Here is a 144,179-nt window from a genome sequence, read left to right on the forward strand (position 1 = left end):
AGCAGAACCGGGAACGAGCTCGTCCACGCCGTGCCGATGCTGCAGCTCCGGAACAAGAACAAGCGCAAGCAGCTACTGCGTACCCAGGATCCGGCAGCCTACCAAGCCATTGTTAAATGAATCGTCGGGATTAACCCAGTGATAAACACCGGAGCCGCACGTTTCAGTTTAGCTGGTTAAGCATCTGTGATCTTTCTGTGATCTGTGAAGCGCTGATCTTTCTTTCTTATAGTTTCCCGTGACAGATGATAACTGCTATTGTAAGACTGCATTCGGTCGCTGCGGTGGCTATGTGTAAGCAATTGTATAGTAATTTCTTTTCAAATATTTTTGCAGTGCCAGTATGATTGTCTTTCTCTTGTTTTAACTGCCCCTGGCAGCCATCGGTAGTCTTGGACATGCAAGCCCCCCCCCCCCCCCTTCAATATCCATGCGCTGTCAGAAGTGTAAAAATAATATATCCATGAAGGTCTGCTTTAGTTAGGCTAATAATATGTTAGCTGATCGATCACCGAAGAAGTCATTCGGATAAAAGTGGCATAGAAGTAATTAAAGTTTTCTGCCTGATGTGCATTCGCGTTTTGCGCTTCAATGGTACTGCAATGTATTTCGTTATGCTTTACGTGCTCAGAAGAAAATTGGCTGTGAAAGAACAGCTTTTCATTTCCAGTACATGCCTCAGCAAAGGAAAAAAACGTTCACGCGGGAGATGTTCTCGGTTTATCATCATGACTGCATGCCTGGTGCACTGCAATTACGTGTGCGTACGAGCCCTGACTAATTGTCTTCTGCTGGCAATAAAATACGAATTGCCGAACAGGAAACCTTTGTTAGGAAGCACATGAGTGGGCCCGCATCAATAAGTGTGCGAAGGGACAGTCAATTGTTCCTAGCTCACTTGCTGTCGTAACCGTTCATATTGCATTCATTTCACATCTCATCTCATTCTGAAGGCTGCATAGCCTAATCTGTAGAAATAGTTAACGATATATGACAGTGGCTAATTTATTTGCCAAAGCTCACTGCGACTGCGCAGTTTACCAATTTTGTTGGCGCGGACGCGCGCACTGCGTGACCGCAGATTTTGCCCTACAGGGTGATGTGGCAATGCAGAAAATTTAGAGTGAGTGAATTTCATATTCAAACACAAATACAATAAGACTTTATTAGTAAACGTATGCAGAACTTCCAGGGACCAATGCAGCGATTGCTGGACTAGGTGTTTCCACACCTCGCACGTGGGCTGATTTGTATGTTAAAGAATTAAACTCCTTGCGAAGATACGTAACCTCAGTTTAGTGGCAGGTCTTTCTTTTTTAAGCGCAGTCATTGTTTTTCGTTTATGCCCTTTTGCTCAAAAACCGAAACGGCGCACTGCTTCACTCCATTGCAGCAAACCCTGGGAGCAGCGGGAATCTACAGTGCCGCTGTTGGAGTTTCCACAAGTATGTAGCAAATTCTCTTCCTCCCGACTTAAAGAAGAACGTCGCAAAGGAGCGTTGGAGAAAGGCGTCATTTTATCTTTTCGGGGCAAAGGAGACCTAACCTCCTACCTTACTCTTTTGATTTATTTTTATTTTTAGGGTTTCGTGCAAAATGGTAATTTACAATCAAGGATATACATTTCACACACCACAAATGACGTACGGATACCAATGAAGTAACTAGCTTTACTTCTAGACAAACGTTCAATTACGATTGAGCGCTAAATGCTAGATAAGTACATGAGAATCATGTACTTATCTCTATGAGTTACCTTTATGAGTTGCGCGATCCATGATGAAACTCGAGTTAACCACATTGCAAATTCTTGTTCAGGACCTCATTCGACACACGTCGGCCTCTTCGTGGTCCGCAGCAGAGTATCATCATTTATAATATATATATATACATACACACACTCGTTATCCTAAGCTCTCCCATCCCGTCTATACGTCCACCACAACCACGTGACCGGCTTCCCACATTTCAGACACATACACTTTTTTTTCCTACCTTGACACTCCTAGTGCTAACGCATTAAAATACAGAAGTAAGCATTGTAGACTTTCAGAAACATTTCAGTTAAGCTGGCTCGCTTACGGTGCCACTGAAACGAAGGATTCTGCTAAACTTATTTTTGTATGCATGGCGGCACCTATAGGCCTACACAATTTTGTACGGTTGGTTCGCTATTCAGAAAACAATTAATTCACATCAGTAAACATCACATTACAATATGTACAGCTCACATTGCATCCTATAATGACAATATCGCGAAACAAATTTTATTCTGCAGTGTGCAACGTCACCAAGTAAGCTGTATGGGTTATTTGTTTGCGCCATATTACCACCGAAACGCAGGGCTGCAGCTTTAAACAGAAAATGTGGCGCCACCGACAGCGCCGAGCCATACTAATCAGTCCTTTCGAAGCAAGTTCGCAAACAGCGGAAAGCATGACACTTCGCTTTGACTACATTGAAAAGGGAGCAGACATATGTGACCTACTGTTGTTTTGGCGTTAATTATTCCAAAAACCGTTGTAAAGACGTCCCAGAGGCGCGGCCAGCGTCTAAATTCCCTGGAAGACCCTCGAAAGACCTTGAAGAGAGAGAGAGAGAGAGAGAGAGAGAGAGAGATCCTGACTTGAGCAGTGCGATGCGCGTGACAAAAAACGATTATCGTGATGTTACAATTTTTTTTTCAAGAATTAAATTGACTAAAGTGGATGAGCCCGTGGTTGTTAGTTTCCTATAGAGATATTATGAGGCGGTACTATCGACTCCAAAAGCATCTGGCCGTAGGGTTACCACGTTCTTTGATAAAATGGCACGGTGCAGTTTCATGGATTACCGTGCTGTTCTATATGGTTGCTAGCGAGACAGAACCGCTAGAACCTATGTCGAGATATTTCGGTGCGTAGAAGCGAATAAACCGATTAGCGCAAACAGAGCCCACGGTAGACTTGCGTCTGCTGCATTTTCGTTGTCAGTGGAACGTAAGTTGCTTTACCCTACATTACGCTTTTTCCACTTGTTAGGACATGTGTCTCGAGCGTACGGCGAACAAAGCCTTTATTGAGGCAACGATACAAGCATATGTAGTGAGCGAGGTATGACGACAGAACACAGCGCCTTGCCAAGCGTCGCATACAGCGGCGCACTGCAACAGTTTCTTTCGCCCTCACTGTTCAACATAGTGTTCATTTTGAAAAACGGGTATTTGAACAGGATAGCACGCGCGTGCAGCGTGCAGTATGACGACAGTTTTCTATCTGCCTACCGCAATATGCCTAGCCGCGTGACTGGGCACGCTGCTACACGTACTTGCGTTGAACGTGGCACGTGCGTACTTATTTTGTTCAAGTGCCTGTTTAGCAACGCTCGTTTCACGTTTCACGCTCAGCGGCGCCGTTACACGCGCGGTGCTACGGTGGTGGGAGGATGTGCTTCATTCGCAGCATTGTTCAAGAAGTTCGAAAACTCTGCTGATGTGAACTGTGGGAGTTATGGCTCACTGACGTTTCAGGCTGTCCGTAAGTCGCAAAGACACTGCGCAATTTCTCGATCGTCTTCGCGGTCCACATTGATGACATCGGCCAAGGTTCTACCAATTTGGAAAAGAATCTGCTAAAACAAGGAACATGTTGGAACATTTGGCAGCATATGAATGTGCACTCGTGACCAGCATTTCGAAGGGTAGTTGCGCGAATGAAGCGGTAGAGTTTGAGCTGCAGGCTCAACTGCTTGACAGATTTTGCGTTTTTGAAGAATGTTTTCAATAGCTTGATCCATCCTAGGCCACCATACGAAGCTCCTGGCTAGCATCTTCATGCGCGTGGTGCCTGTATATTCGTCATGAATCAATTTCAACACGCATTCTTGCAGCTGTTCTGGCAATATCACTCGCGTTCCCCATGTCATACAGCCTGTTCGAGGGACAGCTCATTGCGGCGCACGTGATAGGCTTTAAGTTCCTCGGGGTATCGATTCGGCAGCCATTTATAGTGAATTCGGCCACACGACTCAAGGCGAAGTTTCGTTTTGTGGCCTTGGCAATATCGGCGGCATTGAGTGGTGGACTGTCTAACAATGACAAAAATTCGCCAGCTTCGTCTGAAGCAGTCTCGACACGTGGTAATATAGATAGCGCATGTGCTACTTCTCGATTTTTGCCCTTGCGATACTTGAGCCGGTAACTGTATGCAGCAAGAAGCATGACCCAACGCTTCATACATGCTGCGGCTAGGGTAAGCGTTGGTCTGTCCTGTCCCAGGATTTCTAGCAGTGGCTGGTGATCAGTATAGAGTGTGAAGTCTGAACATTCTTATTTCCCCAGCAAATAGGTAAAGCTTCGTGCGGGCTAGTCGAGCCCCAGAAGAATAATCTTCTCGTATTTGGAAAGGGGAGCCGGTAAGGTTGAATTCAGCGGCAAGTAGCTTTTATCTATCTATAAAACTACCAAGTCTTATCATTATCGGGCGCTTTTTTCTGTTTTCGAAGCGTTCCAGCCTGTGAGCCCGCTGAACAGCCCCATTATCAAGTGTGGCGTTAAGTTTTTCGGAACAGAAAGGTATGACGCGTGACTATGGTTCAGCCGATGTCTCTTTTTCCACATCTAGAATTCCAAGGAATATTAGGTTGCAACGGCGTTGGCGGTTTTCGGAGTGGTCACACTTTGTGGCGAATTCCTTCTGTGGAGACGTAGGTTTGGCAATAGCACAGTTAGATTTATGGCCTGGCATCGGTTCACCGGACTGAACCACTTTTTGAAGAACGTCAAATCGAGAGCTGAAGATACTGGCTGTATTTTTTTTCTCAGTTGGCGTTTTCCGAGCGAGTGAGGGTCAGGTTAGCTAGCATTATATTTTGCCCAAGTCCAGGGCGACAAATGGCATTAACTATTGCTTCAAAGGATGGGGAAGGACTATTGTCGTCAGGACCGGGGTTCAATTCCACGTCTCCGTAGAGCAGAAGTAAGAAACTTGAAATGTCAACATTGATGCATAATGAGTACAATGAATGACTGAATAATCAACGTAGGTAATGCAAGAAGCCGAGAGGAGGGCACGGCACCGCACATAAGCATCGGTCATTGAAGTGAACGCTAATAGCGATCGGCAAGTAACGAACCTAGGTAAAGATTGGCAGTCTCATGACTGTGACTGTTACGGTAGCGTGCCCCAAGCGAGTCCACAGTGAAAGCTGCTTTTGTCGTCGTGGCGTATAAACCGCGCGTCTGGTGGTACGCTGTTGCTAGTCGTAGTCGCAGTTGGTGGCCAAGCTCAGCGGTAAGCGTTTCGTTCGGGTCCCTCAATGAAGCAGGGGCCGACGTACTGAACTTTGCGTGTAGGCACGGTATCGCAAGAAGCCCGTGCTCAGGCCAGCCACGGTGCGATGACGGTGATGGCGAAAAACGAACCAGGCGCGATGGCTATCAAACAGTGGCAGTCTCATGACCTTGACTGTTGCGGTGGTGTGCATTCAACAATGCTAACTGATAAACGCATCTACCTGTAGAGCATTGAACTACCCACAATGGTTTGTTTCTACAAGTCTTCAATGTCAATGCTTATGTACAAAAAATTGCGCGACCATGAGCCACCACTGACGCAAAACGTGCTTCGCGCTTTTAAGAGTATCATGTCGTCGTTCACCTTGTACGACGGCAGGGGATCCCTTATTTCCACTCATGCTACAGCTGAACGGCTCTCATTTATTGAGTGGTTATTTGCTTATTGCCTGGCCAAATCGCGCTGATCCTCTAGTTCCTTTAACTTTAGTTCGTGAGCTCTCTGTTCATATCATTCCTTTTCTTCTGTAGCTTATGTTTCTGCAGCGTTCAGTTAGCTTTCTCATTTCGTTTCTCCATCTGTTCCCATGCTTCTGAAATTTTGTCTGGGAATTTTGTCTGTTTGGCTGGGAATTTTTCTGACTGTTCCCGGCCTCAATTTCAAGATTTTCACAAACTAATAACTCTGCCTTGCCCCGCTTGCTCAAATCCATGGTCAATCACGAACGAGGACTTTCTTACCCTGCTGTTATGTGAGGAAGCTTTCAACAGGAGCCTTCACGTAGAGGAAATAGATTTGCTGTCTTAGAAAACACATGAGCGAAAATCTGGCAACGTCTCAACGAAAATGAAGCGCTTACCATTCTGCTGAATCCAGGACGAACGGTGGAGTATCCCATTGTTGCCAACCAGCTGATACAACGTTGACCGAGTGAGGTGGGTCTTCACGGCGAGAACCTCGAGCGGTTCTCCTTAACACCAGGACGGCGTCAAATAATCCATCGCGGTCTTGTGGTAGTCGGCGTCTCCTTGGACAACTTGCGGAAGTGTTAGTGCCTTTATCCGGTTGTCAAGTCATTGACCTCCCATCCTATGTGTCTTCTCCTATGGGTCCTTGCATCTTCGCAGGGTGTAGAGGGGTGACGTGTTTTCGGGGATGAGGGCAATTACCTCGACTCTGTTGTGTTCATATAGGAGGTTGTGGCCAAGTACTGCACCAGGGTGGCCAATCCTGCTCTGGTGAGGGAGTGCGTTGCCGGTTCTGGTCACCGGGATCAGGCCACACTCCAGGCCTGTTTGTGCAATTTTTATCAACACGCGGATTTTCTTTTTTAATCCGGCGGAAAATTGCCGGCACCGGGATTCGAACCACGGACCTCTTGCACGCGAGGCGGTTGTTCTACCTCTACGCCACCGCTGCGAATAGCTGTGTCTTACCAGTACTCACCTACGGGGCAGAAACCTGGAGGCTTACGAAAAGGGTTCTACTCAAATTGAGGACGACGCAACGAGCTATGGAAAGAAGAATGATAGGTGTAACGTTAAGGGATAAGAAAAGAGCAGATTGGGTGAGGGAACAAACGCGAGTTAATGACATCTTAGTTGAAATCAAGAAAAAGAAATGGGCATGGGCAGGACATGTAATGAGGAGGGAAGATAACCGATGGTCATTAAGGGTTACGGACTGGATCCCAAGGGAAGGGAAGCGTAGCAGGGGGCGGCAGAAAGTTAGGTGGGCGGATGAGATTAAGAAGTTTGCAGGGACGGCATGGTCACAATTAGTACATGAACGGGGTTGTTGGAGAAGTATGGGAGAGGCCTTTGCCCTGCAGTGGGCGTAACCAGGCTGATGATGATGATGATGACCTCGACACGGCAAAGCACGCTGGAATGTTTCCGACACTTTAGGGGTCGAATTCCAGGCCGATCATACCAGCCTCTCCGGAATGAGGGCAATTCCTCTGTCATGGGAAACCACGCTGGAACGCTTCCCACATTTGAGAGGCCGATCATAACAGGCGTACTTGCGGTCGCGTCAAGTTACGACGGGAATATAAGCGGCGACCGGGAGTCGGCGCTGGGTGCTGCGGAAAAGACGGAAAAGCAGCATCACCATATCGGGTCGTAACGGCCGGAACGTGCCGGGAAGCGACGCGTATTTTAATGACTGAGTTTAGGGAAATGTTCCAGTTGATATGTGGCACCGATGATTCCACTCACATAGGAAATGTGCTCATAAAATGCATGCCGTAGGTAATCGTCAAAAATCACAGGGATGTCACTTTGGGTGATCGCGCATATGAATGTAAACCCAATGCAAACGTATTGCAGCAGGTCTCGAGTCCATCTTATACTGCAGCTTTATTGATAGCAGTCGCAGATCACCACGCCTTGTGTGCACGCGTAAACTCGCCAATGCGCAGTTTCACTGCGTAACCTAAATTAATCACAGCGAGATTATGTTGACGAATTGACCTGATGAGCAGTGAGTCTCCCAAATTAAGTATGTATGTAAGCGAGAAGCTCGAGAATATAATGGAGTTTTCAGGACAATACAAATATCTTACTACAGCAACTTCGGGTTTTATGGAGCGCTGCGCTTGTAGAGACGGTTTTATGGTGCGCTGTTCTTTTTGCCATATTTGTTGAAAAGAGGTATTGCACCTTTGATATAAAAATACTAGGGTATGCTCCGAATTTTTCGGCTGCAACATGACAAAAAAGCCTGGCATGAGTAGCCACATCTTACTTTTCAACATACTCGATTGAGGGAACCACGACATCATAGCACTTGTATACCCGCAAGTAAACGGAAAATGGGAAAGGCTGGCTCCCTAAAGAAAGGCCGCGGCTTGAATGACGTCATCTTCGCTAGAAAAGCAGAGCTCAACTAGTACAATGTTTATCTCGTGGAAGAAGGGAAAATCTGACGGCGCGGATTTGATACGGCGGTTGAAGCACAGAAAGGCCGCACGAAGGAGTGGCTGGCATTGCCGCAGCAGCGCTGTGTGAACGCGCGTTGTCTTGGTAGACAATGACCTCGTTAGCCTAGATCGCGTTACGCAGATGATGAGTTGGCAGTCGACACTGCATTGTATTCTGCCGTGGGGGTGCGTCGCCTCTCAACAAAATACACGAGGCCCTCAGAATCCCAGAATACGGTAGCCATCAGCTTTCTTGGTGACGGAAGATGCCAGTCTTTTTTTGACGCTGGGCAGGAAGACTACTTCTAGTAATTTACCGATGATTTATTATCACGATAGAAGCGGTGACTCATATTTCTTGTATGGTCTCGCAACGCGGGGTGAGGTTGCCAAAATCTCCCTTGACGACTGAATGTTGTCTCTGGACATTGTGCACCTCATGCGCTTTTTGGCTCATGAGTTAGCTATCTGACGGTCCGTCTCACAGAAACCTTATATGCCCAGTAAATTCTTTGCTAAGGATGTGCTGTGCTGTCCTTTTAGATATTCTCGTCAGCTGTGTAATTCTCCAGATGTTCAGCTGGCGATCGACGACCACGTTATTTCGCAAATGTATCAAATTTTGTTGCGCGCTGACTTCCACTGGAGTAACCTGCAACCTGGGTCGTCTTCTGTGTCCAAGCATCCTTGTTTGAACAAGCTAGAGACCAACTTCCTGTGCTATGTGAGCTGGCGTCTTCTAAGATTTATAGGGTAGTCTGATAGATTCAGGCCTTTCTGGTAAAAAAAAAAAATGAAACGACCGCATGTGCTTGCAAGTACTTCTTTCTTTCATTTGGCGGCACAAATTCAACATCTATCCAGGACGGCTACAATCAGTGTGCGCAACGCGCATGCGCGCGTTTGTGTGGCGTAACTTCAGAAAGGCGCGTCTATTATAATAAAAGTTGTGCACTCTTTGCACAAAGGTTACCGGCGTATAGCCTCTATTACCACACTACTAATCGTAGTGATAACCTCCATTATCACAGAAAAATATATCATACGTGAAGCATTCAAGCATGCGAAACCGGGCTGATTGTTAATGAATTTTGTGGTTACGGTATCGAGAGCTGCTGCTCCTTTTTCGCATGCACAATGTTAACGCAGTGTGTACGGCTGGTTGTCAGTTGATTTGGAAAAAGTCCGGAAAATGTACCATCAAAGAGTAAAGCCATGCACGAATTAGTTGATCTGCTTATAACATTGGTATGTTCATGGGTGTATAGGACTCTGTGCTGTGGATTTCTGACCCTGTGACCAGCTTTCCTTTCATTTTCTTACATATAATGTTTTATATTGTTGTTTCGGCCATGCGAAAACGTGTAGCCGTCACCATTATAAGTTGACTACGTCTCTCTTATTTTCATTTAAAAAAACTTTGCCTTTCATTCTTTCTTCAGCTGCGAGGTCGCAGAAACACTAACGAATGAGAGAACGACCTAAAAGAAAATCTTGAGCATCGTTCAGAGATTCCACAACGCAAAGAACTCAATGACACCATTTGAAAACGAAAATGTCATATCTTTGAACAATAATCGAAGACATCAAATACAGTACTTCTATGTTATAGAAGCAGGAAGAATTCTTCGGAATGTTTAAAGTTTCTCCAAGATGGGCTTTAGCAGATGTGGTTTCGTATCTCCGCTTTAGAGTTCTTTTTTCACTTTTTGCGACTCGTTTGTGAACAAGGAGGGCAATTCTCATGAATGACTAGATGGTGAAAGTGTGACGTACAATTTTCTCGTTAGGCATGTCATTATTTTTGACACACTGTTATGGAAGCCTAATCACTCTGTCAATGAAACTACGATTGAAATTATGAACATCTTAATGACCGATAGCTGCTCTAGGTCATAAAGCCTACACCTTCATTAAATCTTGTGTATGCCGCATGCGCAAGGCGTACCTTGTAAGTATTAAGGTCTCTTTCTTTATAGAGTGTATAACATTTCGCGGGTGTGTTGGAATGAGACGCGCCAGCTTTTTTTGTTCTGGACCTGTTATATGTGTTCATAGCCTGATATTTCCCTTACACTTTCAGTGTTTTCCGTGCCAGTGCTGTACTGCAATGTTGCCATTGGTCTGGCTGGAACTGTTTATACAGCTCTGGTAATGACATTTTTATTGATCTTTGTAGTTAACACGCATGATATTTGCTATAATACATGAATTTATTTAGTTCGAGCAGACATATAAAAAACTATTGTCTGTGTCATCGTTCCTCCGCTTTTCAGACGCACTTATGTAAGAGGCGGACGTTACTTGCAAGGCATGTTGTAACATGGAGAGTCTTAATCAACACCAGCAGCCGTGTCAACAGATGTACTAAATATTTTTTGCAAATATTCACTCTAGGGCACATGTTTCATTGCAACATTAAAGCTGTGCAGTAGTGAAATTTTGTTCGCTTAAAACAAATACCAAAATAGTCACTACTTCCAGCTAACAGTTTCGCAAAGGTTCCTCTCTACCATTTCGGGATGATTTTAGTTTTAACGTTTGCGGTTTTAGCAGACTTTGAAGGCGGATATCTCAAGGATGGAGCTAGTTTGAAGAATTCTGAGAAGCACACATGACTTCGCTACTGCTAGGTTTCAATTTCGCGCTCGAAACATACGTCGCAAACTTACGTCAAAAATTGGCTGGGGCTTAGCTAAGGTTAAGCCTGGATATCTCGAAGCGAAAAGGCTCGGTGATGCTTATGGTTTAGCTTATGGTTATGCTTTATGATTTAGCCTATGGTTATGTTTACGGTTTAGCTTATGGTTATGCTTTATGATTTAGCCTATGGATATACTTACGGTTTCACTTATGGATATGCTTTGGTTAGCTTATGGTTATGCTATACGTGTTCCTTGTGTAGTTATGCAAATTGCTTATCAATGATATATACCATAAGTTATGCAGGATTATTAAACTTCTTTATTCATCATTGCTGGGCATTGTCTTGCGATTTCTGCACAGCCATAAACACAGCTCTCTGTACCGGTAGTATCGATCTCTTCTCCTTCCATGTTGAATGCGCACGCCTATTCTCTGGCAAGCGGTTATATAGTCGGCCTCCGCGATAAGCACGCGCTTCCGGCGAACCTCAAACGATGACGCATAGCGCGCGGCAGTGGCCACGTGCGCCGACTCCGAACACGTTTACGGAGCCAATTCCGACATACGCCGGCTCGCGCGAAGCGCTCTGTTGACTAGCGTAGTGAAGCTTTTCGCTTCAATACCTTTCCTTCACTCTTTCGGCCTTTGTCCTGGTACGTCTGTGGAACGACGTTGGGCGGACATGGGGGAAGGAATTCGCCTGCACTGACAATATCGTCGATGATTTCTGCATAGTTTCTGTCAACAACTACTTGCAACCCAAACAACATGCGCTGCTTCACATCCTATGAGTACGTGGCACCCAGAGTTCGGCGTTTACAAGTCTGCACTAGCGGTGCGTCAGGTTTCGATCAAAATATGCTCTGGAGAGCCCTCTGGAGGTCATGCTGGGTGTTGGGGAGCAGCAGAACCACCATACGAGGTAACGAGGCGCATACAAAACACGCACTGTCTCTGAGATCGGTACACATTTCTGTCGCAATAGCTCACCAGGGCGAGCCATACCCATGGCAGCATGACGGCGACGGTAGGATTATGACGCAGTGACGAAGAAGGAATGCTTTCAATGAAACAGCGAACGCGCAATGACGATGACAGCGTGACGATAATGGGGTGATGATAATGGAATTCTGTGCTAGAATGACTTCAATGGTATTTTGCCGGAGGCACGGAGAGCGCAGCACATATTTTGGTAATTTAAAGATACTCAAGGCAATGGCGTTCACATTCCAATGGCGGCCTGTCCAGACCCAGAGATCCTTAGCACCCTCTGCTACGTCACCGGTCTGACCGCCGCCGCGGTCAGCTGCTTCGCAGCTGCTGGGGACTGAGGGCCGGGGTTTGATTGTTGTATTCATATAGGGGGTTGTGGCCAAGTACTGCACCAGGGTGGCCAATCCTGCTCTGGTGAAGGAGTGCATTACCGATTCTGGTAACCGGGATCAGGCCGCACTCCAGGCCTTCTTATGCAATTTTATCAGCACGCGGATTTTTTTAATCCGGTGGAAAACTGCGCGGCACCGGGATTCAAACCACGGTCCTCTTGCATGCGAGGCGGATGCTCTACGTCTACGCCACCGCTGCACCAGATAGAGTCAACTTGGCAACGTTTAACGCTGGAACGTTGTCTAGTGACGCGAGTCTAGCAGTGCTATTGGAGGCATTAGCGGGCAGTAACTGGTATATAATAGGGCTCAGTGAGGTTAGGAGGACAAAATACCCATATACAGTGCTAAGAAGTGAGCACGTGCTGTGCTACCGGGGCTTAGCGGAAAGTCGAGAACTAGGATTCGGATTGCTGATTAATAAAGATGTAGTTTCAGTTTCAGTTTCAGTTTATTGATGCGTTTGAAATGTTTACAGAAAAAGGCGGGTAACATAAAGGAATTATATAGCATTAACGAGAGAGTGGCAGGTCTTGTTGTGAAACTCAATAAGAGGTAAAAATTGAAGGTCTTACAGGCCTACGCCCCTATGAAGACGTGGTATCGGTGATCGGTAAAGTCAAAACAAACTACACTATACTGATGGGCGACTTCAATGCGAGGATAGGCAAGAAGCAGGCAGGAGACAAGTCAGCGGGGGAATATGGCATATGTTGTAGGAATAGCAGGGGAGAGTTATTAGTAGAGTTTGCAGAACGGTATAATATGCAGATAATGAATACCTTCTTCCGCAAGCGGGATACCGAAAGTAGACGTGGAGGAGCCCGAATGGCCAGACTAGAAAACAAATTGACTTCATACTTTGCGCTAGCCCGGGCATCATAAAAGATGTGGACGTGCTCGGCAAGGTGCGCTGCAGTGACCATAGGATGGTAAAAGCTCGAATTACGCAAGACTTGAGGAGGGAAAGGACGACACTGGTACATCAGAAACGGATCAATAAGTTAGCAGTAAGAGGGAAAATAGAAGAATTCCGGATCAAGCTACAGAACAGATATTCGCCTTTAACTCAGGAAGAGGACCTTAGTGTTGAAGCAATAAATGACGATATTATGGGCATCATTAAGGAGTGTGCAATAGAAGTCGGCGGTAACTTTGTTAGACAGGGTACCAGTAAGCTATTGTAGGAGACGAAAGATATGATTATGTATGAAAGCGTCTAACCCTACAGCTTGAATAGAACCAGAACAACCCAAATTAATCAACAAGCGTAAGAGAGCTGACATAAGGAAGTATAATATGGATAGAAATGAACATGCTCTCAAGAACGGAGGAAGCCTAAAAGCAGGGAATAAGAAACCAGGAATAAGCAAGAATCACATGTATGCGTTAAGAGACAAGCCGGCAATGTCATCACTAATAGGGATGCGATAGTTCAAGTGGCTGAGGAGTTCTATAGATATTTATACAGTACCAGTGGCAACTACGACGATAATGAAAGAGAGAATATTCTAAAGGAATTTGACATCCCACAAGTACCACCGGAAGGAGTAAAGAAAGCCTTGGGAGCTATGCAAAGGGAGGATCAGGTAACAGCAGATTTGTTGAAAGGTTGTGGGCAGATTGTTCTCGATAAACTGGCCACTCTGTATACGCAATGCCTCATGACCTCGAGCATACCGGAATCTTGGAAAAATGCCAAAATAATCCTAATCTATAAGAAAGGGAACGCCAAGGACTTAAAGAATTATAGACCGATCAGCTTACTGTGTTGCCTACAAAGTAATTACTCACGTAGTCGCAAATAGAATCAGGAACACCTTAGACTTCGGTCAACCAAAGGACCAGCCAGGATTTCTTAAAGGCTTCTCAACAATAGACCATATTATTACTATCAAGCAGGTGATAGAGAAATGTGCGGAATATAACCAACCCTTGTATATAGCTTTCATTGATTACGAGAAAGCGTTTAATTCAATCGAAACGTCAGCAGTCATGAAGGCATTACGGAATCGGGGTGTAGACGAGCCTTATATAAACATAGTGAAAGATATCTATAGTGGGTCCACAGCCACCGTAGTCCTCCATAAAGAAAGCAACAAAATTCCCATAAAGAAAGGCGTCAGGCAGAGAGATACGATCTCTCCAATGCTATTCATAGTGTGTTTACATGAGGTATTCAGAGACCTGAATTGCGCAGAATTGGGGATAAGTGGTAATGGAGAATACCTTAGTTACTTGCGATTCGCTGATGATATTGCCCTTCTTAGTAACTCAGGGGAACAATTGCAATGCATGCTCACTGACCTGGAGACGCAAAGCAGAAGGGTGGGTCTAAAAATTAATGTGCAGAGAACTGAAATAATGTTTTGACAGTCTCGAAAATGAAGAGCAGTTTACGATAGGTAGTGAGGCACTGGAAGTGGTAAGGGACTACATCTACTTAGAGTAGGTAGTGACCACGGATCCGGATAATGAGACTGAAATGTTGCCATTATCCCTCAAAAGAAAAGTGTATGACAGCGATGTCTTACTAGTACTCACCTACGGGGCAAAAACCTGAAGGCTTACGAAAGGGGTTCCACTTAAATTGAGGACGACGCAACCAGCTATGGAAAGAAGAATGATCGGTGTAACGTTAAGGGATAAGAAAAGAGCTGATTGGGTGAGGGAACAAACGCGAGTTAATGATATCTTAGTTGAAATCAAGAAAACGAAATGGGCATGGGCAGGACACGTAATGAGGAGGGAAGATAACCGATGGTCATTAAGAGTTACGGAGTGGATTCCAAGGGAAGGGAAGCGTAGGAGAGGGCGGCAGAAAGTTAGGTGGGCGGATGAGATTAAGAAGTTTGCAGGGACAACATGGCCATAATTAGTACATGACCGGGGTAGTTGGAGAAGTATGGGAGAGGCCTTTGCCCTGCAGTGGGCGTAACCAGGCTGATGACGACGATGATGATGATTATGCGGCTGTTCTTGTTTTCTCATTGAAGGGCGGACTTCGCAGCGTTGTATGGGCAGACTGCGTTCAAGCAGCGGTGATGGCATTGACACCTGTAATCATCATTACAAAAGTCATCTATGATTCACCCAGTGCCAGCCCACCGCTGAGGCCTATGACTGACTTCAACGTTACGCAATACATATTCAGGTGAGAGTTTTTCATCGGTCATTCTTGTGATTTCGGTTTGTACGCATCTGACCTCAAGGAAGTATCGTCAGATTTGTGCACCTTGTAATAGGCCTAAATCGTTTTCATGGGAAAGGGAAGTTTTCTGATCCTGTCGAACATTCGAGCAGCTCTCGCTCCCACGGGGTGCGCGCAGTGCGATCCAGAACTCTTTGCAGTGGCACCGGCAGCGTAGAATGGTCAGCTGCTTAAATTATCGGCGTCGATTTATTCCGAAAGAGCCACGTTCAATGATTTATTCTTAGTTTATAGGAGCTTAACGTAAGCGGACAAAGTTCTAAAGCCAAAGCATGGAGCCGTTTATTTACAATAACATACTCTGAAGTTTGATAACTCTTTGACAATTGTTTGACAATCCAGGGATTACACCGGAACCTTCGACGAGTCATGTATAAAAGCCGACGCGCTAGACCTCCGGATCAGATTCACGGCTATTGCCGACTCTACTGCATGTATCTCTCAAATTTTTTTGCCTCAATATATCGCGAAATGAAAAGATGTATCTAACTGAGCTCAAATTTCGCATTAGGTAGTGTCGTACTCATCGGTGATTTATTTGCAAACAAGTTGGGCCTAAGATTGCCTGCGCGGTGCAGTCGGATACGAAACCAAAACTGCCTTCGCAACATTCGAATGCTTTGCCGCAGATATTTAAAATGTACTGCGGTGAAGCTCACTTTAGTGAAGCTCACATATTGGACCTTCGCCCATTATTGTTTTTGCTAAAAATCAGAGGCTCATGAGATTTCTGCTTTGTTGATTAATGGTAATCTCACTTGAACATTAGTTTTATACTTTGGAAATATAGATAGTGGGCGCGTGTATGATTCGGGGGCATGTTATAATCGGGCAAATACTGCCAAATAAATCACCGGTAGGTTCTGGCGTTTTAAAGCGAAGCTTTCTTTGCCTCTTCCTTTGACTTTTGCGCTACTGCTGCTGCTTTTGTCCGGCACGCCGCGTCGGAGGATCGTTCAGAGCGTGTTTATACATTGCAGGAGCGCGGCAGAGAGGAAAGTCGATGCGAGAAACTCGTTTGGACCTTTACATCTCGTGGCATGTGCACAGTGCCCTTAGGAGCTCTCTGGGTGTCGCACTCTTGACAGCTGTAATTATCCGTGACCGCCCTCAAAAGCATAGACGAACCTCCAGCGCTTAATGGTGGCTTGCTGGGCCAGTTGGTTCAGTGCAAATTATGTAACAGCGCGAAGCATAAGGAAGGGACAACGATAGAGACCGAGTAAAAAGAGCGCTGACTTCCGGCCGGTTATTCTACTGTCGATGCTATGCATATGCCTGCATGCAAAGCGCCAGCAGGAAAGGAACAAAAGGGAGAAAGGAAAAGAACAACAATCAGCATGAGTGGCACCAGGTGATATCAGGAAGCTCCTAATCACAAACCGTCTAATCTAATCTCAAACCCTCGTCTGTATATTGTATCTTTCCAATGCATTGTATTTAAAGAATAATAAACTGAAACTGAAAAAAAGAACCTTAGTTCTTTTTGGTCAGTGTAAGTGATGGCAACGTTACGCACCCATCTCCTGCACGAGCAATCTTCACGGCCTCGATAAGCTCTCTGAAGCACTGGTCCTTGTATCGAGAAACAATCCCGCTTATTTTTTTAAACTGAGGTGCGTATGGCTTGGTACGATGACGCGTAGACTTATCACATTTACGGCAGTGTAAGCTAAGCTGGCCCTCATTGCCGTCACTTATATTCTTCGATGGCGTAGAGTTAGAGTATCCGCCCCGGGCGCAAGAGGACCGTGGTGAGAATCCCGGTGTCGCGCAATTTTCCACCACATTAAAAAAAATCCGCGAGTTGATAAAATTGCATAAACAGGCCTGGAGTGCGGCCTGATCCGGTGACCAGAACCGGTAACGCACTCCCTTACCAGACCAGGATTGGCCACCCTGGTGCAGTACTTGGCCACAACCTCCTATATGAATACAGCAATCAAACTCCAGCCCTCAGTACCCAGCAGCTGCGAAGCAACTGACCACGGTGGCGGTCAGACCTGTGACGCAGCAGAGTGTGCTGAGAATCCCTGGGTCCGGACAGGCCGCCATAGGAATCTGAACATTAGCAACGTTTAACGCTAGAGCGTTACCTAGTGAGACGAGTCGAGCAGTGCTTTTGGAGGATTCAGCGGGCATTAAATGGGATATAATAGGGCTCAGTGAGGTTAGGAGGACAAATGAAGCATATACAGTGCTAAAAAGTAGGCACGTCTTGTGCTACCGGGGCTTAGCGAAGAGACGAGAACTAGGAGTCGGATTCCTGATCAATAAGGATATAGCTGGTAACATACAGTAATTCTATAGCATTAACGAGAGGGTGGCAGGCCTAATAAGAGGTACAAATTGAAGGTCGTACAGGCCCACGCGCCTACATCCAGTCATGATGACCAGCTAGTCGGAAGCTTCTATGAAGGCGTGGAATTGGCGATGGTTAAAGTAAAAACAAAATACACACTATACTGATGCGCGACCTCAATGCCAGGGTAGGCAAGAAGCAGGCTGGAGAAAGTCAGTGGGCAATATGGCATAGGTTATAGGCATAGCAGGGGAGAGTTATTCGTAGGGTTTGCAGAAAAGAATAATTAGCGGATCATGAATACCTTCTTCCGCAAGCGGGATAACCGAAAGTGGATGTGGAGGAGCCTGAATGGCGAGACTAGAAATGCAATAGACTTCATACTCTGCGCTAGCCCTGGCAACATAGAAGATTTGGAGGTGCTCGGCAAGGTGCGCTGCAGTGACTATAGGATGGCAAAAGCTCGAATTAGCTTAGACTCTAGGAGGGAACGGAAGAAACTGGTGCATAAGAAGCCGATCAATGAATTTGACGGTAATATATTGAATGCATACCACAGTCGTGTTATGTTACTTTGTTACCTTGCCTGCTCCGGTTTTGCTGGTTGTTCGTGCTCCACTCGACGCTTTATGCGAGCTTTAATTGCATCTCACAAAACTGCCGCCTCTCTCTCTCTCTTTATTCCCTCGCTAACATACTCCCTCCCTCCTCCGGCTAATGTAGTGGCTGCTGCGGGTGAGCACGGAGACAAGCGCGGCAGCTCCCGCACTGCATTTGTGGGGGCGCACACCTAGTTACGGTGTCCAGAGGACATTCAGCACATACGACGCGTCGTAAATGTTGGCACGAGCTTCTCGAGTCGTCTTGCCTTTGTGCCACAATCCTGTCACGTACTAGCGCGGTAGCGTTAAAGGCCCCGTGCCGCAGAAAATCCGGTGTCGACGCCGCGGGCATCGCTTGGCGAATAATCGCTCGGAACCACAACCGCGCAGGCCCTGCACGTGGCGCATACCTTGCATTACATGCTTTACAAAGTTATTCCTCGTAATTTTGCGACTGACAGCTCGTCAGCAAATGACATGAAACAAAACACCTACAGCGCATGCCTTTTATGTTTTTGTGGCATGGCGACGTATCAACCACGTCCCGACGCCGCCGGCGTTAGTGGCGTGCAAGCCCACAACAGCAGCAGCAGCAGCCGACGTCCTGCCTTAGGAGGAAGCTTTAGCTCGGGCCCAACTCCGACTCAGCCTATTCAAGTACATGTAAAACGCAATTTTTTTTTCTGAGAAATCCCCTGGACCGATTTTAATGAAATTTGTTGCATTTGAGAGACAAAATTAAATTCTAGTGTCATAAGCGGAATTTCGATTTAGGGCCTGAGTTTCGTTACAAGACTTTTCACAAATTCGAAAGTCTGAAAAAGAAAATAGAAGCAAGGAAGTTTACAAGTCACTAGCGCTGTATCAGGAATAGATATTGCAGTTCTTTAAACGGCATCCATTAGATCATTCAAAGCGGACAAATGTGATATGTCATTTTGTATCTTACGTGAATTTGTTACGTTGTTTCCAAGGGTTCTGCAAAAGCTGTACTTCCGTATTACTAAATCTTTTGAGATTCATGTGTAACGTATCAATTTTTACCGATTTAGATGTACTATTGGTTGAAATTCACGTAATTGTGATGTCATTTTTCATTGCTGAGTTACAGAGTTCTACACTTGGTTGTCTCGTTTTCTGAAAATTTTCGACTTTGCCAATTGTTAATAAAAAAATGACGACTTAATTCAAGAACTCGAAACCAATAGTCACTACATATTACGTTTCTCTTTTAGATGCAAGAAACCTCGCCAAATGTGGTGCAGTGGTTGCTGAGGAAAAGGAATTCTCCTTTTACATGTATTTTGATAGGAGCACCTGGGCTAAAGCTTCCTTTTAGGTCTCGTTACGCTTTTCCGACTTAGTCTCTGTAACGCCGCTGCAGGCGTTCTCGTTGTGACAGCGTCGTAAGACGCCTGGTGTCTGCCATGGCGCTGTTTCTCCGGGGCAGCGACAGTTATCTCGCTTGCTGCGTTGTGTCATGTGGCATCCGCGTACAGTTAGAACAACGTCCAAGGATATTCAGTGCAAGCTAAATCTTGATATCGCTCTCTGTGTCAAAGGGGCACCAAATGCAAATATTAGGTCAAGCTAAAGTGATAGATTAGTTCTCGACAAAGTCTAAAGACGCGACCACACGTACGCTTGCGGACGCGCGCAAGCTGACGTCCATGCGCCTAGCGCCTGCCGCGCCTCGCGAGTAATGGCGGTTTGCATCCACAAGGACGTGCGACAGCGTGTGCTCACTGGGCTCACTCACAGACGCCGCTTCGTACTTCGGTATCGACAGTGCTTCAAAATGCTTCAATATCTATAAACGTGATTGTTACATTCTTATAGCTGTTGGATCAGCGAGAAAAGGAAAGAAGAAACACTTTCTTGCATGATATAAATCTGCTTCACTGAGAGTTGAACGTTCCGCGCCAAAGCTGCGTAGCCAGGCACGCCGACGCGAAGCAACCCAAGCGCCCTATAACAGAGAGGTGCTGTTCCCCGAGATCATGCCACGTTTCGACGCGTACGTGCCATGCCGCACCGTCTGCGCATGCGTGGGCGTGTGAACGCGAGCTTGCGCGCGTCCGCAAGCTTACGTGTGGTCTGGGCTTAAGGCGTCATTATCGCGAACAGAGCTTTAGTAATCGATAAATTGAGGCAAGTGCAGGTCACGACTGGGCACTCCTCATTAGAATTTAGTCGCTACTACTCAACCACTGGTAATAAAAAGACAGTTGTATTGCGTTGTAATAGGGAAGAAATAAAAAAGACAGAAAAGCTCCCCATTGCCTCGCAACATGCACCCCCAACACCACACGGGGAGACGTAAAGCCAGAGCGCAACACTTGAACCAAAGTTACTCCAACAACAAGGAGGCGGTCTTCACCGACGCAGCCCGTTATCGAGACAGGAAGAGTTTCGTGGCGGCAGTTACTAGCCACCGAGGCAACCACCTCACGAGCGTCACCGTGAACACGGCACATGCCGAAGCGGCAGAAGAAGCGGCCATAGCACTGGCCCTCACACAAACCAAAGCGACATACGTGCTCTGCGATTCGCAAACGGCAATTCGCAATTTTGGAAATGGGTGCATCTCGCAACAGGCGTATCACATACTCCAACGACATCCCATACACCAGGGAGAAGCCGACTTCGATACCTGAAGGCACTTGCTATGGATCCCGGCACACACTGGATTGAGCACCCCCAACGAAGCGGCTCACTGCGTTGCTCGAGTCCTCACTCACCGAGCGTCATCGGAGGAAGAGCCCCCGCGGGGTACTGCAAACGTCTGGGCGTGGGACGATCGTTTGACCAGGGTTCCACGACATCACGACACACTATCAGTTACAAAGACGCGTATACCCATTTCCTCACGTTAGGTTAGACAGGATGCAAGCAGTACACTTCAGATAATTACAGATTCTTACAGAAACGCCATATATCCAGACATGTACACTACAAACAGATGCACATCGTGTGGCGAGGTGGCCACACTAAATAACATGTTATGGGAGTGTCGGGACTTAACAAGTCGGGCAGTGCCGACCCCTCCGTCTCTTCCGCCGCCAGCCTGCGGTCGCGCTGGAAGACCGCACTGCTAAGCTCGAACCTGACAGCACAACTCTGGGCCGTCCAGCGAGCCGAAGAAGCCGCTTCGAGACAAGGTCTCGGAACCGCGTCCGCGGAGGTTGCCCAGACCCACTAAAAAGACGCCGGACTCAAACCTTATTGATTTGAAAGTTAAGTTTACGCTCATTGACAAAGACAAAGACAGGGGCGTTCGAAAGGTTTCGCTTTCACCACTCTACGCCGCCTGCGCTTTCGCGTTTCAGTAGTTTCGTTATCGCGTAGTGCTGCGCAGGTTTTACTGACTCGCGAAGCTCCCACAAATTGAAAGTACTAGAGAGATCCCCGTCCATGTGATGCCGCTGGATCCCCGAACGGTCCACGCCACTTTACCAGCAGCTGCCGTGGCGAATGCAATGCTCTGTCTTCGTTCAGTTTCTACATGTGCACGCGTTTGCGTTTAGCGCAAAAAACCGCAGCGCCGTCTGTCGGGCGCCGTTTTACTCACCGACGGCAGTAAAGGGTGGTGACGGCGTGTGCAACCTTACTACTTTCCGCTCGAAAGGGGGGGGGGGGGGGGAGGACGTGAAATGCGCTGAAGGTATACGGACACTTTAGACGCAATTTTCTCGAAAAATAAGCCTTTTCAGGGCACTAAACAAGCGCTGCCAGGTTTTTGGAATGGTATTTCAACACTCCACGTCGACTCTGAAGTATCTCTTTAAGCCTTCGGGTGAAACTACGATTGATGCACTATTTTGCTTCATTAATTTACTATTTCTTTATTTAGTGCATACTGCAGTCCGAAGACCAATAGGCGGGGGGGGGGGGGGGTGAATAAATGAACGTACTGAACGAAACTTAAGAAGATATACAAAAGCATATAAAAAACATCGCCGATCAGACAAGCTTAGACTAGCAAACATGCTTAAAAATACGTTGGGGACCAAAATTTAACAACTCTGTAAAATCACTTGGAGCCGCATAACGAAACAGCAATCACAAGTTTGTTCATGAGCTGTGAAAATACAGAGAGTTTGGGGTTGCAAACAATGAATTTTACCCGAAATTATACATGCTATTTTTGAAGACACGAAGACCACGTTCTGAAAAAAAAAAAAGGAACACTTGGAGGCAGTGCGTTCCATTCGCTAATGGTTCGCGAAAAAACGAACGTTTGAAAAGGTTAGTACGTGCCAAGTATGGCTTCAGGTCGTGATAGTGACTATGTGTCGTCTGCCGGGAAAAAGTGGGAGAATAGTGTATACCATGATTGATATTAATGTGCCGAGTGGGGAGCAGGACAAGAAACTTGACCCTGGCGACAGCTTTGCGCTATTCCAAAAGTGGGATGTCGTTGCTAGCCATCAGTGATGAAGGGGAATCAAGTTTCTGATAGACGTTTTAGACAATAACGTCACACCCTCTGCGGCTTATCTTGTCGCACAATAATCGTCATCTATCTCGCCCGCAATTCGTGTGTATAGCGCTGCACACTCGGTATTTCCACGTCACGAACGGCATGCGTGCTATCAGCGTGACATAGCATTCTCCATAGGAGAGTAGCGAGCGCAGAGCTTTCAATAAAGGAAACGCAAGCAAGGCTGGTTAAGATTATTTTTGTGTGATAAGGTAAGCCACAAAGGGTGCAATATTTTTCAGGAGTACTGTTGGGACAAGATACGCCCCTAAATGTGTGAACGTTTCTTGGAGTGTATATATTCGGGGGTGCCCGCGTCCTATATCTTCAACCACTTCTTTCTTGCGCTTGCCAAATGAGCGTGGCTCAAAAAATGCTTAAGGTCTGCTCTTATTCTTGAGCCTGCCGTTCATAAACATAACAATAGGCACTATCAGAAAACAAAAAGGAGATGTGCTGCATTCTAATCCACAGAACGAACTTCGACCCGACAACCGAGGAGAACTTTTGGAGTGGTTTGGCAGCAGCGCTCCCTTACAGCTTCGTGCGCCTTGGGTTCGACCAGATGGCAGTGCAAAGGTTCATGGCAGCGAGGACCCTGCGACAAGCGAAAAGGTAGGTTTCGTCATGTTTTCGGAGGCAACAAAAAGTGGCGTTCAATTTTTCGTCTTCACAATTGAGACTTGTACTAGTGAGATTAACAGAGATAATGAAGTGAGCAATTGACATCCATCCAAGTTGCACTGATTTACGAAGGAAACTTACGCCCAAGAGCAAGGTCGTTGCTGAAAAAGCAAGCCAGCACCGAGCTACAGCCTTCTTTGGTACCTTCGTGCTGCGCTAAGGCGAATGAGAATTTATCCTTTGTTTCAACTTTATACGATTTCTAAATATCTGCAAATTGCAATATTCCAAGCAGCGAACGTTTAAAGCATTTACAGTATTGAGCAACACTTTGCAGCACTAAGAAACCGTGGAGGATCTGTACGCAATGCTGCCACGAACCTGCGAGCCAAATATTCCGTTGCTCACGTTCTCTCATCAAAGGTCGCTTGGTCTCCCTGCGACTTTCAACGCCTCCTTTATTATCTCCCGCCTATGATGCCATTGACCAGTGTGAGAACCTATGGGCGCCGGGCGATGGCCAGGTGGCGTTGCGGCAGTTTCTGCTTCCTTCAATATCTGCCGACGCCACTCACTTGGGCTAGGGCGGAAACTAGACGATTTTCTGGAAAAGGAAAGATGCGCGCTTGTTTATTGGCTTGGTTCAACTCTGCGTTTGCTCAAACCTGACAAGCAAATTGTCAGAGACGGCCCGGCGGTATAGGCGAGGCGCATATGGGCAAGGACGTCCGGACGACGTACCACAAAAGAGGGGCACGTCGCAGTCAGGGAGAAAAATGTCTTCAAACATCAGAGAGGTGCCGCTCCTGCGAAGCAAATGGAGCTTGGCATTGATACCCTGGACGGCAGCCATGGCCCATGAAGTCGATGACTGGTCGGCCATGATCCGTTGCATGAATGATGGATGCGAGAAAGTGCGTCCACAAAGGCGTTGGATTTTGCGCTTACGTGAAGGATGTTGCTGGTGTATTTAGAAATGTAGGCGAGCTGTTTAATTTCGCGGGGAGCGTAGGTAATGCTACTACATGCTGGGCGGGCGTCAGTGGTTTATGTTCAGTAAGGATATGAAAGGAGCGTAGAACATCGCAAAAAACCGCAGCGGTATTACGCGGAAGCGCTCCAACGACGTGGTCGAACATAGTCAACTGCGAATCCATGTGGTAACGGTGGAACAAGGATTCGATGATCATGAACCGAACTTCCGAGTCCGACGAGCAGAATTCGGGGAGCTTGAGAGAGGAGACCTCGGGCTCGCGGGGTGGTGGCGCTGATGACGGTACTTGATCGTAGGAATCCGATTCCTTGTCTTACTGGATAGAAAGCGGGCTGCAAAGACAGCAGGGCTCGAGTTTCTGGCGGCGGTAGGATTAGCGAAGGGTGAGAGTGTAGGCTAGGAGCTGAGAGCGATGACGTGACCTCCGGAGTCACCAATTTGTAGGCGTGCAAAAAACCAGACATACGTCGGTGCCTGGTGTCCGCAAGTAATATTTTAACAGGGCCCGCTCACTTAGGCGGGAGCGGGACAAAGCGCCGCTGGCCTTCGATCTTGCAACCACCGATTCCTTGCTCGCACACTGTCAGCGTGCTGTGTGTCGTCGTCGTCTTTTCTTTTTTTGGTCGGATCACTGTGCCATGTAGTAGCGCGCTATACATTTTTCAGCTGCGCAGAAAAAGTGATGAATGATTCTTGCTCGCCTGGAATGGTAATCTTGAACGCTTCGACATTTACCCTGGCGCCATGCCTAGCTTTCGGCGAGAAACCTTCTTGATTGACAGTGCCGTTGGTCCTGTTACCTACGTTCAAGAATAAACAAGCCTGAAGAGGCATATCAGTAGAGCTGTTTGTGGATGACAAATGTGCATACGGTAAATGTGCCCATCATGCCAGTGCAAGCGCACAGGATGCCGTGGGAGTTCACGGTCGCATGTATCGTTGGATACATGACTCTTTCACTCACATGCATTTTTTTCGTGGAGACTGAGGAACGCCCAACTTCGTACACTATATCCCCCGAGGAATCCCGAAGAGAGGACTGTAGAGCCCCACATTGTTTAATTTCGCCGTCGCAGGACTTCCTGAATGCTTCCCGTGACAGTTCACCTGTACAAATACGCCGATGACATTTGTATCTGGGCAAATTCGAAGACTTGACCTCAACGGCGGGCTAGGTGGGCTCAGCGCGTAGCAACTATCACAAGATGTCACAGTGTCGAACGAAAAACGCGAGTTGGCAGCCTATGTCCTTCCATCCGGTTTATATGAACAGCCAAACTGTCTTGCGTTAGAACGCACCCCTTTAGTGCCATCATTGACTGAAATATCTCATGAACCGCCACTGCGTGCATTTGAGGAAGAAGCTTTCTGGCGTCGCTCAAGTGGTTTATATTCCTTTGAACGAATAACTGCGGTGCACCTGTGCATTTAATGTTCCACTTGTACATAGTTCTCGGGACGCTGTACTGTTTTATCAAACACATGTAAGAACAACATCCGCGGTCTCGAGAGCGCACGCGGTCAAGCGTTACGCGCGTGTCTCGGTTTACCTCGGTGTACCTCAACATCAGCAACGATAACCATCATCAGAGATAATCTGCTTCCAACTCACTTCGCAGTTAACTCGCTCAGAGTTCACCTTCGCCATCTTTCATCGGATCCTCGACCATCGCTTAGATTGACCCACCGTGGTTGCTTAGTGGCTTTGGTGTGGCGCTGTTAAGTACGAAGTCGCGGGATCAAATTGTAATTCTGAAGAAACCATCCAACTCCTGTTTGTACTTTTCCTGACTACCTCGCCCAACACAGTCTTTACAGACTGCACTAAGCACGCTGGACACAAGCCGAGCATTCTCTAACAAAAAAGTCATCGACCCTGGCCACATCTATCGATGGCGCGGAAAGCTATTTATGTGCTACTGCAGCTTTTAGAGAACACCGGCCTCAGTGACTGATTGCAGTACTGCTGTCGCTCCTGCTACGTGCGCGCAGTCCTCATTCTTTTTTCTTTACTTCTTTCAGTCTTTTTATCCCCCTTTCCCGTATCCTCAGTATAGTGTAGCAGACTCCGCGCTCGACTGGTTGCCTTCCGTGCCTTTCCTCATTTGCTTTCTTTTTATCTCTTTACTCTCAATTACTGTTTCTGTATGGCTGTTGGTTGGCTTCAGTGTAAATGCAAGAATGGTTATATGCCAGATTTAAATTTAAAAAAAAACACCCCTGCTCAAAATTATACCACAGGCCCCGAATGCAATGATTGTTCGAACCAAAGAAAACACTGCGGCCCTCTCCTCGGCAAATCTGTAGCTTCATCTCACAGAACAGAAATTTGTGCGGACTGAATGCTGCTGGTTGTTCGTAATGCCAAAAGACGCTAAAGGCAAATATTAAGTAAAGATAAAGTGTTAGATTAGTGCTCTAGAATATCTTAGGCGTCAGTATTATCGCGAAAAGAGTCTTAATAATCGAGAAATTTAGGTAAATGCAGGACATGATTAGAGACTTCCAGCACTTGCCCGATGACGAAAGCACTCAGTTAAATTCTGTCACTAGTACTGAACTACTCGTTGCAAAAACGTCCTCGTATTGTATTACAAGATGAAATAAAATGCTGCTTGTCCTGTTCCATTTCATGTTTAGAAAAAAGAACTCATTGAAATTACCGAACTCAAGTGAAATTACGACGCGGGCGGTGAAAAGGTTTCGGTTTCGGTTGACTGTGCGCAGCCGACGCTTTTGCGTTTCAGTACTTTCCTGATCGCGTAGTGCTGCGCTACTTTTTTTGGGTCGCGAAAACTGCAAGTAGCAGGGCATTCACCTTCCATGTGATGTCGTGGGCTGCCCCAGCGGTCTAGGCCACTTGACCAAAAGCAGTTGCAGCGGCGAGTCTACCGCTGTGTCTTAGCTCGGTGCCGCAGTTTTACTCACTGATGGCAGCAAAGGGCGGTGATGGCGTATGCAACGTCGCCACTTCCCCGGTTGGGAGGCGGGTGTTAAGATTGGCCGTACGGGGTGACAACGTGCCAGCTTTCAGCCCGCTGCACGTGTTCCAATCCGGCCGACGGGGCGCACTTCGGAGAACTGCGAAGGGCCGGCAGCCACGTGGCGCGCGATCAACTCAGGAAATTGGTACTTGGCCGAGCACCCGGGACAAAGCAGAGTTCTACGAAGCCCTCTGACGTCGGCACTGAAAGCTGGGCGGTACCGAGAACTGTCCGGCCTTTTCACCTGTGTGTATGTGCGGCACGTGTATGTGAGCCCTCATCCTCCTCCAAGTCGACACACCTCATCCTCCAAAAAGGCGGGTCATCTTCAATGACGTCGAACTATGACGTCGAGCAAGGGCTTATAAGCAGCGTTTGCCGGCTGCTAGTGTGTGCTCGTGTCGTGCTCGTTGTCGGGAGCTGAGTGCTCTGTCATGCTCGAAATGTAGTAGTGAGCTGTGTGCTCGTAAACTGTTTGCTGTATGTTAGTTTTGCGGGTTCCATATGGGAGTCGCGCTAGACTGCCATTGTATCCTGCTTAAAATGTTAATATGTAAATAAATCCTGTTCACCGAGTTCCTGTCTACGACCTTCATCTCCTTCAAATGGTGGCAGCGGCGAGATAGTCCGACGACTCCTACATTTGGTTGACAGCGGTAGGATCGTCCGAGAAATCTAATACGGGAGATTAGAATTTCGAAAAAGATATTCGGACGATTCAGATACAATTTTCGCGTAAACGAAGTATTTTCATGGCACGAAACATGCGCTGCGAGGATTCTGGAAATGTATTTAAACAGTCCACGTCGACTGAGTATTTGTCTTTAGTGTCCCTTTGACACCGGCGGATACCGCAGTCGCGTCCCAGGGCCGCGGCTGCGGTAGGTCGACAGTTACTGCTCCGGGGGAGTGCACCCGACTGCGGAATTCCCTAGTTTCGGCATGTAACCCGGGAGGATGGATACGTTCGCTGGCCGCAATACGGACACGGCTGCATTAATCAGAGCGGCGGAAGCCACCTACGGCTAAATTTATTCACAGCGGTTTTATAAACGCTTTAAACCACACCTCTAATGAGCATAATTTCTTACCATTACTGTGTGGTGACTGTGGATGCTTTGGAATCTTTCTGCAGCCGTGTTTTTAACGCACTTCAATGGAGTGGTCCCGTTGTTCCGTGCCTCTCTGCTCTGGTATATTTCTATAATAGCATGATGGTGTATTTCTATACCAGCATGTTATCTCCCCGATTTCACGCTTGGTTGAAACCTATGCTGTGTGGTAGCATTAATTCTGTACGAATGCACATGATCTACGTATATCTAGCATCACGGGATATACGTGCATGAACAGTTACAACGAACCAAAACGAACACTCATTCTTTGCAATAGCATTGATTTGTACACTCCAGGCGCATTGCTGCTGTCGCCGTCGCTGTGATGTTCTGCATAAATTGCAAGGAGAATAAGACCGTCGCCCTGCGCCCTACGCTGTATGTGCGAATGAAAACGTGCGCGAGTCGACGATCGCGGCTAAATCTCGTCCGCGCGAAAGGGAGGAGAGCGCGGAGGAAGCGCGCCGTCTTCCGTCGCGCGTGAGACACCCAATGTGGCGAGGCACCAGGGGTGGGAGGGGGTGGCGTTCTACTCCGGCTACAACTGCGTATGTGGCGGCTGCGCGCGGTCGCGTGGCCGTTTTTTCAGAGCGATCTGCGTTGGGGGCAGAGTCAAAGTGCGTCGACGGCTCGTAGCTTTGTGCGCGCTGTGTGTTCTCGGCGCTAAGTTTGCGTTGGAGCGATGGACAGCACGGCCGCTTCGCTTGCTGCTGCTGCAGCGCTTGGTCACGTCAGCGTTTCGACGGCGAGTCTCCGCGGTCATCGAGTGTTATATCTCCATGTTGGCTGTGTGCGCCGACGCTGCGCTTCTTAATTTTATTAGCAAGCGAATGTTTACATCCTTGTACGACCGATAAAAGTGCTATCCTTGTTTTGTGTGGCTGTCTGCTAATTTGCTATCGGAATCTATGCGTTGCCTTTCTGGCGAAACTACAACTTCTTTTTCTTCATTATTGCAGGATAGTCATCACCGGTGCCGTTTTCGTGATCACCTTTTTTCTAACGTCAGCAGTCGCAGCCTTGGCAATTATCTACTGGTACAGAGATTGCGATTTAGCCCTGTCCGGTGCCATCAGCAGCTACGACCAGGTAACGTACATATTTTGTATAGCAGCCTTCCAGGTCTTCCAATCATCCGCGGGAATCAGAAAAGGTCTTCTTGAAAAGCACGCGCAATTTCACACGAATACGTAGACTGTTATACTAGGCTTGATGAATATTTATTGCGCAGACACTGTGGTGGTGGTATATAAATACAACTATCATTTATATATAGACTTTGCATAGCATCCTTAGTATATTTTCAGCATCCCGGCATAGTCATCAGGTCGGTGCGAGTTCTTCAAGCCCAAATGCATGTTCGGACTACTTGATGATTTTTTGTCAGCGAATGTTAGTGAGGATCTAAAAATATCGAGCGGCAAAGACGACATCTTGTGTCCCTTCGCGACCTCAGGCGAGTTGCCGAACATAATGGGGAAATTCGGGCGAACATTTAGAACCACAATAAAAAAGCTGTTCACAGCGGATCTGAATAATTTATTTTGTGGAAACACACCGTTTATGAGCGGCAGTTTCAATATGACGTACGTGGAACTCTCTCGTGCAGGAGGCGCACATTATCGGAACACTTGGCCCCCATTGTGACGTAGATTACTGTGTGGTGCAAATCGTGGTACAAGCGCGGTGAAACTGATCACAGCTTTTTCTAGGCTGGCGGAAACAGCCACGACAGATTTTTTCCGTCGCTAATGAGCACTACAGCGTAGTCGTTAGCTTAACGCTGTGTAGAGGCCCACGCCCCTGTATGGTAAATCAGCTTACTGAGTCTCAGATTTCATGATGAATATCGAACAGAAGCGCTCCAGGAAAAACAGTGAAGTTTTCTTGAAATACGATTATCATTCAAAATTGAAATATGAATACAATTAGAATTCTAGGTGCACTAAAATTGTGATAGGAAAGGGTTTATTGTGAAGTTTTTGTTAGTGATTTCATGACTCATTCGCAAACATTTTGTATGCCAAAGCGTGTCAACTGCGTGTGCAAACAGATGTTGCATAGTTAGCTCCACGTTTTAATGAAAATTTACGAAACTTGAAAGGGAATGTAAAGCAGGGTTCCTGCACATTTAGTCTTACCATCAAAGTAGATACGCCTGTGAGATTACGATGATATAAAATAATAATAATAATAATAATAGTAATAGTAACGATCGATCTACAATAGAGGTGCTTCCATTGTCGATTTAGTAGACTGCATGTAAAACAGAGAGGGTGAGCTTAGCTCTTCAAAGAGGGCCTAAACCGCTCAGAGCTCGGAACTCTGTTGCGTATCGGCATCGAATACAATATCACTTGGTATTATCATTAAGGGTTACGGACTGGATTCCAAGGGAAAGGAAGCGTAGCAGAGGGAGGCAGAAAGTTAGTTAAAATTAATTAAATTATGGGGTTTTACGTGCCAAAACCACTTTCTGATTATGAGGCACGCCGTAGTGGAGGACTCCGGAAATTTTGACCACCTGGGGTTCTTTAACGTGCACCTAAATCTAAGTACACGGGTGTTTTCGCATTTCGCCAGAAAGTTAGGTGGGCGGATGAGATTAAGAAGTTTGCTGGGACAACATGGCCACAATTAGTACATGACCGGGGTAGTTGGAGAAGTATGGGAGAGGCCTTTGCCCTGCAGTGGGCATAACCAGGCTGATGATGATGATGATGATGGTATTATCGAAATCACGACGCCGTGGAAGATGTACAGCTGGTAGCCAGGCCCGCTAATCACTGAGCTACCGACCGCACATTAAAGCTTGGCAGTAGTGCGGAGAAAAGTAACGGAACGTGCCCAAGTAAGAAAAGCAGGATTCTTGTTTATTCTTTTTATTCTTTTCTGCTTCCTGCAGAGCACAGCCAATTCAGTTCGGGGAAAGACAATAGCCACATCATTCTGTGCAAAGCGCGCATTTACTTGAAATGTCCTGCAATTATAACAACTGCACTAGGAGGCCTTTGAACCCTCTAACTTGGGCCTATATCCCTTTAGAAATGCAGAAAAGAACACATATTCGCGCATCTTGCTGTCCTTACATGTGTACTCTGACTGGGAACACCGCGGTAGATTCATAAACTTGTATCGCTCATTCATACGTATCTTCGGGTTTCATTGTGATTTATCTTGAACACCGATATTCTTCTTGGCTCTCTTATATTAGAAATAATGGCGCTCGTATGTTATAGTGATTATAGCAGGCTTTCATATTCAGCAGTCTCCGTGCATTTTAATCAGGTAAATATTGTTACGCCCACAAAAGGCGTTACTTTGAAGCTGGGTAGAGTTAGATGCGATGGCCTTGATCAGCTGAGCGCCTGTCGAGATTCAGCCAGCCAGCCACACGTCGTCTTCTTCGTTCACCCCTCTTCGGTGCCCCCGCATACTGTTTGTTGAGGCGTGAACCCACTATGCACGTAAGAGCGTCACATTTCCCTCCGCGCAGACGAAGCCCGCCTGGCAAGTCAAACAGGCTGTCGAGAAATAAAGGGCTTTAAACGGGCGACAAGCGAAAGTTCAGTTTTTGCCGATCGTCGGCCATTTGATGTGAGACGTGCTATGCGGTAGGTTAATTCGCTGATACGCTCCGTAATAACATAGGGTCCAACATAGTGGGCCAGCAGTTTTTCACACAATGCACGTTTCCTGGTTGGTTTCCAGAGCATCACTAAATCACCAGGGTCAAATATCATGTGTCGGCGTCGGCGGTCGCAGCGTGTCTTCGAGCGATCTTGTGAAACAAGAGTGCGTAAAGAAGCAAGTGGTCGGGCTTCTTCAGCAAGACAGACTGTCTCTGATATACAAAGATTATCGTGGCTCGAAAACGGGAAGATAGTGTCTAGTGTATAACGAGGCGGACGAGCGTAAAGAAGGGACTGTAGCCCGTAACTTCTTGCTTTGAGGTGTTAAATGCGTACGTAATGAAAGGTAGCACGCTGTCCCAGTTCTTATGATCTGACGCGACATACATGGACAGCATGTTAGTAAGAGTTCTGTTCGTGCGTTCCGTAAGGCCATTTGTTTGGGGATGATACGGGGTGGAATGTCGAGACCTTGAAGCACATAGACGAAGCATCTCTTCGACCACGTCTGTAGTGAACTGCCGCCCACGATCGCTGATGATGACTCTGGGAGGTCCATGTCGGAGAATGACAAAACGCAGCAGAAAAATACACACTTCGGTTGCAGTAGCCGATGGTATTGCATATGTCTCACAGTAGCGTGTCAAGTGATCGGCACACATGATAATCCAGCGATTCCCATCGGATGAACGCGGGAAAGGACCGAGGAGGTCGATGCCAACTTGCTCAAAGGCAGTGCTGGGGGGTGGCACTGGATGGAGTTGACCAGGAGGAGCACTCGTTGGACGCTTGTAACGTTGACACTCGCTGCAGCTGGACACATACTGGGCGGTCGTCTGGCGCATTTTAGGCCAGTAGAACCTTTCTTGAAGGCGGTAGAGAGTTCACGCAGAACCCAAATGACCAGATGTTGGATCGTCATGCATAGCGCGCAAGACGGAGACACGGAGACTCTCCGGGACCACCAGAAGATGTCGTGGGCCTGTAGTAGAATAGGTCTTTTTGTAAAAACCCCATCGCGAACGCAGGAACGGGTGGATGGTGCTGATTGCCTTGCAGTAATTAGCAGTGGTTCTAAAGTTCCGTCTTTTTGTTGCTCGACCTTGAAGGCATTTATATCAGGAAATCCGGGCTCCAGTGATGCGATATAGCAGTCGAAGTTGTCCGCGTCGCAGTCCGTCGTTGGAAGCGGCATGCGGGAGAGGCAGTCAGCGTCGGCGTGTTGGCGGCCGCTTTTATAAGAAACGGTAAAGTTATATTCCTGTAAACGGAGTGTCCAACGCGCAAGCCGGCCCGACGAATCACGGAGATTAACCAGCCAGCAGAGAGAATGATGGTCTGTCACCACAGTGAAGGGGCGCCCGTACAGGTACGACCGGAAGCGCTGTACTGCGAAAATAACTGCAAGACATTCTTGCTCTGTAACAGTGTAGTTACGCTAGGACTTACTTAAAGAACGACTCGCATAGGCGACGACGTGTTCTTTGGTGTCAACGCGTTGAGTAAGGACAGCGCCGATGCCAATACCGCTAGCGTCCGTATAAACTTCTGTGGGAGCAGCATGGTCGAAGTGTCGGAGAATGGGATGAGACGTCAGACGAGACTTCAGCTCACGAAAACTAGCTTCACATTCAGGAGTCCATTCAATGGTAACGCCCTTCTGGAGGAGGCATGTCAGCGCATACGCGATGTTGGCAAATCCACGAATAAACTGGCGGAACTATGAGCAAAGCCCTAGGAAACTGCGTAGCTCTTTTACATGGCGAGGTTGCTTGAAGGCTTCCACCGTAGCAGTCTTCGCTGGATCAGGTCGTATACCGTCCTTATCCACTAGGTGTCCCAGAACGAGTGTTTGGCGCTCTCCAAAATGACACGTACTTCTTCGAGTTGAGCACCAAACCCGCTTTGTCCAAGCAGTCTAGCACAATATCGAGACGTGCGTTGTGCTCACTGAACGTGCGCCCGAAAATCACTACATCATCGAGATAGCACATGCATACTTCCCACTTCAAACCACGCAGGATGTTGTCCATGAAGCGCGCGAAAGTTGCAGGCGCATTACAGAGCCCGAACGGCATCACATTAAATTCAAAAAGTCCATCTGGTGTTACAAATGTCGTTTTCTCCTTGTCTGTCTTCTGCATAGGAATCTGCCAGTACCCCGACCTCAAGTCAACAGACGAGAAGTAATACGCTGATGAGAGGCAGTCGATAGCATCATCAATACGCGGAAGAGGATATACGTCCTCTTTAGTGATGGTGTTGAGGCGGCGGTAGCCAACAGAAAATCGTCATGTACCATCTTTCTTTCTAACCAGAATCACTGGCGCTGCCCACGGACTACAGGATTCTTGGATTACATTCTTATTTAGCATTTCGTGGACTTGGTCATTGATCACCTTGCGTTCTGATGGTGAGACTCTGTATGGTTTCTGTCGCAACGGTTGGGTAGATCCCGTATCTATGCGATGGTGTATACGAGAAGGAGGAAACAATGGTGGTCCCTCTTGCTGGAAGAAGTCAAACAGTCGGGCATGTTTTAGCAGAATATTCGCCACTTCATGACGCTGCTTAGTGCTGAGTGACTTGTTTACCATAGTCAGAAATGAGGAGTGCGCCGCAGGGCAGACATTAACGAAATGGCGCTCATCCGCAGAATCAAGGGCCTCTGTAAGAATGGCGAGCGATAGTACTTGATCTTCATGGCAGGCGGGAAGTTTCAGACCCTGCGGCAGTATTGCAGGTTCACTCGAACAGTTTACGGCCCATAAGTTGGTGCGTCCCTGAACAACTGACAGCGTGTAATACGGTATCAGTACATTCCTCTTGATGGAACTCAGATGAACGGGCTCCACGGTAGCGTCAAACGTTCCATCGGTGGTGGGGAAACAGGCGACTGAAACACACGTTGCGGATAACGGAGGCACAACTGTAAAATAATAAATAAATTATGGGGTTTTACGTGCCAAAACCACTTTCTGATTATGAGGCACGCCGTAGTGGAAGACTCCGGAAATTTAGACCACCTGGGGTTCTTTAACGTGCACCTAAATCTAAGCACACGGGTGTTTTGGCATTTCGCCCCATCGAAATGCGGCCGCCGTAGCAGGGATTCGATCCCGCGACCTCGTGGTCAGCAGCCCAACACCATAGCCACTGAGCAACCAAGGCGGGTGGCACAACTGTCTCCCGGGATACACAAAGCACACTTTCACGATACGGTGGGCCTTCCATAAACGCAGCAGAAAAGCTCGTACCTACACTGATTTCACCCGTTTTGCAGTCGACGGTGGCACCACACAGTTTAAAAAAAATCAAGGCCCAGGATTACGTCATGCGTAGAATGAGGTAGAACAGCGAACTCCGCGTTAATATTTGACCACCCAAGGTAACTTCTACATTACACACGCCCACAGGATACAACAACTCCCCACTCACTCCACGAAACGTATCGGCACGGTCCCAGCGAAACATCACCTTTCGTCCTAGGAGGCTTTTGAACACAAGACTCATCACTGAAACGGTTGCTCCCGTGTCCACTAAGGTCATGGATGAAACCCTGTCAATTAATGCAAACACATTATTCTTAAACATACAAATGGTTGGAGGTATCTCTGTCGACATCGAAGATTGTCCAGTGACCTCACCTCCAACGGCCGCGCTGGCTAGTTTTCCGGAGGTGGCGACGGGTATCAACGCCGCGGAGAGGGCGATCGGCTTACACGAGCAGCGGGTGGTGGTGTCAAGCTGCGATCGGATGCTGGAGAACGGTTCCGCAGCGGCTCCGGGTACTGGTGAGGCAAGCTTGCTAAGTATGTGTGCGAGTGCGAATATGATTCGCCCAGAGGGGCGCGGTACCGCCTAGACATCGTCGATCGGTCGAACCTCGGTGGTTGGCGGCGATTGCAGTACCTGGCAATGTGACCCAAGTCGCCACAGCTATAACACACAGGTAAACGACGCTCGATGAACTGCCCTACGAAGCGCTCAGCCGTGGGGGGTCGTGTAGCCGAGCGAAGCGGCTGAGCCTGCTGCACAGGAGGAACGGTCGGTCTGCGTGCAAACCTGCTGGGGCGAGGGTGTTCTCCAGGTCGGTGTTCGGGCGTAAATGTGTCCTCACGTGGCCATGGAGCACCTCTGTGGTTGACGTCTGTGACATATACCGCCGGTTGCCAGGAAGTGCAGGGTGCGGCAGGCGCCATGTGTTGCGGGTAATAAGCATCAGGTTGTCGTATGACGTCGCGCGCAAATTCCTGGTGCCGCAGCAGTTCTTCACGCACGATCTGCCGTATAGTAGACGAAAGATCGGCGGACGGGCTCTCATCGACGCTGGCAACAGTTGTCACATTCGCCAGGCGTCCAAAGTTTGGCACAATGCGACTTGTTTTGAACGTCTCAAACGTACGGCAATGACGCACGCCATCTGAGACGGAATCAACGTGTTGCCGGCTTATGAGGAAATTGTATACATCATCCGCAATTCCTTTGAGGAGATGTCCGACTCGGTCTTCCTCGGACATCTGCGAATTTACGATTTTGCCCAGCTTGAGGATTTCTTCTATGTATATAGTGAATGTTTCTCCAGGAGCTTGAGCTCTTTGAGCAAGTGTTCTCTCGGCACGTTTCTGTTTGGCGTGGGTGTCGCCAAATCACTTCTTAATTTCCTCGACAAAGTGCTCCCACGTTGTTATTGAGTCTTCGTGGTTTTCATACCACATCAGCGCTGTCTCGCTCAGAAAGAGTGCGACATATTCATGCTGAGTGACAGAATCCCAACAGTTGTAGCGACTTACCCTTGCGTAATTCGTCAGCCACTCGTCGACGTCTTCGCCCACTTTTCCCGCGAACGAGCGTGGTTCCATGTAGTGCTGCAAAGGTCCAACTGGCGCTGACCTTTGAGAAGGTGAAACTAGAGCTGGCATTTGTCGACCTCCGTCCTGAGCCATAGGGAAGGTCGTTGGCAAGAGACCGGCAAGACGACGGCTCCGGCGAAATTCTAGATGTTGCGACTCCGTTGTACGTTCTGTCGTACCCCGCACCTCCACCACTCTGTTACGCCCACAAAAGGCGTTACTTTGAAGCCGGGTAGAGTTAGATGCGATGGTCTTGATCAGCTGAGCGCCTGTCGAGATTCAGCCAGCCAGCCACACGTCGTCTTCTTTGTTCACCCTCTTCGGCGCCCCCGCATACTGTTTGTTGAGGCGTGAACCCACTATGCACGTAAGAGCATCACAATATTACAAAAAAAAAGTGCGCAGTAAAAATAGGCAATGAAAGCAAATGTCAAAGCAGGTCGATTACGGAGGCTCGTAGTCAGGAAAGTGCAATCACTCTCTACTGACGGCTTCTGCTGACTTTCTGCAGCTCCAATATTCCTTGTCGGACAACCTTTGTCAAAGAACAAGGCTTGAAAATCCTTTACGAAATTACGTTAGGACATTGCCTCCTTGGAATTCTAAATAGACAGTCTAGTCTAATTCACTGTACCCACTGGACATACATTGGTTAGCCGCCTACAAAATGTCTTGGCAAGATCACGAAGACGTCTTTAAAATTATTATAAAGCTGTACATGACATCTTCTAGACGTCTTCGCAAGATGCTTAACATCTTAAAGACGCCTAACCGAAGCTTTGCCGGATGTCTTAAAACGTCTTGCAGCCGTCGTGAAGACCGAGTAATGGACCACCAAATAAGGGATATAAACGTCTTGCGATATGTTGTAGCCGTTTTCAAAGCGGCTATAAGGCGTTTTGCGAGACATTTTTAGCCGTTTTAGAAACGGTTATGAGACGTCATGCAAAACATCGTATAGCTATTTTAAAGACAGCTGGTTGTAGATAGTGAGTATGTAAGGCATATCAACTTGGAACGAATTCCGAGGATGGCAGTGGTTTCAAAATATGCGTTGTGAAACTTGCGGTAACAATTCACTGTTTAACTTAATTTTTAAGGCAACGCCGTTTCATGCATTGAAGCACAAACTACTTGGAACGCCAATGCATTTCGTTGGATACTTTAAAATTTATCTCCAATATTCTCGAAAGATGTAGAATTGTGATATCTGCCACAGGGAGTTATGACAAATTTGGTGCAGCTAAAAATAAATTACGTACATCGGAACACACCAGCCGTTTTGCAACGAGAGGTGACAGCGGGTCGACATATATATGTTGCCTGATGAAATGCAGACACTTGTAAATTACCTTTCCGCACATGTATGGCACAAGATTACTAATAAATTACCTCTTCTGGCTCGCAGGTAATTAGCTTTCCGATAAAAAGGGCCTATCGTTAAGGGAGCACCACAGCGAACAGCTTCGTCACGCATCGTTCTGTCTACCAGCGCTTGAGGTTACCAATGCAACGCTACAAGCCTCTGATTTTGCTCAACTCTTGACGCTACGTGGGAGTAGGCACACATAACTCGCAGTTACCCACCGGAACATTGATTGAAGAAGCATTGACCACATGCCGCTCGACCATTGCGCTACCGTCTCCGCCAGCTACCACCTGGTTTATGTGCATTGCGTGAACCACGCCACGCGTGGAATTGGCGCAGCTTAGCGAGCATGTACCGATCGGACTTGTGCCGGAGACCGTCGCGGCAACGGTATAGAACGCTGCATAGCGCTATGCTAAACGTTTGTAACAACCTTATTATTGCCATTTCTGTTCACATCCCGCTAAGAGCTTTGGGGGAAATCGCTAGAGGAGAGTAACACTTCACCGGCCATCCCATGAAGCGCTGATAAAATAAAAGGTAACAAGAAACGAAGCAGCAATTAACAACAGCGTGGAAACGCCTAGATGGCCTGGCGGGATTTGTTTAACCGCCGAAACCAACACGGACACAAGGAAGGGCCGTACAAAAGGGGAGAGCTCGACGTGCGTATGTATGCACACCTCTGCAAAATTCACAGATCAAATAAATACCCGTCCATAAGATGACGGGCCATGTATTGCAATTCCTATCTGACGACGGCTAAACCGTAGAGCATGTTTCTATCTGGTGTCACCGGACAAGCTTTTTTAAATAAGATATGACTTTAACAAAATCTGTCGGTTAATGCCTCCTTTAAGTACAACAAAATTCCGTACTATGTTTTATGCGAATCACTAACTCTGCTAATGTCAGAACTAAATACCTGATGTTTCTGGCAATATTCATCACAATCGCAAGGTTTAAATTACACTGGCATGCGGATTCTGAAAACCTGTGTCTTGCGCAGGTGCTCAGCACAGCATAGCAAAGTCGCTAATTGTCAAAGTCGTACAGTCATGTGTGCTAATTGAGCGTATTGAAAACCACTTGCATGAGAGATATTTTTGTCAGCAGAGGTTAGGTTGGGTAAAAAACTGCAAACAGAGCCCCCCACATGAAAAAAAAAAAAGAACTCACGCCGAAACCCCTCTGGGAGTTGTCTATGTATACGCAAGCATTGTTCCACTTATCTCCACGCAGCTCGGTGTCATTATCAATGTTATGAATCCTGATCCTACCAGTATGTTTAAACGACAGCGATGCCGCTACACGAACTGCTGCGAACGGCGGCGCAAGGTGAATCATGACGCCAGAAAACGGCCGCAGGTGGCGGCGGCAGACGGGACAGGCGCAGTGAGGATGGTCCTATCATTATAAGCCGTTATCGCTCTTTAGCGCCTTATCCATCCGCATCGAACCATACTCTAGTACCAGATGCGTATCGCGCGAGCCTTTCCTCGAAAGCCGCCTGCGATGGAGACAACCACGCGTTGGAAGCGATCTGCGACGGCTTCAAGTTGAGCTTCGTAAGCGCTGCCTTCTCGCCGCTTGGTTTGCGTTGAAGCGAGAGCCAGCAAGAGGGTTAATTCGCTCGCTGCTGCAATCCCTATCGTGAAAGCGATCACCTTGTTGGACGGATGGTTTTTCTCATTGGGTAAGCATAGAAATGCTCACGCATTTAAAAAAAGAGAAAAAAAAAACAATTATCAGGAATAAGGCGTTTTCATGTGGCACTCGCATTTCTTTTGTCGGCGAAACGCAGGAATCGACGAGGTTGGATCCGCTTTCCTAGTCTAAGAAGCGACGTCGCTTTCTCTAATGGTCAACAACAGTCGTTGTTAACACATCGAAACCACAAAATGGAGAGCTTGCTCTGCGAGTGTAATAAATTTAACTAAACAAAAGCGCCTACCTATACGACTCCACCGGAAAACCGGGCGCCGCTTACCGCCGGAAAGATGTGCAGGGGCGAAGGAGTGGAAGTGCACGTATGGAGAGAAAACTTAAAGGCAGAGTGAGGGTGAGCTTAAGCAACGCCCTCTCTCAAGGCTTTCCGTCGCGTGATAGTTCGAGCCGTCAAGATGCTGCCTGGGCCGTCGGGCGTGGGAGAAAGTAAAAAATTCCGAACTTATCCTCCTTCCCTTCTCCGGCATTTAGCCATGTATAGTTTAGCACCGGACGGGTGCAGTTTCGCGTTCGTTTTTTTCGTATTTTAGGCTTCTTTTTGGGTAAATCATCGAAATGACCTATGTGCTCGACGAATCTGCGTCTTTTGTGTCTGTAGAGGTGACCGTGCTTGGATTTTGTGCGAGGGATTGGCAGCGACACGCGTCTGTAACGAACAAGCGGCAAATCCTATCGTTTCGGAACGGCTGCGCGTCGAAGCAAGGGATACTTATTGTATGTTGCATTTGTTTATGTTCATGTTGTTTATTGGTGCTGCTGCGGGCACCTTTTGCATTTACTGTGCCGTGTAAGGTTGTTTGTAGAACTGTATTGTACGGCATGCGTGCGCACAAATAGGTGTATGTATAGGTATATGCAGTTGCAGGTGACTCGTGGTTTTCTATGCGTTCGCTCTTTTTCCTGCCGTTGCGAAACGATGAACGAGATGGAAAGCGCGTTCACATCTGTAATAGGATACCGAACAGTTAATTGTGTTTTCATGTTTTGTTATGCCGAAAGCCGCCTATTCGTGGCGTCAGGATGTCAGCTTTTGTGTTTTGACATCTGTGCCTCTGTAAAGGAAGTGACTAAATCAAACATGCACTGTGTTAGTGCGACTTACGCAAAGCTTGCTTTCCTTCGTGTTATGATCAACCGATCTTTGCAACATGCATAGCGCCTATTTGTTCTGAGGACTGTGACTTGCGCCGCTATTTGTTTCTTTATGAACAGTGTAATTGAATGAAATCTGACAAAAACTCGGCTTACCTTTTATACATGGGCTAAATATATTGCTAATTCGAGGCTGTAGCGCCTTTAAACTGTCGGAGCTTCAAGTTTACCTACAACCTGGCACCGAATCGCGACCTTCAAAAGACTTAGTTTCTGCTTGCCAGTCGCCTTGCTTAACTATTAATTGAAGTACCTTCACCAAGGTAAAACAATTCCTACGTTCATGTGGACTGACATTTTCATTTAACATGTTATTTTATGCGCTTACTACTTATGCCGATTTTCATTGGCTGATCTATAGTCTTCTGCGATTTGTCGTACTGTAGCCATATTGCTTTGAACCGTATTCTGTTACTTGGGTAAATGTATTCAAATTTTTGTTCTGGACGGTTAGACTGCATTTAATGTGCTGTGTTTGTAAAGTAGTTGGGCAGATTCTTTCTGAATTTATTGAATATTTCACTCCATTTCTTACGCGATAGGTTGTAATTTTTGATGTCGCGAGTCGCAATCAAGCACGACTGCCGTGCTCCACACAAAGGTGACTTTTTTTTAAGCTGAAGTGCGCTGATTTATACGATCTTATTTATTTTTATGTTCACGAATAAATAGACTGTGTTTAATATCCCAGTAGCACCACCACATTTACTTGAATGCTTTTTCTACGTAAACCAATAACTAGTTATTGTATTTTGTGAATTGTTTGGCGCCATGCAGAGTGATTATACTATGCGTTTGGACGATCGACTCTTCCGCTCCGACCAACCTCTGTATTGCCTGTCGCCACTGAGAAAGCCATGCGCAAAGGCAAGGCACGCATACTGTCGCGAGAAAAAGTGCGCATATCTCGTCACTATGAGTTGGCGCCACGCTCGTGCAGTCGCCAGTTTGGGCGACATTAAAATAATGCTGCGGTATATATCCGGGTCCGTATGTATCATTGCGCTTCGTGCAGCAAGAGCAGTAGTGTCGATAAATGGTTGTATAGCACGGATATAAAATTACTTCGCGTTCTTAATAAAAATTACAAACAATAAAGCCAGTCACCTATAGGTATATCTATTTAAGAAACATTGAAACACTGCGATATCTATGTATCGAGCAGTGTACAGTGCGTTATTTGCGCCGGCATGTGTCTGTCTCACGTGCACTTACGCACGTCCTTGTATTTCTTCTGAACCAACTTGCGTATTCACTCAAGTCTTGATTGATGTTGGCCTATGCATGTGCGCGTTGTCCATCTAGTTTAGCGCTATTTCACGCTCGATCCATGCTTTTTCTCCGTGACGTACATATGGACGGTATGACAAGGTACGACGAAGTGGACAAATTTATACTAGGTATAGTGATTTTTGGAAGACATCTGACAGCCGTGTAAGCCGGGAAAAGCAGCGAACTGTCTTATTTTAGACATATTCAAAAACACACACAGACATCTTCCATACGCTTACGCAAAACGTTCTCAAGCCGTCTTCTCACGACGTTTCAAAGACGTCTTTGCAATAAGTAAGCAGGCGATATCTTAACACGACGTCCCCTAGCCGTCTATTGCAGAACGTTTGCCAGACGTGCCTGAAAGGACGTCTTGTAGCCGTCCTAAATAGTTGTGGACGTTTTCGTTCATTTTCGCTAGCCTAAGACGTCTTCAAAACGTCCTGTTCAGTGGGGTATGATGTGTCGCTTATTTGGCATAACAAGGGCGGGTTGAACTTTTGCTGCGACAGAAATTATATCGCCACTCCAGGCGCATTTCTGCCGTTGGCGTCGCCGTCGTCGTGAGGTCCCGTATAAAGTCCAAGGGCGATGAAATCGTCGCGGCGCACCGTAGGCTGTGTGTGCGAGTGAAAGCGTGCGTTGGTGAGCCAGATCACGCGGCTCAATCTCGCGTGCGCCAGCGAGGATGGCGGGGCGCAAGCGCGCTCTCTTCTGTCGCGCGCGCAGCACGGGGATGGGCCGAGGGAGGGGGTTCTCCGACGGCTGCTGCTTACGCACGGCCGTGCGTGCGCCGTATCCTGAAAGCGATGTGCGGCGTGGCCAAAGAACGCGCCCGCGGGGGCCTCATTTTCAAAGCGATCTGCGATGTTTGCAGAGTGCGCTTAGTGTCAGTAGCTTCGCACGCCTTGTGCTTTGGAAGTTTCATTCGCGTTGAAGCGAGAAATGCACGCAGGTGAATTCGCTCGCTGCTGCTGCCGCGATTCCTCACTGCAGCGTTCTGGCAGCGAGTTTCCGCGATCATTGAGAGGGAAGTGTTCAAGTTTATATTAGCACGTGTGACACCGTGTTTATTAATTGCGTTAGTAAGCGAATGTTTTAAAGTTTATACGACCAATAAAAGTAAAACCCTTACTTCGTATAACTATTTCCTAATTTTCTATCTACTAATTTGTTACATTCTCCGAAAAGTCATGTTTTTCTATGTCTCAGGTTGTTCCATACTTCTTAAGAGAGCGGTTGGCTGACGTCACGATGGTGCGGGGATTATTCTTGGCTGGTTTGCTGAGTGCTTCCACAAGGTGAGACTTATGACGTTGACGATCGTAACCTCTAAATGTTGTTCATAACTAAAGACGCCCGAATGAACGTAGTAAAAAAGCTTTTCTGGGAACGGATTTAAGTTCCATAGCAAGTTTTACTTCTCGTTACCGCTGTTTTTCCTAATCACGTGACCTGTACCATAGGTGACAACGTTCATGCAGAAGCATAGGACCGACCGCGCGAAACAAATAATTGGTGTATATTTGGGTATTTGGGAACAAATTGGTGAACCTAAGCGTGAACCTAAGAGCTATAGTGGAAGCCAGTACCATGTAACGCCTAGTCACTCAAAAGTCGTCTTGATACGTATAGTTTATTAATGCATAAATATGTCTGCAAATGACACCATAGATAATGTGCAAAACACATAAACGATACTAAACAGACGGCGTGCATAAAACAAGTACTACAATACATTCTAAACTAGTCTTCAAAAAAATTCTGGACGTAGCCCATTCATCTTCCGTGTCCATAGACATTATAATCTATTTGTTATCTTTCTATAATTTGTGGGCGCGAACGGACAGTGTATGGAGAGCACAACGTTTTCTTTAGGTCTTCTCAAAATACAAATCGTTGTTTAAAAAGGTTGCAACACTTCTATGACTTTTTCACTGCTTCGACTTTTATAGTATGGCTTTAAAAATGAAATTAGGAGTCTCCTTTGCGCAGTCAAGTAGTGCCAGTACACTGTGCAATAACGTAAACTCTGCATTTGTGATTTCATGCTACGGCTGAACCACACGCGCCTGTAGTTTGGCTGATGTACACTAGGCTGAAAACGCGCCAGCTTATGAGGTGGTCGACCTACAAACGATTCAACGACCACTATATTCCATACAATGCATTAAAATGCAATACAATACAACACCATACAATCTGTTTAACAAACATGATAATGATGTTGTGTGCACCGGTATAAAAGCCAGCGAGGAGGCTTGACGAGGCCGAGGCACCCTACAGAGGCTTGGCAGTGGTATACGAGGGCATACGAAAGCAGCACGAAAGCATTTTCACAGAGAAAATTTCGAGATTACAAGTACAAGATAACAAACACGAGATAACATAGGTCGCATTGTTCAGCTATACGTACATCGATTGAGATTCCCTGTTTAATAAATGCGGGAGAGTGACGCACAACATTGGGCAACGATAATTTCTACGGGTCTTAGGCACAAACCATTACAAACTTGTTCGTGGTAAGTACTTAAGCTCTTTGCATTTTGATACGGACAGTTGTCACAAAACACAGTTATTTTTCATAACACTTGCTTTATACCGTCAGAGGAGTAAAGTTTCGTGCAGCTGGGGAAGGGGGGGGGGGGGGGGGTTATTATACTAAGTGTCTTAAAGATCGGCTCAGTGTTTTCTAGTCACAGAGTAATCACAATATTTCTGACAGCTTCTTTTGAAGCGGATGCAGGCGGTTGATATTGGTAAAAGATGTTGTACTCCAAACCAGAAAGCCATAAATAACAACAGAAGAAAACCGTGCATTCTACAACATTTGCTGAATACGCTTACGCATGAAGTATTTGCGCGCTTGTCCAGTGTGTTTGTTGTTCGTCCGTTGTCGTTTGCGCGGTTACATTATGCATTCAAGTATTAACCACCAACTAGCCCGCCTTTCTCAGTTACAGAAGTATCTCAGTCGGAACAAAATACCGACAACCTTTGAAAGTTTGTTCACCATTTAGACGTGATCATTCCATAATAAATTTTCATTCGAGAAGACACCTAAATGGTTGATTGCTGGAACTGTTTGGATGGGTGGCGAACCCGTCCTTAAACAAAGTGGTCGCACCTGATGCAGTTTATTGCGAGGGCTGAAAGGCACGGCTTTCGTTTGGTCAGTGTTTATTTTTGAAGAATTGTATCTAGACCATTCTAGAAGAGAGTGTAAGTAATGTGAGGCTAGATGACATACGCGCAAAAAACAGCAGCGTACAGCATTGCAGGACCAATATAGAGGCTAACAAAGCCAGGTATAACACATACGCGCAACTAGAGAGCGTTTTGTTAGTATTGTAGAACCAATAAAAAAAATAGAAGCACTCCTTGTACGTGATGACTCATGCATAACACGAAGCCGGCGATATTTTAGAGCACCAGAACCAATCCTGCAGCGGACGCAGCCGTGCACTTGTCGCCATCGCTTGCCATCATACGGCTTTATGGTAGTTGTGTTTCTTCAATGTGCGGTCAATGACGCTGGAAAAGTGATTTGCAGTGTTCACCCACTAAAAGCAAATAGAACCGAGTTGGCTTTGGTTGCTTGTTGCTATTGTGACGACGGCCACATTATGATATTTGGAGAATTAAAACATGTTCGCCTGCTCGTTTGTTTATTGATAGTGCGGCTACTTCATGCATATTTCCTGCAATATGGGTAACTGAAAGTATATTTGAACGCGTATTGAGTAATATTCAAGGAGCTACCGGATAAAGTTATTTTTAAGAATACCAGTGCGCCGCTAAATAATTATTTTAGCCGCAGGATACCGCCGAGTTTTCGTTCGAAAGAACAATCTAATGATGGCGAAATAAGAGGAATAAAGCGAACTCACCGGCCCAAAGCAAACGGGAGCAAGTCATATCTGAATGGGATTATTGGAGCGTGGACAGGACGAATAGTTGCGACAGTTAGTGTAAAAATGACAGTTAGTGTAAAAAACCCCTGTTGGCACGTAGGTTGAGCAACAGATGCCGAACGTCAGCGCCAAAGAATGCGCGAGAACATGCGCCGGACATTGCCGACCTTGCACTACCCGTAGTAGGAAGCGCAGTGCTAGTATACAGCAGTCTGCAGACACACAAGACACAGCAAAGGCGCCGTTGGAACGCGGCTGTCCTAGCGTCGGCCGGGAGATACTGTAGTGATCTCGCGATCTGTGAGGGCGGTTGCAGTGAAAACCGGCCTAAGTTTGGAGACTCAGTGAAATAGTGTTGGCATTTTCTGAAGTTAAGAGCAGCACTTGAGATCTAACCGCGCGAAACAAGCAAGCGTAAACTATGTGGCAGGCTATATTCATTGGCAAGCGACAATGTAATGTTGTAGGCGAATACGGCACCTTCACTATGTTGCTACCAGGCAGCGCACCACCCCGAACACGTGGATCTCTGTTTAAAGCATGCAAAAAAAGAAATGCTAAAGTAAGAGGCTGAAAGTAATGCCACAAATGACTGTGGATAGCGAAATGCTGTGGGGACACCAAATATATGCAGGCTATCCAGTCGGTGAAGTGCCTTCTCTTCGTCTAAAAAAACAAGATGACCACGTGCAAACCGCGACACCATATATACTGTAATGTCTCGAGTCAGGAAAGACAGCCGGTGTATTTTTCTTGCAGGTACAGAGGACTCCTGCTGATTACAAACTAGAAAGCTCATCAGGTGGCCTCAGCGCCGAAGAATAGTGATCGCGAGTACCTTGAAATCGACATTAAGGAGGGAGATAGGCATCCATTCAGGACAAACAGGGGAACCGTTGCGCTTTAGCATGCGCACGATTCAGCATGCCCCCACACGAGGAAATGCCTCGGATCGGCAAAACCGATTTCATTACAAAATGCATTTAAACTCATTGGCCACGTAAAAATATGCGCATCCTACGCACTGTGTAAATCGATGTAAGCGAACCTTTGTATGCTGCTTGCTTTGTCGAAGAGAATTAGTGGCGTTGTTGGTAGCGAATAAAATTTTTTCAACGTTTAGTCCAATACGAGAGTTGTGAGTTGCTGACAAACGTTACCGTGCGTGCACCTCTGCTGTTTGTCTGCGTCGTCTACAGATCATGCAGGAAGGCGTGTTTGCTTGAGCTGTTGTTGTGCGTCATTGTTAATAATCTATGAGAGGGTTAAGTGTTATCATTGCCTCAATGGCACATCGCCACGATCCCCGCAAGCCCAGGCCGACGGGCTCCCCGTCTGTTTACCAGGTGGGGGGCTCCGGGACCTTCTTGTGTCTATAAGGGTGAAACACAGGTGACACAATAGGAACCCTTAATCCATACATGCCGCATGGATTCTCAATTTCCCCCTCTAAAAAAAAAACGATCGAAACCGGAAACGGTACCGCACCGAAGGAATCAAAGTTCCAACTCAGAAATGTGCAGAAAATTTTCCACAGTTCCTGGTAGTTCACGCTGTTGAGCAAAAGGTTCCAGTGGCCACTCTATCAGTGTTTGTACTACAAAAGTGGCTAGTAGCTAACATAGGCGAAGAATATGAAGCAAGAAAACTGTCCTCAGGAGATCTGCTTGTAGAAGTCAAATCCAAAAAGCAGAGTGATGCGTTAATCGCACAAAAGAAGCTTGCTGACCTTAACATTACTGTAACACCTCACAGAAGCCTGAACAGCGTTCAGGGAGTAATTTTTGAGCGGCTGCTAATGACAGAAAACGAAAATGAGCTCCTCGAGAATTTGCGAGACCAAGGAGTAACGTCCCTGCGCCGCATAAATATAAAGCGCAATGGCGAAGAAAAAACAACACCCCACATCGTGCTAACATTCGGCAGCACTCGCTTGCCCGAGTCTGTCCGGGTTGCATTCATCAGGTGCCCAGTGCGCCCATACATCCCTAACCCTAGGAGATGTTTCAAATGCCAAAGGTATGGCCATGGCAGCAACACATGTAGAGGCAAGGAGACCTGTGCGAAATGCGCCGAAACCGAACACAATACTGACAACTGCCAAGCAAGTGAAACAAAGTGTGCAAATTGCAACGGTCCACATGCAGCGTACTCACGAACCTGTGAAGTATTCAAAAAAGAAAAACAAATAATCAATCTAAAAGTACGAGAAAACATATCTTACCCTGAGGCAAGGAAAAAGTTCAGTCAAGAGACATCCAGGTCATATGTTGACGCCGTGCGCCGGGGGGCCGAGCGGCGTCTGGTGACAGTGGGCACACAGTACACCATTGTTGATGTGTGCCTGCCCCGTCCCCCACCCGAACGGCACTCCGGTGTCGGCACCATTGACATCCCGGAGGTTCACCTGACGGCGGCCTCTGGCAAAACCAAAGTTAGTGGGAGTGGCGACACATCACTCCAACTTCAGGCCACTGCCCAGGCAGGGCCATCCACAACTCTGACAGGTGCAGCCAAGGCTGCCATACTATCACAGAGAAAAGGCTCGCTGGCCCCTGAGCCGGTAGGCCGCAGGGCTTCCCCCCATCGGGAGAAGCCACAAATTCGTACCCCCGCGGGTTCCCCGCGGAAACCCATCACCTCGCTGGAGGCGATGGATATAAGCAGTAGCCCGCCTCCGCAGCAGCGGCGGCGCAACTCCCTTGATCACAAAAAGGGAGGAAAAACTCCAATAACGGGCCCCACAAAACCGGGAGCATAGGTTTTGAAATACTTTCGTCAAATTTATTAGGTATGGCGTTCCTAATTCACTGGAACTGTCGAGGCATATTAAAAAACTACGGCGACATAAAAGATATCCTTGCTGTATATTCCCCGGTTGTTTTGTGTCTCCAGGAGACAAATTTGGGATCAAAACACAAAAATATTTTAAGTAAATACAAAGTCTTTCGTCACGACCGAGAGCAAGCAAATAGGCTCTCTGGAGGTACTGCCATAGTTGTTCAAAGTAGTGTGGCTACTCGTGAAGTCAAGCTTCCGACTGCACTTGAAGCCGTTGCAGTATCTGTAGTACACTTTAAAACAATTACAGTATACTCCGTATATATCCAACCAAACCTGATAGTAACGCTCCATTACTTAGAAGACCTTTTAAAACAATTACCAGAGCCATATCTGTTAGTCGGTGATTTTAATGCTCACTCCAATTTGTGGGGAAGCGAACAAACGGACACTAGAGGCCGTATTTTAGAAGATTTTATTCTCTGCAATAATATATGCCTGCTCAACAGGGGCAAACACACATACTGCTCTCCAAGCTCCGGAAAATGGAGCTGCATAGATTTGTCTCTTACATCGCCTTCTGTTTTTAATGCTTTTAAATGGGATGTCTTGGACAACCCGTATAGTAGCGATCATTTACCTGTTTTTATCAACCTAACATCATCTCCGCAAATCATTCCTACAAAACCACGACGTTGGATGCTCCATTTGGCCGACTGGGCGCTGTTTCGAGAAAATGCCAGCTTAGAAAAAATAGATCCACATCATTCAGGTATAGATGAACTTAACGAAATTGTCACAAACTGCATTATTTCTGCCGCACTCCTGGCCATACCTCAATCTTCTGGAGTGGTGAAACAAAACCACAAAACCTGGTATACAAAAGAATGTAGGTTAGCAAGAAAGAAACAGAACAAAGCATGGGGAAACTTTCGAAGGTACCCCACGCAGAAAAATCTCATAGACTTTAAGAAGGCAAGAGCACAAGCCCGATATATCCGCCGTAGAACCGAAAAGACTTCGTGGCAAAATTACGTGACTTCCATAAATAGCTCAACCACATCCAAAGAAATGTGGGAGAAGGTACGTAAGCTAGATGGTAAATACTCCCCTTTCACACTTCCCCTTCTAACAGCCCCTGGTGCACAGACAAACATCGAAGAACAGGCAGACATTTTAGGTGAATATTTTGCGGCAGTTACCAGCTCATCAAACTACACAGAATCATTTCTTACGTACAAAAACAGAGCCGAGAAACAAAGACTCCCTACAAGTGGATATACAAATGAACCATATAATAAATTATTCACAGTTCAAGAAATCAACACAGTCTTATCCGCTGGTAAACAGACTGCACCCGGCCCTGACGGAATACACTATCAAATGCTGTCCCACCCCTCTGAACCTGTCGTAGAGGCACTCGTAAGTTTTTTTAATAAGGTTTGGGTATCGGGTAAACTACCCGAAGCCTGGAAGAAGGCCATCATCGTTCCATTTTTAAAGCCCGAAAAACCACCAACCTCTCCCAGTAGTTACAGGCCCATAGCGCTCACCAGCTGCCTCGCAAAATCCTTTGAAAGTATCGTGAATATGAGATTAACCTTTGTGCTAGAAGCCCGTGAGCTACTCGATGTCCATCATTGCGGTTTCAAAAAGGCATGCTCCACAACAGACCACCTGGTTCGTCTTGAAAATACTATCCGTGAAGCCTTTATACACAAACAATAATGTCTTGCTGTAATTTTCGATTTAGAGAAAGCTTATGACACAACCTGGAGGTACGGAATTCTTCACGATTTGGCTGAACTTGGTATTCGGGGCAGGATGCTGAACTGCCTAAAAGACTTCCTGTCAAACCGCTCATTCCATGTACGCCTCGGTTCAACCCTGTCGAAAATTTTCATTCAAGAAAATGGAGTGCCCCAAGGGAGTGTTTTAAGCACGACCCTCTTTGTTGTTAAAATGAATTCAATCGGTAAAATAATTCCAAGGTCAAATATGTATTCAATCTATGTCGACGATCTTCAGATAGCTTGCACGTCCTCAAACATAGCAACATGCGAAAGACAAGTGCAGTTAACAATAAATAAACTTTCAAAGTGGGCTGACCGAAATGGTTTCCGGTTCTCCCCACAGAAAACAGTGGCCATCCTTTTCTCACTCAAACGTGGCCTACAAACAGATCCTATACTATACCTGAACGAAGCGGAATTGCCGGTAAAAAGTGAACACAAATTTCTGGGCATAACTTTTGACAGAAAACTGACCTTCTTGCCACACATAAAGAACCTGAAGAAGAAAACCTCCCAATCATTAAACATATTAAAGGTGCTTTCACATAAACGCTGCGGGGCTGATAGGACCTGCCTTTTACACATCTACCGCAGTATAGTTCGCTCTTGCCTCGATTATGGTTGCATAGTATACAACTCAGCTCGACAGTCCTACCTGAAGCAATTAGATCCAGTTCATAACTCAGGTCTGCGCCTTGCAAGTGGGGCATACACGACATCACCCATAAATAGCCTATATGTCGAATGTAACGAACCAGCCCTCGCAGATAGAAGAGCCATGCTCACATGTGCATATGTCCTGAAAACCCGTTCACTACCAAAACATCTCTGCTACTCCATAGTTACGAAGTGCCCGTCTAAGCAGCTTTTTAACAACAAACCGAATGCGACGAGACCCCTTATTCTCCGATTTGAAGAAATTTGCCAGGAATTGGGTATTCTAGACACACTGCCTGATGTTGCCCAGAGACCCGAACCACTGCCACCTTGGCATACCTTTCCCAGTGTAGGTGACTACACACTGACACAATTTCATAAAAAGCAAACTCCACGTGAACATATAATACAAGAATTTTTGGCGCTAGACGAAAAGTACAAAGGACACACAGCATTTTATACTGACGGTTCTAAAACATCACTTTACGTCGGAAGTGCTGTAGTGCAAGATAAATGGGAAAAGGTAGTCAGGTTGCCTCAGTGCACGTCAATTTTCTCAGCCGAATGTCATGCCATTTCGGTGGCTGTATCAAAAATAGTCGCGATGAACATTCAAAACAGCATTATATACACGGACTCGCTGAGTGCAATAACAGCATTGAAAGCCAGAAACGTAAGGGAACCTTTAATAGGAAATATAATTCATAACATAATAACCGCTCAAACTCAAGGACACGAAATTAGGCTCTGTTGGATACCAAGCCATCACGGAATTAGAGGCAACGAGAGAGCTGACGCGTGCGCCGCTCAAGCCTGCCATAAGGAGGTCAGTACTGTAAATATACCCTATACAGATTGCATGAAGTTAGTGAAAAACAAGCTGAAAGAAAAATGGCAGTGTACATGGAATATCGAAGGAAATAACAAACTACATTTAGTAAAACCTATTCTAGGAGAATGGCGATCATGCAGGCATCAGGAACGTTTTATAGAAGTAATTTTATGCCGCCTGCGCATCGGACACACACACCTAACACATAACTTTCTACTGACAAAACAGGAGAAACCCTTATGTGAGAAATGTGGAGATGAACTCACTGTAAATCACATTTTATTCTCGTGCACACAACTCGAACGGCTAAGGAAAAAATATTTTACTGTATTTTACAATGAGCGCATTCCCTTCCATCCCAGTCTACTTTTAGGAGATAACCCACTTGTAGGAACTTCATCTCTTTTTAGTTTTTTGAAAGACGCAGCGATCCTAAACGAAATATAATATATCACAGAACTACTAATTCTAAAAATTATTACCAAGTTTTTTCACGCATCTTATGATGCACCTCACCCATTTTCTCAGTCCTGAGAAGAAGGCTGAGGTCTTCATTTGGTCTGTTGGGCTCCTCAGAGTCCTTGTCCGGACAAGGACTTTCGCTGAGGATACCCAATTTTTGAAAAAAATTATACCATGTGTTTGGCGCATGATAGCCTCAGTTGCTTATGCGCCATAAAACCCAATACAATACAATACAATACAATACATCGCCACGATCGCGGCAGAAGTGTTAAACTCTAGTCGAAGTATGGGAATATACCTAATTCAATTAATTATTGTAGTTGTATGTACACATTGTATACATGCATTCGCGGTCTGCATCACGTTTGCCTTGTAGCGAAGACGCTCCTGTTACGCGCGACGCTTCTTTCGGACCTGGGTGTCCCCAACGCCGAATGCACGCTTTGGAGCCATTTTGCTTGTGCATGTTTACGAGGTCCTTCTGCATACGTGGCCAGCACGCTGTTGAAGTGCCAGCTCCATGTGCTTTCGTCAGACAATGGACGACTGCAATGTTTACACGATCGCATCTCAGCACGCAATCTCCACAGCCCATTACCTGCATTTTTGTCCCACAGGACAGCAAGCACAGCGCGTGCCATGCACAAACTGTGAACAGCTGCAGCGGCGGCGCCGACCAGTGAATGGATGGACGGACGTTATGAACGTCCCTTTGGAACTGGGCAGTGGGCTGCGCCACCAAGCTCTTGCTATTATGCTGCCCAATATCCTACCTAGGTTAAAAAAGACGGAAAAACCCCGATGAATTCCCATAACCAAATTTTCTGGCCCCCTACTGTGAACTTTGTTTTTTACGTCTCCGTTTTTTTTTCTCGTTTCCCTACGTTTATCCAACCAATCTTCCACTCTCCTCTTACTAATCTTTATTGCGGACATGCTTACTTTCCCCCTGCTCTCACTGAACCGAAGACCTTCGAGGCTAGTGGTCGTTAAATCGACCGCTGGGTAGATATTTTCACGTTCTAATATAACGTGGTCGATCGTTTCCCTAGCTTTACCGCAGCAAGCACATGCTTCTTCTTCCTTCTTATATCTCGCTATATAGGTGCGTGTTCTAAGCATCCTGATCTCGCTTCCAAAATTAATTAGCTTCCCTTTGAGTTATCATAAATTGTTTCTTATCTTATCTCGTTTTTTTCCTCTTAAGTAGTTACTCATGGCAGGTTTATTTTATATTGCCGCCACCCATGAGATTATTTCTGTATGTCTGACTTTGCGCTTGACGTTCTTTGTTGCTGTGCTGCCCACCCTGCAGGCCGCATACTTGCTACTAAGATTCCTAGTTCTTTTCCTCCACTGTGAATCAGTGTTTTTCCTGTACAGATACCTCAACGCTCTCCCAGACCATTTACTTTCTTCCATTTTCCTCAGTAGTTCTTCATACTGAATTTTACTGCGAGCTTCCCTCACTTCAAAACTAGTCCAGCCCATAACAGCCTGCACAGCTTCATTTCTAATTTTGCCGTGAGCATCCAATGCGACTCGTCCCACTGGCCTTTGGTTGCCATCGAGTCCTGATTGTACGCCTGATTTCAAGCAAACAACCGCATTTCCAAAAGTAAGTCCTGGATCCATTACACCATTCCACATACCGCGCAGCACCTCGTACCTATTGTATCCCCATAGAACTCTGTCGTTCATGATGGCTGCATTTCTCTTCCCCTTCACTATTATTGTTTTTTTCATGTGTTCCCGCATATCTATTGCCTTCGTTTATTCATATACCAAGGTATTTATATTCTTTTCCCAAGGTGTTTCGCGGCCCTGCATTGCCACTGTCTGTTCACTGCTTTCATTGAATACCTTAACACCTGATTTTCTAACGCTAAATTTCAAGCCTGAATTCTCGCCTTCCTGACTACAGGTATTAGCCAGAGGTTGCAAATCACTTTGCTTCTTAGCTAGCAACACAATGTCTTCCGCATAAAATCAACCTGGGAGCTTCTGCTCTACCACTGTACGAGCGTGTTTGTACGAGAAATTACACCCGATATTGCTTCTTTCTAGTGTCCTCTGCATCCTCACCATGTACGTCATAAACAGCAGTGGGGACAAAGAGCTCCCCTGCCTCAGTCCCTTGTTGATATCAACTTTCTTCTCCTCACCCCTCATCCCTTCCCATTCAGCACAAACGGTATTTTCTAGCTGAATCTCGATCAAAAGCTGTCGACACTCGTCGCCTAAGCCTTCCCCTTCCAGAATATCCCACAAAATGTTCCGGTCTACTTTGTCATACGCTCCTGTAATGTCTGAAAAGGCCACATATAATGGTACCCTTTCTACTCTTGATATTTCAATACATTGAGTAAGAACAAATAAGTTATCATCCAAACGCCTACCTATTCTGAAGCCATTCTGAAGTTCTCGCAAGATGCCATTATTCTCTGCCTATGCTTGCAGCTTTAATCTGATTGCCTGCATTGTTAACCAAGCTGTGCCTGGCCGATGTAATGGTCGAAGGTCTATACGACTGAATTCCATCTTTCTCCCCCTTACCTTTAAAAAATAAATTCATTCTAATTTGTCCCCAACTGTCGGTATTTCTCTATCTTTTATAGTTTTTTCCATGAATTTCACCAGAGCTTCCTTACTTATGGGTCCTAGTTCAATAATCAGCTAAACGGGAACCTCGTCTGGCCCTGTGGCTGTGCGCTTTGGAATTTTCTCTTCGGCATTCTTGCAGTTGAAATTTGTCAGCACCAGTTCCTTTTCCATCTGGTTCTCTTTCATGCTCTTTGTTTCTTCAAATACAACCTCGTCACTGCAACCAGTATGCGCTGAGGCGAGCGCCATCTGGTGGTGTTGCAAGAAACCAAGCGGCGCGCGCGAGCAAGCTCACAGCAGCCGTGCCCGGAAAGTCGGGAGGAGAGGCAAAAAAAAAACTTCGCTTTAAAACTGAGCTGGCAAGCACCGGACCCAGCGGATGGCCCACGCTTCATAGATCGCAGTGCCACTTTCACCTTTACAGGTGAGGAAAGGGTTCGCAGAGTACCAGTAGCTTTTGGACTGATGATGATATATCCAAGTCGACATGCATGGTGTAACATGCTGGCGCTGCAAAATGTGCTGAGATAAGAGACCTAGCTGTCAAGCGTAGGAGGCGGCGTCGCCGGCGGTGGTCATGTGGCCAAAATTGAGCGCCTTGCGTCGCGTAGCACAGGCGGTGCACCTACATCGCCACGCGGCAATTGGCGAGGGTAGCCAGGCGCTGAAAACGCAACCGAATCTCACGGCGCCAAGCTTAAATGAGGCAGAAGCTATCAGCCGATCGGCGTGAAGTGCGATACTCAATTTCGTCGCAGTATGGTCTCGCCCCTCAGAAACACGAGGACGCAGTCCACGCATTTCTATTCAGCGGTGTAAGCGCCTCTGCGTTTTGAGCGCGTTCCCAGCGCGCGGTCTAGATTGAGCAACTGTATGTATTACACGCGATAATCTAGACATATAGCGCGCACCTTGAAGGTCGCGGACATGAAGGCGCCGTGTCTATTTGGAAACAGACAAAATGAAGATACAGCTCCATATTAAAAGCTCGATGATGAGAGATGTCGTATAAGAAGGGCAATGAGTAGTGTATCCAAACAGCATTCTTGAGATCTTGCCTTATACAACGAAGCTGTATCGTGAAACTGTTCCAATATGTTTTTATTGCAATCTCCTGACGACAAATTTACGTAACTGCCGACGCAACCATCGGGCAGCGACCCGCAGCGTTGCCTGAACAGCCCAAGAAACCCTCTCATCGTTTATAGGACGCCACTTTTGTTTGCTTTCAAAGCGAAAAACATTGGCTACGTTTAGCGGTCTTTCTTTACTAATTGGCTGCCATGAGGAGAGGAACACGCTCAAGTGGAGAAGGTACCGATGGGGCTGTTAGATACGGGACCGTTTGCTGAGCCTACTTCGAGTTCCCCAGACCTCATCGAATCGCACCACAGCTAATTGAGGAGCGAAGAAGCACGGATGCCACATTCCCTAGGCGCGGCACGAGCAAACAAGTTGGCGGACCCCACTTCGTGTGCAGCCAGTGGAGCTATTCACTGCTTGGCTCTTCCCGAAAGCGAAGAGAAAGCCTGGCACTGTTCCAGGTAACGTGGGTCCAGAAGCAAGACGGCTGTAATGCGCCGTGACAACCTGGCGGCGTCGCCTCCTACCCTCTATGGTGACGGCGCATTGCAAGTCAGCAAGGCAAGACCGTAGGGGGACCAAGGAGCGACTCTCTTCGCCGGGTGTGACTCCATCGCACGGGCGCCTACCATTGGCTTCCGAAAATGACGACATCCGAGCGGGCTCGCCGATTGGCCGAAAATGGCGTCACCTGAACGGGCTCTCCCATTGGCCGAACTTGACACCGAAGGGCTTAAAAGACGCAGACCGGGAGCAGCAGAAGAGCATTCCTAGAGGATTCCTTGATTCATCTCTCTCGAACTTCTTGCGACGGGCCGCAGCGTCCGCGTTGCTGCCGGCCCGTAATGACTCTAAGACTGTTAATTGACTCTCACTGTAAATAATGTAAATAAACCTCCCAAGTTTTTCATCCCGACGTCCTCCTCAACTCCTACAACTGGTTGCTAGCGGTGGAATCGCCTCCAAATGCATCAGGGCCCAGCCAGCGCACTCAAAATAGATAACCGGACTAAGAGGATGGTGTCGGCGTCGGCCCGCTTTCCCTTACCTAGCTTGCTATGGCTGGCCGAAAATCAAGGCGGCGTGCAATGCAAGGTTAGGAAGGCCGCTAAAGCGGATCCTCAGCAAACAGGAGTTGGCAGATCCCTGCCGTCAACGTGCCGAAAATGCTCGATAAAGTTACAAGGCGATGTCAAAAATATTACTACACGCAAATAAACGCATGCTCGTCGGCAGGTGTGAGTAGCGTGTGCCTGAGCAATCGGCAGCAGCCATCTTGTATTCCTGTCGGAACGTGGCAGTCTCCGGTTATTCTGAAGGAAATTTCAATTTTGTTGGGTACATCAATACATCGTTTACGCGTACACGTCACTTTTACGCGGTGAGTTTTCGCGGTTTTGTGAGGTCCTGTGACAGTCACTGGTGGCCATGAGCTGTATACGCACATATATATATATATATATATATATATATATATATACAGACATTTGCATATACGTGCAAATGTCTGTATATGCGCCATTGTATACGTAATATTCGTAAAATTGTCCGACGGCCGGATTAGAACCGAGTACCGCCAGTACGGAATCCGAATATGGTAACCATTACACAACAGACGCATTCGTTGACAGGCGTAATTAACCCTAAGGATTTCCCTTTAAGAATTTCCCACAAGAAACGCGCCGCCCTGACGTTCTTGTAACTCTTCGCATTAAGTAAATGTCTACTACAGTTGAGTCTGCAAAGTTATATTTAGCTGCAACAGAAAATAATGAACACTAGTAATCGAACACTTGCAAAACGCCATTGAAATCGAGCGCTCTGCAGCTAGAAGGCAACTAGTGAGGTGATGCTGAACAGAAAGCTGTGCCTCTCCGCTTCGTTCATAGAGCCAACATGCTGGTCAGATGGGTCACATGGAATAGCAGTGTGCAATATTTCGGGGCATGACTGAGCGCGAATGCCGCCTGTTCAGCGCCAAAAGCTGAACCGGTTCGAAGCAGCATCGCAAAGCCCATAACCCCTTCGATTTTTCACGTTCTGCAGCACGGTGTCGTCAATCGTCAACTCTCACGCAGCCACGTTCTACATCGACATCGTTTCGCCGTACGTCGACATGAGCGAGAGAACAGCGGTGAACGTGATGCGCCTTCTAGGTAAGAAAAATAACTCTTGAGGTGCGCCTTCTATACACTTGCAGGGTTTTGTTATTATTCAACAGCCGTAACCAAGCCAGCGCCAACATTTAGTAGTATGATGAATGTAAGTACTGATTCCACCTAGCAACGCTCACGTCTTTTGCTCCATATGTTTTGCGTAGATAGTCTGCAATAGTTTTATATTTGGTAAACTGCACTGGAAGAGCATTTGTGAAACCGCCTTTTTATAGTAGATTTTTTTTTCAACGATGTACATTATTTAGGTGTGGGTTTTATCCTATTCTATTTGAAGTTTCGAATGCGACTCCAATATTTACGCACTAACTATTCGTATACGAAAACGAACTATTCGCTAATTCTGAATAATTGAAACTAACCATATAATTAGCAACAACTACCTAATAAAGCCTGTTTGCGGCTCTTCCAAGTGCAAGAGAAAAAATAAATTAGCACAGATTATTAGAAGTGAGACATCGCCAAACTATTTCGAAGCAGTAGAGATGCAAGTGAGGTTCTACAAGCTTTGTTTTCGCTTTCTGAGCTGAAACTTGCATGAAAAGCGGCGTCTGTTCAATGTGGTCTCTCATTTAGGGTTGAAATTGCGGGATTTTACGTGTCAAAACCACCCTATGATTATGAAGCACGCATTACTTGGGAACACCGGATTATTTCTGACCGCCTAGGATTTCTTAAAGTGCGCTTGAATCTACGTGCACGTGCATTATTGCATTTCGCCCTCATAGAAGATGCGGGTGCCGCAGGCGACCTCGATTCCGTTTCCTCGAGCTTAGCAGCCACTGCGTTACCGCGTCGACTTGTTTCCTGTTTTTAGCTGTGTGCTCGTGTAGGAGCTTCTTGTTTGGCGCTGCAAGCATTATTGTTCTCCTTCCAACGTGCCTTTCTACAGGCTTTTAGGGCTCTTTTACTCGCCAGCTTTCTGACAGCGAGATTCGGCAGATTAATCTAGTAAGATGTGTTCATGTTTGTCTGAGCGCGACTGACACCATGCTTGTTAAGTTAGTTAGCAAGCGAATGTTTGCGGATTTATACAGTCGATAAAGCTACTATCGTTACTTCCTATAGCTGTCTAATAATGTGCTATTGCAATAGGCATTTCGCAAGGCGGTTGCCTGGGCTAGTCCCTGTTTTCTTTTTTCGTGATGTTGATTGCCGATATGATGCTTTGCCTTTAGGGGGCAACCGGGCATTCTTTACTTTTCAGCAGCCATTTATGTAGCGCCCGTGGAAAGGTAGTCGCTCAGCAGCCTAACCTAACCTTCGCAACTATGCTGTATAAATGCTAAGGGGCTATTCGCGCATCTTTTCTTTTTGGTAATTAGTAATCTTGTGTTTAAGCCTTATCATTTGTCGATGATGGCTGCTTTCTTGCGCTAGTCAGTACAGGCATAATGACTAATTAAATACGAAACGATATATTCCTGCTCTATTCCTGGCTACATTGGTCTGAGTATGGCTATTCAATGTTTGATATTGACTATTCGGATACGATTCGCATTCGTCAAATTTAAATTCGCCCACTTCAATTATTATTTAGCCATACGGTACGTTGCAGCGTTGCCATCTGGTGAAATTGGCCACCAGATTTCGGAAATCTGGTGAAAATGTAGAGCTCCTGGTGGCCAGGCCAACAAACTACTACACGAGACAAAATCTGGGGATATCTGGGGAAAACCACTCTACCGAAATTACCGTCTACCCGCGCTGCTTATCCAAACATTTAACACTAGGTAGCGCCTGCGGCCTCCGCGATTCTAAGGCCTATATTTGTATTTGTTTATTCATCATGAATTCCCTGTGTTTCTGTGCTACCGCTAGAGTACAGTGAACTATAAAGCTTACTGTAGCTAAGGTTTGGGCTAGCGTGTGATGCTAGCGCTAGGTTTCAACGCACGTATATCTATAAGTCGTTTCAATAGACGGCACCGGCTGTTCTAGTGGAGGAATGAATTTACCGTGGGAAGCGCGGGAAGAGCAACGCCGGGCCATCGGCAATGCGTCAAGTGGCCAGCCAATACACGTGCTGACGCTCCACTCGTTTCGCTGTCACAAAAACCTGTTGCGCAGGCCGTCTTCGACGGGAAACTTCCTGAGGATTCTGCAACATTCTGGGCTAGAATTTTGAAGTTTAAAAATGCCATGGGGGAAAAGCCCTACCAGGACCTTGCATTGTATGCACTGGCATGTCTTTGTTGCCCAGTGTCGAATGCACTGGTGGAGCCTGTCTTCAGTCAGGTCACGTGTGTTAAGACGAAGTACAGGAACAAAATGTCGCTGAAAACTTTAATTCGCACAACGTTGGCCTCCAGAGAGGGGTGTTGCGTGAAGTTCACTATCACAGACGATATGCTACGCAGGTTTCCATCAGGCATCTACGATGCTCCAAGCGATGATTACAGGCTCTTCATCATCACAGACGATATGCTACGCTGGTTTCATTCAGACATTTACGATGCTCCAAGGGATGATTAAAGGCTTCTCATCGTGATTTTATATACATAATGAAATGGGTGCTTGACGAATGTTAATTCTTGGCCATTTTTGTGCATCTTAAGGCAATTTTATTTTCTGGTGAAATCTGGGGAAACTTTAGCGAGTTTCTGGTGTCGTGCCGACTTTCCAATCTGGCAACGCTGGTACGTTGTGCTTCCGTGAGTAGTGTGTAGCCGTATGTAGCAAACTGCGCTTTTCATTCGATGTAGGAGTGCGAATAATTTCTTTCGGATTTACGTTATCCTTTTAAAAATCTCTTGTTTAAAGTTATACAGGGTGTTTCAGCGAATACTTCCAATATTTTTTTAACTTGCCTGTGGTAGTTAGCACAATTATAATCCATGAGCTGGTCTACTCCAACAGGCGGACATTACTTGCACAAAGAATTGGAATGCATAATGGACTAATTACCAAAACTCCGCTAATAAAGTTTCTAAATACTTACCTTATGGCACATATTGCAATTTACAAATTCTCACCGGAGATTTCGCAAGGTGGATCCATTGGGACTAATTCTCAGGATGACGCCAGTTTGGAGATTCCCGAACTTTGCAGAGAAATGATTTGTCGTTCCAGTTACTTTTGCGCTTGAGTGCATAAAACGACGTCTTGCGAAGAAAATGAGTGGAATGCCCACGCATTTCTCCGCAAAGTTTGGGAGCTAATATCTTGAAACTCGTGTGATCATGGGAACTGGTACCAAGTGGATCTGCCTTCCGAATTCCATGTCTAGAATTTGTAAATTCCAATATGGGTCATAGGGTAATAAGCTATAAACTTAATTAGTGAATATGTTTTAATTAGTCCATTAAGCACCCCAATTTCTCGTGCTAGCAATGTCCACCTATTCGTGTAGACCAGTCTATGGGCTAGAATTGTGATATCTGCCACAGGCAACTAAAAAAAAATTGCAAGTTAGTTGAAACACCCTGTATATTCACTTTCTAGCATGTGCCCACCTGCTATGGTCTCGACAAAAGAAGAGACAATATTCAATATAAATAGATCAATATGTAGGGCGTGACATGAAAAAATTAGAGCTGATAACTTCCTTGGGCAAATGAAATTTTAAGTTGCCGTAGGCTTTGGTGCTGCATATGACTTCTATGAGCACTCATTCCCACGGCCGTTGGCTCTAGCATGTTTCGCTGCCGATCGCATTGGCAGTTGTTATTGGAAGAGGCGAACAGCACATCTGCTGAGCTACGCGGTTCACATTTTTTTCATTGTCTCTAACCAGAACACACTGCGGAGATGAATACTAAATTATATTATTCGGGATGAAGCGCTGGTATTTCCTTTATCTGCACATACCTGCGGTGGACTAATGCACTGAAGGGCGTTAAAGGCACATTGTATAGATATGAACAAGTACAATGATAGACTGTGGTTCCTATCGCAACACATGTAATCAAATGGATAACTCGCTGATGGAACCTTTCGAATTTGGAAAAGCAGTGCCCTTTTCGAACTTCGAAGTTGACAAGTTTAGCAGCCACTTCAGTGCAGTGGTAACTTTCGTGAGGCCACCCTGTGTTTAAATTATAGATAAACGCTACGTGTTCTGCAACCTATATTTCGGCAGTGCCTACCACTTCCTGTAAAGAAAGTTCTGAGCTTGGACCACTCTCTCTGAAATTGAATAAGACTTCACTAGCCAACGGCCACTTGATCGTCCGATTCTGAAAATAAGGGGCAGCAAAAACGAAGTAATGACTCGAAGGCATAGAAAAACCAGGGGTCAAATGCACAAATATTTTTGTACCCCACTTATACCAAGGCCAGCTTTACAATTTTTTTTTTAGAAATCGCTGTTAGGAACCATTCTAATGCCGGAGCTTCTTGGTAATACTGGTCTAGGAGCTTGCTACAAGTCGGGCTCACTCTTATCTGCGAAAACATCAGCTAATCAGACAATGTAGCAATGTAACCAATTACACCGCTAGATTAATATATTGATTGGCGTATTGAAATGTGACTTCTCTTTTTCAGCTTTGGCTAGTGGAACCATAATGACGCTCTTCGCAATCGCAGTGCCATATGTCGGCTCGGCTACAAGGGTACGCACTGTGTTTTGGCCCATTTTTCGACCGCGTGTTATTTGGTTTTAAGCCTTACCGCAGGGACAACTTCTTTTTCACTATTCAAGTACGCGCGATCCGCAGAAATGGGCGCATTAGACATCTGCTGAACCAATTTGACATAAATGTGTTGCATTCAGGTGAGAAAAGTAATTGCTACCGATTGTAGGTAGTGACTTAGCGCCTGCATCTTTTTAAGTTGGTGAGTTCAAAACTAATAAACCTTAATGTTACAATCTTCAACTCTGCACCAAAAAAGAATACTCGCATTTGTGGGATCAGTATGTCTTTAAGCATCTCAAGCGGACAAAGTTTATATATGAGTTTACAACTGACGTAACAGTGTTCCCATCTTTATCAGGATCTCGTAAAAGTCCTACTCGGCAATTAGAGATAAATTTCATTTTAATTTACTTAATCTTAATTTGTGTCAACCTGTCATTAACTAGGTACAGAGTTGTAATTGTGATCTTCCATATTTTATACTTTGATAATGAGCAGTTCTTGTAAAACAATCTGTCACATAAAAAAATTCCTTGCAATAGTCGGTGGATTTGAACTTCGTCTTGTAAATGCAGCAAGCCTCAATAAATTCTGGGAAGTGGGTGCCGAGCAACACGACTTTTTCTTCCTCAAGTATTTAGGGCTTGCGATGTGCATCTCATTTTAAAGCAGAAAGCATTCATAAGTTGAATGATGTGTTGTGAAAAATCACCATACATGGTCGTGTTTTAAATTCTAGGGGCTTCAAGAACGCAGCCGGTAAACCAGTTCATTCTTGCTTATTTATTGTTAAACTTCTGAACCCATGAACTGAACACATATTCAGTCATTGTTATAATGGCACTAAAGGTGTATGAAACCCATGGCGCTAAAAACTTATTGCTTCAGCATTTTATTACAGAATCCAGTAATTAGAATGATGATGACGATTTACTGGCATCCCCTTTAAAAGGGGGATGGCAAGTAGTCACCTAGCCTGCTTGAGCTAATTTGGTGTGGCGTACGGGCTTTTTATTCTGACAGTTTTTATACATCCCCTTTCCCTTCATCGAAACTTCTTTATCTGCCTTGTATCGCTACCTATGCATGTAACGGATCCGGTAGTATCAATCTATTTCCCGCTTTCTTTACAGCAATACTCTAAGCCTCTCTGGCATTTTCCCACTACTGACCGGTTGGTACTTCCAGTCCACTTTAAATCCAAGCGATTGTAACGTTACATACGGGTCTCACTGGGTGAATCCCCTCGCATTCCAATTGGATGTTCCGAATGGTCTCCGGATTTTTGCTGCAGCATACATAAGAGCATGTATGCTATCAATGCTTTTCCTTCTAGCATTCTTTTATACATATCTTTAATCTTCTCTGTCTGCCTTGTACCCCTGCCTGTGCCTGTAACGGGTCCTGTCGTATTATTGCCAACTTTTTTCTACCAATACTCTCAGCGCCAATTGCTTATCTTCACTGCTGACCAATTGACGCTTCCGTCTACCTTAAATACAAGCGCTTCTGGAAGTTGTACGTTACGTCGTTGTCTCGATGGGCGAATCCCTTCGCATTCCATTAGGATGTGCTGAATGGTCTCTGTATTTTTGCTATAGCACACACATGCCTCATGTAATTGCAAATATTTGCTCCGGTATGTTCTTGAGCGCATCTCTCCGGCGCCCGTTCCTGCATTGAACGTCGGCGTCACTGAGCGAGCGAGCGAGCACAGCGAAGGGTGTAAGTGCCAACGTGGAGCGCATCGGGGATGAAAGACGGCAAGAGTGAAGAGAGCGCGAGGAGGAAAGCGGAGGAGGAGTTTATAACGAATACAAAAGAAAAGCGTAGGGCCGCGCAGGACGTGTTCTGACGCGACGATCGCTACGAGATGGCGCCAGAATAGCGCGCATCGTCGGTTCACCGATGACGCCATTAATAAGGCAGTGGCGAGCGCGCCCACCGATGCCATATATGGAAACAAAGGGTCGCACGAACGTAGGTCTGTCTGCGGCGGCTGCTGTGAATCGCGCCCACGCGTCACCCACCCACTGCCTCTCGCGACGTCCCGATTAGCGAGGCAGCCGCGCCACATTTTGCTCCGGTTACAACGAGCCGCACGAGACGTATGGTCTGCGGCAGCCAACATATGGTGCAATCAATACACGTATAGAGCAGCGCTCACATTTTGCATTAAGCAGTATCGTAATCGTCGGTGAATTTTTTTGTCCTTAAGCAACTAGCTCCAGCCTCAAATAGCAGGACATTTCCCTTCGCGTTATCGTACAGATTTTTCTAATTTCCTTTTTCTAATTCTTGTACATCTGCATGGTCTTTTTTGTTTCCATTCTTTGCGTCCAATTCTCCGTTCTTGTTTCTCTCACTCTCTTATTACTCCTGGTTGTCTATCTACACTTTCAGTTACCCTGTCCTTGGTTGGCAATTTTCTTGACCTCTTCCTGCATTCTATGTTCACGCTTTTAGGTACAGATTATGGCGCGCTATAATCACCAATTTTTTTTTGGTCCTTGTTCCTGAGCCTTTCTTGAAAACTAATTTTGTCCTGCCCTTCTGTGACTTCAAACGAGGCCCAACCCATGTTCCCTTGCATTGCATGATTTATGGTTTTACTGTGGGCTCCCACAGCCCAGCGGTCCGCCGATGTTTGGTTAAATTCGAAGCCCGACAATATATCAGATTTGAGGTACAAGATGGCAGTTGCGAACGTCAGCGATGCCACCCTTACTCCTGCCGAGATTCAACGCACCGCCTCATATTGATTGAGGCCCTGAAGTGCCCTATGTTTTATTGTTGCTGCACTCCGCTTCCATTTTATTGTCAGATACTGTTGGTGGGTACTTTAGTTATTGTTTCCTACGTTCATGTATACGCCGAGGTATTTACGTGGCTTGACTATGGGTATGACTTGTTGTGGAATGACACCATGCAGTTTACTCGTCTCTTCATTAAAGATCATAATTTACGTTTTTTTCCGTGGTAAATTTAAGGCCTGGATTTGTCGTTGCGTTGCCACACATATTGGTCAGTATCTGAGAATCTCTTGCATTGTCCGCTAGTAGCACTATGTTGTCCGCATACGTCAGTGCGGGGATCTTCTGTCGCACCATTTGTCCATTACGCGTGTATGTTAAATCAAATTCTAATTGTAGGTTTTCCAGTTGTCATTCTATACACATAACATAAAGTGTTAACAACGATGGAGACAGAATGCATCCGTGCTTCAGTCCTTGGTGAATTTCCACCACCTCATTACAATTTCAGCCTTCCCATACCATTTTTACTCAGTTGTCTGTGTCTATATCTCCCTCAGGAGTGCTACAAACTAGTCATATATGGCTTCGTTCTTGAGAATATCCCATTTCTGAATGAACTGAAACTGGAACTAACAACTGCCTGTCAACATCGTCGTAGGCTTCTTAAATATCAAGAAATGGTTGCCATAAAGATATATTTTGAGCTACTGAAATCTATGTGCCCTGAATTAGAACAAAAATATTTCCTTTTAGGCATATCTCCAAACAGCGGCTCTAGCGGCTGCCCCTGCAAACATGTGCGTTTTCTATGGGAAGGTGTCGTTTTTCACGAATAACTAATGGTAGAGGTCATCTTTCCAAAATGTCCTGAGGAAACGGTTCTACGCACCTAGCCTGACCTGTGATGCAAGCGGTGCCAGTATTTACAGGCGAAAACCCGTTGCAATTTGCATGCGGAGTGTTAGAGTGTGGGAGTCTAGGAAAATGTAGAAATGTTGGAGGTAGTTTGTGGCCAGTAAAAAGTGATTTTGCGATGAAACTGTCGCAACAATTGGCGTGTTCCCTGGGTTCAATCGACCTCAATGACTCAGCGTTCAGCTAGTTGCAGCAGCAGTAGCTCTTCAAATAGCAAAAGGTTGTTCGAAAATCGCAGGTTGCGATGTACAACGTGGTGGATAGATGAACCTGGATGCGCGGGTAGCACCGCGTCGAAGAGATCGATAGCCGAGTTTTCTGTACTCTCGTAGATGAAAATCGCTGATACCGCTTGCGCAAGTTGTCAGGTTCGAGGCCAGCTGCGCCTTTCATTTCTTCAAGCACAGCTTGTATTGGCTGACAAGTGAGGTTGTCGCGGTCACGCTAAAAAACCCAGTTGCTCCCGGAGCAGAGCAGCTGCGCGAAAGGGCGGTTTGATCAGCTGACAGCTGTGCGGGAGCCGGAGTGTGAGTCACTAGCAAGGATTCCAGCTGCATAGGCGCGCGTTCACGCCACTCGCACAACCAATCAGAGCCGTTTCGTTTCAGCCGGGGAGGGAAAGGGCAGGAAAGGGTTTCGCGCGTGCAGCGCCGGCTTTCTTTCCGTTCAGTCTCGAAAAAGGGCTGGGACGGCCACGCATTCTGCGTTCCCCGAGGGACCGGTAGTGTTGTATGAGCGGCAACGAGAACTCGCCTGTGAAAAGATTCACCGTCGGCGCGCCGATCCAGGCGTTAAAGCCGTCCGAGCCCAGGCACTCTGTCAGCAACGAGAAGAAGATGCCGAGCTGAGGGAGCGGGAGGCAGAAGCAATCCGGCACTGTTCCCTGTGGGTTACTTAACTGTGAGCAAGGTCAGGTGCACGCACGAAAAGCTTCGCTTACCCTGCGTGCAGAAGGAGGTTTTTTTTTGTTCTCGCTTTGTCGCTTCATAGTTTGCTAGTTTTCTGCGAGGTGGCATGTTACGAAATGCAGGTTATTTAGTTACGCTTCTTGTTTTGTTTGTTTCTTATGCACCAACATCTCGTGCAAAAATAAATGGCTGGCTGGGTTGGTGAACCACGAACGTGCTCCCAAGCTTCGTTTGCCTCTTCGATATGAAGTATTTGAGACAATAAAAGCAGATGACGTGTCTTTAAAAGTAGGTTTATTTATTAAGGCGAACATCTCATGGCCATCTCAGGGGAAAGGCGTGTTCGCCACTCATATGTTGCTTGAAACGTACCAGGAAGAAAATGCGAAGCGTTCAATGTGCGAAATTGAATTACACCAAAGTCGTATAACCGCCAGCAGCCACAAACGTAGTATTTGCACAGAGTAATTTAAATGAAGCTATCTGCTGGAGTTAATTTGCTTTATGTCAAATCAGGATTTTCGCGTACGTGGTAGTGATTTGAATGATATAGAAACACTGATCCAGACACACTGTGATCTACAGACAATTTGTTGTTGCTTGTTTATATTTGCTGTGCCAAGCTTGTCGTGGCAGTATGTAATGCGTCTAACGTTAAATCCTCGTTGCTAAACAGCGAATTTATCCCTGAAAAGGCGTGTCGAATGAACACCTGAAACGACGAGCTTTTGAAGTAATGTGTACTATGTTCCCCATTCCTTCCCGACACCCGCTTTCCGCAAGATATGACGAATCATAAGCTTCGCAGGTCAGCAGGTATGCATATGGGACTTCGGAGATTTATTGAACCGTCATTTTCTTTCCGCCAGAGAAGGCCATTGCACCTTAGGACACGTGTCCTCTGGGCACTATCTTCCGTCCCTCGATGAGCTCCCCACGTGTTGCGTCGTTCGGTGGCGCCGCTATGTTCACTTCGCTCTCGTTACCCTGTTTAGTAAGCAAATAGATTAGTAAATCCGTTGGTAATGCCTACAATCCTCACTACGGCTTGTACAGCTTTTCGACTCTTCCTGTGTAAGGTTATAGCATACAATATTTATTGGCCTTTGTTACAGTCAGTGTTTTGTTAACACTTTCCCTCTTTTTAATGCTTTGTAGTGGAGCGTACAGCAAACTAATGCAAATCCCACTTCACCCTTGCACTTATCGGTACAAACACTTCAAGTGTTGCCATAGGGTCTGTCAAGTGTCCGCCATTCGGCTCCGGGAAGGCAAGAGTTTTCTTTCGACCTGGCGTTTCTTATTATACGGCTACGTTATTCTGTCCGAAATCTGCACTCCGCATTCCATTACGGTGATTCTGATAATTTCATTTCACCTTCGCAGTTCTCTAACTTCTCAATACCCTGTTGAGTATGTTCCGAAAAAATCAAAAAGCACAACCGCTTTATTTCAGGAAAATCTTATTTCGGTAAGGATTTTTAATTCGCGCATAGCAAGTGTTTCATTCGTCGCCGTTGGTAATATTCGCAGTCAGCGAACATTTGATAATTTCTTGTGAATCACGCACTTATTACAGATAATTGTACGCCATTAACGCAGATATAAATGTTCATAATTTTGCGCATGCAAAATTATGAAGATTTATGAAGATTTATTCAGCATGTCATCTTTCTTTCCTGTCAAAAAAAGTTACCCAGTAGCATTGATAGCTATGGTGCGAAGCCAACAGGAGAAAAACAAGAGCACCAAGAAGGACCAACAGAAAGAAAAACACTATCCCATTGGTTCACAATGTGACGTACAGAAAATATTACGCACAGAAGCGATATAAATGAATTTAAGCAGAAAACGAATTTAGTACATATTCAAATTTCAACTACGCACAATGCGCGCGGTATGTACTGTGCTCAAACAATTTTTCTCTGTGTGTTTTTCACCTGTGTATCCTAACTCCACCAAGTGCCTGGTTAGCTAAACAAAACAAGCTGCTTCAACGGATCAGTGTGTATGATGTGTCTACGAATGTACATTAATAAAATTTTATTGTGTAAGGATTCGTTCTATTTCAGAGGTTCAGTTATCTGGACATAGGGCAGACGGGCGTGCATCGGTCGGGTCTCATAGAAAGAAGGCAGGGCTTCAGCAATTTCCTCGTGTATTACACGCCGGTGGCTGAAGGCAATAATGAATGCGGCTGCACGGCAGTGAAGATGAGTTGGCGAAATACATCAGATCGAGCGAACTTCTTTATCTGAGACAGCAAGGTGTCAAGATGAGCGCTGGTGATGCTCGAAAGAGCTTCGTGATGTACGGATAGTTGCCGAGTGAGAAGACGCCGCCTGGGGAGCTCGTTGGACCTTTAGCAAATGGATGGACATCAACCGTGCAAAGACGTTTTACAGGAGTATATGAAACGCGCCATCGGGAGCGAGTTTCATCATTTGGGATACCTGTTCGACCTGCATCATTGACGTATGGACACGTCTGCAGAAGTCGACGATATCCTCTATGTAGTTGGAGAGAACGTTCCACAAGGTTGTTTTGATCGACTTGGTAGGCTTTGTTGCGCAGGACGCTTGCGCGTGGCTGGTCGGCCGAAGGCTTATATGAAGCTTAACTCAAACTCGACCCACGTGATGAGGTCGCCCTCCTGGTTTCTGACTACAAATTGGCGACTCCCGTCAAATGAAGATGGCACTGCTGAGCTTCATGCTGTCTTCTCAATTGTTGTGGCCAGTTAATAAAATGACAGCCGACCTTCTTCGTAGTTGTCGTTGGAGCTCCGTAAAGCTTGCCGTATCCCGCTAACGCAAAGCGCCAGCGCAAACAGTTGCTGGCCATGCCGGCGGCGGAGTCTGGCTGGCATCGTCACGCATGATGCGCGGCAGTGTTTGGTGGCTTGATTCCGAAGTAGACGAAAGACACAGGACCCACACCAAGTGTAAGACAAACAACCAATTGGGCACAGTGGCGTTCTTCCCGCAAATATCGATGCTTACACACCGTGTTCGTCTTCGCTTATATTGCAGTAGTCAGGCCACAAGAAATAAGCAAGCGACGCCAACCTACATTGTGTGCATGATTTGTACTTTATTTCGCGCCCTGGGGGAGGTGTAGCTCTTCGTGGTCTTCGCGGTGCACCTCGCGATCGTACATAATATTTTCTTTTTCATTTACCTTTTTGCAGGTCTTTATTTCCTTGTACACCTCCGCTGCGGGTCCGTTTGCTGGCCTTATTCTTCTGGCGATCTCGTCGCCCTGGGTCAACGCAAAGGTATGACACGTCGTTTGTTCGTATGCTCGGCACTCGTCCGAATATTCGGAACGACCACACCGTGAAAGAAAATCGTAAGACACGACATTTGCATGTTTATAGGATAAAGAACGGCGCTTGCGCTCAGATTTCTCGAGACGCTGCGTCCGGTTGTCTAGCACGCTCCAAAGCTTTAATGAAAGAAACATGACGTAAGCTCTACCACGAAACAGCAATATAATATTCCGCTTCTTGTTTCATTACCACTCTAGCAGCAATCGTCATCTTCCGTTGCTACGTTTCTATAACTCGCGCGCTCCTGCGCGTATGTCGTGCCTCGTGCTGTGAAGTTAGAAGAATAGAAAAAGAGCTTTTTCGGCTCCTGCCATCGGTCTGAACGTTTCTCATGTCTCTCGCTCGCTGAATTACTCATTGTTGTACTGGACCTAACCTTGGTCCCTATAACGTAGTAACCCGGACGTGATTGTAGAGCAAGCACGACGTCATGGACGAGGCCAAAAACGAAATCCCCGACGATCAGCGCACAAGCCCTCCTCATGGTGGAGATTGAGCTGCCGTCCTTTTGACCACAAGATCCGGCAGCCTGGCTTACTCGGATGGAGGCCATCTTCGACCTTCGGCAATTAGCTCGTGGCGCGCGAGGTTCCTTCACGCTCTCTCGGCATTCCCTACAGATGTAGTTGAGGAGTTCCAAGACGTGGCGGACGCACCCCGTGACAGCACTTCAATATGGCGGTGCTGCAATTAACGCAAGTCCGTGTTTGTGCTAAGGCACCTCTGGCAGCTTCTCAACGAAAAAGAGCAGTAGAACCGTTGACCGTCAGAATTTCTACGTCGTAAGCGGCGGCACCTGAGTTACTGTAGGCTGGACGCAAACAGCCTGCTGCTGCCCGAACTGTTCCTTCAGCGTCTGCCTCAGAACCTGGTGGTCACCTTGGCTATCACACCAGAACACATGTCCCTCGACAATCTTGCAGAGCTGGCTGACCACATCGCTCACTTTTCAACAATAGACACTGTGGCAACGACGACTGTTCCGCTGTCGCACTTCGAGGATCGGCCGTCTCGACTGGAGCACATGATTGTGGAAGTTCTGAGACCATTACTACACTATGGTCATCGCCCCGCCGTGATCAGCGCGACCGCGATTATCATTCCAGATTGCCTTCTCGGTCCAGCACCCGTTCTAGGCCTTGTTGGAATCGCACCGCTGGCACGAGTTGTTGGGGTCTCGGTGCTGACGCCCGTTATTGCCAATGGGTCGCTAGCCCCAAGGGTAGCGTTGGCCTGGCGGCCTGGGGCACTGGAAGCATCTGGAGGTCCCGGCAAAGCATGAGAAGACTGGTAACAGAACAACTTGTTTATTCTAACATAGCAAAAGAGCGGCCGGTCAGGTCGACCGAAGTGGAGAGACGGGAGAGCACGTAACTCAACAGTACAAATCGGAGCCTCTCTCCTGGCGTCCGGGGGCAGCTGCTCTTATACTCTCGGCGTCGCGGTCCAAAAGGGAAGGTCACGGGATGAAGGTCACGGGATGAAGGTCACGGGACGGCGGAGCATGAGCCCACGACGGCGCGCACGGTCGAGCCGAGAGACCTGCTGAACCGAGTGCAGTGACGCATCGCCAACCCGCCCACATGACGGCGCGAACGGTTGAGCCGAGAGACCTCCAGGCTCCTCATTCGGGGAACTCCGCTCCCCGGCTGCCGCGCTTTGACAAGCGAGGGCACACACACACACACGCACACACGAAGACACGTGGCACTGAAACACGCCTGGACACGCTTGGCGGGGAAGCGTTGCGGCGGCGTCGAACGGGCCAAAATGTCCGCCGCTTTGAACGAAGCCCCGGCGTCCGTTGCATCCGCGCCGGCATTACCGCGCGTTGTAGGCGAAACGTAACAGACCGCCCCGCCGGGGGAAGGAGATCCCGATGGTCAGGGGACTGCATCCGCTGTCCGGAGGGATGTCGCTCGATGATGCTCATAACCGAAGTCGGGCGTCCTTTGGCGTTTCTTGAGCGCAGCGCACAGAGAAGGCCTCGTTCTCACGTTCAGGTGCACACAGGACACTGCAAAGTGACTTCGGGAGAGTTGACATTTTTGTTCTCGTTTCCGGCAAGCGTTAGAACTACGCCGAAAGTCAACCGCTCAGCCAGCAAGCACGGCACAACCCTCACTAAGCCCTGCCAGGCTCTTTCCCCTTTTATACTGCTGCCTAGTTCCTTACAGTAGTTTAGCAGCACTCAGAACGCGTCCACAAATCGGAAAAATTGCACTAGAAAGCACATCATCACTTTGAAACACTACACAAAAGCAATAAGTTAAAAAAAATCCTGCCTCAGGAAGAAAAACATCAGTAACAAGCAATTTTGAGGCTGATTCCCACGTTAGGGGCTTCGACTTAAGCCATCGGCGTTACCGTTGAGACTCCCCTTTTTGTAACGCACCTCAAAGGAATATTGTTGCAAAGCGAGGCTCCAGCGCAGGAGGCGGCCATTTTTGGGAGAGATGGTCTGCAGCCATTGGAGAGGGCAGTGATCCGTCTCAATGATAAACCTCGAGCCAGCTAGGTAACATGACAATTTCTGAACGGCCCACACGATACACGCACACTCTTTCTCGGTGGCGCTATACGCCTGCTCACGACTGGTCAGCTTACGACTAGCATACAGGACGGGGTGTTCTACTTCTCCATTTTCCCGTTGGCACAGTACAACGCCCATGCCTCGCTCACTAGCATCACACTGAACAACGAACCCTTTTGTGTAGTCGGGCGATCGTAGCACAGGCTGGCTTGTTAGGGCGCTCTTTAGGGCGCTAAAAGCTCTTTCCTTCGTCTCATCCCAGACGACTGTTTGCGGCTCTGTCTTTCTTAGAGCATCCGTTAGGGGAGCCGCGATATCAGAGTACCTGGGGATGTACCTCTGATAGTAGCCGGCGACACCTAAGAACGACCGAATATCGGTCTTCGTGCGCGGTTGCGGGAAGTCTCGCACAGCGGCCACCTTTATTTCAGAGGGGCGGCGACGACCCCGACCAATCACGTGTCCGAGGTAGACAACCTCGGCCTGTGCTAACTGGCACTTGTGAGCCTTGACTGTCAAGCCCGCATCGCGCAGGCGGGTTAGCACTGCCCGCAAGTGCGCCATATGCTCAGGCCAGGATGCGGAGAATATCGCTACGTCGTCTAGATACGGTAAAGCGAATTCTTGCTGTCCCCGCAACACTTTATCCATGAGGCTTGAAAAGCAGTATGGCGCGTTCTTCAAATCAAAACTCAAAACTTTAGGACGGAATGTCCCCATTGGTGAAATGAACGCCGCATACCTACTAGCCTCTTCTGTAAGTGGAACCTGCCAATAACCCCTGACAAGATCTAGGGTGGAAATAAACTGAGCGCTACTCACTCTCTCAAGGCGCTCCTCGATGTTAGGGATCGGATAAATTTGATCCTTAGTGATGGAATTAAGCCTGCGGTAGTCGACGCAAGGACGAGGTTCCTTGCCCGGTACCTCAACTAAAATCAAAGGGGAGGTATAATCACTCTCACCCGCTTCAATAACACCGAGCTGTAGCATTTTCTTTACGTCAGCCTCCATAATATCGCTCTGGCGGGGTGACACCCGGTACGCCTTGGATCGTACTGGCTCTGGGGAGGTAAGTTCTATGTCATGAGTAAGGACAGAAGTCCTACCAGGCCTCTCAGAGAACAGACCTTGAAACTCTTGTAAGAGCTGGTGTAGTTCGGTTTTCTGCTCAGGCGACAGCGATGCTTTACTTATTAAGTCACTAATGACTTGATCGGTGTCTTTCCTGTTCGTCACTGAGCCTAGTCCCGGAAGCTCGACCGGAAGCTCTTCTAACTTTCCCGCATCGGGAATTTCCTCTCCAGTATCTGGTGCCTTTAACGCTACAGGCTCAATTTTATCCCGTTCGGGCGTGCTCTGAATACCAGCTTGCTGCGCCTCTGACCCTTTTTCATCGTTCAACAACGTCGGCCCCGCAACTACCGCCTTTGCAGCGAGCTCCCGAACCTTCGATCTGGTTAAGGCCTGAACGCTAGCCTCACCAAACAAAAGCCCCTTCTCGCGCAGGAGGTGATCGGACCTGTTCGAAAATAGGTACGGGTACTGGGGGGGCAGCATAGATGACACTGCGGCCTCCGTCTCAAGTGCTCCGAAAGGTCCTTCAATAAGCACTTTTGCTACCGGCAGACACACGCTATGAGCTTCCACTGCTTGCTTGATCCATGCGCACTCGCCCGTGAACATATCGGGTTCTACGTAAGAGGGGTGAACTACATCCATTGTAGCTGCGGAATCGCGAAGCACTCGGCACTCTTTCCCGTTCACGAGGAGGTTTCGCATGTAAGGCTCGAGAAGCTTCATGTTCTCGTCAGTGCTGCATATAGACAAAAACACGACTTGTGTTTTTGTTTCTGGACACTGCGCCGAAAAGTGACCCGGCTTCTGGCACGTATAACAAACGCGCGCTTGCCTCGTCTCGAACCGCTTTCTGCGTTCGGCTTCGGTTGCCGCCGTCTCCTTACGTTCGGTCGGACTGCTTTCACTCGCATCCGCACTACGTGTATCCCCCTTTGCTCTCATGGGTGTGAACTTCGGCCTCTCAAACTTGGAGCCAAATTCACCCTTTTGACCGTCCTTAGCTCCGCGAGCCCGACGCGTCACAAACTCCTCGGCTAGCTCAGCGGCTCTAGCCACCGTACTAACGTCTGGCCTATCCAAGACCCAGTACCGCACGTTCTCAGGTAACCGACTATAAAACTGTTCTAGCCCGAAACACTGCAGAACTTTCTCATGGTCACCAAACGCTTTCTCTTCTTTGAGCCACTCCTGCATGTTTGACATAAGCCTGTACGCAAACTCTGTATATGACTCACTTTTGCCTTTCTCATTTTCCCGAAACTTCCGACGGAACGCCTCCGCTGACAGCCTGTACTTTTTTAGCAGACTCGATTTCACTGTGTCGAAATCCTCTGCCTCCTCTCTCTCCAAGCGAGCGACTACGTCGGCCGCCTCGCCGGGTAGCAAAGTGAGCAAGCGCTGTGGCCACGTTTCCCGAGAGAACCCCTGCTTCTCGCACGTTCGCTCAAAGTTAACCAGGAACAAACCAATGTCCTCTCCAAGCTTAAACGGCCGCATCAGGTCAGTCATTTTGAACAATACTCGTTCTCCTGCACCGTGTGCCTGACTTCCATTACGAGCGCGTTCCATCTCTAACTCGAGACGCTTCATTTCCAAAGCGTGTTGACGGTCGCGCTCTTCTTTTTCTTTCTCTTTTTGTTCTTTTAGTTCGCGCTCCTGTTTCTCTTTTTGCTCTTTAAGTTCACGCTCCCTCTCCTCAATGGTCTCAAGGCATTCCGACAGCTCGTCATCCTCAGCTTCTAACTCAAGAATAGCCCTTAGCAGTTCTGGTTTTCTGAGTTTGTCTGAGACATCCAGACCCAACTCTCTCGCAAGCTCCAGCAATTTCGGTTTGCGCAACGACTTCAAATCCATGGCTGCTCTGAATGCTGCTTTCTCTACTGCCTACTATTGTCTTGCCGCAAACTAACCCGGTAGCAACGACAACCACAATTACCAGCTCTGTTTCTAACACTAACAAAAGCCTGGCAAAACTCAGAAGAAGAAAGTCCCGCACTCACCAAACCTCGCAGCCAAGAATTCAGCGCAGTCGTTCCGCTGCAGGCAACCAGTCATCACACAGGGCTCGTTGCACTGCTCCCGGATGGTCGTTGTGCTGCTCAGCATACAGTCAACCGCATCTCTTCGCTGCTGGCCTCCGTTGTCGCGATCCCACCGCTGCCACCAGATGTTGGAATCGCACCGCTGGCACGAGTTGTTGGGGTCTCGGTGCTGACGCCCGTTATTGCCAATGGGTCGCAAGCCCCAAGGGTAGCGTTGGCCTGGCGGCCTGGGGCACTGGAAGCATCTGGAGGTCCCGGCAAAGCATGAGAAGACTGGTAACAGAACAACTTGTTTATTCTAACATAGCAAAAGAGCGGCCGGTCAGGTCGACCGAAGTGGAGAGACGGGAGAGCACGTAACTCAACAGTACAAATCGGAGCCTCTCTCCTGGCGTCCGGGGGCAGCTGCTCTTATACTCTCGGCGTCGCGGTCCAAAAGGGAAGGTCACGGGATGAAGGTCACGGGATGAAGGTCACGGGACGGCGGAGCATGAGCCCACGACGGCGCGCACGGTCGAGCCGAGAGACCTGCTGAACCGAGTGCAGTGACGCATCGCCAACCCGCCCACACGACGGCGCGAACGGTTGAGCCGAGAGACCTCCAGGCTCCTCATTCGGGGAACTCCGCTCCCCGGCTGCCGCGCTTTGACAAGCGAGGGCACACACACACACACGCACACACGAAGACACGTGGCACTGAAACACGCCTGGACACGCTTGGCGGGGAAGCGTTGCGGCGGCGTCGAACGGGCCAAAATGTCCGCCGCTTTGAACGAAGCCCCGGCGTCCGTTGCATCCGCGCCGGCATTACCGCGCGTTGTAGGCGAAACGTAACAGCCTCGTCGCGGCGCATACTGCTGGTATCACAACAAATTCGGTGAAAGCGTGCGTCATTGCCGCTCGCCTTGCAGCTGGCAGGAAAGCACTACAATCACTGGTGGCGGCCAGTGACTCTTGCCTTAGAGCAAGCAGCCTGTTCTGCGCCACTGACAGGATATCGGGGCAATGATTTCTCATGAACACAGGTGCAGAGGTCAGCGTCGTTCCTGCTGTGCGATTAAACCGGCAGTATGTCTAACAAACTGCGCATCTTCAAGCAGCCAGCAGCTCTTCTATCAACACATATGGAAAGTGGTCCTTTATCATCGACATGGGCATCCGTCGCACATTCCGATGGGTGTTCATTGTTGCAGACGTAGGCAAGGCTATATTGGGCGCGGATTTTCTTATATACTTTGCTCTTAGTGTTGATCTCCGCGCTCACCGCTTTGTGTACACGACTAGACTGTCTCTACAAGGCATCCTCGCCCCTATGACATCAAGTACTATAAGGGTGCCCCAGATACCTTCATCTGCGTTCGCCTCAATTCTGTCAGACTTCCCAGCCATCTTCAAGGGGTGTACGGTAGCGCGATTAAAATACGGGACAAAAGAAGACACAAATGGACACACACAGCGTTGTGTGTGTCCATTGTTGTGTGTGTCCCGTCTTTTAATCGCGCTGCCGTACAACCCTTGAAGATACTTTACCAACAAGCTCACATTGCAACCCTCTCGTTCCCAGCCATCACGAAACTTTCCAATCTTAAGCTGCCAGTATGTTACAATGTCACGCATCATGTTATCACCACATGACCACCAGTGTTCTACCGTAGACGCCTTGCTTGTGACCGCCTTGGCATATCAAGGAGGGAATTCGACCACATGCTGCAACTGTGTATTATACGTCTTTCGGCGACCAGTTGGCTTTCAGCTATCCACGTGGTACCAAAGGGTAATTCAGGCGATTTGCGCCCATGCGACGTCTACCGTGCGCTCAACGCACGCACCGTCCCTGATCGCTATCCACTCCCTCACATTCATGACTTCGCAGCCAACCTAGTTGGAACGGTAATATTCATTAAGAAAGATTTAGTGAAGACTTACCATCAAATCTCTGTCGAGCCATAGGACATGCCCAACACTGCAATTGCGACACCATTGGGGCTTTTCGAGTATGTCCGCATGTTATTGGTGCTGAGAAACGCTGCTCAGACGTTCCAAAGGATTATCAACGTAGTCACCCGGGGACTCCGGTTCGTCTTTGCATATTTTGATGACCTCCTGGTCCCTAGTACTTCCCCCGAGCAACATAGCAACCATTTACGCCTGCTGTTTTCTCGGCTCCGGGAATACGGCCTTCTCATCAACGCCGCAAAGTGCGTCTTTCATGTCCATGACATTGAGTTCCCCTAACACCGCTTGACTCCTGAAGAAATCAAATCGTTGGAAAAGAAAGCTCAATCCTTGCGCGATTTCCCTCGTGCAACGTCACTGTGTAACGTTAGTGAGTTGTTTGAGCTGCTCAACTTCCACCGCAGTTTTTTTCCCAGCATCGCCCGAATTATTATACCAGTGTCTTAACTTCTCTAGTCCATTAAAGCTCCGTCCGTTTCAGTGTACTGGACGCCCGACGCTGAAGAGTCCTTCCCATCTGCCAAAACGCATTGGCAGATTCCACATTGCTGGTGCATCCTCTACACGTTGCACAAATGCGTCTTATCACCGATGCATCTAGTGCGGCTGTCGGTGCCGTTTTACAACAGTTCCAGCGGAACTCCTGGTGCCCAGTCGGGCTTTCTCCCAGAAGCTGAAGCCTCCGTACCCCGCAGGGGCGTCTGCGTAAGCAGGCGTTTGGTGTGTTGCGACACCACGTACCCGAGCACACGAGGGTTGGACCCTTCCGCGTGTAGCCGTGCGCGGCTTAGCCGTGTCTCGGGAAAAGGGGATCCTGGGGGTTGAGCCGACGCTGGGAGGAGGCAACACACCTCTTCGGCCTCGGCTTCACATAGACGGCACCTCCAGGCTGACCCACCTGGAGGACAACGGCAGTCGCCTTTTCCTGTCTCTCCCTCCTCGAATCTTCGTCTTTATCTCCTACTTTTTGACCTTTCCTGTCTCCTTCTCTCTTCTTTTTACTTCCTTTCTCCTGGCAGCAAGGGTTAACCCTGTGTGGCTATCCAACCTTGGGTACACCATATTCGGTTATAGTGGCGGCGTACGACTGGCGTCGTGCAGACTTGCATGCAAGCTCTGCCGCGTCCCCTCGTTGGGCTCCGTGGTGGGCGGTCGGCGCTGTTACCGAATTTCTATATACTTTCATGAAAACTTCCTTCTCCAAACTTCCTGATCGCCCTCAGAAACGAGGGCGCACCGAAGATGTCTTCAACTTTTTTGGACGCCAAACCCAGAACTTTCCCCGCTTCCATGTTATTCATTCCGAAAAGCCAAACAAAGCAGTGCGAAACATCTCACCATTCCTTGTTTCAAAGTCCCTAACTGATATTTTTGGTCCAGGTTACAAGGTGTCGAGGATGGCAAGCGGCGACCTCCTCTTGGAGCTCCGCGATGTAAAACAGTATGAGAAACTACCGCAACTAGTGTCATTTGGAGAGACCCCCATAACAGTAACCCCGCACCGTACAATGAACACCACCCGTGGTGTTGTGTCAGATGATGACTTGCTTGAGCTGACTGAAGCGGAACTACTGGAGGGCTTCAGCGAACAAAATGTAATCAATGTCAGAAGAATTAAGATGAGGCGGGATGGAAAAGAGATTCAGACGAAGCACCTAATAATTACTTTTGGATCAAGTATCTTGCCCGAATCAATCGAGGCCGGGTACATCAAGCTCCGTGTCAGGCCCTACGTGCCAAACCCACTCCGATGTTTCAAATGCCAGCGCTTCGGCCACAGCTCGCAGAGCTGCCGAGGCCGCCAAACATGTGCAAAATGCAGTGCCCACGAACACACATCTGAAGCTTGTGAGAATGCTCTCCATTGTGTAAACTGTGATGGGGAGCACGCCGCGTACTCGCGGGCGTGCCCATCCTGGAAAAAAGAAAAGGAAATTGTAACAGTTAAAGTAATGGAAAATATAAGTTTCAAGGAGGCACGCAGGCGGGTATCGTACCTGCCCAAGAAAACCTTTGCCGATGTGGCGCGTCAGGGGGCAGCGTCACAACGGCCTCCGGCGGCTGTCCGACCCACAGGCAGTGAGTCGGCAGTTACGCCATCTGCCCCCGCGGCGGTTGCAGCTAGCGCTGCTCCGTCGACCCAGAATGAGGGACCATCGACCCCGAAGGTGGCCGCCGCCGAGGCTGTCCCAACCTCCCCGGCCCCTTCCAGCGCTGGCAACAGCCGGCGCAGCCAAATCCCGCAGGGTGCCCCATCGACCTCCGGGTTGGTGGGTGCAGGGGTCTTGCCCTCCAAGGCAGGACTCTCTCTTGTAACTTCTCGCTCGCAAGAGCACGTGTCCGGCGCCTCACAAGAGGCAATGGACACTACACCGGTCCTCAAGGCGCACCAAACGCCTAAGGAGCGGCGAGGCTCCCTCGAACGCTCCAGAAAGGCCAGAACCCCCGTTACAGGGCCTCGAAAGAGCTCTGTAACCTAAGGCATCACCTCCCTTTCCGTACACACAGCACTTATCTACTTTCAACATGGATACACAAATCATTCAATGGAATGTTAGAGGTCTTCTTAGGAACCTTGATGATGTGCAAGAGATTATACACAAACACAATCCAAAAGTGCTGTGTCTACAGGAAACACACCTAAAAACACAACACACAAACTTCCTCCGACAGCATGTTACTTTTCGCAAAGATCGCGATGATGCAATCGCATCATCGGGAGGTGTTGCGATTGTAATCCAAAAGAGCATAGCATGTCAACATTTACAGCTACGAACGGCCCTTGAAGCAGTGGCGGTTCGAATAGTTTTGCTAAACAAACTTATCACTATTTGCTCGATTTATATACCCCCACACTACAAACTAAGCAAACATGAATTTCAGTCCTTCATAGATGAATTGCCAGAACCTTATGTTGTTCTTGGCGATTTCAATGCACACAGCACCTTGTGGGGAGACTCTCGTATCGATGCGCGAGGTCGTCTCGTTGAACAGTTTCTTTACTCTTCTGGAGCGTGCCTTCTAAATAAGAAAGAACCCACATATTACTCTCTTGCGAACAGAACCTTTTCGTCAATAGATCTTAGTATAGTTTCCGCCTCTTTACTGCTCGAACTCGAATGGGAAGTTACGAGCAATCGTTACGGGAGCGATCACTTCCCCGTATTGCTGAGAACATCTAAAGAAAATGAATTTCCTCCACAAGCTCCTAGGTGGAAGATTGATACAGCAGACTGGGAGAAATTCCGAACTCTAAGTAGTATTTCATGGGATGACATGTCCTCGTTAGGAATTGATGCTGCCGTGGAATATTTTACAGCCTTCATAATAGATGCCGCAGCTAAATGTATATCACAAGTAAATGGATTGGCATGCAAACGGCGTGTCCCGTGGTGGAACGACGATTGTAGGATCGCTCGTAAGAAACAAAACAGAGCGTGGGGGTTGCTACGCGCCTCCCCTACTGCGGAGAATCTTATCAGTTTTAAAAAAGTAAAATCCCAAGGCAGGCGAATCCGCCGACAGGCCAGAAGAGAGAGTTGGCAGAAGTTTTTATCCGGTATCAACTCCTATACAGATGAGGCCAAAGCCTGGAACAGGGTTAATAGGATAAAAGGGCGACAAACATATTCACTTCCTTTGGTGAACACACAAGGTGAAACACTGAAAGATCAGGCAGACTCACTTGGAGAACACCTTGAGAGCGTGTCGAGTTCAAACCATTATTCGCAATCCTTTTTGAAATACAAACAAATAGAAGAATGTAAGCCAATAATACGAAACTCCAGACAGAATGAACCTTATAACCGGCCGTTCAGTATTGCTGAGTTGAGAGCTGCCTTGACCACTGTTACGTTTCGCCTACGACGCGCGGTATAGCCGGCGCGGATGCAACGGACGCCGGGGCTTCGTTCAAAGCGGCGGACATTTTGGCCCGTTCAGCGCCGCCGATACGCCTCCCCGCCAAGCGCGTCCAGGCATGTTTCAATGCCACGTGTCTTCAAGTGTGCGTGTGTGTGTGTGTGCATGTTGGTGCCCACGCTTGTCAAAGCGCGGCAGCCGGGGAGAGGAGCTCCCCAAGTGTGAAGCGAGGAGGTCTGACCGGCGCCGGGCCGGTGGATGCGTCACTACACTCGTCCCAACGTGTCTCTCAGCCTGTCCGTGCCGCGCGTCACGTGGGCCTCTATCAGGCGTTCCCTCTTGCCCTCGACTCCGAGACTATAAAAGCAGCTGCCCCCGGACGCCGAGAGAGGCTCCGATTTCTTCCGTTGAGTTACGTGCTCTCCCGTCTCTCCACTTCGGTCGACCTGACCGCCCGCTCTTTTGCGATGTTAAAATAAGCAAGTTGCTCTGTTACCAGTCGACTCGTGCTTTGCCGGGACCTTCGGATGCTTCCAGTTGTGCCCCAGGCCGCCAGGCCAACGCTACCCTTGGGGCTTGCGACCCATTTGCAACAACGGGCGTCAGCGCCGAGATTCCAACAACTGGCTGGTAGAGGTGAGATCGCGACAACGGAGGCCAGCAGCGAAGATATGCGGTTGACTGTATGCTGAGCAGCACAACGACCATCCGGGAGCAGTGCAACGAGCCCTGTGTGATGACTGGTTGCCTGCAGCGGAACGACTGCGCTGAATTCTTGGCTGCGAGGTTTGGTGAGTGCGGGACTTTCTTCTTCTGAGTTTTGCCAGGCTTTTGTTAGTGTCAGAAACAGAGCTGGTAATTGTGGTTGTCGTTGCTGCCGGGTTAGTTTGCGGCAAGACAATAGTAGGCAATAGAGAAAGCAGCATTCAGAGCAGCCATGGATTTGAAGTCGTTGCGCAAACCGAAATTGCTGGAGCTTGCAAGAGAGTTGGGTCTGGATGTCTCAGACAAACTCAGAAAACCAGAACTGCTAAGGGCTATTCTTGAGTTAGAAGCTGAGGATGACCAGCTGTCGGAATGCCTTGAGACCATTGAGGAGAGGGAGACGGCAAAAAGACAGGAGCGCGAACTTAAAGAGCAAAAAGAGAAACAGGAGCGCGAACTTCAAGAGCAAAAAGAGAAACAGGAGCGCGAACCTAAAGAACAGAAAGATGAGCGCGACCGTCAATACGCTTTGGAAATGAAGCGTCTCGAGATAGAGATGGAACGCGCTCGTAATGGAAGTCAGGCACACGGTGCAGGAGAACGAGTATCGTTAAAAATGACTGACCTGATGCGGCCGTTTAAGCTTGGAGAGGACATTCGTTTGTTCCTGGTGAACTTTGAGCGGACGTGCGAGAAGCAGGGGTTCTCTCGGGAAACGTGGCCACAGCGCTTGCTCACTTTGCTACCCGGCGAGGCGGCCGACGTAGTCGCTCGCTTGAAGAGAGAGGAGGCAGAGGATTTCGACCAAGTGAAATCGAGTCTGCTAAAAAAGTACAGGCAGTCAGCGGAGGCGTTCCGTCGGAAGTTTCGGGAAAATGAGAAAGGCAGAAGTGAGTCATATACAGAGTTTGCCTACAGGCTTATGTCAAACATGCAGGAGTGGCTCAAAGAAGAGAAAGCGTTTGGTGACCACGAGAAAGTTCTGCAGTGTTTCGGGCTAGAACAGTTTTATAGTCGGTTACCTGGGAACGTGCGGTACTGGGTCTTGGATAGGCCAGACGTTAGTACAGTGGCTAGAGCCGCTGAGCTAGCCGAGGAGTTTGTGACGCGTCGGGCTCGCGGAGCTAAGGAGGGTCAAAAGGGTGAATTTGGCTCCAAGTTTGAGAGGCCGAAGTTCACGCCCATGAGAGCAAAGGGGGACACACGTAGTGCGGATGCGAATGAAAGCAGTCCGACCGAACGTAAGGAGACGGCGGCAACCGAAGCCGAACGCAGAAAGCGGTTCGAGACGAGGCAAGCGCGCGTTTGTTATACGTGCCAGAAGACGGGTCACTTTTCGGCGCAGTGTCCAGAAACAAAAACAAAAGTCGTGTTTTTGTCATTATGCAGCACTGACGAGAACATGAAGCTTCTCGAGCCTTACATGCGAGACCTCCTCGTGAACGGGAAAGAGTGCCGAGTGCTTCGCGATTCCGCAGCTACGATGGATGTAGTTCACCCCTCTTACGTAGAACCCGATATGTTCACAGGCGAGTGCGCATGGATCAAGCAAGCCGTGGAAGCTCATAGCGTGTGTCTGCCCGCAGAAAAAGTGCTTATTGAAGGACCTTTCGGAGCGCTTGAGACGGAGGCCGCAGTGTCATCTATGCTGCCCCCCCAGTACCCGTACCTATTTTCGAACAGGTCCGATCACCTCCTGCGCGAGAAGGGGCTTTTGTTTGGTGAGGCTAGCGTTCAGGCCTTAACCAGATCGAAGGTTCGGGAACTCGCTGCAAAGGCGGTAGTTGCGGGGCCGACGTTGTCGAACGATGAGAAAGGGTCAGAGGCGCAGCAAGCTGATATTCAGAGCACGCCCGAACTGAATAAAATTCAGCCTGTAGCGTTAAAGGCACCAGATACTGGAGAGGAAATTCCCGATGCGGGAAAGTTAGAAGAGCTATCTGCAGATTTGCTCATCACGCCTACGTCAGACGGACTTAATAGGTTGCTAAAAGTCAGTCGGTCGGCTTTGATAGCCGAGCAAAAGAAGGATGGCAGCCTAGAAAACATACGCTGCATTGTCAAGGAAGGTATCGCCAAGAAAAATGCTCGCTTTATGGAAAGAGGTGGGGTCCTGTACCGGAAGTATCTAGACCGCAGGGGAGTGGAGTTCGATCAGCTGATCGTGCCTCAATGCTATCGTCAGGATCTGTTGCGCTTGTCGCATGGGGGCTCGTGGTCCGGACACCTAGGAGTTAAGAAAACTAAGGACCGTCTCTTGCAAGAGTACTATTGGCCAGGGTGTTTTCGGGACGCAGACCACTTTGTGAAGACATGTGACACCTCTCAGCGGGTGGGCAAACCAGGGGACAAATCGAGGGCGCCGTTGAAGTTGGTACCTATCATTACGGAGCCTTCTAGACGGCTCGTTATTGATACAGTGGGACCTCTGCCGGTAACAGCCACGGGGTACAGACACATTTTGACTGTGATCTGCCCAGCGACAAAGTTCCCTGAAGCTGTGCCGCTTAAAGAACTCAGCTCACTTGAGATAGTCAATGCACTACTGTCCACATTTGCGCGAGTTGGTTTTCCTGCGGAAATCCAATCAGATCAGGGCACAGTGTTTACTAGCGCTTTGACGACAGCCTTTCTCGAAAGGTTCGGGGTAAAGCTGTTGCACAGCTCAGTGCACCACCCCCAGTCGAATTCCGTTGAGAAGCTCCACTCCGTCATGAAGCGCGTGTTGAGAGCATTGTGTTTTGAACATCAAACTGACTGGGAGCTGTGTCTGCCTGGGGTGATGTTTGCATTACGGACCGCGCCGCATGCGGCTACGGGGTTTTCGCCAGCTGAGCTGGTGTACGGTCGCTCGCTGCGATCTCCGCTTCGCATGCTTCGAGAATCGTGGGAAGGCAGGGGCGACGACCCAGTCGTGGTGGAGTACGTGCTTAGGCTCCTCGAACGCTTAAGAAGGGCACAGGAGTTGTCAGGTGAAGCAATGGCAAAGGCCCAGCAGAAGGCCAAGGTTTATTATGATCGGACAGCCAGGGCCCGTCGTTTTGAGGTGGGCGATGAGGTCATGATATTGCGCACGTCGCTAAAGAACAAACTCGACGTGCAGTGGGAGGGCCCAGCACGGATTGTTCAAAAACTGTCGGACGTTAACTACGTGGTGAGTCTGCCAGGAAAGCGGAAAGCACAGCAAGTTTACCACTGTAATCTGCTCAAACCCTATAAACAACGGGAAGCAGTGGTGTGCATGATGGTAAACGTTCCCGAAGAGCTTCCGGTCGAGCTTCCGGGACTAGGCTCAGTGACGAACAGGAAAGACACCGATCAAGTCATTAGTGACTTAATCAGTAAAGCATCGCTGTCGCCTGAGCAGAAAACCGAACTACACCAGCTCTTACAAGAGTTTCAAGGCCTTTTCTCTGAGAGGCCTGGTAGGACTTCTGTCCTTACGCATGACATAGAACTTACCTCCCCAGAGCCAGTACGATCCAAGGCGTACCGGGTGTCACCCCGCCAGAGCGATATTATGGAGGCTGAGGTAAAGAAAATGCTACAGCTCGGTGTTATTGAGGCGGGTGAGAGTGATTATACCTCCCCTCGTCCTTGCGTCGACTACCGCAGGCTTAATTCCATCACTAAGGATCAAATTTATCCGATCCCTAACATCGAGGAGCGCCTTGAGAAAGTTAGTAGCGCTCAGTTTATTTCCACCCTAGATCTTGTCAGGGGTTATTGGCAGGTTCCACTTACAGAAGAGGCTAGTAGGTATGCGGCGTTCATTTCACCAATGGGGACATTCCGTCCTAAAGTTTTGAGTTTTGGTTTGAAGAACGCGCCATACTGCTTTTCAAGCCTCATGGATAAAGTGTTGCGGGGACAGCAAGAATTCGCTTTACCGTATTTAGACGACGTAGCGATATTCTCCGCATCCTGGTCTGAGCATATGGCACACTTGCGGGCAGTGCTAACCCGCCTGCGCGAAGCGGGCTTGACAGTCAAGGCTCCCAAGTGCCAGTTAGCACAGGCCGAGGTTGTCTACCTCGGTCACGTGATTGGTCGGGGTCGTCGCCGCCCCTCTGAAATAAAGGTGGCCGCTGTGCGAGACTTGCCGCAACCGCGCACGAAGACCGATATTCGGTCGTTCTTAGGTGTCGCCGGCTACTATCAGAGGTACATCCCCAGGTACTCTGATATCGCGGCTCCCCTGACGGATGCTCTAAGAAAAACAGAGCCCCAAACAGTCGTCTGTGACGAGACAAAGGAAAGAGCTTTTAGCGCCCTAAAGAGCGCCCTAACAAGCCAGCCTGTGCTACGATCGCCCGACTACACAAAAGGGTTCGTTGTTCAGTGCGATGCTAGTGAGCGAGGCATGGGCGTTGTACTGTGCCAACGGGAAAATGGAGAAGTAGAACACCCCGTCCTGTATGCTAGCCGTAAGCTGACCAGTCGTGAGCAGGCGTACAGCGCCACCGAGAAAGAGTGTGCGTGTATCGTGTGGACCGTTCAGAAATTGTCATGCTACCTAGCTGGCTCGAGGTTTATCATTGAGACGGATCACTGCCCTCTCCAATGGCTGCAGACCATCTCTCCCAAAAATGGCCGCCTCCTGCGCTGGAGCCTCGCTTTACAACAATATTCCTTTGAGGTGCGTTACAAAAAGGGGAGTCTCAACGGTAACGCCGATGGCTTAAGTCGAAGCCCCTAACGTAAGAATCAGCCTCAAAGTTATTTGTTACTGTTGTTTTTCTTCCTGAGGCAGGATTTTTAACATATTGCTTTTGTGTAGTGTTTCAAAGTGATGACGTGCTTTCTAGTGCAATTTTCCAATTTGTGGACGCGTTCTGAGTGCTGCTAGACTACTGTAAGGAACTAGGCAGTAGTATAAAAGGGGAAAGAGCCTGGCAGGACTTAGTGAGGGTTGTTTCGTGCTTGCTCACTGAGCGGTTGAGTTTCGGCGTAGTTCTAACGCTTGCCGGGAACGAGAACAAAAATGTCAACTCTCCCGAAGTCACTTTGCAGTGTCCTGTGTGAACCTGAACGAGAGAACGAGGCCTTCTCTGTGCGCTGCGCTCAAGAAACGCCGACAGACACCCGACTTCGATTATGAGCATCATCGAGCGACATCCCTCCGGACAGCGGATGCAGTCCCCTGACCGGGATCTCCTTCCCCCGGCGGGGCGGTCTGTTACGTTTCGCCTACGACGCGCGGTATAGCCAGCGCGGATGCTACGGACGCCGGGGCTTCGTTCAAAGCGGCGGACATTTTGGCCCGTTCACCGCCGCCGATACGCCTCCCCGCCAAGCGCGTCCAGGCATGTTTCAATGCCACGTGTCTTCAAGTGTGCGTGTGTGTGTGTGTGCATGTTGGTGCCCACGCTTGTCAAAGCGCGGCAGCCGGGGAGAGGAGCTCCCCAAGTGTGAAGCGAGGAGGTCTGACCGGCGCCGGGCCGGCGGATGCGTCACTACACTCGTCCCAACGTGTCTCTCAGCCTGTCCGTGCCGCGCGTCACGTGGGCCTCTATCAGGCGTTCCCTCTTGCCCTCGACTCCGAGACTATAAAAGCAGCTGCCCCCGGACGCCGAGAGAGGCTCCGATTTCTCCCGTTGAGTTACGTGCTCTCCCGTCTCTCCACTTCGGTCGACCTGACCGCCCGCTCTTTTGCGATGTTAAAATAAACAAGTTGTTCTGTTACCAGTCGACTCGTGCTTTGCCGGGACCTTCGGATGCTTCCAGTTGTGCCCCAGGCCGCCAGGCCAACGCTACCCTTGGGGCTTGCGACCAATTTGCAACAACGGGCGTCAGCGCCGAGATTCCAACACCACATGCAAAAGCTCTGCACCGGGACCTGATAGAGTCATGTACGAAATGATCAGAAACTTACACACTGACACCAAGCTTACACTACTCACGCTTTTCAACGCTATTTGAGCTACGGGATACCTCCCATCCACATGGAAAGATGTGATTGTGGTCCCTGTTCTTAAGCAGGGTAAGGACCCTTCCTTGGCGGCAAGTTACCGTCCGATAGCTCTTACAAATTGTCTGTGTAAGCTTCTTGAAAAAATGGTTAACCGCAGACTTGTGCATTTCCTTGAACTCAACAATATCTTCGATCCCTTCCAGTGTGGCTTCAGAGAAGGGCGGTCCACAACCGATCACCTTGTGCGCATTGAGGGAAACATTCGCGACGTGTTTCTACATAAACAATATTTCCTATCCGTATTCCTCGATATGGAGAAGGCGTACGACTCTACGTGGCGCTATGGAATCTTGAGAGACTTGTCGGGAATTGGCATCCGTGGCAATATGCTCGTCCTAATAGAAAGCTATTTGTCCAACCGCACATTCAGCGTGAAAGTCGGCAATGTATTGTCGCGACCTTTTATACAGGAAACTGGTGTACCTCAAGGAGGTGTACTTAGCTGCACGCTCTTCATCGTGAAAATGAACACCCTTCGTGCTTCATTACCGCCAGCCATTTTTTATTCTGTTTACGTAGACGACATACAGATAGGCTTCAAATCCTGCAACCTTACTGTATGTGAGAGGCAAGCTCAACAGGGCTTGAACAAAGTGTCCGAATGGGCAGAAGAAAACGGATTTAAAGTTAACCCCAACAAAAGTTCTTGTGTGCTTTTCACAAGAAAGAGAGGGCTCATTGCAGAACCTAGTATCGAAATGAATGGTCAGCGAATTCCTGTGAAGAAAGAACACAAGTTCTGAAGCATCATACTTGATTCGAAATTAACTTTTATTCCACACATAAAGTACCTCAAGGTCAAATGCTTAAAAACAATGAACTTACTCAAAGTGTTATCCCACACAACATGGGGCAGCGACAGGAAATGTCTAATGAATCTTTACAAGAGCCTCATCCGTTCACGGTTGGACTACGGTGCCGTGATCTATCATTCTGCAGCCCCGAGCGCGCTAAAGATGCTAGATCCGGTCCACCATCTAGGAATCCGACTGGCCATTGGAGCTTTCAGAACAAGTCCTATTGAAAGCTTATATGCAGAATCAAATGAGTGGTCACTTCATCTGCAGAGAACATACATCAGCCAAACATATTTTTTGAAAGTCCACTCTAATCCTCAACATCCGTGTTTTAATACCATCAACGATACGACATATGCTACACTCTTTCACAATCGTCCCTCCGTAAGACAGCCTTTCTCGCGGCGTGTTAGGGAACTTAGTGAAGAAATGCATGTTCCACTCCTCGAGCTTCGCCTAATGCATCCAGCCAAGCTGCTACCTTCTTGGGAGTGGCAGCTGATACAATGCGACACATCTTTCATTGAAGTTACAAAGCACGCTCCTGAGGCCGAAATCAGAATGCATTTCCTAGAACTCCAGCACAAGCATTCCTGTGCAGAGTTCTACACAGACGCTTCGAAGTCAAATGCCGGGGTATCCTATGCAGCCGTCGGCCCATCCTTCTCGGAATCCGACGTACTGCATCCGGAAACAAGCATATTTACGGCCGAGGCCTACGCACTACTCTCTGCTGTGAAGCATATAAGAAAATCGAAACTTACAAAAGCAGCGATCTATACAGACTCCCTAAGCGTCGTGAAGGCCTTAATGACATCCAGCAAACATAAAAATCCCGTATTTAATGAGCTCTATTCTGTCTTGTGTAAAGCGTACTCATTCAAGCAGCATATCATAATATGCTGGGTACCTGGCCATAGGGGAATTGAAGGCAACGTTCTGGCGGACTAGATGGCCACGTCGATCGCATCGCGAGCCGCTAACCCTACCGCTGAGGTGCCTGTCACAGATCTGAGGCCTTTCTTGCGAAGGAAGCTGCGAGCCCACTGGCAACACATGTGGGACGCGGAAACGGATAATAAGCTCCACCTGATAAAGCCACAGTTAGGATTCTGGCCCTCTACTACAAAATCGCGCCGAACAGATGTCCTATGCTGTCGTCTAAGGATAGGACACACATTTGGCACCCATAACTTTCTACTCACCGGAAGTGAACCTCCAACCTGTGGTAGATGCGGCGAGAGGCTGACCGTACTCCACGTCCTACTGGAGTGTTGGGAAGCCGAATCTGAGAGAAAGAGACATTTTTCATTAGCATACCGACAGCACATTCCTCTTCATCCTGCAATGCTCCTTGGTCCAGAACCGCTTTATAATACAGACACAGTGCTACGTTATCTTGGAGATGTGGTCGTACATGTTATTAGTCCCATGAATTCGTAGCGCCTCCTCTCTCCAGAGGATGCCTCTGCGATATTTGTTTTGCATAGCACGTGCCTCCAGGCCCTTGTGTGTTTCAAGGGCTTTAAGGAGGCAGTAGTGCTCTGGCATTTCCTTTAATCTGAAATATTTTAGCTATCGTATCATTCTTTTTAAGTGCATCGAAATAGTTCATAGTACAAGTCATACGTCATCGCCATAATTTTATTACACAGATTTTACGCACTTTAGAGCGTATATTTTAAGGCCCCTTTACAGCCACGTCACACCAATTTCATAGTAATCATAGTTACACTGCACACCCACTCCACAGACATGGCGCTCTTTGGCCATTCCTGGCCCTTGCGCCATAAAATCCCATACATCATCTGAAGCCTCCGTAGACGCGTTAGAGCACTTTCGGCTGCCAGCTGCTGGCGGTATACTTGGGCGTTCGGAATTTCCGATACCTGCTGGAAGGGAAAAGCTTTCACATACATCCTCAGGGACCACAAGACTTTGACTTTCGCTATTCACGTTAATCACAACAATTATACTGCAAGAAAGATACGGCATCTCAATCTCATCTCCGAGTTTAGCGTGGACATACTATACATTGAAGGCACAGATCTTCCGTATCGACGCAATATCCACGGCTACAGTTGACTTTGAAGAAATTGCTACAGCGCAGCGTTCCGACGTCGAGCTTCGAGACTTCCGGTCGTCTACTACGTCATTAGCGCTGTCCGACGTGCCACTTCGATTTTATTGAGGCACAATCATTTGCGACGTTTCAAGGGGTCGAACACGGCTATTCGTTCCATTCAGAGTCCGGCGTCAAGTATGTGGCAAGTTACACGGCGCGAGTCATCGCGGAGTTCGTACCACCTAGTGTCCTATTACTTGCCACTTTGTGTGGCCGAGTGCGAACCCTGACATGGGCCGCTGGGCTCGCGAATGCCTTCACTGTGAACGCTCCAAGACGACACGACATACGAAGTCGTCAATCACTGATTTTGTCCAGCTGACGCCAAGTTCAATCACAGTCACGTCGACATCATTGGTCCGCTGCCACCATGCGGAGGTGCTTGCTACATACTCACTTATATAGACCGTTATGCCTGCTGGCCCAAAACATTTTCTCCCACTGACACAAGGGCACTCGCAGTGGCTTCCGCGTTTGCTAGTGGCTGGATTTTGCGCTTCAGATGCCCCAGCGTTGTTACGGCCGATCGTGGCCGCCAGTTAGAATGTGAACTCTTCCGCGAACTCACGTGTCTGATTGGCGTCCGCGATATTGATACTGCCGCTTGTCACCGATCGGCAAATGGAATGGTTGAACGCTTTCTCCATTAAGTTAAAACCGCGTTCATGGTCCGCCAGGCTGAGTCTTCTGGCATTGAAGGGATTCCCCTCGTCCTGCTAGGCGTGCGCTCCTCTTTCAAGGAAGACCTCGGCTGCACATCTGCGGAGCTGGTCTATGACACGTTGCGGTTGGCCGGTCAATTTTTATCACTAGCTGCTGTTGCCACGCCCGATCCAGACTGCTATGTTCAGCAGGTGCGCTTCTTGTTTGCACGCTTGCGTCCTTCCCCTGCTAGCGTTGCATCGTCTTCATCTAGTAATGATTATGTCAACAAAGACATTTCCACAACGAGCCACGTTTTCATACGGCTTGAAGGCATCCGCCCATCTCTTACGCCTCCCTATGACGGCCCTTTCGAGGTACTCCAGTGGGCCTAAACAAAATTGTTACCATCGACCTCACCGGACGTGAAGAAGTCGTGGGGACGGACAGGGTCAAAGCAGCGTACCTAGCGACGTTGTCATCAAAACCCGCTTTCAACGATTTTAAAACCACTGAAACGACGGATCTACAAGATCGCCCAGCATCAAAGGCTGTTTCTTGGGCAGCGCTGCACCGCTGTTTTCCTATAAGCGAGGAGGGGGGGGGGGGGGTGAGTCCTCGAGGCCTCTAGCCGCCATCGCAATCTTCCTCGGCCGCCTTTCTATATATGGTGGCCTCTGGCGCGTGTCTCGTGCCTCTTACTGCGAGCTGTCAGGTTAGACGAAAAAGGATTTAAAAAAAAATGGCAGTGGCTTAGCTCGGCTATGCCGAGCTAAAGCATAGCGAAAGCTAAGGCATAGCATGGTTAGCCTTGGCTAATCTTGATTGCAAGTCCAAGTTAGTCTGGTTGTCTAGCTATGTTGCGGCGTTTAGCCAGTCGTTCGGCGCGCTGTTCTTCTGTTTCCTGGGCGATTAGTTTCCTCTTCATCTCGTTCCGATGTCAATTCAAGGCCTGCTCCTTCTTATCAGAATTGTCGCCGTCCATACTGCCGCCTCAACTGTGGTTACGGCGCACGCGAGCTCTGTTTTTAAATTCTCCGGCACGTTATCGGCCAGGCGACGCAGCTGGCGAAGCGAGCGGAGGCGAACGCAACGACGAGGAACGCGGTGTGATGTCACGTGCCTCCTCGGAGCACGGCCATGGCGAAATCGCAAGTTCGCGGCCAGTAAAGCTTTCTCTTTAAAAGCGCTTCTGTTGTTACTGCCACCGGTCCCAACGTTTCTCAGGTCTATTGCTCGCTGACTTACACATTGTTGCAGTCGAGCCTAACCTTCCCTATCTAATCCGTACATCCGTGCATTTAAAATAGGTCTGGCCTTGCTCTGATGGTTTCGCGGGAAGCGACGCTTGAAAAATAATTTACACCTTTTGGGGCATGTCTTTGTCACACAACAATGTTCATCTCTATTTTTCTTTTTGTTGCATATATTGAGAACTATGCGCAAGCTAGCTTATGTCAAGAATTCAATGGCATGGTTATGACGCGCATGCCATTTCTGACCTGAAAATACCGGGCGCACAGCCTTCAGGAAATGCGTTGCCTTACTATTTTATTGGATCATATATAAGCCCCAATATGTGTGCACACTATTTAGAGCCACATGTTGCGTGAACCTTTTTCTGCTAATATCTATTCCTTGCCCTCATAACGGTTTCAACTAAAATTTGATCTTCAACAAACTGCTACCACGTAAGGCGGCCATGAAATACCCCCCTCCCCCACCCAGATATTTGCACTGATTTATGGCCTCCATAGTTTTGTAACTGTCTCTAAAAACAGCACAAGCCAAACATTCTTGCCCACTGTTTCCTGTTTCGCAAACATCTAGAGACTTGATATCAAATAAAGTGTACCGTAGTACTTGAATGACAGATGTTGACATCCGTTCAGGGTGCAGCGTGGGCGTGCCTGCTGGTCTGCGCACTACAGTTGTGGCACGCCGTAGGCAGAGGACTATCGGCCATGCCTGCTCCACCTGTGATTGCCGGCACCATGGACCGGTGCCCGCTTGTGACCAATGACACCGGTCCCACGGAAAGGGTCGAAGAATCCATGGCTTAAAGGTAACCAGCTTAGCATCGTTGGCCGTACAAGTGTGTTCACAAAAAAAGTAAATGAAGCTCTTACTGCTAGGAAAGTGCAGAGACAGGCTTTTGCCAGAAGGTGTCTTAACATCTCCGTGGCCGCTGCGTGTATACAACAGCGCTGTCACTCTTTTTTACAGCGCTGTCTATAAAGGATACCTTCGGCTTTCGTATCAATAACTTTATAAAATTTATCGTCAGGTCGTTTTCCCGAAAGTAGTTGAAAATCAAAATCAGATTCTCGCCCCCAAGGATTAGATCAAGGGTCCGCAGCATACGAGCTTCCTCCGTGTTCTTGTCGTCGTTTTCGCCATAAAGTTGACCATAACTTGTCAAAAAACCGACTCGACATGACGATGGAAAATGCAGGATTCAGCATTTGCCTATTTTGCTTAAATGGAGCAAAGCTTTGGTTTCTTGTTTGCTCCTAACGTGCGGTCTTACGTGTACATAGGCCAGACTGGTCGTTGTGATGATACTCGTTTGTTAGAACATAAGCAGCCGCTGTAAAATATTATCCATTGAAATTTGAGAGATCATTGCACCACGTGCGGTTACTTACAATTATCCCATGACACTACAATACAGTCACACCAGGAGGATCAGCTGATGAGGTAAATTATCGAGGCTTTTCACATAGCCTTAGCGTAACGAGTCAACTATCCGTCAGTCATCGGTAATGTTGCACAATGAATATTTATCGTTTTCGGAAGGCAGTCTTAAACGTTGAGGCCCAATTTACTAAAAAGAGAAGTATGTTTACCTAATAACTTTCCGTTACAAAATGATTTTCCTGTCACATGGGTAACATGGTTTGCCAGCTTAAGGCTACGTTCTTTTTTAATAAAAACTAATTGCGAGTGCAGCGTTTGTGTCCTTTCATTTCTGCTCTTTACCTTTTATATATTAGCTGATCGAGCACCCGTCTCTACGCCACGCCAACTAGCCCAATTATCCAATTTAGTGATCGCCGGTAGCGTCGTCGACTTTAGATGACGTAAACCACGTGGTGTCACCGTCGTGGTGGAACTAGCAATTGCTCATTTCGGTGGCTCTTTGCCTTTAGCGCTCCCTCTATAGCCATGTCACTTTTTTTTCTTGCTGGATTCTCATATCAACATGGCTGCAAAGGAAAGCGCAGCTGGATGAAAAAAAAATGTATAGATGGAACCGAATGGCCCCAATGAAAGAAAGAACAAACAAATAAATGTACGCGTTTATTTCCAGGTCTGACCATCCACCACCAACTAAAATTGTCGAAAGAGCCAAAGGAAGCTACTCGCTTTAAAACAACATTGTCCCGCATGAATAACTATTTCTTTATGCGTAGTATAATGTACTGGATGGGGGTAGTGTGTTCAGGGGCGGCATGCGCAATCCATTGCCGTGGGGCAGCAAGCGTGGTAAAGCCCGTCGCTTGGATGCCAACCCACGCGACAGCAGCGCCGCCGCCAACATCCGTCGATCGGTTCCTGCTGTTGACAGCTGTGCTGTTTGTACACGGCTAGCGCGTATGTCGAAGTTTGTGTTGTTTGTGATTTTTTTGTGGCTTATGTACTTCAAACGACGCGTTGTTTAAAAAAGTTTGGCAGCATGGTATACTCCTGTAAAACGTGAAAACTATAGCCTGCTGCACACTTGGTAATACATTAAGTTATACCATCGGATAGGCCAGACTTCTTGCAAGACATAACGAGCCGCAGTGTGAAGTACACGTGTGGCGCTTTAGGTAGACCTCCTGAACGACACATACGAGCATGCACTATCGAAAAGTGCAGCATGGTTGTCGCCAGTGAGTGTTACAAATGTGTAACAAAAGCCAAACACAATTACGTTGCATTCTCTGAGCAGGGGAAAGCAGCACTCGTGGTCGAACGCCTTTCTCCCGCCACTTCGCACGTCGCACTTCGTTTCTCGCTTGGCGAGCATCCGAAGCCGTAGCGTACTTTCGAGGCCCACCAAGCAAACCGCTAGGCCCCGGGTGACAGTCCCCCATCGTCGTGTTTCCCACATCGCAGTTGATTGTCGCCACAACCGCCGCCATTACGTGACGTCAGCGACGCAAAACCTGTTTTGCTGTTTGTGCGCACCGCTCGTTGCCCTCTCCACCCACAACGTGCTCGGAGAAAGTAATGTGGTTTTGCTTGTACCACTGCAATATTGGGGGCGAGGAGTACGCGTTGGCCTCTCGGAGAAGTTACTTTCACGGTACTCCAGCCCTTACCGTGGCTTGCGTCAAGTAACCGACGTCACGTACGAAATCGCCCCTCTTGAGCCAACCGTGGTTCAGCATCGCTCCGACGTGGTCCACGTCGCACGTCTTAAGTTGTATCATTCGCCCGCCTCCTAACCAGCACCGAGCCGGTGCTTCAGCCGCCGGGGGTCATGTGACACGCTGACGAAGAAGATGCTTTAATCATCGTCGGAAGAAGACGATGTTCTGGTCTTCGCGCGCTGTCCACCATCTTGTCAGCTGCTATAATTATTGTAAATATTCTGTAAATACACCTCTGACTGTTTTTAACCCCGTAAGAATATATTACCTAAAGATATGTTTCCTTTTGTTTTGCCTACTTTTATCCAAGTCACAAAATTATTCGGAAGAACACGCACTTCCATCCGTCCTTTCGCATGCAGCCTGTGGGAACTACAGCTGTCCTTTATATTATTTCGCAGGAAGAAGTACTCGATAACATTGAATCTAAATAAATAGGAGACAAAGAGCACGCGCTATTCTATTCGTATTCTAAAATTTCAGTATTCGCACACCCTTTGTTATTCGCGCGTCCTCGATTAACTGGAAAACGCGTGACGCCCGAGGACCAAGTATTGCATTAAGAGTTGATTTGAATTTGGCCTCTGAAGCCGAATGGAAATGTGCTTATTCGCGTAAAAGAACTGTGTTATGTTACCTGGCCGCCTTTAACGACCCCGCACAATCTGTTCCAATTGTGTAGTGCCAGATTTCATACCTTGCCCTAGCCTAACAGAACAATTCGGGAGTATGGTCCCAGGACCGGAAAACACAAAGCCCTTCATTCGTAATAAGTGTTTGTCAATGGACGGGTGCTCAAGCTAACGTGTTCACTTTCACCATTGAGTGGCGCCTCTTTTTAAAGGCGTTGTAGGCTACGTACAACTTGATTAAGGTGGGACGGTCATCTAGCTTGTATCACGTTCGGAGTAGCCTACACTAGGGTCATCGCAGTAATACCCATATAAGTGTGCGTCTTAACCGAGTTATCTTGGCTGATGCATTATCCCAGCTTGGCGCCTCTGAAAACAAGCAACTTGACGCTGACCGTTACTTAGTCGGAGCTCTTCAGGGTGTGAACACTTCAGTGGCCTTCAGTAACATTTAGGTACGTTTATGCTCCTAGAGGACCACTTATTATTTACCCTGCGGGGCATTTACAGTCATAATGTACATGGTGAAGCACCCTAAAATTTACATGTTATTGCGCTATCCCAATATCTTGTGCAGCCTCCCTTACGTCTTCCCGCTATACCGATTGTCTTTCTACTGGATGGCCCTGTCTGGTGAGCTACTCACGATTATTCTGGGCACAGTCTTCAGCCTTGTCACAGGTAAGTGCTCTTTTGAGTTTTCAGCTAGTTAACGTCGTAGATTGTGCGGAAAGGCCTGATTGATTGCTTAGTTATTTGAAAATGTGGTTATCATGGATGCCTCAATGAATACTCCTTTTTTGTGAGTTTTCATACGCTGCCGCTGGGCTATAGAAACCGCGTTTTACCGTAGGATCTCTACAGCTGACAGTAGTGCAGAAATGCAATGCTGTTGCCTGCTGATAATGGGGCTACCTTTTCTTCCGGAAATTTTCTGCCAAAGCGCCACTGAGTTTCCTGACATTTACTCTTTAATCATTGTGTACTTGAACCGCCATTTTATTTGTGGCAGGTGGGGCTAAGGAAACGAAGAACAACTTGCATCTAACCAGTACCCCGTTTTTGAACATCTTGAGACGCTTCAAGTTTTCTCGACGTATCGTTCAGGTGAGGGGACTTTCCTATGGAATTGTTCGTATCTGTCGTATGAAGGCAGTGAAAGCCGAAAAAAAAATAGCAGCCTGAGCATGGGCTCACTACGGCACAAGCGGCTGGCGGAACTACCCAAAATACTAACATTAGCCACACGCATAACTTAAGACGTAAATTCAAAACACATATAGGTTTTGTCTAAATATAGGTTGGATTGATGAATTTCGAGATTGAAATCACTATTTTGCATAAAAGTGTGCGAAAAGCCTGCCGAAGATGCGTCAGGTTGGTGCCAGTGACGCATTTCAGTGCCTCTTGTGCATGCCGCTAAGGTATGTGTCTGGTATCGTTAAATTATGGTCTAGTTTCATTTTGTGTAGATAAACAGTTTTAGGTGATCGAGGGAACTTTTAACTAAAGATGCATCAATGCGTTTGGGAACAGCGCATGAGGAACCTAATTCTACAATGTGGAATTACTACAGAGTTCATACCACAAGGTCTTCATCATGTCAACAATTGACGAGTCCACCATTGACCCCGGGGAAAGAAACCCCATTTTTAATATATTTTATTGCAGCGGAGGTTTCCCTAAGCTAGCACGCAGTCGAGAATTTGCAGGGTTCGCTTTTCAGTGGCCCCTTCCTACCGTTTGCTCCCATCGGCATAAGTGCTCCCAGTCCTTCTTTACAATCATGAACGAAAGCGGCGGCTACACAGCCCATATCTACAGTAATATTCAGGTGGTCAAAAAGCGGCGAAAAATTGAAGCTGTGACGGTGCTTCTTTCGGCATGATGGATCACTGGTAACTCATTTCTCATAGGTTGCCATAGTAGTCTTGGTCCTTCTTCACACGCCAAAAAGAAAGAACGTGTTCTCTCTATGACTACTGCCCTGAATCTTATGTAATAGATGATTGCGTAGGAACCGATCTATTCCCGTTAAACCCATTAGATGGTGCAGGATTATATACGGCAATGTGTGTTCTTTATTTTGGAGAATTGAAGTTGCTTGATTATCAAGCTTCCATATGATTGACTTCTGATAGAATTCTGGCTTATGATAACTTCGTCAGCTGCGAAGCTTGCAAACCATTCTCCCTAAGAATTACGTCAGCCTCCGGCTGTGCGTGGACTGCAAGGAAGTCTGCAACAAGCCGACGGAGCTTTTTTTCTTTTCGTGTGCCGCGAATAGACTCCGTCGTCATTGAGACGGTTGGTAGTAGTGTTCTTGTGTATTCATTTATGTAAAGGATTTTAGCAAGTTCCCCGTTCTTAAGGCTACAAGAAATATCCTGCCTCATAAGTCCTTTCGCCGTCTGCGGATATAATTGTCTCCCATTTGAATGGAACAATTCACCACATTGGTGTGCTTCTGTGAAAACTTGTGTTGAAATGAGGTCCGGAGGCTCGACTTTTTAGCGAAGGCGGGTTGCTGCCCCGTTGGCACTGTAAAGTCAGGCCCTTCAGCGGCATCATGGGCCCTCTGGACGGCCCTTAGTTGGTCTTGAAACAATGGGCTTTGAATCCTTTTTTCCCACTGTGTCCATATTTCAACAAGGTTGGGGAGAGTCGCGGGATACCCCGCCAGCATTGGTCTGATTCCAATAATGCCATTATAATTGTTGCAGTCCATCTTGATCTCTCTCTCTCTGGATATATTTTATTGATGTGGTACGGCGAGGGATATGTACCTGTTTGCAATAAGCGCTGCCAGACTGCCTAAGCCCTGTTCAGTTTTGAATGTGGCAATGGGAATTGCCTGCGTCCTTGGCTTGATCGTGAACAGCTCCGTTGTGACTGCCACGGTTAGCAAGTCTTCGTGCCAGGTCATGAGCAACCTCCTTGAGGTTTACCGGAGTATCGTCCACTTTCCCATCTGCACACTAAACCACCGGTTTTCAGTTTTCAAAACCCCCATTGTGGTTCAAAAAGTTTAGCTGCAACTCCAGCTATAGCCTTCATTAGAACACTTTGCAGCGGATTTTGAATCACTGTAAATGCAGGCCCACTTATTACTCCAGATGGCTAGAGCAACTGTCGCTTGTTCAGCCACTATGGCGTCGTTGGTAAAAATAGTGATAGCGTCTTGCACTTTTCCTCGAGAACTTTATACAATTGCTGTATATGCTTCCTTACCTTCCACCCAGGCAGCGTCAGCTATAACTGCCAGTTGTTGCCACTGCTCTATTTCATGCAAGAGTGCTTTAGCGCTTGCCTATCTCTTTTTGATATATTCTGGATGCATGTTTCTGGGGAGAGGGTTGGTTCTGATCTTGTTACTAACTTAAGTCCTGAATTCTACTTCAGCCTCTATTGAACTCCTTGATGTATTCAGTTCTACACCTATTCTTTGTAATGTGTTCCTTCCAGCTCGTGTTTTTGACAATCTTTCGTGTTGCGCTAGCTGTTAGGCGTCCGAGATTTTTTCCAGTGTGCTGTGCACCCCTAGCCTCATGAGTTTGTCGGTTGCAGCGTTACTCAGTATCCCTAGTGCTACTATAACAAGCTTTCTGAGCACCAGAGCAATCTTGTTAAGTTCTACCTGCTTCCATTTGAATAATCCAGCCACTTAGGTAAACTGACAGAGCAAAGGCGTGTATTAGCCTCGAAGCGCTGTCTTCTCCTAAGTCTCTGTGTCTACTCTTAATTCTCCTTAGTAACCTCGTGACTTCATCTGTTTTATTCGAGAAATGTTGTATTGTTATATAGTTAGCGTTGTTTTCTTCTATGCGATACCCGAGAACCTTGGTTTCTTTCAACTAGCCTGATTGCGGATACTCCACGAGTGTATAAGCACACTCTTGGCTCATCTTCCGGAATGTAGCCTCTTGGTTTACGACCTCTTCTGCGATGTTTAATGTCCAAGTGTTCTGATTTGGCTGTCGAGCATTTCAACCCCATGTCTTTCAGTGTGTTCTCTGCAACATATAAACTTTCCTTTAATGTGGTCTCTGTGTGTCCTACATTACCCTTGGCACTCCATATGGTTATGTCGTGGCATATACCACATAATGTATACCCTCAATTTTCTCCAACTTTCTTGCAACCTTGGACACAGGTAAATTCAATAGCATGGTTGGGAGCACAGCCCCTTGTGGAGTGCCCCTGTTTCCCGAGTTCACCCGCTTGGTGCCAAAAAATGATGAACGATATCTTAATACCGTTTCTGCATAAATTTTGTGACGAGTACATCGACTTTATACTAATATACTCCAGGAATGGAAATGAGCACTCACAGCATCTCGCTTGTGTACTTCAGTCACTGAGTAGGGCAGAGCTCAAGTTCACTGGCAAGAAAAGTGAAATTTTCACGAAAAAAAAATCCAGGTCTAACTAGCGGGTATTGAAAAAGCTTCTCAGATTATGTCGACAAATATGATCCCTAGTTGTCTCACAGAGAAGCTGCGCAAGTGCGTAGTGTAAGATGCGAGTTCGAGAAATAACAGTGGCTTAGCTCGGCTGTGCCAGGATATACGTAGCGAAGCTAAAGCATAGAATGGTTAGCCTTGGTTAATCTTGATACAAGTCCAGGTTAATCTGATTGTCTAGCTATGTCACGGCGTTTAGCGATTCGTTCGGCGCGCTGTTCGTCTGTTTCCTGGGCTAGTTCATGAATGAGCTTCTCCCCGTCCCCGTCGTAACTGTTGATCGTTCTTGTGAGGTCTCGAGCGCATGCGCTCTTGCTTTTTAACGAATCTATGAGGTGCCGCAACAGCTTCCAAGTCTTCTTCGTTGACAGTGTGCCTTGCAGGTCGTCACAAACCTTCATCCACTTTTCCCTGCATAATTGTTCCGCATACTCGGTCACCTGCTTGTTGAGCGCATGTATACGTCTGTGAAGCTTCTTGTTACGTCTTTGGCTCTTCCACTTTCGTGTAAGACCGTGCCTGAGCGCCCACATGGGGCTTAGCCTGCTGTCTACGAAGAGAACTTGCGTAGTCGTACTAATCTTCTGCGTAAATTTCGTTACAAATTCGCGTTGCTTTTTGTCCCACGCCTCATGCATTCTACGTAACCGGTCCCAGTCTGTAATGTTGGTTTGACCCAGTTTCGCCTTGATGTTGGTCCCCCCGAGGGTTACACAAATTATGTCGTGATCTGAGCCAAGATTTTCCCCCGTGTTCCGCCACGTAATGTCGGGGTTCCCCTGAACTAGCCTCAAATCAGCAGTGGTGTCTCTGACCGTGCTAGTGCCTGTGCTGGTTGGCACGCCCGGTTCGTTAACCACCTCCATGTCGTGATCCTCTATAGCTTTTACCAATTGGTTTCCTCTTTTGGACTAATATTTGTAACCCCACAAGGTATAGGCCGCGTTTAAATCTCCTAGCACTAAAATCGGTCTTGTTCTTGCTTCTTTAATGCAGTCCAATATGGTGCCTTCAAAGTCAATGACCCTGCTGGACTGCCGAGAGTGAGCATTCAGGACGAAAATGTTCTTGTCCACCCCCACTCTTCTGCTGTGAATTTCGATGAGCGTATGTCCGCAGCCTCGCTGAGCGGTCACGTGCTGTGTGGCCGCCACGTTGCTGCGGACCAAGATCGCAGTACCCTTTTCGCTAGGGTCCGTATACGTAATGTATCCCGCGGGCTTGGCCCGGCCGTTGGTCTATTCTAACGCTATGATATCCGGTTTCTGGTCCAGTTTATCAACGTATAGTTGGAACTTCCCTATCTTGTTTCTAATATTCCTACAGTTCCATTCAAATAACGTCGCAGTCTCTTTCTGCTTTCCTTTAGTGTTAGTCATTTTCTACTTTTTGAGTGGTAGATTTGCGCATGCAACCAACTTTTCGCGGACTGGCCCGTAGATTAAGTCATGATGACTTCATCTTTGATTGTTGTGTTCATATGGGAGGTTGTGGCCAAGTACTGCACCAGGGTGGCCAATCCTGCTCTGGTGAGGGAGTGCGTTACTGGTTTTGGTCACCGGGATCAGGCCGCACTCCAGGCCTGTTTATCTAGTGAGGTGAGTCTAGCAGTGGTATTGGAGGAATTAGAGGGCAGTAAATCAGATATAATAGGGCTCAGTGAAGTTAGGACAAATGTAGCATATACAGTTCTAAAAAGAATAGTCGACAGGAACTTGAAATCCCACAAGTAACGGCGGAAGAAGTAGAGAAAGCCTTGGGAGCTATGCAAAGGAGGAAGGCAGCCGGGGAGGATCAGGTAACAGCAGATTTGTTGAAGGATGGTGGGCAGATTGTTCTAGAAAAACTGGCCACCCTGTATACGCAATGCCTCATGACTTCAAGCGTACCAGAATCTTGGAAAAACGCTAACATAATCCTAATCCATAAGAAAGAGGACGCCAAAGACTTGAAAAATTATAGACCGATCAGCTAACTGTCCGTTGCATACAAAGTATTTATTAAGGTAATTGCAAATAGAATGAGGAACACCTTACACTTCCGTCAACCATAGGACCAGGCAGGATTCCGTAAAGGCTACTCAACAATAGACCATATTCACACTATCAATCAGGTGATAGAGAAGTGTGCGGAATATAACCAACCCTTATATATAGCTTTCATTGATTAGGAGAAAGCGTTTGATTCAGTCGAAACCTCAGCAGTCGTGCAGGTATTGCGGAATCAGGGTGTAGACGAGTCGTATGTAAAAATACTGAAAGATATCTATAGCGGCTCTACAGCCACCGTAGTCCTCCATAAAGAATGCAACAAAATCCCAACAAAGAAAGCCCCCCCCCACCACCCCCCCCGCAGGAGCGTCTGCGTCAGCAGGCGTTTGGTGTGTTGCGACATCACGTACCCGAGCACACGAGGGTTGGACCCTCCCGCGTGTAGCCGTGCGCGGCTTAGCCGTGTCCGGGGAAAGGGGGATCCTGGGGGTGGAGCTGATGCCGGGTGTTCGGACCTTTAAGGCCCCCCGGCGGAGGCAACACCCCTCTTTGGCCTCTGCTTCACGTAGACGGCACCCCCGGACTGACCTACCCGGGGGGAATCGGTAGTTGCCTTTTCCTGTCTCACGCTCTCCCTCCAACCTTCGTCTTTCTCTCACTTTCCATCTTTCCTGTCTTCTAGCTTCCGCTCACTTCTAATTTTCCAGGCAGCAAGGGTTAACCTTGTGTGAATAACCAACCTAGGTTATCTCATATTGGGTTATAGTGATAACGTACACCTGGCGTTTGCAGGACGTGTTTTTACAGTCCTTGTAACGTCCCCTTGTAGGGCTCCACAGTGGGTGGCTGGCGTTATTGCCGAAATTTCAATTCCTTTCTGGCAGCCTCCTTCCCTCCGCTTCCTGATCGCCCTCACAAAAGAGGGCGCACCGATGAAGTTTTCCAGTTCCTTGGACGTCAAAGACCGAACTTCCCACGGTACCATGTGATCCACTCAGAAAAATCCGATAAACAAGTACGAAACATTTCCCCTTTTCTACTTTCCAAGTCTCTAACTGATGTCCTTGGTCCAGGGTACAAGGTATCAAGACTGGCAAGTGGCGATCTCCTGTTAGAGCTGCATGATCAGAAACAATACGAAAAGTTGACCAGTCTAGTATCATTTGAAGATGTTCCCGTGACAGTAACTCCACACCGTACTCTGAACACCACCCGCAGCGTTGTCTCGGATGGTGATTTGCTCCAGCTGACAGAGGCTGAGCTCCTGGAGGGCTTCAGTGAGCAGAATGTTGTCAACGTCAAGAGAATTAAACTGAGGCGGGATGGTAAAGAAATTGCGACCAAGCACCTAATACTCACATTCGGTTCAAGTATTCTCCCCAAGTCTGTAGAGGCCGGGTACATCAAGCTCCGTGTCAGACCATATGTGCCAAATCCCCTAAGATGCTTCAAATGCCAGCGTTTCGGCAACAGTTCGCAGAGCTGCCGGGGCCGCCAAACATGTGCGAAATGCAGTGCCCTTGAACACGCCACTGAAGCTTGTAAGAACTCTCTCCACTGTGTAAACTGTGACGGGGATCACGCCGCGTACTCGCGGTCGTGCCCCTCCTGGAAGAAGGAAAAAGAAATTGTAACGATAAAGGTAAAAGAGAATATATCGTTCAAAGAGGCACGGAGGCGGGTAGCATACCTGCCAAAGAAAAGCTTTGCCGAAGTGGCGCGTCAGGGGGCAGCGTCACAACGGTCTCCGGCGGCTGTCCGACCCACAAGCAGTGAGTCGGCAGTTACGCCATCTGGCCCCACGGTGGTCGCAGCTAGCGCTGCTCCACCAACCGAACAGAAGGGACTACCAACCCCGAAGGTGGGCGCAGCCAAATCACTCAGGGAGCCCCATCGACCTCCGGGCTGGTGCGCGCAGGGGTCTTGCCCTCCAAGGCGGGACCCTCTCGGGAAACTTCTCGCTCGCAAGAGCACGTGTCCGGCGCCTCGCAAGAGGCAATGGCCACTACACCTATCCTCAAGGCGCACCAAGCGCCTAAGGAGCGGCGAGGGTCCCTCGAACGCTTCAAAAAGAGCAAAACCCCGGTTACACGGCCTCGAAAGAGTTCTGGAACCTAAGCTCGGAAATCTCTGTAATTAATACGTCTGTTTCCGTATACACAGCACCTATTTACTTCCAATATGGGTACACCAATAATTCAATGGAACGTCAGAGGTCTTCTTAGGAACCTTGATGACGTGCAAGAGCTTATCCAAAAACACAATCTAAAAGTGCTGTGTCTACAGGAAACACACTTAAAACCACAACACACAAACTTTCTCCGACCGTATGTCGAGTTTCGCAAAGATCGCGATGAGGCTGTCGTATCATCAGGCGGTGTTGCCATTTTTATTCGTAAAAGTATTTCCTCTCAGCGTTTACAGCTACAAACGCCCCTTGAAGCAGTGGCGGTTCGAGTTGTTCTGCTAAACAAATGCTGTTTCAGTTAAGCAGTACTACCGTTTAGTACGTACTTTTTCCGAGCTCCGGCCAACCACGGTGCAGTAGTTGCACCGTAGTTGGCTCAGCTGTACATGCGGTACTCGGTAGGTACCGCTGTTCAATGAAACTATTCGACCTCGACTTGAAGCGCTTGCCATGTGCCGCCGGGTCTGTTTTGGCCTTCAGTGAACATCTTTGATGCCAGCTTGGGTGACTGGTTATGCGCCAGTAGATGTTTGCTGCTCTTCCATAAACGTATTTGACGTCAACTTCGGTAACTATGTATGTGCCACTCTGGAAATACGAAAAATATTTCTGAAGCTTATCCTATGCTGAGCGGAATCAAACCCATGCCACAAGGGATATTCAAGAAGAGCAACCCGGACCTTTAGCAGGTTGCGCCACAGATGCACTGTGTATGTGGCGCTGGGTGTGCGGCAAGCGAAGCAACAATTCTCAGCGTTCGCGGTCACCGGCGCGCCACGCTTCACTTCTCGGCGGCCATGCGCGGAGGTCTTGGCCGCGCCAATAGATGGCGCGGCGTGTCCAGAACGAGCATAGTGCCTCGACGGCAGGCCTGCCGCTTGGTATCGAGGCGCCCTAAGAACGAAGCGCGAGAGCGGAGCCCGGTTTTCGTGTGACGCGTTTCTATGCGTTCGCATGTAACGGCGGGCGGAGCACTTCGGAGGCAAAGCGCCGAGTGAAAGCGCCAAAGGGGACTCCCGCAACAATACACGCTTCATAGATAACTCGTTTCGACAATGGCATTACACGGTGTCGCTACATCAATTCAATCCTAAACGCATTACCGTCGACAGTTAACGTGCGGTGAGTTCTATAGAAGTTTTGTGAATGAATTGTAATGACTGTTATGAACTACCCTAGCGTCAATAATCAATTTTTTTCCTCAATCATTTTTAAGCATGGTCTGGTCGCTTTGGCACATACGGTATAGGCTCGCGTAAGGGCCGCATTATTCTTTTTTTTTCACAATTTGCGCGAAGTGCGGCCCTTACAGGGCACCCAACCTTGGCCAAAATGCTGCCGGCTCAGCAGGTTACTGCCGCAACTCCGGGATCTTGTGCACACCTCGGCTCTCGCAATCTAGTAGCGGCATGCGGAAGTACGCAGCGCGTGAAAATTCGCCGACGCCCGCGCGCGGCATCGGGGCACTGAACGTGATTGCTTATACTTTGAAAATTCTTTCTCCAAATTTTGGGCTGCCAAGTTGTGGATGCGGCGCTAACACGAGTCCGTACGCTACCAATTACGCGACAGACCAAGGGTTTCACTCCACACATTTTATGGTCTTCCCATCTGCGCAGTTTCCTCCTGACCTCCGCAATGATATCACCAAACCGGCGTTTACAGCACTATTCTCACTGCCTTCTTGCGTCTGATTGTTATGCTTATATTATATTAACACGGCCTTAGCAGACGCTCACACCGCCTTTGCAAAAGTTCTGGTCAATGCACACCTTGACTAGAAGCGGGTGAACTGTTTTGAAAGATTTCTTAAATGCATTATCTTCTCTTCTTTGTCTTGTGCAGTTTCACGAAGCAAGGACACAGGATGGGGGAAAACCCTCAGCCGGCCATTGCGATGACGAAGAATGCACGGCTCTCACCAGTTTGTTTTCGAGGAATGGAGCAAAGAAAATGCCTAAGACCGACGCCGTTGAGCATTCTGAATGCATAACACAAGTCGTCTAAGTCAGGCACAGATACATAGTTTCAAATATAGATAACTGTAATTTAGTGCAAGATGTCTTTGTTGATGGGAAGGCCCATCGCAGGAAAATTACAATAAAACAGCGTAAAACCTGCACACTTCCTTGTGTGTTTTAACTTCCGGCTAAAAACATGTCTTTTAGCAAGTACCAACTAGGCCACCAAGCAGTTCTGTTGCAGCATAAATGTGGTAGATCATTCGGGGAAAAAAAATTGGCCGACGATTACGCTTCTTGGCAATGCGATCTTTGAATGCAGCTGCTGCCTTATTTCAACAACAGGCAACCGCATACAGAACACGCAGTGCTGGGCAGCACACACCGCGATCCGCCGCTTTCGAGCCGGCGCTGTGGCGACGCGCCATCGCGCCATCTTATAGTGGGTCACACTGCCTCGGTGGGAAGGGGGGGGGGGGGGAGATTAGCAATGATTTTCGTAATGTTTCTTGTGAGGTGGGATGAGAAAGCGGGTGCAAAACAGGGGTATTGATAAGAGGTCACACACTCATTCACTCACAGGCAGTTCTCAATATGGCCGCACAAGGTTGGGGTGGGAAGTAGAAGTAAGGGTAGAAAACGCAATAGCTCTTTCGAGTCACCGCAACGGCACTGTGCCAAGTAAGGGGAGGTATAAGGCAAATGTGGACCCGCGACGTGAGCTCGACCATAGGTGCCCACAAAGGGTGGGGGGGGGGGGGCGAAGTCTCCGGGGCCCGAGCCCTCTCCGGAGTTTTCCAAAGGGGGCACAACCCTCCCCTCCCCCCCCTAAAGTGTCATTGCCAGAGTCTTGTCAACCACAGGATCTGAAGTTTTTTTTCAGTTGCCTCAACCTATTAACTAAAAAATTATTGCGGCTAATAGCCTACTGCTTCATTTTGTGGCGAGGACGTGCACACTTCTTAATTCATATTTACGCATTATTTTTTTCAAATACTGAGACTAGGAGGACAAGCGCATCAGAAGCATCAGCGACGGCTGCCTCATCTGTATTTCCTCACTTCAACATTGTTATACATTTCCACTGTAAACACCATTCTGTACATAATATATTCAAATATAGGCACAGGATAATGTTTGTTATATATTTGAAAGAGAAGGAGGTAGCCAATTATATTTAGAGGGATGGACAAACTATACCTAGAGAATGAATATGCTGCTGTATGTTCACCTTGCTTCAACTGACTTGAGCGCTTTTTTGAGCATGACAAAAAAAAAATATCTCCAGACTTCAGTGACCCTTTCGGCAGAGTATTTTTTCCTACCGCGTGTGAAATGCACGTGAATGATATGTCTTAGTATTGCTTCTCTTTTCAGTAAGCAAAGCCAACGACTCATTAAAAAAAACGTTTCTAATAATTAACAACATTTATAGGGATGGAAACATTGTCACTTACATGCAGAGGTCATAAAGATATACAGGATGTCCCAAGTGACTATGATGCACCAAGATTTAGAGAATGCAGTTGCGCTACTCGAAAAAAACCTAGTGCATATTGTTTCCGGTGCGGTGGACGGTAGTTGCGAGTAATGTTGTTATTACTGAGACCTAATTTTGGTAATTGTAATTATATATCCAACTTCTCTACAAAATAGGCTAAAGAGATGTGTTCAAAATGTAAGTAAACCACTTCTAAGTGTGCCCAATTGGCAATCGGGACGTCTGCACAAAAAAGAAAGAACACAAGATTTCAGTGTGTCTTTATGATCTATGAATTCGAAAGCGCCGTCGAACACCTACAGCTGGCTAGAGCACGTGTTCGAATAGATCTCTTCCTGCAGCTATACAGAAGTACGGCCGGTTTATCATATCTTTATTTATTTATTTATTTATTTATTTATTTATTTATTATACCCTCAATGTACGGTTGTACATTGCAGAGGGGAGGGGCAAGGTAAATACGGAGGCAAATCACATAATAGCTGATTATATAAAAAATATAAATACAAAGAAGCACAAACTTTCAAAGAAAGCGTATCTTTAGTGGCTTTCTTGATGGCCAACGCTGGAATTCGATGGCGGACATCCATTATCTTTGCCTTAAGCTTCTCTGACATCCGTCTCGATCATGTAAGCACGATCTTTTCAATAACCCGAAAGAAAGAAATCTAGTGGAGAGGTCAGGTGACCTAGCCCGCAAATTTACAGGCCCGTGCCTTCTAATCTGTTGCGCGTGAAAAGTCGCATCGAGCCAGTTTCGTGCTCGGCTGCTGTTGTGTGCTGGTGCCCCAGTTTGCTAATACCACAGAAGGGGACGACGTGACAGCGGGACTTTGCTGAGAAACTCATCCATCACTCCTTCAAGGATTTCGTCCACGTAACGCATTTCTGTCAGCGTATGATCGAAAAAGATGGGACTGATTATAGCACCGGAGTAAATTCCGCACCAAACATTGAACGCCCACTGGTACTGGTGCCGAGTACGCTTTACCCAGTGAGCATTGGAGTCACTTCAAACGTGTGCATTATGCAAATTTACCTGGGCACTTCTGCAAAGATTGCCTTCATCTGTGCAAATGATGTTGCTCAAAAAGTCCGGTGGCTCATCGGCTTTCATGAGAACCCAGTTCAAGAAACCTAGGCAATTCTGCAGGTACCTTTCTTCCAAGCATTGGTAATGATTAAGGTGGTGCGAGTGAAAGGCCGAGTTATTTAGAATCCTACAAATTGGCGACTTGGAAATTGGTACCTTGGCGGCAACATCCCGTACGCTAGCATGAGGGTTTGAGGCCATAAATGGTAGAAAATCCTTGCGAAGGCTAGGACTCAAAGATGGAGCCTGGATGGGGGCGCAGCCACGTGGTATTCGTGATATTTCGCGGCGTTTATTTATCAGTCGAAATAAATTAGTACGCAATTAGTACGTCGCTGAAACTACCACAGTTAGATGTCCCTCGGCTGCGTCTAAAAATGACTCATTGCGTCAAAAATGACACGCTGGCTGCTGCATATTGTTATTAGTCTTATTACTACTCCCAACATCCCCGTCACATGTTGGTGGGAGGTGCGGCTACCACGGCTGGAAATGTAGCTCTGCAGTGGACGCCGCATCACCGTCCTCACCATGAATGACGGTGAGCACTCGAGGTCGACGTCGTTGCCGCCTCCAACGTCACCATCGCCCGCTACGTCGCTGCCCCCTTCGGTTGTGGTTGTACAACTCAAGGATTCCGGAACATTCTGCAGGACTGATTGCGCCGACGTTGAAGAGTCGGTGGCTATGTGTGAGTGAAATCAACAGATGGGGACCCTACGCTTATGCTAGCTAACCTGTTGTTCTACCTAAGAAGCACGGCAAAGGTGTGGTTCGAAAACGATGAAGAGGAGCTGAGCAGCTGGGACCAATGCAAAGGTAAGGTAACATAGTTGTTTCACAAACCAGCCGGCCGTAAAATTGCCGCAAAGCAGGAACTGGCCTCTCGTGCCCAATCCCCCACAGAGTCCTATGTTTCGTATATCCAGGACGCACTGATGCCTTGTCGTAAAGCCGATCACGACATGACAGAAGCTGAGAAGGTAGGGCATGTGCTCAAGCGAATTGCTGACGACGCCTTTAATCTACTCATGCGCAAAAGCTGCTCTATAGTTGATGCTATCATCAAAGAGTGCCGACAATTCGAGCAGGCCGAAAGCCGACGGGTCCTGGTACCATTCACCAGACTTCCCAATACTGCCGCAACATCGACGTGTGAAGATCAGCCCGCACAGCAGCATGCGTCGTCATCAGAGGACGTCGTGCGAATCGTTCGACGTGAACTGGACGCGATGGCGCCCGCAGCTTTCTGTTCGCGTAGCCATGAGGCCACCACTTTTCGAGTTCCCCTCGTGCAAGCCATCATTCGGCAGGAACTTGAAAACTTTGGCCTACATTCTGTCTGTGCTGTCAGCAACCCCAGAACCAACGAACGACCTTCTACTATTTTCGCTCCACCCCCATGCTCTTCTCCACGTTATCGCAACCCGACTAAGTGGAGAACCGCGGACGACCAGCCGATATGTTTCATCTGTCGCCGCATTGGTCACGTCGCCGGATACTGTCGCAACTCGTGGCCCTCAACATCTCGCCCGCCGACCCACCTGAGCCGTTTTAATGGAAATGCGCGCAATGTTTCGCTCACCGCCAAATCTAACAGCGCCGACAACTCTGCTAGGAACACGTGGTACATTCGCTCGCCATCACCGCGCGGACACTGTTAAGAACGGCCCGCTGACGTGCAAGTTTTGCCAATCAGTTGCGACCGCGGGCGTCATCTTTTCCTGGAGCGTCGCCGCAAACCTCTAGCCACGGCGTGACTAAGCCGACCGTGTGTCGAGAACAATACGCGCGTCCTCCCCTCTCCGTGGCTGGAGCCGAGTTCGAAGCAGGTTTTGTGCCGGCACTCGCCACCGCCGCCCTGGTCTGCCGCGAGCGGGGAAGTGCCGAGGGAACGTCGACGAAGACCCCTTCCCACGCACCGTTCTGGAAGTAAGCCCCGAGTTCTGCGAAGACAGTCGGGCGGCGGCGGGCTCCGTGAAAGTGTGTGTGTGTGTGTGTGTGTGTGTGTGTGTGTGTGTGTGTGTGTGTGTGTGTGTGTGTATGTGTGTGTGTGTGTGTGTGTGTGTTTGTGTGTGTGTGTGTAAGCCCTCGCGCAAGGATGCGGCCGGTTCCGTCACCTGGGTATCGGGGGAGGACCGAGTGTTTATAAACCGCTGTTGTACGGGTGCTCAGTACATTCCCTCAAGCAGTCATGTTAGACTGACGTACTTTCTCTCGCAATCATGCTAGACTGATGAACTGCATGTAAATACTGTAAATAAACCTATAGTCATCGTTCTCGATGAGAAGCAGTCCTTCCCTTCATCAACGTCGTCAGCGTGGATAACTTGGACGACGGCATGGGCCAGCTACCTTCTAATTCATGCCGGACTCCAATCTTGACAACGGGTTACGAGTGATGGGATTGAGCCCCCAATCCTGACAACACCAGTTTCGCTCACCGCAAACACGTCACCCATCTTCCCGTTTGCTGCAGCCACATTGCCTTTCGTCCCCTGTGGCTTTTCGCCGCACCCTTTCGGAAAACTAAAGAAATGCAGCCCTCGGAGGTGGTGCTGCATTGCCTACTACTGCAGCAAATCCTTATTTTGTGCCAACAAAGAGAAGTTTAATTGACGTTAAAATAGACGGCGTACCTGTCCAAGCATTCGTCGACACTGGAGCCCACGTTTCTGTGAGGAGTGCTAGCCTGCGTAGACGTTTAAAGAAGGTCCTCACCGCACAGCTGCCCGTATTGTTCGTGTGGCCGACGGCGGCGTGCTGGGTGTTCTTGGAATGTGTACTGCGCGTTTATTACAGCCGGCCGCCCAACTTCTGTTCTCATTGCTGTGATCGACAACTGCCCTCACGACATTATCCTTGGATTGGATGTTTATCCCATGATTTCGCTCTCATCGACTGCGCAACCGGCGTTCTTGAGTTGCAACTGCCTCAAGTCGCCGATGTCCTAAGCACCGCTCCACTGCACTTCTGTTCGCTTCACGATGTGCGTCTGTCACATGAGGGAGTCACTTACGTCGCTTTGACCGCGCAGCCACAAATTCCTGACGGTTAATATGTTCTTCGCCCCATAATCGACGTGTTTTTGAACCGGAACTTTGCTCTTCCGCATACGCTGGTGGCGATTACTAATAACAGTGTTGTTCTCCCGTTTCTGAATTTCAGCCTGTGCCCTCAAGTGCTTCCGGTCGGCATGTTCTTGGCCAGCGTTTGTAGTACTTCGGAATTTGACAAAGAAATCTCGATGCCGAGCGTGGTTTTGTAGTGCGAATTGCAGCTCACAGCTCTGGTTCCCTAACGAATGACTTCGCGAAGATGATTGCACCTGACCTAGCCTCTGCACAAGCCACGGATATACGTCTCCTCCTCGAATCATACCGTGACATCTTTGCTTTCGGCGACAGGCCTTTAGGACAAACATATGTTGTGCACCACCGTATCAACACTGAAGACACGAATCCTATTCGTCGGCGTCCCTATCGTGTATCACATACTGAACGTCGAGTCATCCAATCAGAAGTGGATGAAATGCTCCGCAAAGGGGTCACCGAACCATCAGGCAGCCCTTGCGCTTCGCCTGTCGTCCTTGTGAAGGAGAAAAAAGATGGTACCTGGTGTTTTTGCGTCGATTATCACCATTTAAACAAGATCACCCGAAAAGACGTCTACCCAGTACCACGCATTGATGACGCCTAGGACTGCTTGCACGGAGCTAAGCACTTCTCGTTCATCGATCTTCGATCCGGCTACTGGCAGATTTCAGTTTATGAAATGGCCCGCGGGAAGACGGCCTTCATCACGCCGGGTGGCCTATGTCAGTTCAAAGTCATGCCCTCTGGCCTATGCAATGCTCCTGCGACATTTGAACGTATGATGGACTTTCTTCTGCGAGTCTACAAATGGACCATCTTTCTCTGTTACATTGACGACGCTATTGTTGTTTCTCCCACGTCCGGCAGCCTCCTTACCCGAATCGCTGCCTTTCTTGCGGGCTTCCGAAAAGCCGGCCTCCAACTGAACTCCGCGAATTGTCAATTCGCGCGCCATCAGATTACCGTGTTCGGGCGCCTCGTTCACGCATCCGGTGTCCAACCAGATCCGGAAAAAGTTCGCGCCGTACGCAGTTTCCCCGTGCCGCGTTCTGCTTCTGACGTGCGCTGCTTCGTCGGCCTGTTTCTTACTTTCGCCGTTTCGTCAAAAACTTCGCCGACGTTACTCGGTCGTTGACAGAGCTACTACAGAAGAACACGCCGTTCTCATGGGGCCCTAGCAAGCTCATGCATTCGCCGCTCTCAACGGATTTCCGACCCCCCCCCCCCATACTTGGCCACTTTGACCCATCTGCACTGACCGTAGTCCACAATGACAAAAGCGGCCATGGCATCGAACTGTTCTCGCCCAACAGCAGAATGGTACCAAGTGCGTGATAGCTTACGCCAGCCGTCTGCTGTCACCTGCCGAGAAAAATTACTCCAACGCCGAGCGGGAGTGCTTGGCTTTAGTTTGGGCTGTCGCCAAGTTCCTACCATCTATGTGCGGCCGCACGTTTTCGGTCGTTACAGGCCACCAAGTGCTCTGCTGGCTGTCTTCCCTCCGGGACCCGACAGGACGGCTTTGTCTCTTGGTTTTGCGGCGCCAGGAATTTTCGTTTCTTGTCAATTACAAGACTGGACGCCTCCACAAGGACACTGACTGCCTCTCTCGTCACCACGTGGATCTCCCTGATCCTGCTGCGCAGGATCCGGTGACCTGCGTGATGGCTTTTACTGACATGACTGACATGCGCGCTAAACAACACGACGAGTCCTTACAGTCCATCATCGCCGGAGTGCAATCTGGCAGCAATGACGGCACGTGCCGCATGTTCGGGCTGCACGACGGCATCCTCTACCGCCGCAATATCAACCCTGACGGCCCTGAGTTGCTTCTTGTCCTTCCTCGTCATCTGCGATCGGTCGCTCTCGAACAACTTCACGATGCACCGACGGCGGGACACCTTGGAGTTTTGTGTACATAGGACCACGTACGACGCCGGTTCTTCTGGCCGGGTCTCTATCGCATTGTGCGTCATTATGTCGCATCTTGCGAATTGTGTGAGCGCCGGAAGAAACATCCCTGCCACCTGTCGGCCGACTCCATGCAATTGAAGTTCCTTCTGAACTGTTGTTCGCGTAGTCATTGGCCTGCTTGGCCCTTTTCCGACGACGACTAGAGCGAATAAGTCGATCGCCGTCGCTACTGATTACGCGACACGCTACGCGATAACAAAGGCGTTGCCGGCTAGTTGCGCAACAGGCGTCGGTGATTTTCTCCCCCACGACGTCATTTTCCACCACGGTGCACCTCGACAGTTAGTTACAGACCGCAGCTGTCCACCGCCTACCCCTGAAAAACGAACGGTCCTAGGGAACGCCGCACCCGAACAATCACCGAGATGCTGTCGATGTACGAGGGCAACGATCACCTCGACTGGGACGCCTCGCTGGCCTACGTGACGTTCGCCTACAACTCGTCCCGACATGACACCGCAGGATATTCAATCTTTTATGTTTTTTTATGGTCACGAGCCCACATTGCCTTTTTACACCATCCTCCCTTCTGTGCCACGTGTTGCAACTGAGTACGCGCGTGAAGTCATCGATCGCGCTTACATGGCACGTAAAGTGACTCGATCTGGTTTATTAGCATCTCAGCATACACAAAAAAGTGTTATGACCGGTGCCATCGCGATGTTAAGTTCGCGCCTGGTGCTTGGGTTCTCCTTTGGTCACCATGTCGACGGGTTGGCCTCTCCCAGTAGCTTCTCGCTCGCTACACAGGGCCTTATGAAGTTCTACGTCAGGTTAACGACGTAAATTACGAGATTTCGCCGCTACAGTTTGATGCATCCTCAAGTCCGACGCCTGCTGAAGTCGTGCACGTTTCGCGGCTAAAGCCATACTTCGCTATTCTTCCCCTACCATACGCCGAGATGACGCTTCACAATCCGGGGGTCCTGTTACGGAAGTGTGAAAGAAGAGAGAGGAAGAAAGATCGCGGAACGCTGGCTGCTGCGTGTTGTTGGGGTCACCCATCTTAACTATAATAACTTATTTTCTATCTATAATGTAAGTACACTCTTTATATACTCCCAACACCCCCGTAACAATATGTTTCTTTGCTGAGGAAGTACTCGGGGCGACCTGCATTCTTGAAGTTTTCCATGTCGCCGAGGAAGTCATTTTCTAGCCACTCCAACCTTTCATCATCGACAACTGTGTAATGACGAGCATCGTCATTGTTGAGGTGGATGTGCTGCTGACGGTTGCGCACATCCAGCAGTACGAAGCATTTCCGTATGGTCATCATGAATGTGACGCTAGGTCCCACTGAGGCAATTACAAATCACAGGTGTGGCCTGAGTGATCCTTCAAATGCCGAAGTGCTGCGTTGACAGGAGCAGAAAGCAATTACACGATCGACTTGACATTCATCTTTTCAATGTTTGAAGGGTATAAATGCTTTCGTGTGAGGAATCTAATGGGTCTCACAGTTGAATGCTGCTGCTTCTCGTAGAGAGTCTTCAACTGCTTGGAGGACACTTCGTGCTTTCCACCAATATCTTTAGCCAAGAACTGGGACCTAATATTTTTTTTATTATATGGATCTGATCAAATGAAATAAACATTTCTTCTGAAGGATCTGAAGGTTGTTTGGCCATTATCTGCGTAGCACCATTGACAATATGTCCATAGCTGCCACAGCTGCAACATTGATTTTATGATTGAGTGTGACAGCACGAACACTATTAAAGCTAATTTCCTGCGTATTCTTAATTACAGAACGTGTTGCAGTAGCAACATTCCAATCTTCGCTTGATTCGCATCTCGTCAACCACAAGACTACATACCTTTGCCTGCACTGCTTCCAGCATTTGTAGCTCTGTTTCTGAACAGCAGCGGACCAATTTGGTGCAGCCAAGTTCTCCTGAAACAGTCCCTATGTACTTCCGAAGGGTTACCCGCCGTGGTTGCTCAGTGGCTATGGTGTTGGGCTGCTGAGCACCAGGTCGCGGGATCGAATCCCGGCCACGGCGGCCGCATTTCGATGGGGGCGAAATGCGAAAACACCCGTGTACTTAGATTTAGGTGCACGTGAAAGAACGCCAGGTGGTCCAAATTTCCGGAGTCCCCCACTACGGCGTGCCTCATAATCAGAAAGTGGTTTTGGCACGTAAAACCCCATAATTTGTTTTTCCAAAGGGTATCCTGCATGGCAGACGGAGGAGTCCTTCACTTCTGATGTACCCTTAGGGCTTTCCTGATAAATTCCTGAGCACTGGGCAGTGCCTGATTGTCGTCTCCGACCACTGTGACTTCTTATCACGGTAGTTTTTTACTTGATCGAGTAGTAATGCTGCTGTGGAATTGCCTTGTTCAGCATCATTAACAACTTCCGTGAATGTGCTAACATGGCACTGTTGCTCGAGCTTTCGAAGTTGTTTTTTGTAGGCATCAACAGTCTTTTTAAACGGCCAGTTTTCGCCTTTAAGCCATTTCTTCGCGATGTAAAAGATCGAAACATATTCGTTCTTCATCTGCGTGCCGAAAGACCGCGTCGCATACAGTTAATCTCCTTTCCCTTTATGCTCCGGTAGCTTCAACACTATTTATTGCGATATACTATTTTGATATAATATTTCTTTCGGAATTCCAGAGGTTTAAGCTGAATAGAATCGGTTTCTCAAAATGTGAGATTTTCAACAATATGTGCAAAAAATGGACAGCCTAAACAAAAATTGCACTGCCAAGAATCACTACATGTTAACTTCTTCTTTGAAATGTAAGAAACCTCCTCAAATTCGGTGCAGGTGTTGCCGAGAAAAACGACTTCTCCATTGAACTGTATTTAGATACGAGGCCATGAGCTAAAGCTACCTTTGAAGGGCCGCTGAAACACTTTTTTGAACATAGGAAATAAACGTTGCCGATCGGTCGTAGAGGCTGCTACGAACACGTGAACTAAATATTACTGCACTGCATGCATCAGAAAATTTACAGCATCGTATCAGAGACATAAAAAAATCGCTTGCTTTCGCTTCCGCAATGCGTCATGCAACATCACGCAAAGCAGCTACACACACCAACGTTACTGGCTAATTTCGTGATCGCGAGAGCATACTCAGCAATACATGATTGCAATTATTGACAGCAATAAAGGAAAAAGATATATGTCATTTATAGAAGTCAATATTAGCAATCATGCATTGCGCATATCTACTATGTACCACAGACATATGTATATATATATATATATATATATATATATATATATGCCTGCGGTTTCAAAAAACACACAAACATCATTTGGTATTTGCAGTGAACGTAGTTCAATCAGCGGCGCGTGGGCTCCCAGATGGCCGTGGCGTGCTGCGCAGCGTAGTCTACCGCGGCCGCCTCGGGGTGCCGCGACACTTAACTTTTGGCGAACGTTTGGCCGGGGCTTTTCCCTTTTGGCTTCTCCCTTGTGTAGCTTCACGCAAGCTCGCGTCGAGAAGAAAGAAGGGTATCAGTGCGATAAATCCGATAATACTACAAGGATTACAAAAGATTTTTCTGCTTGCGGTTCGTGAGACGACGTCCGTTAAAAGTGAGGCCATCCTACGACTAGTTAGAACAGTGTTTCAGGGCCTTTTCAAGCTTCACTCTAACGGCATCTTCGGCTGGTCATGTGGGAGTGCTCTAGACCATTCTATAAGCTCCGTTGTCATCGACTATTCGAAAAAGAGCGCGCGCATCACGTTCGGCTGGTTTTTTTCGATCGCTCTCATCGCGCGTGGAGCGCTTTTAGGCGCTGCGCCCCCTGTCTAAGGTGGATCCAAGTAGGTCGTGAAGCTTCGGGCGAAAAGCGGTTGAGTACAGATTGTCACCGACATAAGCAAGGGGGTTTATGGGAGCTGCGATTGAAGCGCGACTATGTTTGGAGGGAACAAACATTGCGAAAGAAAAAAGCGTTTTTTTAATTCAAGCGAGACACAGTTAGATTCGTGCAACGAAAATAAAATTCCTGGTCAATTTTATATATTCGTGACGAGTTAAGGAAATACAAGTTTATTCCATTTTAATATTATTATTAAATGCATTTATTTTCACTGCCCATCGTCAGAGTGATAGTGGCGTTGATGCCACGATCACTCGCAGTGCAATGCACGTCTTGAAATGGGCAGAAAGGCGCACTCGTAAAGTTCACCTGTTGAAATACGCCCCCCTCACAGTTTGTGCTTTTTTAGCTTCTCGATGTTTGTCTGAATTTCGTGACGCGGGTAGCTTCATCGCTTCTTAATCTGTTCAGTCAAAAGTAGTGAGTTACGACCGCCAGATAATTGTGTAGTTGTTTTCGTGCGACTGCACCGGCCGACCGGCTTGCCGTCCGACGATAGGATCAGCACTCTACACCTAAAGCTTTCGTCGGTCTCCAAAGAAAGTATGTTCTCTGCAGGGGTGCGGTTTCGACAACCGTACGGCTGGCTTTTCCTGCATCGCTTTCCGCGCTTAAAGCTCGAAACGCCCATCAAGTCGAATGGCGGAGCATCTGAATATATAGCTCCAAAAGCAGGCAAACAAAACAAATATCGCGCCTTCGAAAACGAAATGACGTCACTTCTGCTTTTAACAGACATGGCGTCACATTATTTTTTCTTCCGCCGGATGTGTTTCCACCACATACACATGGTGCTAGGCCCCAGGAACCGCCGATGGACCGCCATGTTTTGAACGTATGGGCTCCTATGGAAGCTTCACTACCAGGTATGAACGACGACAGGTCGACTGTCAATGACGACTGTCGTCGGAGCAGTCGTCAATAATGAGAGTGTTTTCCACCACTGCATTATAACGCGCCGTCACCGACATAGGCGACGGCCCACTGTAACAACTGCCTGCCGGCATCTGAGCGCACGCTCGTCCCGTCGGCGCGTCCACTGTATCTCGCGGTGGCGCTGGGATCTTTGGCTAGGCGAAATCGGGTGGTTACTATGGTAACGTAGTTTCACCTCTGCCGTTTCCTCCTCCGAGAGCGAGTAACACCTTCGTCTCGCGTGCCTGCGCTCTGCCTCTAGGTTTAACGAACGCCGAATACACTCGGCTGTCACTCGGAGGAGATATAGTCGACCAATCCTGTTCGTGCGTGCGTGGTGGCTAAAGGGCCTATCTACGCTCTTTTAATTATGTACGGCCAGTCGAAGATCCCATCACTGCTATACTTTCTTCTGCATCCTGAGTTATATGCGCATAACACTTTGTGCTCTTTCGAACGCCTATCTCCCTCGCCTCAGTTCTATGTAGCTAACCAGAAACTCGCATCTAAAAAATCTCGCTGCCTTTCCTCTCTTTCTGTCTTCTCCACTCTATAGATGAATAAAGAACACAGTCATTGGCTCCACAAATATCTACGTGGTGCTTAAAATGTACGTTATTTCTCTGCAGAGGAAATCAACGGAGAATGACTTGTAAAACGGATGTGGCCTAAAGCGACATCTGCAGCCGGGGCCCTTTGCTAGGTTCGTACTGTTTTTTCATTGCCAATTCTGTGTGTTCTTTTTTTTTTTCAATTCTTCAGGATAGTGGTCGGAAGCTATTAAAGTATAGCTATCGAGTAGGCACTTTCTGGGACCATCGGCAGCTTTTCGTAACAGCTGTAATTCACATTGCGGCTGCTAGGCCCCAACTAAGTGCGTACGCTAGCAAGAGAAAAGCTGCGTCTGGCACGTCACCCCCAATAGCGCCGACCCAGCGCGCTACAGTGAAGTGCATCATTTCAGAGCAGAGTTGTAGGCTAACCGAAGGCCCTTCTAACCTGGAAGTCTAGCTTGACGACTCCACGCTTGTAGTGTTGTTCCTGGGAAATTTTGTGGGGCTGTGAAATTTCCTGCAGCCAGCCTTTTTGTTGGGTGATTCTATGAACGCTTCGACTTGACAAGACAAAGCACCTGGTCCGCGGAGTCGAAGCCAGAGTTCAAGCCCCCCGTGCATGACCGTAGGTGGGGCGCTGCCCAATCATACGAACTCAGCGAAGGTGGGAGGACAGCAACACAGATACAAGCAACTTTCTGGAGAAGGTGAGATGTAGAGCTGATATTACTTGTGTCATTAAACAAACAGTGCTCGGACGCCGTGTGTGGTAGGATATCGCCGAGCTTATCAACTTATAATTTGAGGCGTAATTATTCGCATTATCCACAGTCAGAGATGGTGGCACGAAAGCATGTCAACCAGCCAGAGGCTGCAGATGACAAACGTGTAACCTCTGTAAGAATAATCTGACAAGCGCTGAGGAGTCTAGAATCAAATTATAAATCATGCATATAATTATTGCCACCATAAACATATCACATTTCACTTACAGTTGCAGTTTTGGCAGCGCTCAAGCACAAATGCTTTTATACAATGCTGGGCAGCCGTTCCTTAGTTATTGGACATATAAGGACCGATAACCGTGTTCGGTGTCTGTGCACAGACATGTACAGGATCATATTGTCACTTTAATTGCATCGTACGCTGCACAATAATTTGAACCAAAGACAAATCACATGCTACTGTACATAGCTAAATATTACAAAAACGAATGTCAACTTTATTTTGTGAAGGTAACGCACAGCAGTTTTAGAAGCAGCATAGCAGTTTAGAAAGCTAAAAAATATAAAATAGACCTAACCTTGTGCACGCGAACACACAGCATAAGTGAAGGTTGTTCCTGGAACAAGCAAAGCAGAGCAATAGAAGACGAGACATTATAAAACATACGTTAACTTCGCGCGGATAACCACCACAGAAGCAGGTTAGAAAGAAAACAGTGCAACACTGCCGCACAGAAAACTAAGCATTATAAAAGCACATTTAAACTTGTAATTCGAGAGCATTGCTTGGCTTAAGAGCGTCGCAGAAAGCCTTGGCAGAAAAGCTGTGGCAGAATAACGTCACACAATTTATGTTATCTTCATCTAACTCATAAACATAAGGGTGGCGCTGCAGCGCTCGGAGTGAACGGACGCATTTCATATGCACTCCGTGATTTTCGGGCAATTTCTCTTTTTACCGGCCACTTACTTTCACCTTTCTTGCCGTGGACTTGCTACCACCGCTTCGGACCCGGTGTTGCGCTTTCCATACCAAGGCAAGCAAGTTTTCATGTTTTTTCGACCTCTTTCTTTTGGCCAAACCTGCTGCGGCAGCTAAGCCCAAGAGCTGCCACGACCTCGACGCGTTCGCGCGCAGCTGCGGTGGCGACGCCGCACCCTGCCGCGCCCAACGCGGCATCGAAGATGCCTTACACCGTAGAAGGCTCCGATATCACCGCCGAGGAGTTATCCGACGGGACATGGACGGCGTTCGAGATGCAACGCCGCTACCGACGCCCATCTCCGCCTGAACAACAACCTGCCGTAGCCCAGACGCCGGCAACGACGCTGCCTGCCCGAATGCACGGCAACGCGGCCGCCCTCCACCGCCGACCAGGAAGCGCCCGCTTCCCCGCCTGCCCTCGGACGACCTCAAGATAGTCCTTCGCCCGCAGGGCACACTCAACCTCCACATCGTCGGCCCCGCCCGATTGGCTGTTGCCATTTACGCAGCCGCCAACGTCGACCAACGCCTGGCAGTTACTGCCCACCAGGTTAGAATCCACCCTACTAACAACACAGTGACAGTGAGCACACCTCGAAGTGCTCGTGCAGTGTCTTACGCCAAGGTCCGCGCCATCACCATCGACACCACAGAAGTCCCGGTCGCCGCCTGCGCCCCAGCCCCAGACAACTCCGTGCGGGGGATTCTGTACCGGGCTTACAGCTATGAAAGTGACGCTGAAATCTTCGCCGAGCTTCGGGCTCGCAATCCCGACATCCTTATTGTTGCTGCGCGGCGTATGGGCCAGACACGGCACTTTATCGTCACGTTCGCCAACACCAAGCTGCCCCGATACATGCGGATTTGGGCTTCACTTTCGAAGTCTTCCCTTACAAGGGGCGCCCGGAGGCTTGTTTCAACTGTCGCAAGCTAGGTCACAGAACAGATGTGTGCCCACAAGCGCGCCAACCCACTTGCCGCCGCTGCGGTGTGGCCCACGAACCTCAACCAGTCGGCCTACCACCCACTTGTCAAGCCACGTGCATCATATGCGAAGGCCCACATCCCACTGGCAGTAGAAGCTGTAAATACCGTTTCGTGCCTACCAACCGACCTAAATCTTCCAAATCCTCCACGGACACTGAAACTGACCCCGGCACCTTGTCACGTGGGCATCAGTCTTGCTCTCGCAGCCGCGGCCGCCAACAATGACCCCCAGGAGATGACGCTTTCCCACCACCGCGAAGCAGCAGCTCCAGTCACAACAGCCCTAGCCTCTCCCCATCGCGCTCTCGGGACTCCCAGGCAACCTCCCAGGACGGGCCGGATACCAAGTCCACCAAACAGGTCGCGTGGAAGACCCCTCCACCAGCCACAAGCCAACTGCCCAACCCCCAGGTAAGGGAACTGGCAGAAATGGTTAAACAACTACAGCTACAGTTAGCACAGGCAATTGCTAAAATTCATAGCCTTGAGTCTGCACAGGCGCACCCACAACCGCGGCCGCAGCAGGTGGCTCGCGCTCCCACCTCCGACCCCACCAATGACCCCAACATGGACACCGACAAGCCTAAGTGCAATAAGCGCAAGGCACCACTCCCTCCTCTACCTCCGACCTTGATGCAAAATTCGAAACCTTTGACGCCCGCTTATCTAAAATAGAAGACGTCCTGAAACGGCTGACCCCCACTATCGACCAGGTCATTGAATGCTGCACCAAAATGGCAGCCAATATTCACACCCTAACCGCAGGCCTCGAACGCCTCACGGGCCCTCCGCAAACTGACGCCCTCAGTACACCACAGCACACTCAGTCGCCTGGCCCACCTCCCTCGACCGAGAGTGCAGCCGCGCGCGCGTCTGCTGGCGGTATTATCAAAACCGACGTAGCGTTTCCGCAGCGTCCCGAACCCTACAGGAAACGTGATGGCTAGCGCGCCCATCACAGTATGGCAGTGGAACTGCAGGGGCTTCAAGGCAAAGCGGAGAGCCTTGGAGTATACCCTGCAGGCACAGCCATTTCCACCCCACATTATAGCGCTCCAGGAAACATACACCGACACCAAACTCGCCAGCTATACTGCTTACAACCAACTGGTGGCGCCGGATCTCCGCCCGAGCACCGCCATCCTTGTACATCGTAACCTCACCGCCAATCAACTCGATCTTGACTACTCCGAAGTCCCACACACTTTCGTTCAGGTCCTTCCAAACAGCCGAACCGTATCTCCACTCAACATCCTAAACGTGTACAGCCCCCCAAGTGACAAGAGCACTAATGTAGCCGCTCTCCTCCGCAAGGCGTGTGCGACCGCGCGGAACGAGATGCTACTTATAGTGGGTGACTTTAACGCACCACACGCCGAGTGGGGCTACTCCAGCAAAGCCTGCGGTCGCAAAGTAGCCAAGGTTTGGGACACTGCCCAGACATTGGCTCTGACGCTCCTCTGCGACTCCGAACGGCCCACCCGTTTCGGTAACAGCATCACGAAAGACAGCTGCCCCGACCTCACTTTCGCCCGTATCCCAGATGCGCGCTGGGAAAATCTCGGTATGAACATAGGTAGCGATCACTATGTTCTCAGCACTACCTTCACAGCCACACTGAGCAAGGGCCCCCGCCGCACATTCAAACACACCGACTGGGACGCTTTCCGGTACGTACGAGCTCAGCGTTCGCAAAGCCCCATAGACGACCTCGGCACATGGACAGATACTCTGCTCCGCGACGCAGCCAACGCTACCTCCACAGTCACCCAGGAGGAGGGTGGCCCCACCCCAGATGCTAAAGTCATGCATATGCGGGAGGCCCAGCGCAGCCTCCACGCTCGCTGGCTCGGACGCAAACACAACCGCCCTCTCAAGCTTCGCCTCGCTCGCCTCGAACGAGAGATCGAAGCCTACTCCACCAAACTTAGTCAGGAACAATGGCATCAGACTTGCGACCGACTCGACGGGCAGTTGGGATGCAAGAACACATGGTTTCTGCTCAAGCACTTGCTTGATCCGACCCACACCAAGTCTGCATCACACAAGAATCTCAACCGCGTCATGCACGCGTTTCCAGGCACGAACCAGGAACTCCTCGTTACCTTGAAAGACAAATACATAAACACCTCCACCGACATTCCCACCCCTTTAAATTACAAAGGCTCCCAGAACCCAGACATGGACAGAGACATCATGGCGTCGTAAGTCCGCGCCGCTCTCAACCGCATCAAGACTACCGCGGCCGCCGTCGATGACCATATCACCAGCAAAATGCTCCGCAACCTCGATGACCAGTCGGTCGCAGCACTTACGGACCTTTTCAACCACCACTGGCATGAAGGTCGCCTTCCAGACTCCTGGAAGCATGCCAAGGTAATCTTCATACCCAAACCAGGCAAACGACTCGATCTGGACAACCTCCGGCCCAGCTCGCTCACGTATTGCCTGGGGAAGGTTATGGAGGACGTAGTTCTGAACAGACTCCACACTCACGCAGACAAGGAGGATCTCCTCCCCCCCACCATGTTTGGGTTCCGGGCTGGACTCTCTACCCAAGACATCATGTGGCAGATACAACACGACATACTCGACCCGAGTCCCATCCGGGCGACACGCACCATTCTCGGCCTCGACGTCAGTAAAGCGTTAGACGACGTGTCGCACGCTTCTATATTGACCAACCTCTCGCAGATGAATGTAGGCACTCGCACCTACAACTATATTGCCAACTTTCTTCACAACCACACCGCTGAACTCCACATTGGAGACCTCTGCAGTGACAAAGTCACCATGGGCACCCGGGGAACACCACAGGGAGCTGTTTGGCCCCGTTCCTATTCAAGATTACTATGCGGGGCCTTCCCACACTTCTCGACACCATGCCCCACCTTAAGCACTCAATATACGCCGACGACATCACCCTCTGGACAAACTCTGGCTCAGACGTGGAGATACAAGATTCACTTCAACAGGTAATCGACACCGTCCACACTTGCGTGCAGGCAAACGGTCTCGTTTGTTCGCCCACCAAGTCTGAACTGTTAGTTATACGAGACAGATGTGTTCGCCGACCCGTCCCCGACCCTCAAGAGCCGATCACGCTCCACATTGCCACCCACCATCCGCGTGTTAGGCATGCTGGTGCAGAACAACACGCAGAACTCGGAAGCCATCCTGTGCCTCCGAACCACAGCCCACCAAATCAACGGCCTAATCCGCCGCATTGCCACTCGCTGCGGAGGAATGCGGGAGACCGACCTCTGCCGCCTCACACAAGCCTACCTCATTAGTAGGATTGTCTACACATACCCTTATTACTACCTCCGCCGCAAAGACGAAGAGGCGGTAAATAGCATCATCCGCTCGGCGTACAAGGCGGCAACGGGACTGCCCCAGTCCGCCAGCACACAGTGTCTCCTCCAGCTTGGAGTATACAACACCCTCACAGAGCTGATAGAGGCACGCAAGACTGCACAAATACACCGGCTTTCTCGCACCGAACACGGTCGTTACATTCTTAATCGTCTTAACATCAACCCTACAGGTGACATCCACCCCACTGCTCGCCTCCCGACTGGAGTCTGCAGTCGGCTGGTCATCAAACCCATGGCCAAGAATATGCTACCCGGCCGCCACGATAGGCGCCGCCAACTGAAGGCACACGCCTTCGACGTCACCTACTCCGCCGACGAACATGCCATGTACGTGGACGCGGCGAAATGCGACTCTAACACATACGTAGCCTGCGTAGCGACGCCAACCTACAGTGCTGCTACAGTGCGCACACACTCCTCCACCGCTGCCGAAGAGGTCGCGATCACGCTAGCCATCGTGGATCCCCGCACAAGCACGGTTCTCAGTGACTCTAAACAAGCCATCCAAAATTTCTCAAAAAACTCACTCTGTCTCCCCGCTGCACACATCCTCCGCGGTTGCGCTCTCGACAGAACTGTAAGCTTAGTGTGGGTACCTGCTCACGCGGGGAACTCTGGGAATGAAGGGGTCGACCGTTTAGCCCGAGGCCCAACTAACCGGGAGGCCGGCCCCTCGAACCCAGATGCGCTCGCAGAGGCCCCCAAATTCTACGCTGACATTACCAACTTCTACAAGGAGACGAGACGCGTGTACCCACCTCCCCACCCCGACCTCGAACGAGCGCAAGCCACCATGCTTCGCAGACTGCAGACGGATTCAATTCTTAGTCATTCTAGGCTTTATCTAATCACTGAAGGGGATCACGACCCCGTCTGTACTAAGTGCGACAATGGAGTGTTCGCCACTCGGGCACACATTCTCTGGGGATGTGAGGGCAACCCTCCCCCACAATCATTACTGCCAGCTCCCTCCGAGGAGGGTTGGAACCAGCTGCTGACGAGAGCAGACAAGAAAACGCAACTCGCACTCGTCTCGTGGGCCCAAGACGTCGCCCCCTCCTGGGAGCCACACTAGGCCTACCTGCCCTAACTTCCTACCCTACAGTGGCAAATAAAGTTGTTTCTCTCTCTCTCACAAAAATAATGGAGGACACTTAAGCTTGGTCTTTAAGAGTGGAACGCGATAGCATTCAAAGATCCCCAACTGCTTCTCACGCTTCTAGGAAACTGCAGCTTACGTAACCGTAATGTTTACCGGGAAACGCTGGAGGTGAACGCTAGGCATGAAATCGAGCTTTCTGGTAGAAGCGCGGCCCCTTGCGTGGGCCGTTCCAGGAGGTAGCGCACAGCTGCGCAAAACATAAAACAGCAGCTACGAAAGAGGCTTGCGTTTCAGTTTTCACGTATAACAACTATGTTTTTATATTTCTATTACTATCTGACGCTATCATTTCTGTAGGTTGTACGTAAGTCGTATTTTACAAATTTTCAGATGCAGTTTTCAGAAGCTAAGGTTGGAGTCATCAACATGTCGGAGAAACGGCACTTTCAGTCGTGGTTATAGTTGCACCAATATGTGACGAAACATACTTTTTTCGTTGACCCGAAGTCCTTTTCTAAGGTTCCTTTTTTTTCGTAGAGGGGGGGGGGGGGAGGGTAGCTTTAAATATCATAGGCCACATTAGGTCGCGACGCACCATGCATGAAATCCACGCATGAAATCTAATGTGTTCTATAATATTCTGTTTTCTAGACTGCTGTGACGTGCTGTGTATTGAGAAAAAGAAGTTGAACTTCTTTTTGCAATGTTTAGCTCTCTAGTCTGCTGTGCGACGTTTCAAACTTCTGCTGTATATTCACGTATTGTCGCTTATATTTACGTATATTCACGCTTGTCGTAGCTACGCGAGAGGCAGAATATCTTCAATCGCCCACCGACTCCTCAAACAAGCCTCCAAAACGTCCGCCGCCCCTACCCGGAAAGCTTCTTAGCCTTACGCTCCCCCCCCCCCCTCTTCCCGGGAATATGGAAAACTTACGCCACTGGTCAGACGGTTGGAGTGTCACGCGGAATACAGTCCCACAACTCTGGCTTTTTGTGCAAGAGAGAGAAAGAGATCGCTTAATACACAAAGGCTGAGAGCCCGGCCGGAAAGTGCGCCTTTGACCTTCTAACTCCCACTTCCTTTTATTCCCTTTTACCCTTTCCCTAGACCAGGGTAGCCAGCCGCTACCTAAATTGCCTAACCTACCTTTATTTCCTTACATTCTTTCTCCGCCTATTGTTGTTGCTTTTGATTTTCTTCGTCTATACTGCCTCTAGATACAGCTATGCATGACTGTCACACCAGGCGTATAAGATGGAGTAGATTCATCGAATCGAACTTCAGAATTTGTGCTTGTGTCTCTATCTTCACATGTGCCGTCTTTCCTTTCATACAATACCTCTACGTTACATCGGCACAAGTTTCAGCAAACATTTGGTTTAAATGGTGGAGGTGACGGACGCCATAGAAGCCGTTGTAGAGCCTGTAAAATTTTACACGGATCTTCATGCAGACTGACGGTAATCTCTATGAAAACTTCAGTACCAGATGAATATTTTTTTTATACCAATGCCTTTTAGGTGTTAGCTTTCAGCTGACACTCTCATTGATTGTAACTATCAAATTACGGAGATCTACCAGAGAAAATTCTTCACTCCATGTCGAACTCACTTGAAATGAACAGCTGACACATACAACCTACGTACCCTTTCTTTCGTTATACTTGCAACCGTTATCTTTGTTCTGATAAGATACATTCGCTGGGGTGCTATCAAAATAAAACAGTTGCTGTGATGTTTCAACCGCTCGGTTGTTTTCTAAAAAGCTTGCTTTTTGACAGATTGACGAAGAGGCGGACCACGGCACAACAACTTCACCCGAGGAGTGCACTGAGGAGGAATGTGCTGAGCTAACTAAACTGGCTTTGCGAAACCGATCGCATGAACGCTTCACGGATACATCTGGAAGATTGCTTGAGTCCACAGTTTAGCCATCGCTGTTGCCTAGTTTGGTCGCACTGACTCATCATCTCAAAAGTCCGCTGCAATAAAAAGCTTAGCCGCAATATCTTGGGTAATGTCTGACGATACGCCATCAAGGAATCAATAGTCACTTGACAAGAAAAAACCACTATCGGCGGATTGAAATCAGGTTTGCTGCCTCACCGAATGGGAATACCGAGCAATGTAGACACAGCTGTCACGCCTGAAACAAGCCCACAGTGGTGACTTGACACGGGGCGCCGCAAGGCCACCATTGCCGTCACCAGCCTACAATTAGGGCAACACATTTGTGCCGAGCCTGAAGCAACTGCCGGCCCAGTTGAACCGCGAGTTCTCTAAATCAAATAGCTCCACAATATTCTCAGTTTGCGCGAGAACGCTGCTCATTCGTGTTCGCTGCAATTTGCTGAAGAAACAGTGCTATTTCTGTCTGGTAAGTAGATAGAATCGAATCTTCAGTAACATTTAATTAGCGGTCCATTCCTCTTAGAGCAGTAGATCATATTGAATACAGTACATTTATATAGAACAATCCGACTTTCTAATTCAGCAACACTGCAATAGCAATGACAAGGCAAAGCATCTGACATTCGCGGATATGAAGGCTTAGCCACCGCGTGGACGTGAATTCTTTTCACGTTCTTGGTGGGGGGTTTCCGCAAAGAGGAGTTAGAGTGAGATCTGCCATGACTTCACTTTTATGGCAGGGAAAGTTGCATGTGGGTGGGCTCGATGTTTACTACAGAAACGAGCAGTGCTCATTTTATGTATCTGCTGAACGCTTCGTTCAACAATGGCGCCTACGACGTTGGTAGGGCCTAAATTTTCGCTGGGAAAAGCAAGTTGTGCCTCTACAAAACAGGTGCGTGCTTGCTCGCATTCCGTACATTTTTTTCTTCTTTTTATTGGAAAAAGAACTCAGCATTTCTATTTACTGAAGCTGTCGCCTAACATTGCAGAAACAAGGACTGCTTAATTTCCTTCTTTTTTAATGCTGCCACGGATCTACATCCAGCCAGAACGCATGTGTTTGTGCGAACTAGACAGAAAAGTGTGCCGCTATGAACACTGCTCTCTGATTCACCCCTGCTGCTTCATTCTGCGAAGCTGCCCGTTTTATCAGGCAAGTTGCGGTCGAAATTTGGTGCGCCAAGCCAGCTACGATAATGTGTTCAAGCTGACGCATGCATATTTTGCTGGTTCTCGAAGGACGGTTTCTTCAGATTCCGGCTTAGCTATGCTTTGTTTGTATATCTGTATGCGCGTGAGAAAGCCCTGCAACGTATCACGGCATGCCAAGAATATTCGTGCAAATTAGTTTGTGACTAAGCTCGGGTAAGATTCTCCGATGGCGTGCCTAGACAGCGATGCCAGACGGGCTGAATACAAACCAAAAACTTGCGATGGCTTAAAAAGCCACTATATAAATGAAAGACTTTGACATAGAGAAACGGCACAGTGGGCTGATGCGTACTTTAGTGGAGGGCTGAGATAATATTGTTCAGTTCGGGTTCCATAAAGCGCACCGAAGAGAAAGCACAGGTGCGTTTTTTTATGCATTTTGCCGCCATAGAAAAAGCGGCCGTCGCGGCCGGGTATCGCACCCCTGACCTTGTGCTCAGCAGAGGAACGCGAAAGCCAGTGAGCCAATGTGGCCGGCATAATAAGCAAAAATAACGTTGTTGCAGAGACTTTTGTCAGAACGTGTGAGTAACTCTAGATGAAGTTATGGACAAAGACTAATGTTCGCCGGATGAGTGCAAACTAAAGAGATGTAGTCCCTTTGTTATAGAAAACGGTTTACGTTAAATTTTGAGATCGGACGACGGCGCAAATTGTCAGGACTCCAGCAGGGCTGAACGTAGCCGCATCTCTTGTGCCCAATTTGGCACATTATACAGATGCCTGTGGCTAGAAGTGAGTTAAGAATGGGCACTCGTGGCATAGACGATGACTGCGTGTATGTCTAAGTTCACCTAAAAGCATAATGACAGCTTTAGCAGCTATGTGATACATATATTACAGTGTAACATACGCGCTTACGACAAAATGCAAATAAGTGTGTTAGATGCAAGGAATGTACAAGAATTTAGTGCAAGATCAATGAGTTAGCGGTGAGAAGGAAAGTAGAGGAATTCCGAATCCAGCTACAGAGAAGGTATTCGGCTTTAACTGAGGAAGAGGATCTTAGTGTTGAAGATATGAACGACAAACTTATGGGCATCATTAAGGAGTGTGCAATAGAAGTCGGTGGTAACTCCGTTAGACAGGATACCAGTAAGCTATCGCAGGAGACGAAAGATCTGATCAAAAAACGCCAATGTATGAAAACCTCAAAACCTATAGCTAGAATAGAGCTGGCAGAACTTTCACAGTTAATCAACTAGCGTAAGACAGCTGGCATAAAGAGGTATAATATGGATAGAATTGAACATGCTCTCAGGAACGGAGGAAGCCTAAAAGCAGTGAAGAAGAAACTAGGAATAGGCAAGAATCAGATGAATGCGTTAAGAGACAAAGCAGGCAATATCATTACTAATATGGATGAGATAGTTCAAGTGGCTGAGGAGTTCTATAGAGATTTATACAGTACCATTGGCACCCACGACGATAATGGAAGAGAAAATAGTCTAGAGCAATTCGAAATCCCACAGGTAACGCCGGAAGAAGTAAAGAAAGCCTTGGGAGATATGCAAAGGGGGAAGGCAGCTGGGGAGGATCAGGTAACAGCAGATTTGTTGAAGGATGGTGGACAGATTGTTGTAGAGAAACTGGCCACCCTGTATACGCAATGCCTCATGACCTCGAGCGTACCGGAATCTTGGAAGAACGCTAACATAATCCTAATCCATAAGAAAGGGGCCGCCAAAGACTTGAAAAATTATAGACCGATCAGCTTACTATCAGTTGCCTACAAACTATTTACTAAGGTAATCGCAAATAGAATCAGGAACACCTTAGACTGCTGTCAAGCAAAGGGCCAGGCAGGATTTCGTAAAGGCTACTCAACAATAAACCACATTCGCACTATCAATCAGGTGAGAGAGAAATGTGCGGAATATAACCAACCCTTATATGTAGCTTTCATTGATTTCGAGAAAGCGTTGAATTCAGTCGAAACCTCAGCAGTCATGGAAGCATTACGCAATCAGGGTGTAGACGAGCCTTATGTAAAAATACTGAAAGATATCTATAGCGACTCCACAGCCACCGTAGTCCTACATAAAGAAAGCAACAAAATCCCAATAAAGAAAGGCGTCAGCGAGGGAGATGCGATCTCTCCAATGCTATCCACAGCGTGTTTACAGGAGGTATTCAGAGACCTGGATTAGGAAGAATGGGGGATAAGAGTTAATGGAGAATACCTTAGTAACTTGCGATTCGCTGATGATATTGCCTTGCTTTGTAACTAAGGGGACCAATTGCAATGCATGCTCAATGACCTGGAGAGGCAAAGCAGAAGAGTGGGTCTAAAAATTAATCTGCCGAAATCTAAAGTAATGTTGAATATTCTCGGTAGAGAACAGCAGTTTACAATAGGTAGCGAGGCAGTGGAAGTGGTAAGGGAACACATCTACGTAGGGCAGGTAGTGACTACGGATCTGGATCATGAGACTGAAATAATCAGAAGAATACGAATGGGCTGGGGTGCGTTTGGCAGGAATTCTGAGATCATGAACAGCAGGTTGCCATTATCCCCCAAGAGAAAAGTTTATAACAGCTGTGTCTTACCAGTACTCACGTACGGGGCAGAAACCTGGAGGCTTACGAAAAGGGTTCTACTTAAATTGAGGACGACGCAACGAGCTATGGAAAGAAGAATGATGGGTGATGGGTGTAACGTTAAGAGACAAGAAAAGAGCAGATTTGGTGAGGGAACAAACGCGAGTTGATGAAATCTTAGCTGAAATCAAGAAAAAAGAATGGGCATGGGCAGGACATGTAAGGAGGAGGGAAAATAACAGATGGTCATTAAGGGTTACATAGTGGATTCCAAGAGAAGGGAAGCGTAGTAGGGGGTGGCAGAAAGTTAGGTGGGCGGATAAGATGAAGAACTTTGCAGGGACAACGTGACCACAATTAGCACATGACTGGGGTAGTTAAAGAAGTATGGGAGAGGCCGTTGCCCTGCAGTGGGCGTAGCCAGGCTGATCATGATGATGACACCGAGGAGCACGTACACACTGGTTGCGGGCAGAACGCAGAAATAAATTAAACGTAACATAAACGCTAGCGATGCTGCAAGCGCCACGGCTTAAAATGTGCACCATTATATATATTAATAATGTGGAATGAATGTCGTAGTGACACCAAAATCACCTAGATGTTGCACACACATAGATGCGACGTTTACCGTTAAATATTTATGGAAGATACCTTACAGGCTCCTTGACAGGGCATTGAGTAAGGAGGGTAATAAAAGTGCAAAGTAACTCGTCAGTGTACAAACATACGGCTCAAATTTGCAGTTTGACACAATGAAATGGAGAGGAATCGATGATAATCTTGCGAGTCCTGTCCATGCAGAGTGTAATACTGGAAGTAGGCCGTACAGAGTAAGAGAGACTTCCCGCGAATAAAGAGCTCGGCGGTTACGGTTCAGAAGCAGCAGCTTGAGTGCTGCTACCCAGCGTTTTCCATGGTGTTATCCCTGATACGTATGAAGAGAAACATCAAATATTGTTCTTGCCACAAAGTTAGTTGAAACGTTGTTTTCAGTATTGCGCTTGTGTACTTATATCTTTGACGAGCACTTTGATGATATCAAGCGGTGAAAAACGTTTTCTAGCAGTATGTAGCACAACACTTTTGTAAGATATTGTAGCTATTACTATGCTCCGTTACGAAAACGAAGGCTGTATTTTAGATACCGACCCAGCATCATTTTACGTTAGGCCTTCGTTCACAAATATGTTGCCTTTCTTTTATTGCGCTATTAGATATATGGACACCACGAATGTTTCGCCGTTGCCGTCATGATGTGTAGAGCGTTTCGGTATGCTAGATAGGTGCTATATTATTGAATCGCCAATGTTCCTCTGACGACATTTTGCGGTCTTGACTAAAGAATTCCTGAGATTGTTTGACATTTGCAACACGCAAGGAACGGTAATAAAAAAAATTTCCTTACAGCATCTGCTATTAATCTTAACTATTCTAACTATCACAAAATTGTAAAACAATATTAGGGTTCACAATCAGTAATGTAACGTAGTTTTCCTGGCGCCGTCGCCAGTGCTATTTACCTGCAGCGCACTGGCGCCGGCACTACGCCATTACAGGCCCTACACGGCGTCCTAAAGCTTTCAATGGTGCGAGATATTTTGCCGACAGAAATCGGCATATTAAAATTAACTTAAAAGGTCTGACGAGGTTGTCTGAGTGTATGCTTTTAGTGCGATAGCAGTTATTCGGATGCTTGAGACGCATTCACGCCGTAGTCGTTTCCGTCGTCGTGCTGTCTGACTAATCGCGCATGCGCAGATCGCACGCGGAGGATTGGAGGGTCTTCGGGTACGCATAATGCGTTTCACTGCGACAATCACGAAGCGTTGTGAGCGCACCACCAACGTTACGCTCAATCGCCTCGGTGGTGGAGTAAGTGCACCGTTGCGCCTTCCGCTGCTGGCTAAGCGTTTTCCTTCGCGCTGATTGAGGGCCTACGGAATGACCAGGCCTTGATACCACTACCAGGCCCGCTACGCGTGGCGTTCCGCAGGCCACTCACCATCCACTGCGTCGCCAACTGCGCCGGATAGTTGGGGTCTCCCTAGAGGGTACGTTACGAGCAAGGAGGCTTGCGCACGAGCTACTGCAGCACCCGCTCTATGGCCCCTCCAGCTACTCGTTTGCTGTGCCGGAGCGCAAACGTGGTGCTGCGTCGGCGGTGCGTTGCCGGACGTACTACTTCTCGCATCAGTCATCTCGCTGTCCAATCACCTGGCCCTGCTTCGACCTTAAGCCTCGCTGCTCCTGCGCCCTCTACCCGGCGTCGCTGTCTATACGTCGCTGCTCTCGGCTCTCCGGGTCGCACGATGCTCTCCATGGGAAGCGGTTTATCCGCTACAGTGGCGTAGTGGCTGTGGCGTTGCCCCGCTAAGCCCGAGGGGGCAAGATCAAACGGCTGTCCCAGCTGTCGGATTTTGATGAGGCGAAATGAAAAAAAGAATAATAACGCCCGTGCACCGTGCGTAAATGTGGTGTACGTAAATGATCCCCCGGGGAGCTAATATTCCGGAGTCCCCCATTTACGGTGGGCGTCAACGTCATATCGTGATTTTGGCACGTAAAACTCAAGGTTATATGTTTTCTTATTTGGAACGCGTTGCAGCGGCATGCGTGTAACCGTTTGCTAGCGGTGCTCGCTTATTCGCCTGGCTCCGTTCCCCACCAGTACCCTGGTCAACTACGCTCGCTCGTGCGCGAACCGCCCACCGGTGGTGCCGTACGGCTCGCAGCCTTCGCGCGGCCCCGACAACCCTGAATTTATGCACGTAACCACGGCCATGTTTTCTCCTCCAACCTCTAAATATTCGCATGTATCTAACTAAAATGGTCTATGATACGAACTGTGCCCATCGGCTTGCTGCCAACGCGATCAGGGAGCTCGCGCATAGCAGCTCCCGCGCAATCTCTCGTCACGCGATGTGCTGTAGCGGGGAGCAACCTGCAGAGGCTCCACCTGCAACTAGGTGCGTTTGAAGGAGCACGAAGAAATCGCGAAGAAGAAAGCACGCTTTTTCGTTCTCCTCTGGGCTCTACGCCGCAGTAATAGCTCCAGTCCCCACTTCGCCTTCTATAAACGTGAAAACGAATGGAACGCGACGTCGGCCGCTGACGCGTCCTTCCTTGCACATACGTCGGCAGGAATGTTCATGTTTCGCCGTCGCAGGCGCCACTCAGCCCACAAGCGCGACGGGCGACTAACTTGGTGAAACCCAGTAGCAGGGTACGCGTTACGGTCGCAGAACGAAGCAAATCGCTGTGTCTCTAAGTGAAATTTGCGCAATGTTGAACGGCGCGAAGGGGAAAACCGCGCGGCAGGCTCTCGTAGACTGCTGTGCGTTTACTGGACCACAAAAACGGAGCATGTGTCGCCTTGAAGTCTACTCGTGCGTTGGCGTTCGGCCAGGTTTTTCCGAGGCCTGGCGAAGCTTGACGCCCGACTGAGCCTTGCAGCCGTGCCTACGCGTATTCGCTAGTCCTGTTTGCAACTCCGTCCAGATCTCGGCAGACGGAGTTTCTTGTAATCGTCTGTTTACTAGTAAATTCAAGAGGTCAACCGAAGAAAAGAGAAATTTATCTGCGGCAACTCCGACAGCAGACGTCGGCTATATACACATATCTATAATGTAACGAAGAAGAAGTTCAGGTCAACCATGCCCATCACCGGCGTTTCCTATGGGGTCGGTTGTGGGTGCTCGCAGGGTAAATCCTCCGAGCCGAGTTCGACCTCTTCCTTCTTGTGCAATCTATGAATGAACAACTTGAAAATTGGCGGAAGTGCTGGGTACAACTGCATCAACGCTGTAACTTCGAAGTCGAACACTTCAACCATGACGGCGCACGCCTGACGATCCAGCCCCGCAATTTGCAGCCACGGCGCCTCCTGTTATCTGTGCCTGCGTACAGCGTCAGCGGGATCCTGCGATTTTCACGGGTAACGGAGATCACACCATCGTGGACTGGCTGGCCTCGTACGAAAGATTCAGCGCGCACAACGACTAGGACGATACACCAAACCTCAATAGCGTAATTTTATACTTGAGCAACATTGCACAATGGTGGTATGAAAACCACGAAACTGACATCCAGATATGGTTGGTCTTCACTGTTAACATCACAGTGATCGGTTTGACGCGACCATCATCTGGAAGGCGTCGTCCTTAATTCCTTGAGGATATGCCCGACGTTTTTTTTGTATTTACAGTATTGTAAGCCCTTAGGCGCTGTTACAGGAGTGGGGAAAAATTATACATTACTGTATATAAAATAGCTCTAAACGTCGATGAAAAGCTGAAGGTGATTGGCAGTCCACAGGGACGAGTTTATTCCATTGGGGAATTGTATGTCAGAAACCTTGAACGCATCTAACCGTGTATTGTACATTAAATAGCATAGGGGTGATCAATACGCGCTAACAATCGTCCCGAAGGTAGCAAATACAAACCAGGATCTATATTTAGTGTTTTATTATACAGATGGCACCAAAATTCTAAACGTGCAATCTGTCGACGTGTAGACAGTTTTGGAGGTTAGCCCTGTGGAGTAACGCGGTCACTGACTGAGCCCTATGGTTACATGAGTAAATAAGTCTGGCTGCTAATCGTTGGATTCGTTCCAACTCAACTAGATTTTGACTGTGCGGATCCAAGATTACGCTAGTGTACTCTCAGGTTGAACGTACAATTCTTCTCTAAGCCATCAGCTTTATTTCAGGCGGGGCATCTCTTAATTTTCGCCTTAAGACGCCCAGCTTGCGTTCAGCTGAACCACAAACATTTTGTCCCTGTTTACATTCAGCGTAATCGTAACACCGAGATATTTTAACTGGCAATATGGCCTAACTGCTTTATTTTTGATTTTATATGTAAACATCATTGTCCCTTTTTTTATACAGACGTACATGCGCTTTTATCAAAGTTAATTTTCACATCCCATTTCTCGCACCGCCCCTCAACAGCTCTCAAGGCATCATTTAGCAAGACCTGATCAGACACATTTCACGCGAGAAGACAGCCTATAGTCGTCCTTGAATAGTCTCACATCAGTTGAAGAATGAACATCTTTTGCAATATCATTAATATGTAGCAGAAACAAAATAAGTCCCAAGACCGACGAACCTGTAGTACTTCGTACGTCACAGTCAACGGAAGTGAACGAGCTCCAGAAACCTCTACAAACTGGTGCCTTTTATGCAGATAGGCTTCAACCGAATTGATAGTCTCCAAATCAACACCAAGCTCTCGTATCTTTTCAATAAGTTTGTCATGGCAAACCGTGTCAAATACTTTTGACAAGGCTATAGGGATTATATCGATTTGTTCTCTACAATTAATTGCAGTGGCGAAAGTGCGGATTGTTTCAAAAAGTTAGGTGACAGTTGACAAGCGTTTCCGAAAACCGTGTTGCTGCGCGTAGAAAAGACTGTCGTCTTTAATACATTGGAACAATTGTTTCGAAATTAGGTGTTCCAATATTTTACACGTAGTCCATGTGATCCAGATGAAGCGATAGTTAGCAATCTTCAGTTTGTCTCCCGATTTAAATACTGGCACAACTCTTCCCATCACCCAGTCACCCGGCACATTCCTACAAGGAAATGCGAGACCCATTCACTATATCGTCTTAAAAACTCATTAGGCAACATATCTGGATTCGCCGACTTTTTAATGTATAATTGGAACAACAAAGACAAAATACCCTCTCTGGAGATAACATTGCGGTCGATACTCTGTTTGTCGCACGCCACCCGAAGCAGGAGCAGTAAGTGATTTTCGAGTACTGCAGAGCTGAAGCAATTATTGAATTCTTGGGCAACTGAGGCGGAATTTTTACACGTGGCTTTGTTTATATTAACTCCGCTGATAACTGATTTGGAACCTGACAAGTATCTCCTGAGTTTCTGAGGCCAGCTTTTCATACACTATTTCCATATGCTATTTTATATGCTATAATATTTTCCAGAAGCTATACTTCGTACACTGTACTTTTCATTGTGTTACTGTCACATAATTTACTGTCTGGATTCATGGGGTGTGGCGTATAGTTATGTAAAACCTTTAGAACGACTCCAAAAACGAATATTTAAAGTCATAAGCCACGACCAACCTATACGTAACATTTTCCACTCGCCACGCGTCGTTTCAGTAGCGATGTTGCGCGACTACAAGATTGCTGTTTCAATCAATAATATCACTAATAGAAACTTGCCTCTTCCTGTTGATGTTATTTTTTTTCCTTTTCTATATGCAATACGCGTCATGCTTCAAAACGGTAACATTAATCTGCCCAAATGTCGCAACGCTTATGGCGAAAGAATAATGGAATTTAGTGCATCAACAATTTGGATCATGATCCCCATTGAAATAATAATTGCCCGTAATTTCGGCCTAGCATGGAAGTCGTTTTTTCTGTCAATGCAAGACCTTTGAGCTTGCGTGTCTGTTTAGAGACATGGTAGAGATTATGCTCACTGTATGTATGTACATATTATAGCTGCACTTATATGCGCGCATATATATGAAAGTATGTGTTTTTTTAGTTCTTTTTACGTGATTTTCCCCCTCTAGCTGACCTGTGCGTATTTTGTTGTATATTGCATTGGACCGGCCACTAGCCACTTTAGGCTACCGGTCCAAATAATCTTTGTACATATATTTCTTGAAAAATAAAGTTCGCTTGATTGATTGATTGATTGATTGATTGATTGATTGATTGATTGATTGATTGATTGATTGATTGATTGATTGATTGATTGATTGTCCGATATATAAAGTGCCTTATAGATGCTTTTCATTCTGCTCGGACATTACTACTATGATGGGCAATCCATCGCGGAATTTCTTGGAATATTCTGCCGGGCACGTCGTAGTCGCCGCATCAAGTGTATCAAGTTGCGGGTTCTCCAGGGATTAGATTTCTGCGAGCGCTTCAGCTTGAGTTGTCGAAAAAATTATAAGCATTCTCTTACAACTGTTGTGTAGTAGTTCTAAAGACTGTCTACATCATTCATATCTGGCATCGTAGGCCAATTCCAAGCGGTCGATTGGTGAAGCTTCATCTGCGTTGTTGAAGTTGTGCACGTAAGCTTTTGAGTTTTCTTGCAAGCACTTATCACTAATACCTAAAGCAGCTACGACAAGCTTCTGATCTAAAATTCCATCTGTTACGCCAATATTGAAACGGAAGGTATCCTGAGACAAGAATAACAGATCTAGTACAGCCCGGGATTGGCCTAGTATCCGTGTTGGTTGATTGACTGCTTGAATTAAGTCATACCTAATTATAATATCTAGCATATATTCAGCTGCTTGTCTGTCGGAAATTTCTGCAGTGCGTGAGTCCCAATCTACCCCAGGCAAATTAAAGTCTCCAGTGATAGAGCCTACACCTAGCGTTAGTAACTTGAATTATTAATCATCAAGTTTTTCACAGAAATGGATAAGCCTTCCTGGGGATCTGTAAATAATGCCGACAATTAAGGCAGTCTCATTCATAAATAATTTGCGCCCCACGTTTTCAGTCCCGTCAATGCCGGGTACCTTCGCTCTTTAAACGTAAAGCCTTATAACTACTGGTCTTGGTTGACCGCCGTTCTTTTCACCGATCCTGCGAATGCTTTCCACAGACGATAATGTCACGCCAAGACGCCCTACGAATATCTTGTTGGCTTCAGAAGTTGTTTCGTCGGCTCGGTAGCGCAGTTTAAGGACGTCTTCGATGTAGCTGTTCAAATTTTCACCTGCTTACTGGGCGCGTCCGCGTAGGCGTCGTTCGACCTGAAGTGTACGGACAGCAGGGCTGTCAAACAGCTGCTATTAAACTTCGTGCTTCTATCTTTTTCAAGTTTACTAATTTCCGCCGATTTTCGCAAAACCTTGATACCCTAAATAAAAATACATCTTGCAATAGTCACTAGACGCGTTAATGTGTTACAATGTTTACAAGGGTTGCGCAAAAGTCCTATTCACAAAATAGTAGTGCATTTAGCAGTGATATATAAATTTTGTCCACTTTATATGCACTATTAGATGAAATTCACAGATTTCTGATATCTATTGCTGAATTCCAGAGGTGTATGCTGAGTAGTATCGCTTTCTCAAAATGTGAGATGTTGAACACTGTCTGCAAAAGATGGACAGCCTAAATAAAAATTGCACTACCAAAAGTCACTACATTTTAACTTTTTTTTTTGAAATGTAAGAAACCTGATCAAACTTGGCGCAGGTGTTGTCGCGAAAAACGATTTGTCCTTTGCAATGTATTTAGGTACGAGCCCCTCAGCTAAAGCTACCTCTCAAGAGTCACTGAAACACTTTCTTGAATATAGGAAGAAAACGTTGCCGATCTGTCGTAGAGGCTCCTAGGAACATGTGAACCGAATATTGCTGCACTGCATGAAGCTGAGAATTTAGGATCTCGTACCAGAAACAGCAAAAAATCGCTTGCTCTCGCTTCAGCAATGTCATCATGCAACATCCTGGAAAACAGCTAGTTGCGCCAACGCTATTGGCTGATTTCGCAATTGCGAGAGCATCCGCAGCAATACATGATTGCTAATATTGACCAAAATAAATGAAGAATGTATACATGTGTTCGGTTTTAAAAGGACATACACGTCATTTGGCCTTTGCAATGCACGTAGGTGCCTCGCTCCGCGTGGGCCCCCAGATGGCAGTGGCGTGCTGCGCAGCGTAGCCTGCCGCGGCCGCCACGGGGTGCCGGACACTTAACTTTGAGCTAACTTTTGGCGCTTTTGGCTTCTCCCTTGTGCAGCTTCGAGCGAGCTCGCGTTGAGGAAGAGAAAGAAAGCCGGGTATCGGCGCGAGAAATCCGCCAATAGTTCAAGGATTAGAACAGTATCTTGCGGCTTGCGATTCGTGAGACGACGGCCATTAATAGTGAGGCCATCCTATGATTAGTTAGAAAAGTGTTTCAGGACCTTTTGGAGCTTCACTCTAACGGCATGTTCAGCTGGTCATGTTGCAGTGGTCTAGACCATTATATGAGCGCCATTGTCTTGTACTTGTCGAAAGGGTGCGCGCGCCTCACGCTCGGCTGGTTCTTTTTGATACCTCGCATCCCGCGTGGAGCGCTTTTAGGTGCTGCGAACCCTGTCTAAGGTCGATCCAAATAGGTCGCGAAGGTTTGGGCAAAAAGCGGTTCAGTACAGATTGTCACCGACATCAGTAAAGGGGGTTATGGGAGCAGCGATTGAAGCGCGACTATGTTTGGAGGGAACACACATTGGGAATGGAAAAAGCGTTTTTTTTTTTTAATTCAAGCGAGACACAGTTAGATTCATGCAACGAAAATAAAATTCCTGGTCAATCTTATATATTCGTGACGAGTTAAGAAAATACAAGTTTATTCCATTTTATTATTACTATTAAATGCATTTATTTTCAGTGCCCATCGTTAGAGGGGGCGACGGCGCCACTATCAGTCGCAGTGCAATGCACGTCTTGAAATGGGCAGAAAGGCGCACTCGTAAAGTTCACCTGTTGGAATACGCGCCCCTCACAGTTTGTGCTTTTCTCGCTTGTCGAAGTTTGTCTGAATTTGGTGACGCGCGTAGCTTCATCGCTCCTTAATCTGTTTAGTCAAAAGTAGTGAGTTACAACCGCCAGATAATTGTGTAGTTGTTTCCGTGCGACTCAGCCGGCCGACGGGCTTGGCGTCTCACGATAGGATCAG

At 47.9% G+C, this 144,179-nt stretch overlaps 1 protein-coding gene across 1 annotated transcript; it reads left to right on the forward strand.

The window, feature by feature from the left end:
* The first annotated feature begins 10,250 nt into the window (after positions 1–10,250).
* On the forward strand, positions 10,251–108,813 carry LOC126538868 (putative sodium-dependent multivitamin transporter). The gene is made up of 12 exons (XM_050185593.3): positions 10,251–10,347; positions 15,224–15,381; positions 23,300–23,440; positions 29,502–29,631; positions 43,761–43,849; positions 58,724–58,833; positions 63,340–63,407; positions 71,201–71,287; positions 94,949–95,121; positions 98,627–98,730; positions 99,062–99,156; positions 108,537–108,813. Exons 2-9 carry the CDS (start codon positions 15,272–15,274, stop codon positions 95,117–95,119), a joined length of 906 nt encoding a protein of 301 aa, XP_050041550.2. The 5' UTR covers positions 10,251–10,347; positions 15,224–15,271; the 3' UTR covers positions 95,120–95,121; positions 98,627–98,730; positions 99,062–99,156; positions 108,537–108,813.
* The last annotated feature ends 35,366 nt before the right edge of the window (positions 108,814–144,179 follow it).

Source organism: Dermacentor andersoni, chromosome 8, assembly GCF_023375885.2.
Source record: "Dermacentor andersoni chromosome 8, qqDerAnde1_hic_scaffold, whole genome shotgun sequence".
Classification (NCBI taxonomy): Eukaryota; Metazoa; Arthropoda; class Arachnida; order Ixodida; family Ixodidae; genus Dermacentor; species Dermacentor andersoni.

Excerpts from the sequence above, each read along its gene's own strand:
- LOC126538868 (XM_050185593.3), top strand. The coding sequence starts at position 15,272 with ATGGCATTGACACCTGTAATCATCATTACAAAAGTCATCTATGATTCA. Across the intron at positions 43,850-58,723 it reads TTGCTGAGTGCTTCCACAAG|CACGGTGTCGTCAATCGTCA; the intron begins GTGAGACTTATG and ends CACGTTCTGCAG. Across the intron at positions 58,834-63,339 it reads GAACGTGATGCGCCTTCTAG|CTTTGGCTAGTGGAACCATA; the intron begins GTAAGAAAAATA and ends TCTCTTTTTCAG.